Genomic DNA, 144,179 nt, shown 5'->3' on the forward strand with positions numbered 1-144,179 from the left:
CAGCACCCAGGCCCTGAGTTGAAGCCCCGGGACTGGCAAAAAAACAAACAGAAAAACAAAGTACAATAAAAGGTACCATATCTAATCACTAGTCTCGAATACTGTTTATCTTCTAAATACAGTAGTCTTTGTGCATTTCTCTCCTATACCCACTGCCAACATCTCTTATCCGTAGCAGTATCCTCCTAAGAGTGATCTCAATGAAATCTTTGCGCCCCTATTACCCAACCTCTGCCAATAGGCATAGTGATCCCTTCAATATGTAAGGTTAGGTCAGGAGAAGTGAACCCTGGGAATCAGAAGCTAGAAATCCAGAAATAAATACTAACAAATAGCTTGGCTAAAAGCACATAGACACTGTTTTCTTTGCTTTACATCTCGCACTCCCTCAATAAACTGACACATTTAATAAAAAAGGGGAAAAGAGCAGCTTTCTCCCTCTGACCTTGTTTGCTTGCCCAAATAACTATTGTGCTTTGGGGAATTGAGCAAGAATATGTTAAAGAAATATGTTAAAGAATATGTTCAGGGGGTAGTGGGAGGGTGAGGAGGTGTACTCTTCAGAAATGACTACCTTGGGCACAGAAAGTATGTCAATAAAACTATGTCTCAAGGGTAGACACTTGTCTTGAAGGAGGAAATTGGCAGAAGTTGTGAGGGTAGGGAACCTCCAGACCACAGGTTCTGTAAGGCCCACAAAATCATCTTCTACACAAGGGGGCGTGTATGCTCTTTATTGACTGCTCTCAGGGGTGTGCTTGTATTGATTTTTTTTTTTTTTCTGGTATCAGAGTTTAAACTCAGGGCCTTAAATTTACCCATTTTTTGGTCATGGATGGAGCTTTACCACTTGAATCATGCCTTCAGTCCAGCATTTGCTGGTTAATTGGAAATGGAGTCTCTCACTTTTCTACCTGGGCTAGCTTTGATCCTCGATCATTTAGATTTTAGTCTACTGAATAGGTAGGATTACAGGCACGAGCCACTGACTCTAGGTTTGTTGGTTAATTTTGTATGGCCCACGAATGAAGTTATAAATATCCAAAAGTCTCTTCGCAGTAAAAGTTTCCCATCTCTGAAAGGAATGTTCAAGTATTTGTCATAATAATCTAAATTTCATAAGCAAGTCAACCTTAAAATTTCTCGGGCCAATTGATAATACTGTGTAAACAGCAAGAAACAGTAAATATAAAGATAATCAGATCAAAAGATGAACATTTTTTTTTTTTTTTTGGCCGATCCTGGGGCTTGAACTCCGGGCCTGGGCACTGTCCCTGAGCTTTTTTTTGCTCAAGGCTAGCGCTCTACTAGTTAAGCCACAGCGCCACTTCTGCCTTTTTGTTTATGTGGTACCGAGGAATCGAACCCTGGGCTCCACGCGGCTAGGCAAGCACTCTACCGCTAAGCCACATCCCCGGCCCCAAGTAAATAAAAGCTGGATGCCTGTGGCTCATGCTAGTAATCCTGAATTATAGTTTGAAGGCAACAAGGGCAGGAAAGCCTATGAGACTCCTATCTCCAATCAAACACCAAAAGAGTCAAGAGTGGACTGTGGCTCATGAGGTAGAACACTAGCCAAGGTCTCCCACGGCAGCGGCGTCGAGGGCAGATGCTCCGGCCCTCACTTTCTGGGCTGGCTGCGAGAGACTGAGAGCAGTACCAGCAGACAGGACCGTAAGTATCCGCGGAAGAAAGCCGACAGCGCTGCTGGGACACGCCCGGCCGCCGGCAACCCCGCTGCCACCTCGCGGGCAGAACTCACCCTCCGCTCGCGGTCCGTCACGGAAGCCTCCCTCCCGGACACAAAGCTTCCAACTTCCGGGACCGGGCGCAATCCCCGCCCTTCCTGGGCACCGGACCTATCCAGATCCCGGGCGGTCCTAGTGCCCTTCTTAGGTGTGCGGACCTTTTTCCCCCGAATCCTAGGTTTGGGGGCGGACACGAAGGAGAACGGGCATTTTCGTCACTTCCGGAGGATGCGGAAGCAGTTCCCCCCACTCCGGGCCAGAGCCGGAAGTGAGGGTAGGGTTCTAAGTATTGGCTTTGTTTCTGTTTCTTCTAGTGAGAAGAACAATGCTATACACCAAATGAGTCCTGCATTCGTTCCCCACTGCCTGACATTCCACCGTTGTTCTTCTGGGCAGTCAGGCCTCGATTTGGCTCGCGCTCTCCCAGCGGGGGCGGGGGGCGGTGCGGGTGAGAGAGCTGATTTCGCCCCGCGGGGGACTGGAGATGGGTGTTTCACACATGGATGGAAGCAGTCCAGTCTCGTTCTTTATCTACAGTAGCCTCAGAAGTCTGTAATCTTATATAAGCCTCTCAGGCTAAACAGGTTGTAAATGACTTTCTTTTTTTAAAAGCCCATAAATCAGGTTATAAATACAACGCTTAGTAACAGTGTCACCCCTTTCTTCATTCTGCCCTATTCCCCACCTCCCCAGACCCACTTTTTGCAGTGTACATTGAATACAATGATTGCATTTGCTCGGGCTTCCTCTCTCCATTCCTGTGCCGCCCTCCCCCCCAAGATGTTTCCACTTCCTGGTTTCGTTTTGATAACTGTACAGTAATTGTCCAGAGTAGTTATGCCTTTGGATTCCTCCCCTAAGTATACCCTCTTTTAGTCAGTTTGTGTGCATATGCATCAAACCTTGTATAAGTTAACACACACAGTTGTTTTTGATCTAGCTTTCACATGAGAGAAAACACGTGGTTTGTCTCTCTGAGCCTGGCTTACCACTGTAACATGAGTTTTTCTAGGTCCATCCATTTCCTTGCAAATGATCTAATATTCTAATGGATGAGTAAAGTTCCATTGTGTATGTGTACCACATTTTCTTGATTCACTCATACATTGTAAAGCACCCGGGCTCTTTTCATAACTTGGCTATTGTGAATTAGTGTATCAATGAACATGTGAGTTGTAATGTTCTGAATAGATGCTCAGGAGTGGTATGGCTGTTTAGTCTTTTGAGGACTCTCCAAACTGCCTTCCAGACTGGTTGTACTAGTTTGTAAATGATTTTTTCATTTTCTTTATGGTTGGGGCCCTTTAATACTACTTGTCTTTGCCTGGAAAGACATTGCTATCAGGTGGTTATGTGCCAGTCTTGCAGTATTACTAAACAGGATAGTTAAGACATCACTCCAGGACTGGAAGAGTGGCCCAGGGTGGTACAACACCAGCCCGTGAGACAAAGCATCCAATCCTGAATTCAAGTCTTCAGTCAGGAAAAACAAAAACAAAATCACACCAAAAAATAGGGCCTTATGTACCACTAAGTTACATTCTTATACTGATTTTTTAAAAGTTTATAATTTTTTTAACTTTAAAAAATTAATTTAAAAATTTTAAAGTTGGGCTGGGGATTTAGCTCAGCGGAAGAGCGCCTGCCTGGCAAGCGCAAAGCCATGAGTTCGGTCCTCAGCTCTGGAAAACAAAAGTCTATAAAAGACAAAACAACAACAACAACAAAAATTTTAAAGTTAAAAAATCTGTATTTGTTATATCACAGTTGTAACTACTTTTAACGTCCCATGTGTATCTGTAGCTACTATTATTGACGATGTTCTTGTATCACCTTCCCATGGTTGTACCTACACTATCTCTGTAATCTTATCTGAGTATATTGGAAACCATGTATACTGGTATTAGAACTAGGAAATTGAAAGGGAATACCAAAATTGAGAGACACAGGGTAAAAAAAGAAAAACAACTACAAAAGCAATACTTGCAAAACTGTTTGGTGTAAGTGAACTGAACACCTCATGGGGGGAAAGGGGGAGGAGGGTGGGGGGGTACGAGGGACGAGGTAATAAACAGTACAAGTAATGTATCCAGTGCCTAACGTATGAAACTAATCTCTCTGAACATCAGTTTGATAATAAAAATTTGAAAAAAAAATCTGTATTTACATCAGACTTAAGTGAGGGTGTCTTCAATACATTCAAAAGCTGCTTAATTTTTAAATTCATTCTGGCAAGACTGGTATCCTGATTATATGAAAACAAACTCAAAAAACAAACCTAATTAAGAATAGGTAACATTTAAATCACACTTAAATGGCAAAAAAAGAAAAAAATCCTTATCATTCAGTCTCAAGTACCAAGTTCACAATGTCACAGAAAAATAATTTTAGGATACAATGAGATAGATCAAGAAAAAGTTTTATTGGTACAGATGAACAGTTACTACTACATACTGCTTGAGCATGATGACTAGAATAGCGAAGGGTTATTGAAGATACATAACTGGAACCCTCATATATTGCTGTGCTCAACAAAAAATGGCAACAAGCTCAAGTTACATTACTGTAGATTCTGTTTCAAGCTAAAATCACACAGTTGTAGGATTCTATTTTTAAGTTAAAACTCAGGATCTACAAATACACTTTACAGTGATAGCAAATCAATGGTCATTTGGGGTCGGGAGGTGAGTTGCACTGGCTCCAAGGGAAACCGTTAGGGTAATAAAGCCAATGTTTTGTATCTGGATGTGGTTTTTCATGGGCATATGAATTTGCTAACATTCATCAAATTGTGCACTTTAGAATGGAGTACATTTTACAGACTATAAGTGGATAAAGCTGGTTAAAAATACATATAAAAATTGTCCCAAGGGCCCAACAGCTGCAATGGGCACTGATGAGAACAAACTAAACAATTCAAGGGCAGCGGGGGTGAGGGGTTAGAGAAAAAGAAGGAACAGATTACACTAAGCAAAAGAAAAGAGACGTATATGTATATATCACCCAATCTGGAAGGAATTGTTTTACAGTTAATAATCGTAGAGGACATAAGCACTGTAGACTAGAGTGACAATGTACATTACGGATGAGATTTTGTTTTTTTGAAAAAATAATGAAGAAAGCAAGGTGGGGTGAGGGATGGGGGAAGGAAGGAGAAAAATGAGGATGAGGATAACAAGTATGGCAAGAAGAAATGTATACGTATTCACTACCTTAAGCATGTAACTATAACCCCTCTGTACATCATCTTGAGAATAAAAAGAAAAAATAAGCAAAGCATTTCTCACCTTAGAAAATTAACTATGAAATCATCCATTGTATGTAAACTAATCTATGTAATTGGTGTATACATTTAACGAATGAGTTCGTGTTGCTGAGGATGATTGCTCTTCTTCCCCAGTGATGAGGTGACCACAACACATCAGTTCCACTGCTGTGCTGTCCCTTGCTAGAGCAATAGCCAAACATCTGCCAGAAACTTCCAAGAAGAGTTCAGGGATTTTACCCCTGATGTCACTGTAACTGATTTTGGTACCCTGGGTATTGAATATATGTTTATTGGAACTAGGGAGCAGAAGGGGAACATCAAAATGGAGAGACAAAGGATAAAAGATGAACTAATACAACTGCCTTACGTATGGAACTGTAACCCCTCTGTACATCACCTTGACAATGAATAAAATAAAATTTAAAAAATTGTCCCAGTTCATTGCATCTCCTTTATAACAATCAAAAGTTAGAAATAAGGCTGAAAGGGTGACTCAAGTAAGTGACAGAGGGTCTGCCTAGGACACAAATCCCTGAGTTCAAATCCCAGTACCAGTGGAGGAGAAAGCTAGAAATAGGGCTGGGTGTGTAGCTCAAGAGGCATAGTGCTTTCCTAGAAGCACAAAGCCCTGGATTCAATCCCCAGTATGGCAAGCAAAAGTTGAAAACAACAAGATGTTCAAATAAACAAATTGTCATACCCATACAATGGAATGCAAGTCAGTAGTAAAAGGAAATCTATCATCGATACTTATAACTACTTTCTTAATACTGATCAAAAGCAGATAGACATAAGAAGTAAAATTCCATTTATATAAAACTAACCTCTCATGATAGAAAATGGGTCAGTTGTTGCTTAGATAGGGGACCTAGGGTGGGAAAAGGGGGGGTTGCAAAAGGAAATGAGAAAACTGGGGTAATAGGTATGTTCTAATTTGTGGCAATGGCTTTCATCAATGCACACATGATGAAATATATCACACCATTTTTGCTAGGTCTCTAAAACTATATTTAAAAATGAGTGGAGTTTGAGTGGCACATGCCTGTAATCCTACATTCAGGAGGCAGAGGCAGGAGGATTGTGGAGTTTGAGATTGGCCTGGACTCTACAGCAAGACCATCTCAAAAACAAAACAAATGCAATTAAGACAACACTACATCTTTTTTTAGAATAGCTAAAATAAACTGACAGTGCTGAGTGCTGGTGAAGATATGAGCAACCACAATGCTCATACCTTGTAAATGGGAATGCAAAATAATAACTACGAGTGTTAAAATGAGTTTAACCCTGAAAATCTTTGTTTTGTTTTTTGCCAGTCCTGGGGCTTGAACTCAGGGCCTGAGCACTGTCCCTGGCTTTTTTTTTTTTAATTTTTGCTCAAGGCTAGCACTCTACCACTTGAGCCACAGTACCACTTCCAGCTTTTTCTATATATGTGGTGCTAAGGAATCAAACCCAGGGCTTCATGTATACTTGGCAAGCACTTTATCACTAGGCCATATTCCCATCCCCAACCATGAAAATCTTAATGTGAACAAACTAGTAATGTAAAACACTCAGATTCCACAAACTATTCCTAATCACGTGACTAAAAACCCCAAGGTGTGAAACTTTTTTTTTTTTTTTTTTGGTTAGTCATGGGGCTTGAACTGAAGGCCTGGGCTCTGTTCCTGAGCGTTTTCACTCAAGGCTAGCTACCACTTTGACCTAGAGCACCATTTCCAGTTTTCTGGTGGTTAATTGGTGATGTCTTACAGGCTTTTCTGCCTCAGCTGGCTTTTGCCGGAGCCAGCCGGCAGCGAAAGGGAATCCTGAATGAGGGGTGTGAGGATTAAAATAAAGGAAGAATATAAGACAAGAGAAAAAGGACAAGAGACAAAGATGGGGTATGGGAGGTCTGCAGTTCATGATTGTAACTCAAGACTGCAGCCACGTTTATTCTTAACTTCCAGCTTATACGCAGTTTAGGAACCAGAGAATAGCATAGGGTTGCTAAAACTCAAGAACACAAAAAGGCTTTGAAGTTCTCAACATCCGATGGCAGTAAAGACAGGATGAAGTTGGTTAACATAGGAATGAACTCCAGCAGGCATAGTAAATCAATTCCGGGTAGGGGCTGAGTTACTAGTAGACAAATGTCCTTGCACTCAGCATATCCTCATGATAACAACACAGCCAGAGGTCAGAATGAGATTAGCTGCGGGCTCGGCTCCCAACAGCTTTGAACTGAGATCCTCAATTTCAGCCTCCTGAGTAGCTAGGCAGAAACTCTAATTCTAGATAAGTTAAAACCTCAGGTGTAATAGGCATTTGTTTTTAAAATGAATGTTTGGAGAATTCAATGTTAAATCAGTGGTAAAGATCAGGTACCGCCCATGTCATATGTGGAACAATTGAACAATTACTTATGACTGCTAGGCTTTTAAGTATCTGAGGTCCTTTAGAAAGTAAAGCCTGAGGCAAGATTTAAATCATTGGCATTTTATTTGAGATACATATGAGTAAAAGCATGTGTTATCTCACTGGCTTTACAGTGAACCAGGAACACATGCAGGTTCTTTGGCAGGTGGTTCACTCAGCAGGCTAGAGCTCCACTGAAGACTTACAGGTAAAATCATAGCTAAGAGTCATCTCCACCAGGAAAACAAAGGGTATTTGCTTGCCAGGCTCCCTCCTGCTCAGTGGCTCAATAACAACAAAAACCCAGAGAGGAGGAGGATTCTTCTCCCACACTTATTACCTCACTTCTCAGTGGTAGCTCAGAAAGCCAGATCCCATGACCTACTGTGCAGCATTTCTTCTAAAGTGAAGGCTGAAGGCATTTAACAAAGAAAGCTTGTAGAGTATGAAAGACCAAGCAGAGTCAATTTGTATTCTAGTCAGCTCAGTAAAGGCAGGGAAATCAGGGAGTGTGGTCACTAAAGAGGAGATTGAGGGACCCAACATGGTGGCATAAAACCTGAAACTGTATGAAATATAAATGAAATAATGGCATGGTACCATGTAGAAAAAGGAATCACTCATTTGGGGGTAGGGTTAGAAAACTTTATGGAAATGTGGCATATGCAATGAGATTTATTGAGACAAGACACATTGTAGTCAAACTTGTAAGTCAAAAAGAACAAAGATATAAATGTCTATAGCATAATGCATTCATAAAATGGCTGGCATATAGTAAAGGATGGTGAAAAGTTAGCTCAAAGTCAGATACAGAAAGCCTTGACACAGGAATGCAGCCTGAAGGTACTTAAGATTTCCAAGGGGAAAATAACATGAAGGAGCATGTTTTTAGGACATAATTTTGGGGCAGAATTATGAGCTAGAGTTTTGCTGGAGAGGCAGGCTCCTATACAGAGATCCTATACAGGATCCTATGCAGAGATATACAGATCCTATACAGAGATCCTATACAGGATCCTATACAGAGACTCCCTCCATAGTCAAATGTTTATGACATTACAGGTCAAAATTGTACTCTCTCAATGGCCTACACTGCTGGGACATGATACTTAAAAATAACCAAGGTTACCAGACTGAGGATTACCGCCCCCCCCCCCCAAAGAAATTCATTTGGCAATTTAAATATTCATTACATTTGCTCTCAGGTCTATATCTCTAACCTCTACTCAAACCTATTAAAATGTCCGGAAAGGAATTTTTTAAAAATAAAATAACACAATTTATTACTATTTTAAAACAAGTCTCACAAAATAACATTCAGAAACATTATTTCTAAATAATTTAACACAATAAATTTAGTCAAGGTCATGCTACAAAATTCCTGTGTATAAAAGATTATTACCAAAGTATTCATAGATGGTAAAATGTTCTTCAGAATGGAGTTGCTTCTAGAAGCCAAAGACTGTGGAATATCTCTCATGATCATAACTGGAAACCTGGGAGAAGTAGCTGGATATAAGTCTACTCTCCTTAGCTTCTAAATCATCAGACTTTTGGGGGAAGTGAGCCCTCCAGGCAACAGCACTGCAGAGGCAGGTACCCCCTACTCACTGATCAAAGAAGCTAAGAGCTTCCTACCACATCATTTGGCCAAAACTTAAATTTAGTCAACATCAAAATTAACTCAGGATTCAGATGTGGGAAAGTCACAAAATTTATACACAAAGTAAGAAAATGATTTGAAATCCCCCAGACAGACAACCGGATGTAGCAGACATGGGAGATGACCCAAGAGGGGAAGTGGGGAAATCCTAACTATAATTCTGCCCACAGAGAGTGACTCTGGTGCGGACTTAGAGCAAAGGTAATTCCCTAACATCTATACACTGGCTAAGTATTTATCCATCTTGCTCTTTGCAAGTACTTTCTCTTAACAGTCAGGTTATCATTTTAAAGTGTAAATCTATGGAAAAATAATTTACTCTCCCGTACCCCTTTTTAAGTTTTCCAGACCATAATTTAGTTGTTTGGTTTCCCTTTAACCTGCCCAATATGGGAAATTAGCTAAATTCCAATGATGATTTCTTCATATGTTGAGAAGTGTTATTTATCTTAGGTCCAAAGATAAGATTCAGTCACTCTTCCTTTGCAGTTACCAACAAATAAAAAAAGGGAGGAATATATATATATATATGTATATATAGATATATACAGTATTTCTACAATGATTTTTTTAAAAGTAACTCTTCATTTTTAAATTTTCACCTATTTTATAGTTTAACAGTAAAACTATTCCATACTTGAGAAAAGATAAAGGACCACAATCAAGTTAGCTGTGTTAGAAGCACCAACTCTTGCTACACTGACTCTTGTTTCATTATTTATAATCTTGCTTCATTATTTATAAACACAAACAGCCCACATACCGAAAAATGAATATCCAAGGAGTAGATTTCTGGTAAAGGGTAATTTGCTGTTTAGCAGTTTTCTCCTTTTCCCAATAATCTATGACCTTAGTCTTAGTAAACAAATAGTCTACTAAAAGGCAATAACTACTCATGATTGATACTTTGACCTTTCCTCACTTTTTTGAAGTAAATTATTAAAATCCAACTTTTGTAGGAGAGCCAGCTGTTTTTCCATTTAGTAGAAGATTCCAACTCCTTAGATGTTGCCAACTCTGAGAATAAGTCAACAGTAAAGATTATTTCTCATCCACTGGCACCTATTCACACAGAAATTACCAGGCAGGGCCACGTGGAAGTGTCTTACACACTGGAATCTGTGGAGTCATCCAGTAAGCTCAGGAAAGGAATTTTTAAAGCTAAAATTACCCAAGGCATTGGAGAGACGACAAATAGAAGATGAAAAATGGCAGTAAAATTTTTGAAGAAAGTAAGTTGATGTAACATTCAACAAATATAATACATTCATTAAAAAATAACAGCTCTTAGAAATTAAAAGTAGGGGGCCGGGCATGGTGGTATGCACCTGTAGTCATAACTACTCATGAGGCTGAGGCAGTAGGGTCACTTGAGATCTCATCTATTTAAAATGTACATATAGGGGTGGGGGTGAGGGCTGGAGGCTTACCTTGGTGGTATAGTGCATGCCTAAGGCTCTAAGTTCAATATCTAGTCCTCCACTGGTGAGAGTGAGAAGACACACATCAGAAAAATAGAGCAGAGAGCTACAAGACAATATGTTGGAAATTAACTGTACAACTCTGGGGGGTGAGGGTAGGGATTGGAGGGGTGGAAGGTGGGAGAAAAGTTAGGGAGGGGGAAACAAGTTTGACAAGAAATATACTCACTACCTTACATATGTAATTGTAACCCCTTTGGACATCACCTTGACAATAAAAATATAGAGCAGAAAAAAATTAAGAGTAAAAAGTGGAAGAGGAAAAAATATATAAACTTTAGACCTATATTTCAGAAAATCCAATATCTAGCTAGAAGTTCCCCAGAAAGAACATTGTATAAAAGGAAAACTTCAGGGGGTGGGGATATGGCCTAGTGGCTAAAGTGCTGGCCTCCTATACATGAAGCCCTGGGTTCGATTCCCCAGCACCACATATACAGAAAACGGCCAGAAGTGGCGCTGTGGCTCAAGTGTCAGAGTGCTAGCCTTGAGCAAAAAGAAGCCAGGGAATAGTGCTCAGGCCCTGAGTCCAAGCCCCAGGACTGGCCAAAAAAAAAAAAAAAAGGAAAATTTCTTATAACTTGTCACACTGGAAGAGCTCACTAAATTATATATTAAAAACTAGGAAGTGAAGGTGTGGCTCAAATAGTAGAGCACCAGCCAAAAAGCCAAACTCAAGCATGAGGCCTTCAAGTCCTAGTACCACCATCAAAAAACAAACAAAATTTTAAAAAAATGTACTGGGGGTGGAGTAAAGAAAAATCTATCAAGAAACCCAAGATAGAACCTTACTACATTGTTGGTGGGAATGTAAACTTGTTCAACCACTCTGGAAGGCTAAACATAGAGCTCCCCTAAGACCCAGCAGCCCCACTTTTAGGCATCTATCCTAAAGATTACAAGCAAGAATACACTAAAGCCACCAGCACAACAATGTTCATCGCAGCACAATTTGTCATTGCTAAAATATGGAACCAACCCAGATGTTCCTCAGTAGACGAGTGGATCAAGAAAATGTGGTACATATACACAATGGATGACACTGCCCCATTCGTAAGGAAATGGAAGGACTTGGAAAAAATCATACTAAATGAAGTGAGCCAGACCCAAAGAAACACAGACGCTATGGTTTCCCTCATAGGAAATAATTAGTACAAGTTTAGGTTAGTCCTAGCAGAAAATCACAATAGTCCTATAGGTATGCCCATGTGATCACATAAGATGTTGCTAAGTGAAATGAACTCCACATTATGGAAACAAGTGGTATGATCACTGTTGTAATTATTTTCAATATGTTGAAACAGTACCCTTTTTCCCGCTCTTGTATTCCCTTCCCGTGGTTTTACCCCTGGTATCATTGTAACTGATTTTAGTGCCCTGGATATTGTATATACATGTATTAGAACTAGGGAAGGGAAAGGGAATACCAAAATCAAGAGACAAAGGATAAAAAGACAAACCAATGCAACAATACTTACAAAATCATATGGTTTAAATGAACTGTACAACACATGGGGGGGAGGGAAAGGAGGAAGGGGGAGGCGGGGGGAAATGAGGGAGGAGGTTATTAACAAGTTGGGTAAGAAATGTACTACTCACTGCCTTACATATGAAACTGTAACCCCTCTGCACTACACTTTGACAATACAGGAGGAAAAAAAAAAAAGAATAAAATTTTAAAAGTGAAAAAAAAATCCAACCAAGATAAAGAAGATCCTAAAACTTCAAGGGAAAAATTACATGTCACAAATAAAAGCTCTGGAATCAGAAGTCTTGAATTTCAAAAGCAGCAACAAAATCCAGAACAATGAATAGATGTCTTTAAAACTGTCTACCTGCAATTTTATAGCTAATCAAACTATCAATGTGAGAAAGAGTAAAATAAACCTAATTCAGCTATTCAAACCAAAAAAATACCCTATTCACCCTTGAAAGGTACTGAAAGGATATTCTACCACACCGGAAAGTAAGCCATGAGAACAGCAGCTATGGGATCCCAGATACACAAGGGGCTCAGAAATCAGCATGGTGAAGGGGAAAGAAAATCCTAAAACCAAAGCTATGACCTGATCTAGAGGACAGACAATGTACATTGCTCACAGGGTGGGTTGTAATTCTTCAAAATTCTTGTTTTTACGTTCTAACACCTAGTATTTGAGAATGTGACTGCCCTCGAATATAAAAACATAGAGTTCTTAAAGAGGTAAAGAAATTAAAATATTATAAAGGTGAGCCCTCATACAATCTGCGAATGTAGGTTCTCAGTACACAGTACAGTATTTGTTTAGCAATGGAAGGCCCTGGACTCAATACTTCCATGTGCTAGTATCACCAAGCATGTGCACACGTAACACATGCGCGCGCGTGCGCGCGCACACACACACACACACACACGCCAGCCATGTATAAGAGAAACTTCAAAGGAAACTGAAACCAACAATGGCTGACACTTTTGTCTTCTTAGTTTTTAGAAATGTGAGAAAGCACTTATGTTAAGCCACCCAGTCTGTGCAAATCAGTTATAGCAGCTCTAGAAACTGGACAGATTATAAAAGGCTCCAGAAATGAGATTTTATATTATTAGAGATATGGGCGATCATTAGTGACAGGCCAAAGGAAGAGGAAAACAAGATGAAGGGAAAAGGGGGATAGAAGAACAAACACAACCAGGGTACACTATGGCTCATTATGAGTATTTTACAAACTCCTAATACTAATTTTTTAAAAAGCTGGGAGATAACCATGGTATAGTATACATATGTATCATGAAAGAGCTAGCTCCTAATCTACCATAGCAGGAATCTGTCAGCAGATAGTACCACAAGTTGACAAATCAAGAGGTGACATGTAATTTAAACCAAATAACACCAGAAGATAATGCAAAAACACTGAGAAAAGATAATCAGGGTTGGATTTTAAACTATGTGTTTTTACTATATACTAAAAGCCTAAACATACCACTAAGCCTTTCCCCCAGTCTCCATTTTTGTGCTGATCCTGAGGCTTGAACTCAGGGCCCGGACATTGTTCATGATTTTCTCTTTCTTCCCTCAAGGGTAGTGTTCCACCACTTAAGCCATGCCTTCACTGCTTTTTTTTTTTTTTTAAGTGGTTAAGTGGAGATAAGTTTGTGGACTTTTCTGCCCTGGTTGGCTTTTAACCACAATCCTCAGATCTCAGCCTCCTGAGTAGCTAGGATCATAGGTATAAGCCACCAGCATCTAGCCTAAAAATCCTTTAAAAAAGGCAGCTGCTAGTTTCTTTCACCAGAAGCCTTCAACAACATGGTATGAACAGAAGCCAGAGAAGCAATGAGATGAAGAACCAGAAGCATGCAATATCAAATGGTAAGCAAGTTTTAAAACAAGTTGGTAACTCAAATAAGGGGAACTAGAGGGACAATAAAGTTAAGAAAAACATTGAAGGTGACAATATGACAGCCCTTCTATTGGTTTGTCAAGACATTCTTTACAACTGAGATTGGCTACATCCCTATCTTCCCCTGCTTTTTTTGTCTTGCTCCAATTTCTTCCAATGTGACAGTCCAGGATGTACTCTAGGAAATAACTCTACAAGAGCAGGCTTATAGCAAGAAAGACATTTGCAACTCTGTTAAATATGGCAAGCAGAGAAAAACTTTAGAAGCAGTTACACATACAGAAACTTGCCTGAGCCAATTAGACACTAGCAAGAGGGAACAGACAGGTTAATACTTTCCTAAGGTCAAGTTCTCATGTTCACATGAGAGGACAGGAAGCAGCTATGAAGTAGATGACATTCTATGGTACAAATTCTCAAAATCAGAGGCTTAAAAAAAATGAAGCCAAATTGCCCAAATATTCACCAACGTTTATTGTGTCATGATAAAAGGCATTTCCTGAGCAAGCTCTATAATTACAAATAATTAGCATCCTCCCACATAGTATACTTGTGTATACCAGAGAAAAAGCACCACTCCAGTGTGAAAGGCAACTGGAGAAAGATCCCAGAGGATTATGTTCAAAAGAGGAGCAATGTCACTAACAGTATTCTCAGCAATTTGTAGTCCTGTTCTATTCTGTTCTTCAAGTAACCTTTCTAATGTGTAAAAATTTTACATTTTCTGGATAGTTTCTGGATAATCCTGTTGATGACACTTGCCCTATCAGGTAAATTATAATTTAATTTACCCAGCATTCTGATTTATCAAATCATTCAGTCTCTCTTGCTCAACTGACAATCTCTAAAATTTTAACTATCCCTATGTTAGATGGCATATCTGGCAATTCAGTGAAAGGAAGTTGATCAAATTCCAAAACTTCCAAATTAAAAAATACCTAATAACAAAAAAATGAATTACAGACAGTGATTAAATTCTAAAGAAATAACTGTCTCCAAGAGGATCTTAAGAGAAATTCTGAGTAGTTCAGGGTAAGGGGAGGAGATACTCTTAATGACTAGGTTAGTAATAGAACATGACAAACACTGAAAATTTCTGTACCTATATCACAAGTCTAATTAGAAGAAACTATAGAAGGGGGAAGCCAATTAAAAAAATAGTTTGCAAAAGAAATGTTAAGTTATTCAGCTAAAAAATATCTTCCCTTTAGAAAAATTTAAGACTAGAATGACTGATTTTTGTTTGAACTGCTATTTTTGTATCCTATAGAAAAGAGGTGATTATTAATGTTTGAGTACTAAGGAGTAATAGATTTTAAAAAGGTGGTGGGGAGGGAAATCTCATATGACCTGGTTTTATTAAAAGCTGCTCTAGCCATCTTCATCCAGCATTGGTGTCCAAGTAGATTGCCAACACAGCTTTGTATCATTCGGTCCATCCCCAATAGGTTGGGCAGGATAGTCTTTGGTAATTGCTGGCAAACCACTTCTTATTCTGGGCTGGTTGACTGCTATTTGGCTTTACATTCCAAAAGTATCTTCGTTGTGAACAATCTTCTCCAGCAGGTCCAGGAGGAGGCATATGACCTTTCTGGTAAATGTTCTGATTTTGTGAAAATTTTCTTAAACAAAAAGTGATAAATGATTATTACAATTACTGAAATATAATAAACTTTACAAAATAATACAGAGCTAATCTGGTTCTGTTTCCTGTATCTATGACCTTCATAGATAAGTTACTTGAGCTTTCCATCTCTTCATTCTTTATAAGCGAGCTAATGGCTGGGAATGTGGTAGAGTACTTGCCTAGCATGTATGAAGCCCTGGGGTTCAATTCCTCAGTACCACATCAACAGAAAAAGCCAGAAGTGACATGGTGGCTCAAGTGGTAGAGTGCTAGCCTTGAACAAAAACGTGGAAATTTGATAAAAATAAAACCTAAAACCCCCCAATTCCATTTAGTCTAATTATTACTAGTTAATATTCGCTTTGGGTCTTTTTTCCTTTGCTTTTTTTGTTTAACTGTTAAATCAGTATTTATTTTTTGTTTATCATAAGTGATTTATCACTTCAATGGCCTTATAAAATGTGATTACATGGATATATTACTTAGCTATATTCTTTATTGTTAAAAATACAACCTATTACCAGTTATTCCCTTACCACAAATGCTTTTGGGATTAATATACCAGAGTATACACAGTTGTCAGCAGAGCACCTCACTCACTTACTGAGTGGGACACAATAGGAAGTTTGAGAAATACGCTGAAAACAGAATGAGCACAGCCTTTTCCATATTTTAAAGGGTTTCCTTACCCTCAACATGAAATTATCAAGTTTTTTTTGTTTTGTTTTTGCTGGTCCTGGGACTTGAACTCTGGGCCTGGGAGCTGCCCCAGAGCCTCTTTGTGCTCAAGACTAGCACTCTACCACTTGAGCCACAAAGCCACTTCTACCTTTTTCTGAGTAGTTTATTGGAGGTAAGAATCTCTGGCTTTCCTGGTCAGGCTGGCTTTGAACCATGATCCTAAGATCTCAGCCTCCTGAGTAGCTAGGATTACAGGTGTGAGCCCTTGGCACCTGGCTAAATTACTTTTTTTTTTTTTTTCCAGTCCTGACCTGGCGCTTGGGACTTCAGGGCCTGGGCACTGTCCCTGGCTTCTTTTTGCTCAAGGCTAGCACTCTACCTCTTAAACCATAGCACCACTTCTGGCTTTTTCTGTTTATGAGGAATCAAACCCAGGGCTTCATGCATGCTAGGCAAACATTTACTGCTAAGCCACATTTCCAGCCCCTACAACTATTTTTATGGCTAGTAAAACTGTTTCAACAGCATACCAATTTTTAATGCCACCAGTAACAACATCTTTTTGAAATGTTGATGTCTTTTAAAAATGTTAACAAACTTTTAAGTGTTCTAAATTGCTTTAACTCATGTAGCAATCAGCAATAACCCCTATCTATGGGATATGTTTTTAAAATCTCCAACTGACCTATGAAGAAATGGACATTCAGAGAGATTACTTATCTCATCAAAGTTGACACATTGGGCAAACGGCAAAGTCAGATCCAAATCTAGGTCTAACCTGATAACCACAACACAGGACTAAAAACTGCTGCTAGGCCAGGTGTAGTGGCTCATGTCTGAAATCTTAGCAACTCAGGAGAAACACAGTTTGAAGCCAGCTCAGACAAAAAGTTTGTGAGACCTCATCTCAACAAACAAAAGCTGGGCATAGTGGTGCATACTTGTCATCTCAGCTACACAGGAACATAACAGGAGGATCAGGGTTCAAGCCAAACAGCATAAATGCAAGATTCTCCTTGAAAAATACCTAAAGCAAATATCAAAGTAATGCCTGACAATCAAAGAATTTTATTTTGGTACTTGTGATGGTTCATTTTAGAATTCTAGCTTGGTATTTGTTCACTTTAGGTATAAGTTGACTGGAATAAACAATATCTAGAGAGCTACTATAGCATTATTTCTAGGTATGGCTGTTGAGTATGTTTCTAAAAAACACTAGTGTGTTAAACTGGCCGACTGAATGGAGAAGATATACCCTCAATGTGGGTAGGTACCAATCAATTGGCTGGCATTCCAACAGAACAAAAAAATAAGAAAAGGAGAACCTGCTTTCTCTTACATCTGGGACGCCTCTCTTTTCCTGTCCTAGTCCATCAGAACTCCAGTTCTTTGAGCTCAAACTCTTACCAACAGTGCCCCTTTTCACTCTACACCTCATTCTAAGGTCTCAGGCCTTTGATCTCAAAACTGAGAATTACCAGGTTCCTGGGTTTGAGGTTTTCTCCTGTGGACTGAACTGCACAACTGGTACTCTTGGGTCTCTAACTGGCCTGTTGTAGGACTTCTCAGTATTCATAATTACATGAGCCAATTCTACCAATGATACCTGGCCTGCTTCCTTGTGTTGGTTTGTCTCTTTGAAAATCCCTAGAAGTATTTTAATCAAACTGAGATTTTTCCAATTTCCTAAATGAAACACTTCTGTGATTTATCTATTGAAATCCTTTGCAAGCTGAGCACTAGTGGCTCATGCTTGTAATCCTAGCTACTCATGAGGCTGAGATCTGAGGATCTCAGTTTGAAGCCAGGCCAGCAGACAATTAATCATGAAAATGCCAGAAGTAGAGGTGTGGCTCAAGTGGTACAGTGTCAGTCTTGAGCAAAAAAGTGAAAGTGCAAGGCCCTGAGCTCAAGCCCCAATAGATACCAAAATAGAATTTTTTTTTTGCAAATATTACTTTAATTTTCATCTGCTCTTTAAATAACCACCTTCCTTAATCCGAAAACACCACAATTAATTTAGCCTAAGAATGCAACATTCTTTGTGTGGTGGGGAGAGCAGTACTGGGGATCAACTCAGGGCCTTATGTTTGCTAGGCATGAACTCTACCACTTGGGCTTGAGCTACACCATAAACCTTTTTGTTGTTGTTAGTTTCTTTTTCATATAGGGTCTTGTGCTTTTGCCTGGAACAGCCTCACACTGACATCATCCTACCTTTGCCTCATGTGTAGTTGGGGTTACAAGTTGTACTACCGTATCCAGCCATAATGCAAGATTATTAAGGACTGTGGGCACAGCTCAGTAGTAGTGGTTGCCTAGTGCTTGTTTCCCCAGCACAGAAAGAAAAACAAAGAATAATTCTTTCTGGTATCCACATCAAATTCTCTGCTTCAAGAAAGCTTAAAATTAATGAAAAATTCTAAGTCCTTTTCTGAATTGCATCTGAAAAGTCATATATTCTTTGTTCTCTATTTGACCTTCTAAAATAGAGCAAGATGGTACGTCCTGGTACCATCACATCATCAGTTGATCATCATCATAATATATTTTCATTGATGTACTGAGTTAATTTCTACTTCAGTTATAGAAAAAGGGAAAGTAGAGGTACCGATATGAGTGTTGGAAGTTTGGGGTCTGGAGGTGAAAACGCCGAGGAGGTGCTGCTGGATAGCCATGGATCCGATGCAAGTTGTACCTAGATCCTTGGTTAACAGACTTGTTAATGGTGTGGACTGGTCCCATGGCATGTGCTGAGTCTTCAACACCAACTGAACCACATGCACCAGAATTCCAATTCCTCAAAGAGAATTAATTCTACATAGTATTGCTGGTTTCCAAATTCAGTAGACAATTTAGTGGCTATATATATATTTGGCCTATGAAGATATCAACCTCCCTCCCACCCCCCCCATTCCCATAACCAAAAATCCCACACATAAAATGTAAGACTTACTTCCTGATAGGCCCATTCTGAAGATCTTCAATGTAGTTTTGTCTTTCTATGCAATGTCCTCGGCACCTATTGAATACTGAGGAATTGGGAGTAGATGAACCGTTAGAAATAATCACACAAAAAATAAACCTTTCCCAGGGAAAGCAAATCAAATCTAAAACTCATCGACTATTTAAGCTATTAGATTTCACTTTTTTCCAGGTCCATTCCTTTATAAAGGTTGGGCAAAGCACTACCTCACACTTTTTGGCCTCTTTTCTTTTGGTGGTGGGGATCAAATCCAGAAGCTTTGCCACTGAGCTCCATCCCTAGCCCCAAGAATTTGTTTTCTTGTCATTTCCTTTTGTGTGTGTGTTCTGTGTGTTTGTATGTTTATGTGGATATGTGTGTCATATTTTAAAACGAATCAATTATATACTTGTCAAAATGAGAAATTCCTCTACATTTTCACCACTAGGTTTATAAAAAGGGAAAAGTAGTGACAACCCTTATACTTACATTCAATTGCATCATCTGGCCTCATGCCTTCTACATCAATCAAATATCTAACAAAACAACATAATTTGGGTCACTTATATATACAAAAAGAAAAAAGATTTTTCAAAAAAGGTCCAACTTCACTTACAAATGGAGACATAAAAATCCTAAGAAAATATCAACACATCTAATTCAACAATGACTAAAAATGATATGCCATGACTACAAAAAAGGCTTAATTCCAAGAATACAAAGACAATTCAATGTTAGAAAAAAATCTATTAAAAGTGCTTATGTTAATATAATTTAACTAATTAAGAAAATACATGACCAGACTGGCAGAGGTATCTGAAAAAATTCAAAATCAAAATACTTTGTACACTAAAGACAGAAGACTTCCTTACTATGACATTATCTAGGAGGAATCAACAACATGCAAAACACAAACTGAAAAAAAAATCAACAAATATAAAAAATAGTGTGTAATCAACTGTCTGAGTCAAACAGAAGTCACCATCACTATCAGCCATTTCTTCCTTACTTGCATCTTCAGCCTACCACCAAATCTTGACAATGATATTACTTAAATCTCTCTATGACTTCTTTCCACCAAAATGACCACCATATCTTGGTCTAAGCTACCACTATAACCAATTCCTACAAAAATTTCCTAACTTGATCCCTTGTTTCTACCTCAGCAGTGTTTTCCACTTCATAGTAAAATGATAGTATGAACATGTACTATGGCTATGTTCCACACACTCAGCCCTAACACAAAAGTTAAAAAGCTTTCTATGCTAAAAACCAAGAAAGGAGAGAAGGAGAGAGAGAGAGAGAAACTTAGTTTATACTTATCTCTGCCTGGCTTAGCTCCCCAAACTTTCAGCTCTTTTTAATGGCATATTTACCCCAGGGCTCACTTCCTCCAACACCATACATGTTATTCTATTATAGGATCTGCACTGTCCCTTATGTTCACAATTCTTTTCTGTGTTTCTACCTGCTTAGTACCAATACTACTGGAAGCTTTATTTGTTCACATTTCCTTACAGAAACCTCTAGTTTCTTTGATAAGGTTAAATCCTTCCCATTATGTTTTCATGGTACCATATACCTCTCCTCCTTAGCACTGATCAGTTATAACTCTATATGTATTGTTATGATTCTTTTATAGCTATCCTTCAGAAAGATAGGTTGTATCTCTTTACTAGTACCTACATATACTAGGTGCACAATAAATATTTTCTGAATGAATAGACATAAATAGGTACTATGTATCAATATCCAAAAATGTATAAGAATACTATTTGATTGTTTGAATAAAATTATCTCTAGGACAGGGCATATGTAGTCAAAGCTGTTCATACAGGAAAGCTCACTACTTTAATGTTTTATGTCAAAAACTTCTGATTCTATGTTCATTTGTAGGCAAAGGAACACACATCCTTTCATAATAAAGTCTCTAAGTACTTGCATAGAAATGTCTGCGACATTCAATTATAAATAAACTGAATGCCTAGTATACCATAAGCTATATATTATATATACATATATAACATACACCATATATATCATACACTATATATACGTGTGTGCGTGCGTGCTTTTTGAAGTTAAAAAAGATAAATACAAACTTATGATGAATCTCTGGGTCAGAGACAAGACTGCTTTCAACGTCACACATTTCTATACTGACTACATGTTTTTCAACAATCATGTTACATTACCATTGTAATCAGACAAAACCAACTTACATGCAGTTTGCCTTTGGGCTTCAAAACCTACCTGCAGATGAGATAGCCAGTTCTGTTTAAGCCATGGGTGCAGTGGACACCAATAAGTTTGCCTATTAAACAAGAAAATGAAGTAACTAAAATTGACACATCAAAAGTAAGTGATACAATCTTCTGGAGAGTAACATTTACAAGTTTATATCACTATGCTGAAGAGAAATGTGCTTTATAGGAAACATGATTAGGAAACACCACCAACCAAAAAGCCAATACTTGATGTGTCTAGGTTATTTTGTATATCCCATTCAGGACTAACGATATTAAACTGCAGAAGGCCTGGTCAGGTATCAACAACTAAAACTCATTTGTCTTAATAAAAAGTGCCCCTATCAGAAATTACCTTAACCATAGAAAAATGTGTGGAAAAATTATGAGAAAGATAAATTGGCTTCTGAATGGAACAAAGCCAACTTCAGGTTTTTTTTCTTTATTTTTTGGCAATGTTAGGGATTAAATTGGGGCCTCGTGCATGCTAGGCAAGTGTTCTATGAATGAGCTACAAGACAGTCAGGTCTTCACTTTCAATAACAGATAAACTGTGTCCAAAGCAGAAAGACAGCACAAACATCTTAAGTAACAAAGATGCACTGGCCCACTTACATTGTGTTTTTTTCCTAGGACTGTTTCACTCCTAACCTATTGTTGTTTCTTTAACTCTTAGATCCTGAGATTGTGTGTGTGCGTGCCTGCGTGCGTGTGTGTGTGTGTGTGTGTGTGTGTGTGTGTGTGTGTATTAGGGCTCTATCTCAGGGCCTAGGTGCTGTCCCTGAGCTCTTTGCTCAAGGATAGCACTCTACCACCTGAGCCACAGCTCCACTTCTGGCTTTTATTTTATTTTTGGTGGTTAACTAGAGATAAGAGTCTCATGGGCTTTCCTGCCGGGGCTGTGTTCAAACCACAAGCCTTAGATCTCAGCCCACCGTGAAGGTAGGATTACAGGTGTGAGCTACTGGCATCCAGCAAACCTGAAATTTTTAATCACTTCTCAACCGTTAATAAATAGGAGACAAAGGAACATTTTAAGTTTATTACATATTTCCCGTTCATGCTTTTAAGCAATGAATGAGCTAGTTCAGGTCATTATTTCTCACTAAACTTACTTTCCTAAGGAAGTTGTTTGTGATCAACAAAAGAAAAAACATCTTCCTTTATTACCACTATCTGATACTTGTATCTTAATAACAATGAAGGCAACTGGCCTAATGTCAGAGCTACTTTAAAAAAACCAAAATGTGGGCTGGGGATATGGCCTAGTGGCAAGAGTGCTTGCCTCATACACATGAGGCCCTGGGTTCAATTCCCCAGCACCATATATACAGAAAATGGCCAGAAGTGGCGCTGTGGCTCAAGTGGCAGAGTGCTAGCCTTGAGCAAAAAGAAGCCAGGGACAGTGCTCAGGCCCTGAGTCCAAGCCCCAGGACTGGCAAAAGAAAAACAAAAACAAAAATGTTCCAACACAATTTAAAATGGACACCAAAACTCTGGATATCGTATATATGCTTACCTGAATGAGGGAAGGGAAAGAAAACTGGGGGAAGGTATAACAAACATGACAAGAAATGTACTCACTACCTTATTATATAACTGTACCCCCTTCTGTACATCACCTTGTCAATAAAATTTAATTTAAAAAATGGACACCAAAGTTCAGATAAGGAAGAACTCACCGTTGTCTTTATTTTCTTTCAAAAAACCATTAACAGCACATTTGAATTTAAAAATAGTGTCATCATCAGGTATCTGATGCCCAACTGTAAATATTTTAAAATAAGAAACAGTTTCTGGCAACTCCTATAAAACAAAACAAAACAAAAAGTACCATTTTATTTGTGGTTAGAGGAGCCAGAATATACACCAATAGAAAACTTAGTATGTCAGCAGTTCCTATAGAAGAGCCAATTTCTCCCAAAGCTGCTTCAAACAGGAAATACAATTTGGCTTTCATTAATACTACAGGATAGTCAATAGATATATGAAACATAGCAATATCTATGTGAATGAGTAGCATGTACAGTGTAACTGAGAATTACATGGAAGATTTATTCCTAATATTTCATGTTTCAAGGGTTAGTATCTACACAAAGCAGCTATGATTTAATCTGAAGTACTCATGGGATGGGCAAAGTAGATGTGGGAAAGATACAAATTAGCATGAATTCATAATGTATTTTACATTACAAATACATACATAGTTTCTAGCTCTGTCTACAGAAAGAATCTAGGAACAATGTCAGCCCAGTAGCCTCTAGTGCTTGAATCGTAATCTCTAAGTATCATTCTTAATAAAACCAATGAAAGCACCTTGATTCTGTTTGGAGCAAGAAATGTTCAAGATGATCCTGAAATTTTTTCCAAACAAACAGCAAGAAGAGTGGCCAAAAACCAGTAGGAATGTGTCAAAAGGTCTCATGAGCCAAAATAAGAAAGTTGTGACTATCCAGAAAGGCTCTTGAAGTGCCTTACTAAGAAAAACTGAAATGGAATTCATACTGCTCAAAAATAATCAGTTAATTAAATAAAATCAAAGTAACCATTAAAAGGTATTAGGGAACCAATTATTTTGAAAACTTACGAATCATGCCTGTTTACTGGGTAACCTACTGAGGTGAAACTTCTTTAATAAATGAAATAAAAATGATTTAAAAAAAAATCACCTTTATTAACCTGGCATGGTAATGCACACCTGTAATCTCAGCACTTGGGAGGCCAAGGCAGGAAGAACTTGAATTCAAGGCCAGTCTGAGCTACACAGCAAGACCCTGTCGCAAAATAGGAAAAAACAAAAACAAAACAAAACAAAAAACCCAAAAACCAAGAACAACAAAGAAAGAAAAAAAAAAAAAGGAAAAAAAATCACTTTTTTGTAAGTCATTAGTGACTGCTAATATCACAGAGAGAGACATTATGAGCCCCCTGGTGGACGAACACATCACTTATGAAACTGTCTTGACTGGGTATAGCAGCATACAGCCTCAGCATGCCAAGGCAGGAGAATCACTTGGGCTCAGGAGTTCAAGACCAGCCCACTCAACACCGAGAGAACCACCTCAAAACGTACATATGGTAGGCATCTTGGTGCAAGGCTGCAATCCTAACAACTCAGGAGGTAGAGATAGAAGTATTTGGGTTTAAAGCTAGCTGGCAAAAAAAAAAAAAAAAAAAAAAAGGGAGACCCTACTTCAAAAAATAAGCTTGGAGGGCTGTGAATGTGGCCTAGTGGTAGAGTGCTTGCCAAGCATGCATGAAGCCCCGAGTTCAATTCCTCAGCACCAAATAAAAAGAAAAACCCAGAAGTAGCACTGTGGCTCAAGCAGTACAGTGAGCAAAAAGAAGCGAGGGACAGTGTTCAGGTCCCGAGTTCCAAGCCCCAGGACTGGCTAAAAAAAAAAAGAAGTATAAAAGAAAAAAAAATAAGCTTGGAGATACATGCCTATAATCCTAGCTACTTGGGAGGCAGAGGTAGGAGTATCCCAGTCTGAGGTAAAATCAAGAGACTCTATCTTTAAAAAACAAAAACACAGGAAAAGGGCTGAGGGCATGGATCAAGCAGTATAGTACTTGTCCAGCTACTTGAGTACAGCAAGTGTGGAGACCTGATTTCAAACCCCACTACTACCAAACACATACACATGCATGTACATATAACATACCCTGTAAAAAATGATAATTGAGCCTGAAGCCAATCAAGCTAGTCCAACTATCAATGTGCAGAAATAAAAGGATTGAAAAATATACTAACACATTAAGATACAATTACTAAGATCTAGATGGTACAAATAGTACATAATTTCTTAAAAAGTTAAGGGAAGAAAAAGAAGAGACACAAATGGGAATCTATAGATTAAAAAAGACTGCAATATTCAAAAGATGAATTTTAAATTATTTGTATTGTTATTATAAAGGTACTGTATAGAGGGATTACAGTTACCGAAGTCAGGTAAAGAGTCCATTTCTTTTTGGACAAAGTCACCCCTCCCCTTGCTCTCTCCCAGTTTTTCCCTCTCATCCCCAGTCACAAGTTGTATAGTTCATTTTCAACATAGTGTCTAGTGAGTATCACTAAATTTTTATGATATTTAAAAGACAAATTGAGTACTGACGGGATATTTGATATTTTAAGAAACGTATTAAAAGGGCTGGGAATATGGCCTAGTGGTAAAGTGCTCACCTTAGATACATGAAGCCCTGGGTTTGATTCGTCAGCACCACATATACAGAAAAAGCCGGAAGTGGCACTGTGGCTCAAGGAAGGAGTAGAGTGCTAGCCTTGAACAAAAATAAGCCAGGGACAGTGCTCAGGCCCTGAGTTCAAGCCCCAGGACTGGCAAAAAATAAAACAAAAAACAAGAAATGTATTAAGGGGAAAAAGTATCTTAAATATACAGAGCAAAGATGCAGAGATAAAAGGTTATCTGAAGTTTGCTTCAAACTAATACAGAATTGAAATAGGTAGGGACACAGATGAAACACAATAAATATTAGGTGATAAATATTAAAGTTGAATAAATTAGTGTGCAGAAGGCACCTAGAAACATGTCAAATTTTTCCTCTCTCTTATATATATGAGATTTATGATAATGACTGAAAAACAATATGACAAAAGTAGAAGACCTCGGGCTGGGAATATGGCCGAGTGGCAAGAGTGCTTGCCTCCTACACATGAAGCTCTCAGTTCGATTCCCCAGCACCACATATATGGAAAACGGCCAGAAGGGGCGCTGTGGCTCAGGTGGCAGAGTGCTAGCCTTGAGTGGGAAGAAGCCAGGGAAGGTGCTCAGGCCCAGCCAAAAAAAAAAAAAAAAAAAAAAAAAGTAGAAGACCTTGATGTTTCTTGTAAGATTAAACAAAACTTGGTAATATGGACAGAGGAATATTTAGCCATAAGAAAGAATAGATTCTGATGACGCTACATAATGAGCCTTGGAAACATGATTAATGAAATAAGCCAGGCAGAGAAGGAAATCTATTTGTATAAGGCACCTAAAACTCACAAATTCATAAAGATAGAAAGAATAGTACAGGTTACTAGGAGTTAGAGGGTGGAGGAGGGAGGTAGTTACTGCTGAATGGTTAGTTTTGGTTGAGGATGATGAAAAAGATTTGAGTATATACAGTGGTAATGGTGACTAAACATTAAATATAGTTCAATTCATGTCTCTAATCTCTACTGTGTTGTTTTTTTTTGTTTTGTTTTGTTTTTTGGCCAGTCCTGGGCCTTGGACTCAGGGCCTGAGCACTGTCCCTGGCTTCTTCCCGCTCAAGGCTAGCACTCTGCCACTTGAGCCACAGCGCCGCTTCTGGCCATTTTCTGTATATGTGGTGCTGGGGAATCGAACCTAGGGCCTCGTGTATCCGAGGCAGGCACTCTTGCCACTAGGCTATATCCCCAGCCCCTCTACTGTGTTTTTAATTCTTTTTTTTCTGAGGAGCTGAGGACCAAACTCAGGGCCTTGTATGTGTCCGGCAAGTGTTCCTCAAACCCCTGATTTTTTTAAATGTGAAATGGGTCCTTACTAAAAGCCAAACTGGCCTAAAAGTCATAATCCTCCTCCTCATCTTCACTCAGTGCTAAGATTACAGACATTCATCTCTATACACAGCCTCCAATGTTATTTTGGGACAATTAGAGCACATGCAACTGCTGGGTGCCGGTGCCTCTAGCTACTCAGGAGGTTGAGTTCTGAGGATCATGGTTCAAAGCCAGCCTGGGCAGGAAAGTCTGTGACAGTTATTTCCAATTAACCAGCAAAAAGATGAATGTGGAGCTGTGGTTCAAGTGGTAGAGTGCTAGCCTTGAGCAAAAAGCTCAGGGATAGCAAACAGACCCTGAGCTCTAGCCCTAGAACCAGTACAAAAACAAAACAACAAAAACAGGTACATTTGTCCATCTTTTAAAATTACCACTACCCATTAAAGAAGGTCAGGCTCTATATCAGCACAAGATGAAAACTACTTATAGTGAATTATTTTAGCATCAGAATGAAGAAAATTTTTCATTAAAGGTTCTTTTACCTCTGGTTTATAATATCGCTGAGTATATGTCAAATCAATAATCAATCCAAGCTCTTCATTTTGTTCCTGGACTTTGTTAAACAGATCCAAAGGGGAAAAGTATTCTTCTGGAGCAAGATTCACTTCAAACTTCTACAAGAAAATGAAATAAGAGAAAGTAAATGTGTATTTAAGACCCCCTATGATATTAGGTATTTCTTTAAATCTTAGGAGGTTAACAATAAGAGTCAAAGTAAACTTTTAACTATTCTGGAAACTGTACTTCAAATTTCTTTGCCAATGATCAAAATGAAGAGAAAAAGCACACTTGATATATTCATTTCTGCATCTGTGTCCCTCTTCCTGAATGATTTTGAAATGTCTTGGTCAACATTAATTTAGGGGAAAAAATGTCCCTATTTATCTAAACTTCACAAGTACACATAGAAGGGGGATTTGTCTTTATGTATATTAACTTTCCTAGACAGTAATCACTTTATAAACAAAGTGGAGACCATATTTCTTTGTCATAATCACATACTTTCATATTAAAATGCTATTTTGTTACATACGTTACAACTTTTGCCTACCTTTTGCAAAGGAACTTTGAAAGCAATAAAACGAGTCCCAGGCATCCGATGTCCAACTGGTACATAGTCTTTCCACCTATCATACATGATTTTATTAGTCAAATTGCATGTTAACCATGACTCCTTCCGCAGAACACAGATTCCTTGAAAATGGGAAACAGCTCACACAATTTCACTCAATTTAGTCATCTCCTCCTAGAAATAATCTAGTCTTTCCTTCTTCTTGTTTCCCCATTTGGAATACAAATACAATGTAACAAAACAGTGAGAAGGGCTTCACACATCAGGAATATCTAAAATCAGGGGTTGTAAAAACTTCTGTATCCCTGATTAAACCTAGCCCAGTATCCAATGTTAAGTTTAAATTCAATTCTTCCCCTTCCACAGGTATTTAGTCTTCATACAACCGATACCATCAAATTCAATCAGTAGAAAAACTTGAAGTTCATATATGAAGAGTTTAAACCCGAGAGAAAGTAACTGTGAACTTCTGTTGACAACGCTAAGAGTTACAGCAAAGAGTAATATTGGACCTGGGTGTGGGATAGGTTAGAATTTACTAGAGCCATTCCATATATCTAAAGCACAGAAACTGTAGACAAGAGCCACAAAAGGTGGGGCTAGGGAAGAGGAGAGAACCCAAGACTATGAACCCAGGCCATGAGAAGAAGCTTGTTTTCATTCTTTTGTGTGTGTGTGTGTGTGTGTGAATATTGAAGTGATAACACATGCCAGGCACCAGCGACTCATACCTGGATTTCTAGCTACTCGGGAGATTGAGATCGGAGGATGGTGTATTGAAGTAAGCCCAGGCAAAAAAGTCAGTGAGACTCTTAGCTCCCATGTGCCAACAGAAAGCAAAAGCGGAGGGTAGCTCAAGTGGTAGAGCACTGGCTTTGAGCAGAAAAAGCCAAGCAAGAGTGTAACACCTTGATTTCAAGTCTCAGTACCAGCACATGCACACACACAGGAAATAATAACATGACTTGAAAGAAAGAATAACGTGGTGAAGAGGGCAATGGAATCATACTTAATTATTGCTGTATAGATGAGAGCTGCTATAAACAGATTTAAAATATGGAGATTTGGGGGACCAACTCTATTGAACCAACTCCTCTCATTTGAGTCAGTCATTTCTTTTTTTTTAAATTAAATTTTATTGACAAGGTGTTGTGCAAAAGGGGTACAGTTACATAATAAGGCGGTGAGTACATTTCTGTGCTACCTTACACCCTCGTTTTTCTTTCCCTTCCCTAGATCAGGTAGGCGTATATACAATATCCAATGTACCAAAATCATATACAGTAACCACGTAGGGTATGCCAAAGGAAATTCACCTAGACCTTTAAATATAATGTCAGCAATAGAATCTTCCTGTGTCCTTCTCTTGGAGTTGTTAACAATGCTTTGGGGTAAAGCTCATGAGTTATCTTTCAACTCCAACTCAGTTTTACTTTTAATTAATTATCAATATCAAAAATTTCTTGTGTGAGGGCTGGGGATATGGCCTAGTGGCAAGAGAGCTTGCCTCATATACATGAGGCCCTGGGTTCAATTCCCCAGCACCACATATACAGAAAACGGCCAGAAATGGCGCTGTGGCTCAAGTGGCAGAGTGCTAGCCTTGAGCAAAAGGAAGCCAGGGACAGTGCTCAGGCCATGAGTCCAAGGCCCAGGACTGGCCAAAAAATAAATAAATAAATAAAAATTCTTGTGTGAGAAATGTTTCGAAAGAATGTATGCACATGGCCATTGTTGGGATACAACTGCAATAGGTCCCGCAAAACCAGTATTAGGATGCTGAAGGAGAACCGATAAAGGATTCAAAAGCTACTCAGAAGATAAAACGAAGGGGATTGAATTAAGTACGAGAAGGGGAAGAGGATAGTTTCAAGAGTAAAAGGATTCGTTGCAAAGTCTCAAAAGCAAAGTCTCATAAGCAGTTTCAAAACTAACCACCTAACTGTATAGTCCATCTCTCAAACGACATCCGTAAAGAAGAACCAGTTTGCCCTCTGTGTCTCCTGGAAACCAAGGCAAATCAACTTCCCATGAACTATCCCTCAGTCCTGTACTGGGAGATCCTTTCAAACTCAAGACCCTATTACATTTTCTTTGCCAAAACACGTAACTAAACAGGGGCTGGGGAAGAGGGGCCGCTTTGGTAACTAGGTAGTGCCTGCACTAAAAGTTCCGCCTCTAAGCAGCCCTTCTGTATTTTGCCCACAGAGCCAAGCTTTTAAGAGATGGCGAGAGATCACAAGCACCACGGGCACTAGTAATCCCAGCTGCTGCGGGGGTCCCGCGACAGTGCCGGCCGGAAAGCCGGGGCAGCCGCAAGAGGCGCACGGTCCCGGAAGGGCGCAGACGCCAACACTCAGCTAGGCCCGGCAGGAAAGCGCCTTACCTTTCCGGGACCTGGTTTCCGCCTTTCTTCTTGGCTGAGGGACGTCCTGAAAAGTAGCGTCCCCGACCCCAGCCACCGCGGGCGTGATGACACGTGTTCATGCGGCCACCGAGATGTCGCCCGCCCTGTGACAAAAGGACCAAAGCCGTGGTTGCGGCGACCTCCGCAGCACAACGAGAAGCCGGGTACAAGAACCCAGAACGCCGTCCCAGCTAGTGCGCCCGCGCCGTCGCCGGCATGTGACGCCATCACGCCGTTTTCCTGCGACCCTTTATTTATATACAGGACTTTGGGAGCTGCTGCGCCCTCTTCAGCTGGAGGCCGGAAATGCATTTCTAAGAGGGTTTTGTTTTTGTGTGTCTAGGAGTTTGTGCATGCACCTTCACAACTCAAATTGTATGACAATAAACAAGTCCCACTGATCCCCAGCTCTTTGCTTTGCAGTATTTTCAAAATGTATATATCTAACACATATTTTATGTTACAGAAACAAATAATATATTATTTATACCATATAATTATATAATATATAATGTATATCACATGTAATATATCACATTATATAATATATAATGCATATATTAATATTTACTTTTTTTGGCGTGGGGAGGGAAACGTTAATGGGCTTGAACTTAGAGCCCGGCACTGTCCTGTAGCTTCTCTTTTAGCCTGGAGCTTTGGCACAAGGCTGGTGCTCTACTACTTGAGCCATACATAGCTCCACTTAGAACTTTTTGCTGGCTAATTGGAGATAACAGTCCTGCTCGAGTTGTGTTGGAACCGCTAATCCTCAGACCTCAGCCTCCTGAGTAGCTAGGATTTACAGCTGTGTGCCAATTGCATCTGAGTACAGACTTATTTTCAAATATGTTTACCCAGTTTTTACACAAAACAGCATATTCATACAATATTCTAGAATAATGATGTTTCTCAGTATAAATATACTTCTTTATATGAAGAGATGTAGATAAGGAGAGAGCAACATTCTATATAATGGCCACAGGGCATTTCATTGATTGTAAGTGACACAACGAAAGTATCACAGACATCTAGTTGTTTTCAAGGTTGTTTTGTTTGCTTTAGTTCTGGTCTTTTGTTATAAGCAGTGCTGAGTATAAATATCTTTATGCATATATACAATACTAAGTTCTTGGAAGTGGAATTTGAAGAATGATAGATACACAGGCTTAAACCATTTTGAAAATGCTAATTACCCCTTGAAATGTACCAACATCCACTCACATTTACAGTCCAAATCGTAGCAGGCTCCTATCACAGACCAGATGATAGGGAAAAGTGGACGGCATGCATTTGGGCATTTAAAAATACTCCTTCAGCAGGACACCGGTGGCTCACGGCTGTAATCCTAACTACTCACTAGGAGGCTGAGGTCTGAGGATTGCAGGTCAGAGCCAGCTTGGGCAGGAAAATCCATGAGACACTTATCTGCAAATAACTACTAGGAAAAGTGGAAGTGACGCTGTGGCTTAAGTGGTAGAGTACTAGCCTTGAGCTGAAGAACTCAGGGACAGTGCCCAGGCCCAGAGTTCAAGCCCCACAACTGACAGACAAAATACGAAAACAAAACTTTCCCAAATGAGAGGAAAAAAAGTGGAGCCCAAGCCCAAGATTTCCACAAGGTATTAGGTATAGTTTTTCCATATGTTAGGAAAATTTAATTTTGTTACAAGTGAAAGAATAAAGGCTAGCTAGCATGTCTGGAGATAGAAGAGTATACCAAATTACAGCCCAAATTTGAGATGATTATGGTAGCAAATTTTTAAAACTAATTTTTGTTGGTTACTAATTCTGTGTGTGTGTGCTCATGCACACATGCATGTGCTGGTTCTGGGGGATTGAGCCCAGAGCCTCTTAACTCTTACTTCACTTTTCCACTCAAGGCTGGCACTCTACCACTTAAGCCATACCTCCACTTCCAAATTTTTGCTGGTGAATTAGAGGTCTCACCAACTTTTAAGCCTGGGTTGGTTTCAAACCACGATCCTCAGAGCTTCAGGATCCTGTTGAGCTAGCATTATAGGCATGAGCCACCAGCACATGGCTAGTTTCTAACTTCTGAATGTACCTCATATTCAGTGTGAATAATCTTCACAAAAAATTTTTGGATAAGCTGATAGAAAAATCAATATTAAAGAAATAAATGAACAAATGGGTAAAAAAAAAAAAGACCACTACCTTTAAAACAATCAAATTCCAGCTTAAATTCCAGCTAATCGGGCTGGGGATATGGCCTAGTAGCAAGAGAGCTTGCCTCATATACATGAAGCCCTGGGTTCAATTCCCCAGCACCACATATACAGAAATGGGCCAGAAGTGGCCCTGTAGCTCAAGTGGTGGAGTGCTAGCCTTGAGCAAAAAGAAGCCAGGGACAGAGCTCAGGCCCTGAGTCCAAGCCCCAGGACTGGCCAAAAACAAACAAACAAAAAATTGAAGCTAATCTTAAATCTACAGACACTTACAATTTGGAAATTTTCCCCATAATTGAAAATAGGCCAATATTTGTAGATTGGTAATTAGAAAAAGAAACAATAAAGTTAGCATAACACAGTTTCACAACTTACAGTTAGGGACAGTCAAAGCTTCACACTAAGTTACAAAATAATCTTTTGCAACTTGCAAAAGTATTTGATAGGCATATAGTAACCCCAAAATGTAAAGAGTTTATCAACATGTAAACAGTTTATCAACATGTCAATATTTTAACATGTATTAGTTGCATGGCTATAAAAAGTAATTTTTATCACATGCTATATTTGGTTCTGGAATGTCCTTAAAGACCTGTGTGTTAAAGGCTCAGTTCCGGACTTGGTGCTATTGGGAGTGGTGGAATCTTCAGGAGATGGAGCCTAGCAGGAAGTCTTCTGGACATTGGTTGTATGTCCTTGTTAGGAACAAGGGAACCTAGCCCTTGCTCTTCCCTTTCTCTTTTGTGTAGTCCATGAGATAAGGAGCTTGCTCCACCACACATTTCTTACCATGATATGCTTCCTTGTCATAGGCTCAAAGCAATGGGGTCAACTAAATATGGACTGAAATTTCCAGTACTATCAGCCAAAATAATTTTTTTCTAATCCATACTGGTAGCGGCTGATAATAGGGTTTTGCTTCAAAGCCAGCCTGAGCAGACCAATCCCTGAGACTGTTATCACCAATTAATCAGCCAAAAAGCCAGATGTGGAGATTTGGCTGAAGTTATAGAGCCCTAGTCCTAGTCAAAAAAGCTCATCAAGAGTTAAGAGTTCCTGGAAGTGACACTGACCAAAAAAAAAAAAAAAAAAGAGTAGCAGTTCCTGAGTTCAAACCCTAGTATTTTTTTTCTTTTGTCAGTGTGGGGCTTGAACACTTGAGCTCTTCAGCTCAAGGCTGGCAGTCTAGCACTTTGAGCCACAACACCACTTCCAGTTTTCTGGAGGATAATTGGAGATGAGTCTCACAGACTTTCCTGCCTGGGCTGGCTTTGAACTGTGATCCTCAGATCTCAGCCTCCTGAGTATCTAAGATTACAGGTGTGAGCCATCGGCATCCAGCTCAAACCCTAAACTTTGTTAAATAAATAATAAAAATTTTCTATTTATAGTCTGTCTCCAGAGTTTGTACAAGAACAAATAGCTGACTTGCAGCCTACACATCTTTGAATCTTACATTCTTTCCTGTAGTTATAGGTTTCCATAGACCAACTAGGAATTGATCTGGCTTGTAGGTATTAAATATATTATTAACTTTGAATTACATACTATAATTATGGAAGTAGTCTACTTGAAGTATGAAACTGAGCTAAAAGGGAAATGAACTCTTGAAAACAGAATGCACTTTAAGCCACATCACTACACTGTTAAGTCCTGCACAAACAAGCTTCTCCTCAAACAAGCTTCACTCAGCCCAGAATCGCTGAAAGAATTCATATCTCAAAATAATTGGAAGCAATATTGGAAAAGATAAAGAATTTTATCTTTGGAAGGCATGCCTCTGTTGGTGTTATGTAGGATGGGTGAGTACACCAGCACTAAAACCGTTCTTAGCTAGAATGATCTAAGCATGCCTAAAAGCTTATCTCAAAGGAAAGTGATTCTGTCCATAAATTTCCTACACTAAGCCAGCCCAGTGCTCATTTAAGACATTAACAAGTCAGCCTCACTCACTTTTCTATATCCCAAAAGAAGTTAGTGAGAACCAAGAAAAGAAGTCACAAGAGACTAACCAGGGGCTGGGGATATGGCCTAGTGGCGAGAGAGCTCGCCTTGTATACATGAAGCCCTGGGTTCGATTCCCCAGCACCACATATACAGAAAACGGCCAGAAGTGGCGCTGTGGCTCAAGTGGCAGAGTGCTAGCCTTGAGCAAAAAGGAAGCCAGGGACAGTGCTCAGGCCCTGAGTCCAAGGCCCAGGACTGGCCCCCCCCCCAAAAAAAAAAAGAGAGAGAGACTAACCAGGGGATGGAAAAAAAAAAAAAAAAAGACAAACCAAAGCTGGCTGGCTGGCTACAAAATGTGTTTCTTGCCCTTGCATGCACAGCATAACTAACCTTTGTTTTCAACAAAATCCAAGTTTATTCACTGTGCCTTAAAATAAATCTGTGTGAGAAAAACATGCAATTGGAAGTAGATCTGTGGCTCGAGAAGCAGAAGCCCATTGGAGCAGAAAAGGCCAAGCAATAACAAGAGGATCTTAGTTCATCTCAATACCGAACCCTTCTCCAAATAGTTTGCCAGGTCCTAGTGGCCCAGACCTATAAGTTCAAAGCCAGTCCATCAGGAAAGTCTATGACACTCCCATCTCCAATTAAGCCAAAAAATATTGGACAAGAAGATTGGCTCAACTGCTAGAGTATCAAACTTGAGCAAAATGCTAAGGGACATAACCAACTTCTGTGTTCAAGTTTTAGTATCAGAAAACGATATAAAATATCTTAACTGTGTTAAAATTCTTAAAAATAGGACAAAGAAAGCTGGGTGGATGAAAGAGAATTTTTGACAGCAATCTATAGTCTACAAGATAATAAAGCTAATCAATGAAACATTTGGCATAAAACAGAATGAAAAATTATAAATATTTATTATTATCTTCAAGTTGTACAAAGAAGTTAGCATTCAACACTTCGGTTTATGAGTACAATGAATCTTGATGTTACCCTTTCATCATTCTTCCCCATCCCTCCAACCTTATCCCTTCACTCCATTTTTAAAAATTTCATAGGTTATGCATTAAATTTTATTACTGTATTCTCTCCCCCTTCATTTGTCTATACCTTCCTCTTAACTCTACCCTCCACCTTTTGAGTACCTGTTTCTTAATGTGCATTTTGTTGGACTGTGAGCTATCCCTTCTAAGGAATGATGCTGTTTGAATTCTTGCCTGAAAATACCATATTTTGTTAATACATTTGTGTACACTTGCATATAGTACAAAGTGTTTACTAGTACATTTATAAATTAGTTCTAGCTTTTCATATGAAAGAAAACTTTTATCCTCTGTCTCTTTACTTCACTTAATATGATGTCTTCCAAACCCATCCATTTCTTTGCAAAGGATGTGATATCATTCTTTCTAATGGATGTGTATATATACCACATTTTATAAATCTATAGAGGTGGCTTTATTGTATCTTTGTTTGGAATCTTTTGGATAAATGTCCAAGATTAGCATTACTGGGTTGTAGGATAGTTGTATGATTAGTTTCTTGAGGAATCTTGCTACTGCTTTCCATAGTGGTTGAACAAGTTAGTAGGTTACCTTTCCACCCACACCCATGACAGCATCTGTTATTATTTGTATTCTTGATGATGGCCATTCTGAGATGAGATGTAACCTCAGTGTTGTTTTGATTTATATTTCCTTCACAGCCAGAGATGTTGAGCATTTCTTTGTGGATCTATTAAACATCTTTACTTCTTCTTCAGAAAAGCCTTTATTTAGCTTATTTGTAAGTTTATTAATTAGATTAAATTCAATGCAATACCCACAAAAATCCAAGTATCCTTCACTGAGATAGAGTACAATCCAAAAATTCATACGAAACCACAGAAAGCCCTGAATTGCAAGTGCAGTCCTAGGCAGAGAAAGTAGTGCTGGTGGTATAACAATTCCAGATTTCAGACCTACTACAGAGCTATCATAATGCAAACAACTTAGTATTGGCACAAAAACAGGCCCAAAGACCAATGGAACAGGATAGAAGACACAGAAATAAACCCACAGCCTATAGCCAAGTAGTACTTGACAACGGAGCAAAAAACATAGGATGGAAAAAGACAAATGGTGTTGCGGAAACTGGATATCCACATGCTGCAAACTGTTATCTTAATGTCAATTCAAAATGAATCAAAGAAACCAATGTAAGGCCTGAAACTATGAAACTACATGGGAGAAACACTAGGACTTCTCAACATAGGCAATAACTTTCTGAGTAATGCTCCAGGGGCTCAACAAGTCAAAGAAAGAACTGATAACTGGGATCCCATCAAACTATTTCTGCATGGAAAAGGACAAGCTAAATATAGGCAGCCTACAAAATGAGACGAGATTTTTTGGCAGCTCTATTTCAGACAATGGCCTAATAGCCAGCATATATGAAGATCTTAAGAAAATATTTCATTTTTAAGATTTTTCTCCTTCACTGTGCAGGGTTCATAGAAGTTTCAGAACAAAAATACTGAATTATATGATCTGTTAATACAAAATAAGGCTACACTATATTGACTTGTTTTAGAAGCAACAACACCACCCTCCACACAAATCTCTTATCTCCTATTTTCTCACTTTCCCTGTGCTCTAAAAATCTGTACTTTCCCTATTTTGCTCCCCATTTTGCCTGACTTTGCACCCAGGCATGGTAGACAGAGAACACAAGAGGCCCTAGATTCCATAGTGGTTGTTTGTAAGGGGAAGGAAGCTACAATAACTGGTTTTACCTACAGAAGAAGAGAGACAACATCCTCCATGTTTCTGCCATATGAAAGAACCAGACAGCAGTTGTCTGCATGGTCCAAGAAGCCAGGGATAGCAAATAATGGGCAAAAGAACTGTGTTCAAAGTCAGGAGGAAGATAGTCTGCAGGCAACTGGGCCTTCCAGCTCTCTGATATTTGCTTCTAGTGGGCAGAAAACATTTTCAAAGCATTAGAGCAAAGAAAAGAAGACTCATGTTTCTAGGAGTTGACATCCATGAATGTAAGAATGCAAAATCTAGTGGGGCACCATGCTTATAATCCTAGCTAGAAGGCTAGAGATCTCAGAAGGCTGAGATCTTAGGATTGTAGTTCAAAGCTAGACTGGGCAGGAAAGTAGGTGAGACTCTTATCTTCAATTAACCACAGAAAAGTCAGAAGTGGAGATATGGCTCAAGTTGTAGAGACAATACCCAGGGGCCTGGGACAAAACAATAACAAAAATATTTTTCTTAATTCAAAATCACCTTCTACTTTTGTGCTGACTTTTGGCTAAAATGAAGTAGATAATACTCATTTTCATAATATTGTATGTATCATAACATAACTTCATTTATTAGTAAATATATTTGAGTGCTTGACATGTATCTAAATTCTTAGCCTCTTTACATTTTTAGTTCTATATGTCTATATACTTTAAAATTTTGTCTAACTTTTCAGAACTTACTGTAGCTTCCTCCATACAGTCATGTATAATATGCTACTTTTATTCATTATCACTGTTATTATCACAATTATCATTATTACTATTATTGTTTTTAATATATTAATGATAAGTAACTAGAAGCTCATAAAGTTTCACAGTTTTTTTGAGAAAAGCATTTCTTGAGAAACTCTCAATCATTTTGATTTTGGATTAGAGGCTAAATATTGCCCCTTTGTTCAGCAACTGATCTCTGTTTTAAACGAACTCTATAATATGTGTGAATGGCACAAGGTAAGATATCAACAATAACAATGAAAACAGTAGCACAATTTTGTAATGAACAACAATAGCCCACCTATACAAAAGGTTCTATTTGTTCAGGTTTCTGTTCTTTGCTCAGACCACAGACTCTTGGAAAGGGAGTTAGACTCTGCAACCTGGTACTAATAATGTGAAAGAAGTACTTTAAACTCATCAGGCTGAGCTCTGATTCAGTTTCCTCACTCCTGAAATGATGATGGTATAAGTTCTCTAAGAATATCCTAGTTCTAAAATGCTTCCATGCTAGGAAGTTATGAGGTATGAGTTAGTGCAATTACAGACTCAGGGAGAGAGCAGGAAGGGAGAAGGCTGCTTCTAGCCATAGGAACCAGATCATGTTGGTCTTCTGTTACCCACGATGGAAGAAAGGCAGTTCATCTAGAAAAAATCAATTGTGTTCCAGCTCTTACAGGCATTCTAACCTTATTAATGGTATGTCCATGACTTTTGGTATTAGATAATTCCTGGTCATAGCAACTTTAAAACAATACTCTTTACCAAATAAAGTGAGTTTGTCGATCTCATCCATTTTTCCATCACCCTCTTGCCTCTTGAATACAGTTTCCAATATCAGTACTTGGAGCTGAAAACTTGCTGCAGCTCTCACTTCTTGTGGTAAGCGATGCTATTTCTCTAACTGGAAATGTCTGCAACTTGTCCAGAGTCTTGACTCCAGCCATCTCATCAGCATGGCCACTGCCATAAACCTTTGGCATCTCTTTCTAGACACTCATGAGGAGTGCCTACATTTATCAACATTGTAGCACACCCATGCTGTCAGGAGTTACTGGCTAGAACCACATCTCCACTTCAGCTTCCTCATGTCCCAGAGCTTTTGTACAGGATTATTTGGAAAACAAAGAAAAGAAGGCATCTGCACATGGAGACTTCACAGTAACTCTCATTGACCAGGGCATAGCAGTCTCCTCAATGACTATAACATCCCGGTATACAGATGCCAATGCCATAGTCCCTCTGTATCCATCACTGTCTGCTAGTCTGGTTCAGGAGACACCATCTCAGATTCAATAGACTGTCACTTTCCTACTATGATGGAAACCAAGACAATTACTATAATTTAAACTCACTGGGGTCTTTGCTATCTGTAGAACTTGGTCTCTGCCTGTAGTTATATGGCTCTGTGTCATACACAAGGAGTAGGATCTCTGCCCCTCAACCTGAAACAGTGATGATACTCAAAGAGGTTCATCCCACAAATGTTCTACCACTGATCTCCACCTCTGGAGTCTACTACTCTCTATCTGCTCAATTCATCACAGAAACTGATTTTCAAGGTAAATACCGAGTGTAAAAAAAGTATAGGATTAGCATCCCAAAGAAAGGTTAAACCATAGCTGAATTGTGGTGAGTTTATAGATAGGTAGTGTTTTTAGTCTGAATCTTTTTTTTCAAATTTTTATTAACAAACTGATGTACAGAGAGGTTACAGTTTCATACGTTAGGCATTGGATACATTTCTTGTACTGTTTGTTACCTTGTCCCTCATACCCCCGCCCTCCTCCCCCTTTCCCTTCCCCCCATGAGGTGTTCAGTTCACTTACACCAAACAGTTTTGCAAGTATTGCTTTTGTAGTTGTTTGTCTTTTTTTACCCTGTGTCTCTCAATTTTGGTATTCTCTTTCAATTTCCTAGTTCTAATACCAGTATACATGGATTCCAATATACTCAGATAAGATTACAGAGATAGTGTAGGTACAACCACAGGAAGGTGATACAAGAACATCATCAATAATAGAAGCTACAGATACACATGGGACGTTGAAAGTAGTTACAACTGTGATATAACAATTGTTTCCATAACATGGAGTTCATTTCACTTAGCATCATCTTATGTGTTCATAAGGGTATAGCTATTGGGCTCTTGTGATGCTCTGCTATGACTTGCCTAAACTTGTACTAATTATTCCCAATAAGGGAGACCATAGAGTCCATGTTTCTTTGGGTCTGGCTCACTTCACTTAGTATAATTTTTTCCAAGTCCTTCCATTTCCTTACAAATGGGGACAATGTCATTCTTTCTGATAGAGGCATAAAATTCCATTGTGTATAGGTACCACATTTTCTTGATCCATTCGTCTACTGAGGGGCATCTGGGTTGGTTCCAGATTCTCACTATGACAAATTGTGCTGCGATGAACATTGTTGTGCTGGTGGCATTACTGTGATTTTGTTTGTGGTCTTTTGGATAGATACCCAAAAGTGGGGCTGCTGGGTCATAGGGGAGTTCTATATTTAGCCTTCTGAGGAATCTCCATACTGTTTGCCAGAGTGGCTGAACCAGTTTACATTCCCACCAACAATGAAGTAGGGTTCCCTTTTGGCCACATCCCCTCCAACAATTTTTATTGTTAGTTTTCTTGATATATGACATTCTTAGTGGGGTGAGATGGAATCTCAATGTTGTTTTGATTTGCATTTCTTTTATGGCCAGTGACGTAGAGCATTTTTTCATATGTCTCTTGGCTATTCTCATTTCCTCATCAGAGAAGTCTCTTTGTAAGTCTTTAGCCCACTTGATGAGGGGGCTATTGGTTCTTTGTGGTTTTGTTTTGGAAGAAGGTAATTTTTTTTAGTTCTGCATATATTTTAGATATGAGGCCTTTGTCTGTTGAATGTCCGGTAAAGATCTTCTCCCAGTCTGTGGGCTTTCTGTTTATCTTGCAAGCTATGTCCTTTGCCGTGCAGAAGCTCTGCAGTTTGATGCAGTCCCATTTGTCCAACCTTTCTTTGATTTGTAGCCTTTCTGGGTCTTTGTTAAGGAAGTTCCATCCTGCGCCAAGGAGCCCAAGTGTTTCTCCTACTCCTTCCTTTAGTGTTTTCAGGGTGTCTGTTTTGATTTTGAGGTCTTTAATCCAGTTGGAATTGATTTTGGTGCAGGGTGATATATAAGGATCTAGTTTTAGTTTGTTGCATGTGTTGAGCCAGTTTTACCAGCACCATTTGTTAAAGAGGCTATCTTTCTTCCATACTATTGTTTTAGCTCCTTTATCAAAGATTAAGTAGGCGTAGTTCTGTGGGTTCATTTCTGGGTCTTCAATTCTGTTCCATTGGTCTTCAGGCCTGTTCTGGTGCCAATACCAAGCTGTTTTTATTACTATAGCTTTATAATACAGCTTGAAGTTGGGTATTGTAATTCCTCCAGCACTGTTCTTTCTGCTTTGGATTGTTTTTGCTATTCTAGGTCTTTTATTGTTCCATATGAATTTCTGGATTGCTTCCTCTATTTCATTAAAAAATGGTGTTGGGATATTAATGGGTATTGCATTGAATTTGTAGATAGCCTTTGGCAATATTGCCATTTTGATTATATTAATCCTCCCAATCCAGGAGCATGGGAGGTTTTTCCATTTCCTTAGTTCTGACTTAATTTCGTTTTTCAAGCTTTTAAAGTTATCATCAAAGAGGTCGTTCACTTCTTTGGTTAAGGTTATTCCTAGGTATTTTATGTTTTGGGGGGGCTATTGCAAAAGGAGTTGCTTTCCTGATTTCAGCCTCGGTCTTCGGGTCGTTAGCATAGAGAAAGGCCGTTGATTTTTGAAGGTTTATTTTATATCCTGCAACTTTGCCAAAGTTTTGGATCAGCTCTAGTAGCTTGGGGGTAGAGTCTATGGGATTCTTTAGGTAGAGGATCATGTCATCTGCGAAGAGAGAAAGTTTAACTTCATCTTTTCCTATTTGGATCCCCTTTATATTTTCTTCTTGCCTAATTGCTCTGGCTAGGAATTCTAGTACTATGTTGAAGAGCAGGGAAGAGAGTGGACATCCCTGCCTTGTTCCTGATTTTAAAGGGAATGGCTTTAGTTTTTCACCATTTAGAGTTATGCTTGCTGTTGGTTTGTCATAAACTACCTTGATTATATTCAGGAATGTTCCCTGGAATCCCAGTTTTTCCAGGGCTTTTAGCATAAATGGGTGCTAGATTTTATCGAACGTTTTTTCCGCATCCAGAGATAAAACCATGTGGTTCTTTACCTTGCTCCGGTTGATGTGGTGGATTACATTAATTGATTTGCGTATATTAAACCAACTTTGCATCCCTGGGATGAATCTAGTCCTGAATCTTAAGCACAATCTTCCCTTAGTTCTTGCCATTTTCAGACTCTAAGTAAGGCAGACAGGGATGAGGACATGGTTCAAGTGGTAGAGAACTGATCTACTTTGACATGAGTTCCAACCTCAGTACTGCTGTAAATGAAGGAAATATGGAACGGTATGATGGTTATCTGTGCTGTACTTATGTGACGCCCACAGCACACCCAGGCCATGCTTTTCAATTGTCCCAAATCCATCACACTGTAATTAATTCCTATTTGAGATGGCTTTTTGTTTCTTCTTTGTGGGAATAAAAGTTAAATTTTGGTTTGTGAGAATAATAATTAAATTTTCCCTAATCTTCTTGCATTGAGAGGTGCAGTTCAAAGGTAGCAAGCAGCCTTTGAGAGTGTTGATGGAGTTCCAAAGGCCTAAAGCCAGAACCAGAGTGCTTGTTGGAAGAAAAGGTGAACACAGCCAAGCATTCTACCAGTAAATCTTGGAATCTGCAACCAGAAGGACCAGCAAAACCAAGGTCCATAGGCAGGAAAGAATAAAAAGGATGAAAAAGCCCAAAAGGATCAGATAAAACATCCCCAAAAAAGGTGAAGAAAAGAAGCTGTCAGGGAACAAAGGCCACACAGAAAAGACAAGCACTCCCAAGATGAAGCACTAGAGAAAAGTCAACAGGACTTTATCTAAGAGACCTTCCAAAGGCCCTGCACCAACCTATGTGTGTAGATGTGGGAGTCAGTGTAGGTTTTCATGCATTAGGGAAGAAAAATGAGAAGAAAAGGGAGTTCTGTTCCCACAAGATCTTAAGAAATGCAAGCACCATTCAAGGCACCAAGTTTACCCCAGCTAAGAAATCACATCTGGGTATTTCACACAAGGGCAAAGGTTCTAATATTATTCCAGCCAAGAAAAGGGACAGGAGTGAAAGCCAGTGTCCATCACCATGCTGGGATCAGCTTCTTCCATCTGGGAAGGTCAAGTTGGTTCCTTTGCCTTTATCAACCCCAGAGAAGCCTCAAGCTTGACCTGTTTCTCACAGGCCACAGTCACTGGCCTCCCAGAGGCCCACTGTACCTTTCCCTGCTAGACCTTGTTCTAACACAGCTCAACCTCCTACATCAGCCTATCTCAACCAGCTACTGTCAACAAAAATTCTATAGGTTCCACCAAAACAACTCAGCCAATTGCAACCAGTACACAGGAATTGACCAACACTCCCCAGTCTAGTGTGTCTCAGTCTGCTGTTGCTAGGCCTGAGGCTGAGCCCTACAAACATCATCTGTCACTTTTCTCCAGCACAAGCCTGTTTCGATTGCTAGGAACAAGCTCCAGTTACCAACCAGACCTCAAAACCAGTATCTACTCCAAGATTTCAGCCTCCAATCAATTCCATGGGGAAGCCTTACATTACTGGGACAGTAGTATCAAATCCCATCACTCTGGAACAGAGGCCAGAGTATGAAAAGGAGTTGTTTTGGGGTAGAGGTGGGGATCAAAGACTATATTGGAAAGAAGATATTGAAAGCTGGGTGGGAGAATATGGTTCAAGAAGGGAAAGGACGGGGCTGGGGATATGGCCTAGTGGCAAGAGTGCTTGCCTCGTATACATGAGGCCCTGGGTTCAATTCCCCAGCACCACATATACAGAAAACGGCCAGAAGTGGCGCTGTGGCTCAAGTGGCAGAGTGCTAGCCTTGAGCAAAAAGAAGCCAGGGACAGTGCTCAGACCCTGAGTCCAAGGCCCAAGACTGGCCAAAAAAAAAAAAAAAAGGGAAAGGACAAAGCTTATATAAGCTTATATGAAGAATCATGAATGGGCTAATGGCAGAAGTAAGATATAAAGTCTGAGTTTTGAGTTCAAAGAATAAAACTTTAAAAATGCTAAAAGAGCAGAAAGTAGGTCTTGATTGCCCTGAGAAATGTGAAAACATCTCTCATAGAGAATAGAAACCTGTCTTAATAACCCACCTAATAAAAAAAGCTAGAGATCAGTAGCTAATGCTTGTGATCCTAGCTATTAAGGGGGCTGAGATATGAGGATCATAGTTCATTCTAGGTTGCACAGACAAACCCATGAGATTCTTATTGCTAATTAAGAAGCAAATAGTGAAAAGTGAAGCTGTGGCTCAAGTGTTAATAATACCAGCCTTAAGCAAAAAAGCTAAGAGAGATCTACCTGGCCATGAGCTCAAGCCCAAATACACACACACACACACACACACACACACACACACACACACACCATCACATAGGAAGTAAGATTCAGTACATCCAACATATTTGAATTATCTAAGATTAGAAGTGGTAAAGCAAACACATAACATGGGGGAAGTATACCATAGAAGAGTCAAGGGGTCATCGTCATCCTAGGAACAGTGGCAAATCTGGGGCCTAGCCAAGTGAATTACAGCAGCAGTCTACCCACAAGATGGCCTGACCATAAATGACCACTTATTCACCACACTATGCACAGGGCTGCAAGAAGTACTTCTTCAGTTCCTCAAACACACAAAGCCAGTATCACTGTTCCACTTGACTAGTGACACTCAGCAGTAGGCTAGGATCACCTTTCAAAGGTTCAAGGCCTTCACTGGAGGCCTGACTATCGGAAGTGCTCAGAGAGCACAGTGCCCCTAGGTGTCCAATTTGGTTTCCTAGTAGAATAATTAGTGCTTCCTGGGGAAGAGATCAAACATCTGAAGGGCCCTAAATACTAAATGAGGAGCTGCGTTCTACCCTGCTCATCTTAGTGGGTGCTGCCTTCAGTCATTCCTAGCAAATGAACTGCATGAGAAATATCCGGTCCTGGTGTCAATTCCTAAGGAGAGTGGCATTTACATATGCACAGTGAGTCACCCTCCACGCTTCAAGGGCCTGGGCCCAACTGCAGAGATGACTCAAGGCACAGCTAGAGGAAGAGTGGGTGGTGGGGACTGAGAGAAGACAGGAAAGACGTATAGAGTAGAAGAAGGAGATAGGGTAGAGGATCATCAAGGGAAAATTACTAAATTGCATTGAAAAATTATTTCTTGGATATAATTCATCAAATTCAATATTTTCAAGTGTACAATTGAGTGACATAATAGTTCATTACCAAAAAGAAAACACTCCTATGCTAGTTTTTTTGTGGATTCAAAGTTATTTATTTAAAGTTATATTTACTTAAAACAAAACCAAAATGGTAAAAAATATGATATACTTATATAATAGATTATTGTTATCATCATCTTCATCATTATTGCTGGTATCAGAGTTTGAACTCAGGTCTCATTCTTTTTTTTTTTTAAATAATAATTACTTATTTATTGTCAAAGTGATGTACAGAGGGGTTACAATTTCATAGGTTAGGCCATGGTTACTTGTACCATTTGCTACCCCTTCTCCCTCATTCCCCTCTCCCCCCTCCCCCTTATCCTCTCTCCCCCATGAGTTGTTCAGTTGTTTTACACCAAATGATTTTGCAAGTATTGCTTTTGGAGTCGTTTGTCTTTTTATCCTTTGTCTCTCGATTTTGATATTCCCTTTCCCTTCTCTGGTTCTAATACCAGTATATACAATATCCAGGGTACTCAGATGAGATACAGTGATAGCACAGGGACAACCACAGGAAGGGGATACAAGAGGATCATCAACAAAAGAAGCTACGGCTTCATGGCATAAAATTCCATTGTGTATATGTACACATTTTCCTGATCCATTCATCTACGGAGGGGCATCTGGGTTGGTTCCATATTTTAGCTATGACAAATTGTGCTGCGATTCTATGCTAGTTTTTTGTGCTTGTAGTAGGACTTGAACTCAGGAACCTGGGTGCTGTACTTGAGCTTTTTTCATTCAAAGTAAGCACCTTTCCACTTAAACTATAGCTCCACCCCTGCCATTTCTCCAGTTAATTGGAGATAAGAGTCTCATAAGTTTGTCTATACAACCTAGCATGAAATACTGATCCTCAGATCTCAGCCTCCTAAGGAGCTAGGATTACAGGCATGAGCCACCAGCATCTGGCTGGTTTCTAATTTCTGAATGTACCTCACATTCAGTTAATAATCATCACAAATATTTTATAACTGGATGCACTGATAAAGTCAGAGTAATTAAAAAAATGAAGGAAAGAATAAATGAACTGACAAAAAGACAGAGCACTAGTTTTAACAATTTCAGAAAAGACATATTCCAACCAATCTTAAATCCACAAACATTTACAATTCTGAAAATTTTCCCCTAATTAAAAAAGGCTAGTATTAGTAAATTGCTAAATAGAAAAAAGTGTTAGCATAACACAATTTGACAACTTATCATTAGACACATGCAAAGCTTGACTTTATATTATAAATTAATCTTTCAGAATGTATGAACGTATTCGTTCCTAAAGGACAAAGGGTCTGAATTTTCATAAACATGACTGAAGCATATGAAATGTGACATAAATCTATCAGAGACTAGAAAACGCTTTCTTGGTCTTGTACTTCAAAGCTAAAAAGCCACAAACTTAGATTGGGAACAAAGTTAGTTATGGTTAATATAAAAAAACCCAGACCTAAGCAGAATCAAGTTTCTAAAAGGTATGATAAAATGTAGGCTTTTGTATGGGAGCAACTCCCAAGGAGATGTAAAAGAATGCCTTCATAGTATGTTGCACTGTAGTGAATAGAAAATACAACAGCAAGGGATATTTGGAGCAACAAACATTTAACAAGTTTACACCAACAAAACATTTCCATCACTGGCAGAGAATTCCATACCATATAGGGGTAAGGACTTCCAGTCTTGAATTAAAACCAAAAAGAATACGGAAGGGCCTCAGGAGTAGATGGTCTGCATGTGGCTGCAAGTGGTAGAGCACTGTGCTTGAGCAGTGAAACTCAAGTACAGCGCCCATGCCCAGAGTTCTGAAGCTGGTACCTGTGAATGTGAGCATGCACGCGTGCACACACACACACACACACACACGAGTAATGTTAGTGGTTAGTAGATACTGAGACTGCAAGTTAGAATTAAATGGCTGCAGCTATACAGAGAAAAGACTTAACTTGGTGGTAGACCTTTACAATATAGAACAATTAGGTCCAAGTTATATATGTGGATTCAATATGCTGCTACAATATACACTGTAACCATTAAAGCTAAGGTAAGAGACAATTCAGTGGGGGTTAAGTAGCTCATCACTCTGTGATTGGGTCAGCTCTTCCTTGCTATGTTAGGAGACTCTGGTCTTCCTAACTTAGTCACTTTGTAATGTTGCACTGGGGTCATGGCTTGTGCCCAGGTAAGCTTAAAAAAATACCTTTGGGTACCAGAGTTGGCCTCCTGCTGTGCATGCTCCTCTGCTATCAGTTTCAAAATCACTCAAGGACCCTCATCCTGTTAGCCAACATCTATGGAATGCTTCAAGTCATCCGCAGTTGCTGCCATGGCATCCAACAGAAAAGCTGTCTTCAGTACAGTCTTGCTCAATGGTGTAGACTGACTTTGACAAAGCCTTACTGGTCATTTGTTTTCTCATCAATGTCTGTATCACTTCACTGCCCTCCCCTCATGGAACATTTTCTATTTTCAAGATAAATACTGCATGTACATCTACATTGTCACCACCTCAAGTCAAAAATGAGCATCTAAAATAAGACCTTGAATGATTCTGTCTCCTTATAAGACAGACACTAAGTCAGGTTTGGTCCCTTGGACTCCTGATGGGAAAAGATGGTTGTTATTACAATGGTATAATTGTTCTCTGACCATTTGTGCACGTACCTTTACTGCTGCTATGGACTCTGCTTACAATTTGCACAAGTATCCTCCTTACCCACTATTAAACCCCTCAACAGCTTAAGGCGTATCACAGAAGTCCAGGTGCAGGAGTAAACACTGGTGAGGTCCAGCCTCATTACATTGAGCCTATTTTCTTTTCCAATCAAATCTATAGACTTAACTAGACAGGAATAAAGTCATTTTTGAATAACAACCATGATTGTTCAAAGGTAATGCTAGTTGGTTTTCCCTGCAGTTTCCCAGCAACTATAAGTAGACCCTACATTGGTTTGTGGAGCTTTACAATAAGACCCTTGCCCCTAGAATATGCTTGATCCTTTGATGTTAAGATAAATCAGTTCCATTCAATGGAATGATTTCTTTTTTATTCTAGTCGGCATATTTACTCCTCTACTTCTGACACAAATTGTGGGAACTTAACTGGTCTTGCTTCCACAGGAACAATCTTCTGTCTTTATGTTCTCCAATAAATTCTCCCCTGACTAATCCTGAAAAAAATAAAAAGAAAGGAAAGAGTTACAGAAACTGGAAACAGTGACAAGCTAAACAGCATATGACTACTAGAAGTAAATGTTGGAAGTGAATACTTTGACATGTAGAAATCACTGGGTTATAAAGAGTCACCTTACTACATGCTATATTTGGATCTTAAATGTTCTCAAAGGTCCATGTGTCAAAAGCAAAATTCCTAGCTTGGTACTAGAGTCTGTGGTACCTCCAGGAGATGGAGCCTAGTGGGACATCTTGTGGTCATGGATTGAATGTCCTTGTTACTAACAATGGAACTCAGTCTTTGTTCTTCCCTCTCTCTCATTCTGTCCTTTGTGCAGGCCATGAGGGTAAGCAGCTTGATCCACCACACATTCCTTACCCTAATGTACTCCCTTGTCATACGCCCAAAAGAAATAGGACCAAATGAACATGGGTTGAAATCTCCAGTCATCCAAAGCCAGCCTTTCTGAGCCCAGGTTGGTGGTCCATGCTTGTAATCCTAATATGCACAGGATCCTGAGCTATGTGGGTGTCAGCCAGCCTGAGAAGACAAATCCCTGAGATGCTTACCTCTGATTAATCAGTGAAAAAGCCAGAAGTGGAAGAGGTATGGCTCAAGGTGTAGAGCCCCAGTCATATATACATTTATACATAATTAAATATAATATACCATAAACTAAAATATATTTTATTATGTTTAAGTAGCTATACAAAGTAGTTGCCACTCAACAAAGCAGTTATGAATACAATGGATCTTGTTCAATGTCAGCCCTTTCAACATTCTCACCCATCCCTTCCACCTATTCCTTCCTTCATTTTTCTTAATTTTGTAGAATACGCATTGAGCTTCAGTTTAATTGAAAAATCTTAACAAGAGCAAAAAGTCGTGAATACAAGATCCACGACCAGTTAAATGAATAATAAAGAGTTTCTTTTTATAAGATGATTGTCTCTATGGTTTTTTTATAATAACAGATAGTTGACTAGCATATCACATTATTCTGAATCTTATATTCTTACTTGTAGTAGTTATAGATTTCCCTCCTTTCCATGGGCCGAATAGCAATTGATCCGGCTCACAGATATTAAGTATGCTTTGAGTTACATGCCAGTATTGTGGAGGTAGTCTATCTGAAGTATGAAACAGCTAAGTTGTGAAAACTTTAAATACTTTAAGCCACATATCTAGATTGTCAAGTCCTCTACAATTTCTCCTCCAACAAGCTCTATTCAGTACCGAACTGTTGAAGGAATTTATATCTCAAAATAATTGAAAGAAATATCTTAAGAATTGAAGAAATTCATCTTTTACCTTTCAAAATACCTTTCAAAATTTACCTTTCAAAGGCCTACCTATGCTCTTGTCTTTGCTCAGGCTCTCAGGATTCTGTATGATGAGAGAGTACACCAGTACTAAAGCAGTACTCAGCTTAAAAGCTCAACACAAAAGAAAGTGAGTCTGTCCATAGATTTCTAAGTCCTAGACAGCACAGTGCTAATTTAAATAATTATTAATTCAGCCTCACCTACTTTTCTATAGCCCATGGGAACTCAGTGAGATGTAAGAAGAGAAGTCACAGACAAGGTTGGGAGATGGAAAGCAAAGATAAATCAGATACAGCTGGGCTGTCTACAAAATTTGTTACATACACTTGGGTATACAGCTTAACTTACAGCAGTGACTTTTCTTGAGCCTTTGGTTTTTTCAGCATAATACAACTAGTTAAGTTTGTTCACAATGCCTCAGAATAAGTAAACATCACAAGAAAAGTGTGCAATTGGAAGTGGAACTGTGCCTTAAGTGGTAGAAGCCAACCTTGAGCAGAAAAATTCAAGTAACAGTGAGAAGATCTGAGTTCAAGGTCCAGATCAATGGCTTAGGTCAATAATCCTAGCTACATAAGAGGCTAAAATCTGAGGAAGCCAACCTAGAAGGAAAGTCCTTGGCACTCTAGCAACAATTAACGCCCTCCCCCCCACCTCCCAAGCAGGAAACATAGCTCTCGCTCAAGTGATAGAGCACCAGCCTAATCAATGGCATACATGAGACATTGAACAAACATTGAAATATCTGAAGTATTTATTTTTTAAAGAATTTTTCTTAAATGTCAGAGTCATAGAAGATTCTGGATAAAAAATATTGAATTATTTGACCTAAGGTTAATGAAAAATAAATTGTGTTTATTTGTTTCAGAAAACAAACAAAACAAAAAACCTCTACTAACGTCCACTAAAATATTCATTGCTAAATAATCACTGGGTCATCAAAGAGATAAGAAAGGAAATTCAATTGTTTCTGAGATTCAATGTAAATGAAGACAAAAAAATAAAACTCCTTTGGGACACAGCAAAGGCAGTACTCACAAGAAAGTTTATAGCCATAAGTGGTTACACATCAACAAATTAGAAAAATTTCAAGCCAATACACTCATGCTTTAGAAAAACAGGAACAAGACAGACCAAAAACCAGTAAATGGAGAGAAATAATAACAGCAGAAATAAATGAATTAGAAAGTAAAAACGTCATACTGGAAATCAACAAAAGTTAGTTCTTACAAAAAATTATCAAAACTGACAGGCCTCTAGCAAACTTAAATAAGAAAAGAAGAGAAATCACCCAAATAAATAAAATCAGAGAAGAAGAAGGAAGTATCACCACAGTTAAGCAAAATTCAGAATATTATAAGAGAATACTCTGTAAGCCTCTATGGAAACAAGTGGAGAAGCTGGCAGAAATGAATATGTTCCTAGAGAAAACAAACATACTCAAATTGAGCCAGGAAGATATCAACCAACTAAACAGACCCATCATGAGCAATGAAGTTGAATTGCTAATAAAAGACCTCCCAAGAAAATCTGATGGTTTCACAACTGAATTCTATAAGACCTTTAAAGGAGAACTACCACCAGTCCTTTTCAAATTCTTCAATGAAATGGAAAGGGAGGGAGCACTACCAAACTCATTCCACAAAGCCAGCTTTACATTCATCCCCAAACCAGATATGGACATATCAAGAAAAGAGAACTTTAGACATACCTCCATGTAGATGTATCTCCATGATGAGCATCAATGCAAAACTTCACAACAAAACAGTGGCCAAACAAATCCAGAAACTAATCAAGAAAGTCATACTATGATCAAACAGTATTTATCGAGGATGCAAAGCTGGTTAAATATACCTAATTCAATAAATATTAATACAAGACATCAACAGAACCAAAGACAAGAACCACATGATCATCTCACAGATACAGAAAAGGCCTTTGACAAGCTCTAACATCCCTTGAGGACAAAAGCTCTGGAGAAGCTTGGAATATATGGAACATTCTGCAACCTTTAAAATTTGGAAAAGGAAAGTGAAGATATAAGGAGATAGAATGACCTTCCATGCTCCTGGATTGGAAGAATTAACATAGTGAAAATGGCAATACTACCAAAAACAATTTGCAAATTCAGTTCAATACTCATCAAAATCCCCCAAAAATTCTTTTATTTTTTTAAATTTAATTTATTTTTATTATTTATTTATTTATTTATTTTTAGCCAGGATTGGGCCTTAGACTCAGGGCCTGAGCACTGTCCCTGGCTTCTTTATGCTCAAGGCTAGCACTCTGCCACTTGAGCCACAGCGCCACTTCTGGCCATTTTCTAAAGTATATGTGGTGCTGGGGAATTGAACCCAGGGCCTCATGTATACGAGGCAATCACTCTTGCCACTAGGCCATATCCCCAGCCCAAAAAATTCTTGAGTGAGATAGAGAAAGCAATCCAAAATTTTGTATGGAACAGCAATAGACCCTTCAGGATCTTAGCAAAGCAACCCTTACCAGAGAGAACAGTGTTGGAAGAATAACAAAACCAAACTTCAGACTTTAGTACAGAGCCATAGTAATGAAAACATCTTGGTACTGGCACAAAAATAAGCCTGAGTTCCAATAGAACAGAAGATTCAGAAATGAACCCACAGACCTATCTAATATTCAATAAGGGAGCTAAAAGTAGAGGCTGGAAGAAAACCTCTTCAACAAATGCTGCCAGAAAAACTGGAAATCCAAGGAAGAAAACTGAAACCAGACCCCCAAATATCACCTTGAACCAGCCTCAATTCAAAATGGATCCAAGACTTCAATATAATACCGGAAACCATGAAACTTTTACCAGAAAGTGTAAAGGAAACACTAGGGACCCTGGGCATAGGTCAAAACTTTCTAAATAAAAATCTAGAAACACAACAAATCAAAGAAAGAACTTATATACAAGATTACATCAAACTTAAACATTTCTGCACAGCAAAGGAAATAGCTAACAAGCAAAGCAAAAAGATCACAGAATGGGAGAAGATATTTAGCAGCTGTACATCAGATAAGGGTCTATACTTAGAGTCTAAAAAATTAAACCCTCAAAAAATAAACTCTCAGAAACAACAACTCAGTTAATAAATGGGCTAAAGACTCAAAGAGTAGCTTCTCAGAAGAAGAATGGCCAATAGACACATGAAGAAATGTTCAACAACTCCAGCCTTAAAGGAAATAGAAAACAAAACAAAACTGAAATTCTACCTTACCCCAGTTAGAATACCCATTATCAAGAAATCTAACAAGAACAGATGCTGGGGAGGATGTGGACAAAAGGAAACCCTATTACACTGTTGGTGGAAAAGTAAGTTTATTCAATCACTCTGGTAAAGCAGTATGGAGGTTCCTTAAAAAGTTATGACCCAGAAATTCCACTCTTGGGCGTTTATCCAATAGAGCACAAACAAGGATACACTAAAGCTTCCAGCACAACATTATTTATTGCAGCATTATTTACCATAGCCAAGGTATGGAATCAGCCCAGATGCTCATCAATGGATGAATGGATCAGGAAAATGTTATATATACATACATACATATGTATATATATATACATATATATATACACATACACACACTCATCCATTAGAATGATATTGTGAAATTTATAAGGAAATGGAAAGATTTAGAAAAAATTATATTAAGTGAATGAAGCCAGATCCAGATAAATATAGGTTGCAGGGTATCCCTCATTTGTGGTAGCTAGAATGTGCCTAGAAATCTGTAAGTAAATATACTAGGTGGTATGCACACGGTTAAATGAAGTATAATAGACTATATAGAGAGTGCAAATAGTATAATTCTTTAGAAAGATAAAGTCAAAGCCCAACAAAATAAGTACCAGGAAATGGGTATTTGCTAGAGGGAAGAAGAGCAGAGGAATGAATAGGGGAAGGGAATAGAATAAAGGCAAGAATGCATTGTATATACCACAGAATTGAGAAAAACAAGGAAGAGCTGGGTCAAAGAGGGGTGTGTGAAGTCGTTGAAGGGATGATACAGATCAATATATAGTATACATAAATTGTTAAATGGCAAAAAACTCAATACAAACCAAAAAATTAAGAAAAATGAGGAAGGGGGTGGGAAGAGTGGGTAAGAATGTTGAAAGGTGTGACACTGATCAAGAGACACTGTATTCATAAATTGCTTTGTTGAATGGCAACTCCTTTCTACAACTATTTAAAGATAATAATATATTTTCTTTAATCCAGACCTAAGCAGAAGCAAGCTTCTAAAAGGTATAGGAAAGAATATGAGAGCAACTCCAATGAGAGGTAAAAGAATGCCTTCCCTAGTAAATAGTACTGTGCTGAATAGGAAATACCAAAGCAAGTGATATTTGGAGCAACAAACAGCTCAATAGTTTACACTAACAAAATCTACTCATCACTGGTAGAATGCCCCATACAGTATAGGTGTTTCCAGTCTTCAATTTAAATGAAGGAAAATAAGAAGGTCCTTCAAGTCCTAGCTGTCCTGATGGGTACAAAATATAGATGTATATTCCTAGGAAGTGGAAGTGTGGCTCAAGTGGTAGAGGACTAGCTTTGAGCAGTAAGCTCATGAACAGTGCCCATTTAGTGCTTTAAATTCAATCTCCACTGCCAGAACACACATGCACACACACACACACACACACACACACACACGAATGTTAGTGGTTATGATGATTCTAAGAATGCAGACTAGAATTAAGTGAATGCAACTAGAGAGATAAGGGAATTACCATGTGCTTGGCCCTGACTCCATAGAACATGGAGGTCCAAGCTGTGCACTCAGATTCAATACACTCAAGGATGATACATAGACAGGGAGTTCTGCTGTATATACACTGTCATCATGAAACCCATGGTAAGGGACAACTCAGCGGGGGCTGAGTAGCTTGCCGCTCTGGGAATGCATCTGTTCTCCCTTATTATATTAGGAGACTGTCCTTCCTAACTTGGTCACTTCAAATTCTCTTGCACTCTGCTCCTGTGGTCGTGGCTTGTGATCCAGCTAAGGAAAATACTTTGTGGTACCAAAGTTGGCCTCCTGTCCTGAAGGCCCTGCTACCAGGTTGAAAAATTATGCCTGGACACCCATCCTTTTAGCCAGCATTTGTGGAATGCTTCATGTGATCAGATATTGCAGTTATGGTATCCAACAGAGGAGATTTCTTCCATACAGCCTTGTTTGGATGGTGTGGCCTGACCTTGATTAGTCACTACTAATCATCCATTTTCTCAACCACTGTCACAGCATATCACTGTCCCTATCCCCATGGGACATTTACTACTTTCAAGAAAAAAATGTGGAATGTTGATCTGTGATGTCTACACACCTCATATTACACATGAGGATAAAAAATAAGGCCATGTATGACACTATCTTTCTTATAATAGACAAACACTAAGCCATTGGTTTGGTTTCTTGGACTCTGGGAGGGAAAAAGATGGTCACTATTTCCTTTGTACAACTACTTAAAGATAAAATATACACAAAGAACAAAAAATGAAAACAAAGATTGTTTCTACTATACCTGTTTCTTTTATGCATATGCCTCTACTGTGGCTGTGGACTCTACTAACAATTTGAATAGATGCACCCCCTGGTATGTAGTCTACCCAATACAAAAACCCCCACACAGACTCAGGGAATATCACAGAAGTCAGGCTCAAGGGGCGGGCTCGTGAGGTGGAGCCTAATGAGGTTGAGCCAGTTATTACTGTGGACACTATTGATTTACCTAGACATGATTACAGTCATGTTGACATAAAAATAATCACCATGATTGTAGAAATATAACACTAGTGGGCTTTCCCTGCATCACTAGTTGGTTTTCCCCGCATCATTTCCCAGCAACTATAAGTAGATAAACTAAGAGACTGGTATGTAGAGTTTACATATTCTGGATCCTTGCTCCAGAATATGCTTGATAGTTTCATGTTAAGCAAAAACAGTTAACTTCAACTAGAATGATATCCTTTTTGTTCTATACTCTTTATTTATTCCTTTTCTTCTAACACAATTGTGGGAGCTTGACTGGTCTTGATGCCACAGGAACAATCTTCTGTCTATATATCCTCCAAGGCATTCTCCCCTGGTCAGTATTAAAAGAAAGAAAAAGAAAGAAAAGAGTTGCAGAAACTGGGGACAGGCTAAGCTACATATGTCTGCGTAGAATTGAAATGTGGAAGTCCAGGGACTGTCTCCAGGGTTTGTACAATAAGAGATAGCTGAATAGCACACCCCATTCCTCTGAATCTCACATTCCTTCCTGTGGTAGCTATAGAGTTCCTTAATTTCCACAGACCACATAGAGATTTCTCTGGCTTGCTGGTATTAAGTATATATTATTAGGTTTAAATTACATACCAGTATTATAGAATTAGTCTACTTGAAGTATGGAACTGAGCTCAAAGGAAAATAAAACCTTCAAAACTTTATATACTTTAAGCCATATCTCTAGATTGTCAAATCCTTTACAATTTCTCCTCTAACACAGAATCAAAGACTTCATATCTCAAAATAATTGAAAGCAATATTGGAAGAGAAAATTTATCTGTGAAGGTCTACTTATGTGTTTGTCTTTTCACAGGCTCTTGGTATTTATTTATATAATAAATGAGTACACCAGTACTAAAATAGCACTAAGCTGCAATGATCTAAGCATCTCTTAAAGCTTACCACAAAGGAAAATGATTCTGTCCACAGATTTCGTACCCTGGGTCAGCTCTTGCTCATGTAAATTATCAGAAACTCAGCCTCACTCAGTTTATCACTGCCCAAGGGAAGTGAATGAGGAATAAAAAGTGAAGTCACAAGACAAGCACTAACTGGGGAATGGGAAGCAAAGAAACCAGACTGAGCTGGCAGCCTAGCTACAAAATTTGTTCCTTATCCTTGTTTGCACAGAACAACTCACAACGTTGCCTTTTCTTAAGCCTTTGTTTTTCAACAAAATACAAGTTTGTTCACTGTGCTTCAAAATAAATAATTGGGGGTTGGGGATGTGGCCTAGTGGCAAGAGGGCTTGTCTCATAGTCATATGAAGCCCTGGGTTCGATTCCCCAGCACCACATATATAGAAAACGGCCAGAAGTGGCGCTGTGGCTCAAGTGGTAGAGTGCTAGCCTTGAGCAAAAAGAAGCCAGGGACAGTGCTCAGGCCCTGAGTTCAAGCCCCAGGACTGGCAACAAAAAAAAAAAACAAAAAACAAAATAAATAATTGTCATAAGAAAAACATGGAATTGGTGGTGGAGCTGTGTCACATGTTGTAGAAGCCACCCTTGAGCAGGAAAACTAAGTAACAGTGAGAGGATATGAGTTCAAGCCTCAAATAAAGAGTTCGCCAGGAGCCTATGGCATAGGACAGTAATTCTAGCTACCCCGAAGCTAAGATTAAGGATCACAGTTCAAAGGCAGCCCAGGAGCAAGGTTGAAGACACTCTTATCAAAATTAACCACCATTAATTTTGGAAATACTCCAGTGGTAGAGCTCCAGTCTTAAGCAAAAAGCCAAGGGATGTATCATCCCTTGAGTTCAAGCTTCAATATAGATAGAAACAAACAAAACAACACATCTGAACAGTGTTGTATTCCTTATTTAAAAAAAAAAAGAGAACAAACCAACAAAGCACATAGATAATGCAGAACCTTCAAAAACCTTCAGTTTCTGAATATACTAATCAGTGGCATAAATGAGATGTTTTACATAAAACAAAAGGAAAAACTATTAATATTCAACTTTTAAAGTTTTTCCCTCTTCAATGTTTAAAGCTCTGAGACGGTTCTGAACAAAAATGCTGAATTGTGTGGTTCTTTAAAACAAAATGAGGCTAAATTATGCTTATTTCATGAAAACAAAACAAAACCAAACCTGACCACCTGAATCTCATTTCTCCCATCCATACATTTGCCTGTGTTCTATCATTGGGTAACTTTCTCTCTTTTGCTCTCCATTTTGCCTGACTTTGCATCTAAGTATGACAGACAGAGAATACAAGAGCTCCAGGATTCCACAGTGGTGGTTGTAAGGAGAAGGAAGCTACAGTAACTGCCACCCTGGGTTCACTTACAGGAAAGAGGGGGAAAAAAAATCATCCATGTGTCTGGCATAAGAAAGATCCAGATAGTGGGCGTCTGCATGGGCCAAAGAGCCAGGGGCAGCAAATTATGGGCCAAAGAATTGTGTTTAAAGTCAGTCAGAAAAAAAAGTAAAGTCTGGGTTTACCTGTGCCTTCCACCTTTGGTGTTTCCTTCTAATGGGCATAGTTCACATTTCAAAGCAAAGATCTCAATGCAAAGATCTCAATGCAAAGATCTCTACTAGTAGGAACTGATATCCATGAGTATAAAACTGAAAAATCGAGTTCTTGCTGCTGCAGCGCCCAAGCAGGAGTGTCTGCGGTCCTGTCTGTTACTTGGCGGCTGCGGGGCCAGCGCCTCAGCGTTTCCCTGCATGGGAGATTAACTCTACAATAGAATGCAATCAAGTGATGTGTTTGGTTTTTTTCTTTAGAACTTGAATACGAAGGCCACAGGAACAGATGAAGTTGACAAGTTAAAAACCAGATTTGTGGGCTGGGGATATGGCCTAGTGGCAAGAGTGCCTGCCTCGGATACACGAGGCCCTAGGTTCGATTCCCCAGCACCACATATACAGAAAACGGCCAGAAGCGGCGCTGTGGCTCAAGTGGCAGAGTGCTAGCCTTGAGCGGGAAGAAGCCAGGGCCAGTGCTCAGTCCCTGAGTCCAAGGCCCAGGACTGGCAAAAAAAAAAAAAAAAAAAAACAGATTTGTACCTGCTTGGAACAACATGAAATACAGTTGAGTGTTGAAAACAAAGACATACTGTAGTAGAAATTCCCCTGTATTATTACTTAGCAAATGTTATCATTTTAAATATGAGGATGAAAATAAAACATTACTTGCAAGACCAGGATGTGCAATAGGAGATCATGTAATTGTGGGAAATGTAGAAGAATTTCCTAACGATTTCATTTCTAGAATATGGCTGACCTACAATGAAGAATTTCCTCAGATAGAAGGCTTAGCCTTGACAACAGATTATGGTTGGGGTTGTACACTAAGAACTGGCCAAATGCTCTTGGATTAAGGACTCATACTACATTTTCTTAGTAGAGCTTGGACCTGGCCTGATGCACTGAACACTGAAAATTCAGACTCAGAATCATGGACTTCCCACACTGTGAAAAAATTTACTACATCTTTTGAAGCATCACTTTTAGGAGAAAGAGAACTCAAAACTCTAATGATTTCTCTGAATAAAAAACTTAAGAAATACTCTGATGATCAATATCTCCTGATTTGGTGATTCCCCCTTGCTCTCTTTTTGGCTTACATCAACTAGTGGAATATGGAAAGAAGTCTGGGGAAAAGCTGGAAATTGGTATGGCCCAGCTGTTGTTGCTCACATTTTAAGAAAAGCAGTTGAGGGCTGGGAATATGGCCTAGTGGCAAGAGCACTTGCCTCCTACACATGAAGCTCTGGGTTCGATTCCCCAGCACCACATATATGGAAAACGGCCAGAAGGGGCGCTGTGGCTCAGGTGGCAGAGTGCTAGCCTTGAGCGGGAAGAAGCCAGGGACAGTGCTCAGGCCCTGAGTCCAAGGCCCAGGACTGGCCAAGAAAAAAAAAAAAGAAAGAAAGAAAAGCAGTTGAAGAGGCAAAACACCCTGATTTACAAGGAGTAACTATGTACGTTGCACAAGGCTGTACAGTTTACAGTTATGATGTAACTGATAAACCAAGTGCTTCAATGACTTCTGGTAGTGCTGATGATAGTTATTACTTTACTTCCTGTTAGACTTGGTGGAAAAGAAACCAACACAGGCTACTTGGAGTTCGAAGGGTATCCTAAGCCTTGAATACTCTGTGGGTATTATTGGTGGCAAACCAAAGCAGTCATACTACTTTGCTAGATTTCAAGATGACAGCTTGATCAAGACCACACTAAAGGCACCAGAACAACTATGTTCATCACAACACAATTTGCCATCACTAAAATATGTAATCAACCCAGATGCCCCTCCGTAGAGGAATGGATCAAGAAAATGTGGTACATACATACAATGGAATTCTATGCCTCTATCAGAAAGAATGACACTGCCCCATTTGTAAGGAAATGAAAGGACTTGGAAAAATTATACTAAGTGAAGTGAGCCAGACCCAAAGAAACATAGACTCCATAGTTTCCTTCATTGGTAATAATTAGCACATGTCTAGGATAGTCCTAGAGAAGATCACAATAGCTCAATAGTTATGTACATATGAACACATAAGATGATGCTAAGTGAAATGAACCCCAAGTTATGGGAATAATTCATTTACCATTATCGTTATTTTCAATGTATCATCTGAAATTATGCCACTTTTTAAAAAAACTTTTCTTTTTTTTTTTGCCAGTCCTGGGGCTTGGACTCAGGTCCTGAGTACTGTCCCTGGCTTCTTTTTACTTAAGGATAGCACTCTGCCACTTGAGCCACAGCGCCACTTCTGGCCATTCTCTGTATATGTGATACTGGGGAATTGAACCCAGGGTTCATGTACACGGGGCAAGCACTCTTGCCACTAGGCCATATCCCCAGCCCTGAAATTATGCCGCTTTCTTTTGTCTTTTTCCCCTCAGGATTTTACCCCCGATGTCACTGTTACTGATTTTGGTACCCCGGGTATTGTATATATGTTTATTGGAACTAGGGAAGGGAAAGAGAACACCAAAATGGAGAGACAAAGGGTTAAAAGGCGAACCAATGCAACAGCAATACTTACAAAACTATATGCTGTAATCCAACTGTACAACTCATGGAGGGGTAGGGAGTTGGGGAGGGAGGACAAGCAGGGGGAAAAATGAGGGAGGAGGTAACAAGTTGGATAAGAAATGTACTCACTGCCTTACATATGAAACTGTAACCCCTCTATACATCACTTTGACAATATAAAAAAAAGATGATAACTTGATTTACCTGGATCCTCATTACTGCCAATCTTTTGTAGATATCAGCATAAAGGATTTCCTTCTTGAGATATTGCACTTCCCTTCTCCCAAAAAGATGTCATTTTGAAAAATGGATCATACCTGTACAATAGGAGTTTACTGTCAAAATGTTCAGGACTTCAAATGAGCTTCTGAAGAAATTGCTAAGATGCTGAAATTTTCTTCTGAGGAAAAATATCCCTTATTTACTTCTGTAAATGGCCATTCCAGAGACTATTATTTTACAGCTTCTACAACCAAGGAAGAAAACCTGTTTTCAGAGGATGAGAAGAAAAGATAAAAAGATTTAGAAAAGATAAAAAGATTTGTCTTACTTTAAGGACTAACATGTTTGTGTTTGTTGAGAGTCACAGGTCACATGAAGTTTTATTTTCACCATCTAAATTTTATTTTATTATTTTTTTTCTCTTATTTGTTGTCAAAGTGATGTACAGAGAGGTTAGAGTTTCATACGTTAGGCCTTGGGTACATTTTTTGTAGTTTGTTACCTCCTCCCTCATTCACCATCTTAATTTTATATGTTTTATTAAGAAAGAACATTTGAAAATATAAAACTTTAAAGATACTTTTTCTGACAGAGAAACTATTCAATTAGTTTTGATTTCTGATAAATAATGAGTGATTCTGGTTGTATTCTATTTTCCTAAGATCTGCTAATGAAGCACTACATTAATTGTAAGCCTTTTAGTCATTAGTCTTCTACCCTTGCCCATTGGCCTACTGGAGCTTTGTGACAGGCCTTCTCAAAGACTGGGATCACATAATCAGTTTCAGAAGCCTCAGTTTGTATTAATGACCAGGGGCCTAGAGAATGAATCTTCAGTGCTACCTAGCCTACTATTAATGCAGCCAGGGTGTACTTTTGGTTTATATATTTTGATAATTAAATAGCACCTCTTACCTGTGATATATATATATATATATATATAATTTTTGTATGTTTAATTATAAAAGAATTTTGAGTTAAGATAATAGCAGTGTTATTTTATAATGCCCACTCATTATGTTTGCTGTTGAGCATTCTATAGGTTTTGTTATTAATAGTAACTATATACTTAGATTAGATAAAGGAACATTTGTTCCCTATCTCAAAATAAAATTTTATGGGAATTCAACTTTGGCAGTTTAAAAACAATATAAATACCATATAAATACTTCTCTGATTTTTGTTATTTGTATAAAACAGTGTAGTGGTGTTTAACAGTCAAACTATTTAGGAAGTAAATCTGTTATAGGATATTATGCTTTATTCTTAGGCATATTTGCAGTATAAAATTACAAGTTATTGTTGAGCCAGGGTTATAAAATGAATAATAAAGGCATGATCACATAAAAAATGAAAAATCTACTGTGTACCAGGGGCTCATGTCTGTAATCAGAGCTACTCAGGAGGCTGAGATGAGAGGATCATGGTTAAAAAACAGTTCAGGCAGGAAAGTCTATGAATAGACTCTTACATCAAATTAACCACCAAAAAGTGAGATGTAGATATGGCTCAAGTGGTACAGTGCTGGCCTTTATGTAAAAAGTTAAAGTTCTGAACTAATCCCTTGCCCAAATCCCAGGAATTGTAATAAAATAAAACATACAAAAGATGGCAAAATCAAAGTTTCTCCAAGAAATAATTCCCAAAATGAAGGAGAGAAAAATGAAGAACAGAGATGCAAGTCTGATGTGGTCTAGAACAACACAGAACAAAGATTTCAAGGGGAAGACACTAGTGCTTTGGATTCCAAAATTCCTTACAAGGTGCCATCAATGTACTTCACACTACTCTTCAACCAGGTAGCAAGAGAGGTCTGTCATTCTTCTTTTGGTATTTGAAAGTTCTAGTAAGCTCACTAATAGGGTGAATAAAAATGGTCTCAGAACAACCATAAGTTTTCAACCTCAAGGGCCCTTCTTCCTCAAGCACATTAACTATATGCAGTAATTATAATACTATTAGAAGGTGAAATATAATTGAAAATTTTTAAATAGCTTATTAAAGAACATTAGTGAGAAAACTGAGATGATGTCCTCAACATAAGAGGTAGTGCAAAGGAATATCATGTCTGACTTGCAGACCTCAGATCCTAAGAGATCAAGCATTCAGGAGCTATTAGAGCTCTCCTGCCATTCTCGGACCAATCCCATCTTCTGGTTCAGATTCTGATCTTGTGATTGGCTACTTCAGACATTTCAACTGCCTACTTAATGACATCATTCTCATACCAAACCTATCACCACCTAGTAGAATCCTGGGGTTTCCATGGCATCGTCCCTGCGTATATTTGGATCATCGCAAGTGACCACTGCCCAGTGAGCTCCTTACTGGACACACTTGTGCTCATTAGCTTCAGCTACCCATACATCCTCTAGTATCATTTCCTCATCCCTTGTATCTCCAGTTGATGTTACCCCTTCTCTCACCATGTCAGGTAAGGAGAAAAAAGGTTTTAGATTTTTCATTAGATTCCCCTGCTCCCTAAATTTAAAAGTAGAATCAAAGCAACTTCAATGAATAGGGGAAAGTATTGGATTAGACATGTAAAGACTTCAGTTCTGTTTTGGCTGTGATATTTACTAGGGATGTGACTCAACCACAGGATTTACTCTCTGGCAAAAATCTGTTGCTACATGAAGATAGTAAGTTGCCCAGCCTGTGATCACTTTGATTTCTCACACTAAAGGGCATGTATGTATGGAGAATGAAACCACAGAGTCAATTTTAAACCAATTAATGGAGAAGGAAACCTAGGTGCTGTGAAAACTCTATACCAAGATACTTCATCTGTAACAGTCCTTCAACAACTAGTTCCAGTTTAGTATTTCAAATTTAGTGATGTTCAAAGAATAACATTTAACTGTTTCGATATTTCTGCTCAAATGAGATAAAGAGAAAAACAGGAAGAGAGGAAGGATGACCAGGCTAGCACCAGGCTGATGTTCTGAAAGGAAAAGTTCACTAGGAACTGGAGGGGTTAAGAAGAGATAAAGATGATAAGAAATAGGATAGAACCAAAGACATGAAGATCATGGAGACACTCTCAAGATAAGAGAGGTGGTTTAGAACAGAATGTTGAAGAGGATCAAACATTTTTGAACCAACAGACGGAAAACAGAGTGCAATATAACCAGAGCAAGGCAAAATGAAGTTCATTTTAGCCAAAGCACACATTAATGAACCACAAAGCAAACTAAGGGGAAAAGAAAGAATCATTAAAAGTAGTTTCGAGGGGCTGGGGATATAGCCTAGTGGCAAGAGTGCCTGCCTCGGATACACGAGGCCCTAGGTTCAATTCCCCAGCACCACATATACAGAAAACGGCCAGAAGCGGCGCTGTGGCTCAAGTGGCAGAGTGCTAGCCTTGAGCGGGAAGAAGCCAGGGACAGTGCTCAGGCCCGGAGTCCAAGGCCCAGGACTGGCAAAAAAAAAAAAAAGTAGTTTCGAGAAGTCACCTTTAGCTGGTTCTGCTTTATGTTTCTTGTTATGTTTCTCCCAGTTGACTCTGTTTTTGTTTTGTTTTGTTTTGTTTTTTTTTTTGCCAGTCCTGGGGCTTGAACTCAGGGCCTTAGCACTGTCCTTGGCTTCTTTTTGCTCAAGGCTAGCACTCTACCACTTGAGCCACAGTACCACTTCTGGCTTTTTCTATATATGTGGTGCTGAGTAATCAAACCCAGAGCTTCATATATACAAGGCGAACACTTTTACCACTAGGCCATATTCCCAGCCCTCTCCCAGTTGACTCTGGTGCTTTTGATAGTGCCTTTTTTCAACCCCACTATGAACTCAGGACATGGCACAGGTGCCAGCCACTCAGCCCAGCCCTCTTTGTTTCCGTTATTTTTTTCAGACAGGATATGAAGTTCTACTTCAGGCCTACCATGGACCATGATGCTTCTACGTAGGACTCTCTTGTACCTGGGACCATAGCCATGACCCACTGCAGGGGTTTATTTGATTGAGATGAGGTTTCATCTACCAGATTAGAATAGTCTAACACCACCAACCTGCACTGTTTCCTAAATCGTTAGGATTAGAGAAGTGAGCTACTGAGCCTTGCTTGACAGTTTTCAACGTGAACATTTTAGACATGTATGTTAGAAATCACTTTTTTTAGAATATTTCTTGAACGGGATTATACAGAAGGTTGTGTAATGTAAATTTCAGCACTATTTTTCATTCTGATTTTTAAACTTCATGGAGATTTTTTTTTGTTTGTGTATCAGTATCAAGGTTTAATCTCTAGGCCTGCATGCTGTCTCTGAGATTTTTTAGCTCATAGCTCATAGTTAGCTCTACAACTTGAGCCACAGCAACACTTTCAGGTTTTGCTGCTTAATAGGAAATATGAGTCTTACAGTCCTTATGGCCAGGACCAGCTTAGAAGCACAACCCTCAAACCTCAGGCTCCTCAGAGCTAGGATTATAAGTTTCAGTCATAAGTGTCAGACATATATATTTTTAATGAGGTATCCTGACTTTCACCAGAAGTAGATTTCAAAGCCATATTTTATCTTTATAATGACTTTCAGGATAAAACAAAACAAACATACTAATAGTCACTCATTTGAGATCCAAAAATAAAAAAGGAAGACTTTTTAAAAAATAAAAAGCAAGACTTAACCTTCATATCTCTACTCCCACATTCATTTAAAACAATTTTGAAGTCTATTTTGGTTTTCTATATTTAAAAGAGATGTTTAAGGATGTGAATATAGCTCAGTATTGCATTATATACATAAATAATAAAAGGCCTTGATTCTGCCTGGCATTGTAGCTACTGTCTGTGATCCTAACTACTTACAGGGTTGAGATCTGAAGATCACAGTTCTAAGCCAGACTGGAAGAGTAAGTCTTTGAACTTATTATCTTCAATTAACCACCCCAAATGGTCTAAAGTATAGCTGAGGCTCCACTAGTAGAGCTGTAGCTTTGAACACACACACACACACACACACACACACACACACACACACACACACACACAACAGCATCCAGGTCCAAAATTTAAGCCCCAGTAGCAATACCACACAAAGAAGTTACTAGTTCAGAAAACGATGATGATGATGATGATGATGATGATGATGATGATGATGATGATGATGACGACGATGACGATGGTGATGATGATAACAGAATTCTAATGGTGATTAGTTTTCACTTATGGTGATATTTTTCTCATGTTGAAGATGATTTTTTTCATGATTGAAGATGAAGCTAGATTTTCAGAATGAACATGAAAACTTCCAAAACCTTTTAAAAGACTTTTGTGATGCTTCTGTTTTTACTATATTAATTGAAATACCTAGCTAGAACAATTAATGTCTTTAAATTGGAGTGCAATATTTAGAGAAATATGAATGGCTACAGGATGGTTTTACCTTTGGTGATTTACTGTCCTCTATACCATTTTGGGTCTTGTTTCTTTGCTCTGATTTCTTCTTCTTTGCATTTGTGCTATGTTGCCCAAGCTGGTCTTTAATGTCCTGACAAAAGTGGTTCTCTAACCTCAGCAACCCACATGCTAGAAATACAGATGTGCCAAGTTTTCTACTCACTATAATATAAGACTACATCAATTATGACTTTATATAGCATGACAGTTGATGTAAAAAAATCCCAAAGAAAATTAGTTACCTGGGGCTGGGAATATGACCCAGTGGTAAAGTGCTCGCCTCGTATACATGAAGCACTGGGTTTGATTCCTCAGCACCACATATATAGAAAAAAGCCTGAAGTGGAGCTGTGGCTCAAGAGGTAGAGTGCTAGCCTTGAGCAAAAAGAAGCCAGGGACAGTGCTCAGGCCCTGAGTTCACGCCCCAGGACTGGCAACAAAAACAAAACAAAACACGAAAATGAGCTACCTAACTCCCAGGATGTAAGTAAGACAAAAACTAATCATTCTCAATAAATAATTGGACATTGAATGAAATGCATACTACCAAATTAAATTTATACTACCAAAATTATGAGATACTTAGATTAATTTCAAAAGCTATGTGCAAGATGTATGTGCTGAAAACCACAAAGCTTTGGTGAAAGAAATTAAAGAAACAGTCAAATAAATGAAAAGTTATCCATGTTCATGGAGAGGAGTATGAAAGAACAGATATGTGTCAATGAGAACAGAGATACAAATGGTATACTTTTAAGTGGAGAAACAATATTACTAGCTTGAATTGCATTTAAAAATAGTCCAAGTGGTGGTATATTGTATTCCAAGCTAATTGGAATTCCAGCCACTTGTGAAGTTGAGGGTGAAGATTACAGTTTTATGTCAGCCTTCTCCACTAATTGACAAACGATTTCAAAAGTTAGCCAGGTGCCAGTGGTTAATACCTGTAATTCTAGCTAATCAGGAGGATGATCTGTGAACATGATAGTTCAAAGCCATCCTGGACAAGGAATTCCTAAGGAACCTTATCTACAATTAACCACAAAAAGCTAGAAGTAGTGTCTAAAGTAGAAGCTGTGTCTAAAGTCAGACAATGCTAGCCACAAAAATAAATTTTTAAAAAATCCTAGGCAGAATGCCCTGAGAGCAAGTCCCCAAACAGGGACACACACAAAAACTCACATTCACACATATTCTTAATTCAAAACTGCCTTCCACTTCTTTGCTAGTTTTTTTTTGCTAAAATGAGATAGGAAGTGTTCATTCCCATAATATTGTGTATATAAGAATATAACTTCATTTATTGGTAAATATACGATACTTGGATATTTGACGTATATCCAATATCTTTTAGTATCGTTGCATATATAGTTGTATATGTAATATTTTTAAATTCTGTCTAACTTTCCATAACTGACTATATCTTGCTCAATATCAGTCATGTATGTCACTTTTATTCATTACTCATTATTATGATGATTATTCTTATTACTAGTAGTATGTATACTATGTCATTTGTGACTAAATACAAGGGCAGAAAGTTTCACTGTTTTCTTGCAAAAAGCATTTCTTGAGAAACCAACTCTGAAGTAGTCATTGTGACTTCAGGTCACAAGGCAGACCTAAGGAGGTCTGACTTTACTTACCTTCTTGTCTGTGCTTTAAGAGAACCCTACAAAATAGCCTGTGACTTGTACAAGGTGACACAATAACAACAACACTGAAAGCAGCATCACTGTTTTCTCATGACCAACATCAACAGGTCTATAAAAAGTTCTATTTTGCTGGGCACAGATGTCTCACATCTGTAATCCTAGCTATTCAGGAGACTGAGATCTGAGGATCATGGTTCAAAGCAAGCCCTGGCAGGAAAGTCCATGATACTCTTATCCCCAGTTAACCACAAGAAAACTGGAAGTGGCATTGTGGCTCAAGTGACAGAGCTCTAGCCTTGAGCTGAAGAACTCAGGGACAGGATCCAGGCCTAGAGTTCAAGCCCCACTACCAAAAAAAAAATTAAATTAAAAGTTCTGTTTCTCCTGATTTTTGTGCATTGTTCACTTGCTCACTCTTTGTAAGATGATGCTCATAGTGGTACAAAGGAATTACTTACTTCTGACCCTCAGTTTCCTTACTCCTGAAATGGTAATCTAAGGATATCTGAGATCTAAAATGCTTCCATGCTAGGACATAGTTATGAGTGAACACAAGTGCAGACTCGGGGAAGACAGAGCAGGAAAGGAGAAGCCTGCTTCTACCCAGGAAACAACACAGGAACCACTTGGTGTCTTCCATTGTACCACCTGGGAAAGTTCATCAGAAGAATACCAAATGGCTCTGACTCACAACTGCTAGTGAGTATGTTGGTGCTTATTGGTATTAAAGGATTCCTGGTAAATCATAGCCAACTTCAAATATACTGTTCCTCAAATAAAGTGAGATTCGGTTAATCTCATTCATTTTTTAAACACCTTCTTGCTTCTTGCAGACAACTTCCAAAATCCATCTTTACTTGGAGCTGCAAACTCGTTGCAGTTGTCCCTTCCTGTGGTGAGCGATGCCACTTCTCTAACAGGAAATGTCTGCAACCTCTCCACAGTCTCGACTCCAGCATTCACTTCAGCATGGCCACTACTATCAACCCCTGGCACCTCTTTCCAGCCACTCACAGGAAGTGCCTATCTTTGCCAACATTCAAGCTCACCCATGCTGTCAGGGGTTACTGGCCAGAACCACATCTCCACTTCAGCTACCTCATGTCCCAGTACTCTTAAATGGGAGTACATAGGACACAATAAAAAGAAGTCACCTGAACATGGAGACTTCACTGTGACTCTCGTTGACCAGGGCACATCAGTCCCTTCAATAACCATGACATCTCAATATGCAGATGCCAATGCCATAGCCCCTTTGTATCCATCACTGTCTGCCAGCCTGGTTCAGGGGACACTATCTCAGATTCCACATCAAGAGAATAGCTTGTTACTTCCCCACCAACAAAGAAACCATGTTTACTACTACCAGCAAAACACAGCAGGCCCTCTGTTGTCTGAAGAACCTGGTCTCTGCCTGCAATCATATGGCTCTGTGTCCTATACAGGGAGTGGGGTCTTTGCTCCTCAGCCAGATATAGTGATGATGCTCCAAGAGGTTCAGCCCACAACTGTCCTACCACCAGTCTCCACTTCTGGAATCTATGACTCTGTGTCTGCTCAACCCAACACAGAAATCAATTTTCAAGGTAAGCACAGGCAGCAAAAAGGAATCAGGTTAGCAGCATACAAAAGAATGCATCTGCATCTGCATTTTCAGGCCTAAAGCAGAGAGGGTAAAGGGTATGGCTCAAGTGGGAGAGCACTTGAGAGCCATTCCTCAACTACTAGAATACTAGCCTCAAGTAAAATAAACCTCAGCAGAGCAGCAGGCCCTGAGTGCAAGTCCCTGATCAGGGATTCTCTCTCTCTCTCTCTCTCTCTCTCTCTCTCTCTCTCTCTCTCTCTCTCTTTCTCTCTCTCACACACACACACACACACACACACACACACACACACACACACTCAGAGACCCTGCCCAAAGGAAGGAGGCCAGAATATGTATAATTTGTATATTTTAAGGGGCAGGAAATCAAGTCTTGAGCTAAGTACCAGTGATTCATGGCTGTGGCCTAGCTACTCAGGAGACTGAGGTCTGAGGATTGAATTTTAAAGTCAACCTGAAAAGTTTTTCAGCATCTTCAGTTCACAAACAAATGCCAACACTAGTGGCCGCATGAAATGGTAATGCATCAGACCTAAGAAAAGTGTGGAAAAAAGAAGAAAGGCTCTGAGTTGAAGCCCTAAAACCAGTGAGCACATATACACATACCTATGCAGGCTCTCTCTTTTGTCTCTCCTTTTGGCTCACACACACAAACACACATACACACGCACACACAAACATGCACAGAAACTCCAAACTCACATGAAATACACAAAACCTTCTCTCTCTCTCTCTCTTTCTCTCTCTCTTTCTCTTTGTTTCATGGTGAGGATGAGACATGATATACTTGTAGGAGAGAAACAGAAATTGCTACCTCTATGAAAATATGAGGATTCATAAAATCATATTTTCTTATAAGACTGGACCCAGAGCTAATAGTTTTCATTTTCATTTCACATACAAGAAACTTAAAAAGAAACAATGACATCTAATTAGCACCACTTTTTTTAGCACCACTTTTAAATGGAGTACTGTCCTGTCCATGATCCTTAAGACCAGCTCCTAGAAACACCTTGCTCAGGTAATGAAAAATGCCATTAAATTGTTGGTCTATGAATGGATCCTTTCACTTACCAGGGACTGATTTCTGCCTTGATTTCATTGTACTGGTAGAAACTTCCCTGGCAATGGACACTTTCCTAAAATTGCAACTTCCAAGTCTGAAATTTTGTCAGTCAGAAATTCCAGACTGCTCCAGGTCCTACAAGCATAAATGCTGAAGTCATTGAGAAAAACATGTGTCACTACCCTGGGGGACATTTAAAAAACAGATCTAGTATTAAACTCTTCTAATATCTTGGCTGTGCCTCCAGAAAATCCAGGCACAAACAGAGAATAAGCATTAGGATGAATTTGAGAACAAGCTTTCAAAGCCTCTGGTTGCCTTCCAGAAAACCATAGAAATCTAAGATGCACCAATACTTGTTTTAGAAATCGCTGACAATTAGCAGCTAAAGGAAAGCATTAACTTGAGGGCCAAGGGAGAAGTCTACATGAGACAGGGCTAATTTGGAAATTTTGAATCTTGGGGACAAATGGAATTGTATGTAACAATGGCTGGGACTGCATTGGTCAAAGACATTAATTTTAACCAGTTTTCCAACTCCTTCACAGAGCTTGAAGAATCCAATGTTTCTACTACAACCCACATCAAAGATACAGAAACCATCCATGATATTCTGCTGCAGGAAAACTCAATGATCACCAAGTATTCCATTGGTCAAGACCAAAGGAACAAGCATGAAGCCTTGGAAAATGTGAATGGAATTCCTGAGGCCAAAGTCCAATGCCCAAACCCAGAGTGCCTGCTGAAGGAAGAGGTGATTGTGTGCACCGTCCCAGCCAGTGACAAGGCTTCTATGAACACAGCCAAGCCTTCTACCAGAAAAACTCCAAAAGCTGCATCCAGCAGAGTCAGCAAAACTAAGAGCCATGCTCAGAAAGAGACCAAAAGGATCAGGGAAAACAACACCAAGAAATGTGAAGAGACCAAGCAGTCAGGGGACAAAATCAAGACAGAAGAGAAGACAAGCACTCCCAAGATGAAGCACAAGAGAAATCACCCTGAGCTTAACCCAGAGAACTTCAAAAGGCCTCGAACCAATCTAGGTGTGCAGATGTGGGAGTCAGTGCAGGTTTTTCATGCACTAGGGAAGAAAAATGAGAAGAAAAAGGAACTCTCTTCCCCCAAGACCTTGAGAAATGCAAGCAGCACACAAGACACCAAGTTTACCCCTGCTAGGAAATCGTGGCTGCATATTCCACATGAGGGTAGAGGCCCTAAAAACATTCCAGTCAAGAAAAGGGACAGGAGTGAAAGCCAGTATCCATCACCGTCCCAGGATGAGCTGCCTCCACCTGGGAAGGTCAAGCTGGTTCCTTTGCCTTTTCTAACCCCAGAGAAGCCTCAAGCTCGACCTATTTCTCGCAGGCTACAGTCTCTGGCCTCCCGGAGGCCCACTGTACCTTACCCTGCTAGACCTTGTTCTAACACAGCTCAACCTCCTGCTGTCAGCCTATCTCAACCAGCTACTACCAACACAAATTCCATAGGTTCCACCAAAACATCTCAGCCAATTGCAACCAATACAAACACAAAGGGATTGAACAACACTCCCCAGCTTAAGGAGTCCCAGGCTGCTGTTGCTAGGCCTGAACCCTACAAAACATCATCTTCCACTTCTCTCCAGCACAAGCTTGCTGGGTACAAGCTCCAGTCCATGCCTAAGCCTCAAAACCAGTATCTACTCGAAGATTTCAGCCGCCAACCCATTCCATGGAGGAAGCCTGATATTCCTGGGCCAGTAGTATCAAATCCCATCACCAAAGAGCAAAGGCCAGAGCGTGAAGCCATGAAAAGGCAGGCCCAGCAAGAACGCGAGAAAGCTGCCCAATACACTGCCTTGGGGAAATTGCAGTTTTTTGTTCAGAGGCAAAAAGATATGGAAGTTTCTAAATACTATGGCTATGCAATGTAAAAGTTGCTGCAATTGTGGGTACCACGTTGAATACCAGATGTTTTCACATATATATTTTATATATGAAGATAAATATAGGCAATATAGACTTATAACGACATGTAGACATGTTGACCTAAATACATAGATTTTAATAAAATAAAATTACTCTAATACATTTAAACCTTAATAAACTGAACAATTGAATGTAATGAAATTTAATGTATGACTAATAAAGAATCTATTTGAGTTCTGAGATACTTCTAAAGTTTGGATTGTTTTTGGAAAGAAGAGGGGATCAAACATTGCTTTTGAAAGAAGCTGAACCTTGTGTGTGAGAACTGACTAGGGTAAAGAGAAGAATTAAGGACAGAGGAACTAACATGGCCCAGGAGGAGGAAGACCAAAAAGTAGAGATTGTATAGGCCTAATTGAAGAATCATGGGTCAACAAAGTATTAGAAGTAACACATAATTTCTAAGGTTGATGTTTGAAGAACAAAACCTGGCAAAGGTTAAAAAGTGGCAACCTGAGAAATGTAAAGCCTTATGTCTCATAGACCTACAGATAAAAAAAAATCTTGAAGGTAGATAGAAGTAGCTCCTACTTGCAACCCTATCTACTCAAAAGGCTGAGATATCTAGATGGAGATTGTAAGGCAGCAATGGCTGAACATAAATCACACTCTCATTGCAAATTGAGCAGCAAAGAGCAGAAAGAGGAGCTCAGGCTCATGTGGTAATGCAATAGCACTGAGTGAAAAAGCTAAGTGAAACACACCTGACCTGAGCTCTAGCCCTAGTACTGCCACATATCACAGACACAGACACAGATACACACACACAGTCACACACACACACACAAGACTCAGTACAACTTCAACAGGCATGAGTTATCTAAGATTACAAGTGGGAAAGGCAAATACATCATATGTGGGAAATCTACCATAGAAGAGACAAGAGCTCATGGTTATCCTAGGGACAATGGCTCACAGGGAGCCAAGTGAACCATAGCAGCATAAAGCCCATCCAGAATATGGCCTCATCATTTATGATCATTTATTTATTCAATACCCATGCAACAGCAGCACGATGTGCTACTTCAATTAACTACCAAACACACAAGGTCAGTATGACTGTTCCACTTCATTAATGAGGTTCCAGCAAAGGGCTGGGATCACATTAAATGCAAGGGTCAAGGCCTCCAATGCAGGCCTAAGTCTCTGAATTCCTCAGAGTTTGCAAGTGCACCCAGGTTTCCAATCTGGCTTTCCCAGATAAGAATCAGAAGCTTATGGGTGGACAAGATCAAACATGAAGTGGATTAAACACTAAATGAGGGGTTGTGTCCTGTACTACTCCTTCTTGCTGGTGCCACCTTCCTGAACCCTTCCCAGCAAAGGACTAGCACAGCAAAGTCTTCTCCTGGTGTCCATTCCAGCAGAATCCCATAGAAATAGGCATTTCACAGTGAGTCCCTACAGTCAAGCTGCAGGGACCTGTGTTCACCTTCAGAGTCCACAAGAGTTACAGCTGAGGGAGACTGGTGGTCGGGACTGGGAGAGGACAGGAAAGGAGAACAGAGTAGAAGAAAGATATAGGGTGGAGTATCCTTGTAGGAAAATTACTAAATTGTGTTTAAAACCATTTCTTGAGCCAGACTCTATTGGCTCATACCTGTAATCCTAGCTACCCTAGAGACTGAGGCCTGAGAATTATTCTTCAAAGATAATCCCTGCAGAAATTATCTGAGACTCTTATTTGCTATTAACCACCACAAAGCCAAAAGAGGAGCTGTGACCTAACCTTGAGAAAAAGAAGCTAAGAGAGAGTACCCAGACACTCACCATTTAGATGTACACAATTCAGAGGTACAATAGTACATTTGCAGAAAGAAACCATCTACACTCTATTATAAATTTTTTTGCCAGTACTTGGATTGATCTACAGCCAGGGGCTGTTCATTAGCTTTTTCACTTGAGGCCAGTGTCCAGCCATTTGAGGAACATGTACTTCTACCACGATCCTTAGATAGCCTCCTGAGTAGCTAGATTATAGGCGTTGTCATTTAGGCCTTACTAGCTTCACACTTTTGAATATACTTCATATTCCCTATTAGTCATTTTCACAAAGATTTTACAACTGGATAAACTGATGGAAAAAGTCAGAGTTATAAAAAGAACAGATGAATAAAGAAATAAAGGGGCAAAAAGACAGATTACTATCTTTGGCATTCTCAAGGCAGCCATATTCCAACTTATGTCAATCAACGAACATTTCCAGTTCCGATAAATTTCCCTGATTAGAAATGGTCATATGAAAATGAAAAGATTTCTCTAGCATAATATAGTCTTATAACTTACAATTAGGCACATTAATACCTTACATTAAATTATATAATAATCTCTTCAGCCGGGTCTAGGTGGATCAGGAGGCTAAGATCCAAGGTGGAATGGAATGCAAGTTGGGCATTAAAGTACATGGAACTTTATTTCCAGTTTATCACCTAGTAAAGCTTTGACTTCAGTAGAATGCTAGCTATGAGCAAAAAAGGCTCATGAACAGAGCCTAAACCCTGATTTCAAGCCCTAGAAGTGGCACAAGCAAACGAACAAAAACTGCAGATCAGGACAAACTAAACTGCCTTTGCCTATGTAGAACTGTATGGTAAAAACTCCATATTTGAATATATGATAGTTGCCAGGCTATAAAAAGTAACCTAACCACAAGCTATATATGGGTCTAGAATATCCTGAAGTACCAATGTATTAAAGGCTTAATTCCCAGCATGCTGGGATTGGGAGTTGGTGGGACCTTCAGAAAGTGGAGTCTAGTGAGAGATCCGTGGGTCCTTATTGTAAGCCCTTGTTAGGAATGAAAGAGTCAGTCCTTGCTCTTCCTTTTTTCTCTCTTTGACCTTTGTGCAGCCCATGAGGTAAACAGCTTGCTCCACCATACATTCCTAGTCATGGTATAGTCCCTTGTCATAGACTCAAAAGCAATGGAGCTAACGTAGAAGAAGATAGACTTCCATGGAAAATAGTCAAGCAGTACTGCAAGGATCTGAATTCAAGCCCCAGTACCCACCCTAGCTTCCTTAAAAAGCGTTTGCCTGAAGACAGTAGTTCATTACCCTAATCAGCAGGCTGAGATATGAGTATTGTAATTAGAAGCCACAGGGACAGGAAAGCCATCAGAAGCTTCTTTCCTATGAACCAAAAAAAAAAAAAAATAAGCAGGAAATGGAAGGCAGCTCAAGTGCTAGAGAAATAACACTAAGTGGTAAAGCTAAGGAACAGCACTCAAGCCCTTAATTCAAGCTCCATACAGGTATGAATTAAAAGAAAAAAAAACAAAATCAATAGGGCTTAACAGTGCTGGATTCAATAAAAATATGACAAGGAAAAAAATGAACCTTTGAACCTTTGAAAGCAATCTATAGTCTATAAACATAGTAATGAAAGACACAAATGCAATATATGGTATAAAACAAACCAAAGAATCTTAAATATTTAAGACTTTTTTCACTTCCGTGTGCAGAATTCTTAGAAGTTTCTGAATTATACACTGAATTATTGGAACTGTTACTACAAATAAGACAAATTTTTGTCTTATTTTGACAATTGTTGTCTTCTTTCAGAAAATATATTAAAGAAATGAAAACATCCATATCAGTTTTTCTCCTATCCCTTCTCTTTTTCCCAGGCTCCACTCTCTTTTTGTTTTGCTCTGTACTCTTTTTGTTTTGCTCTCCATTTTAGCCTAACCTTACAGCCAGGCATGGCAGACAAGAATGCAATTACATAGTGGCTATTTCTAAGGGGAAGGAAGCTACAGTAAATTTCACATTGGTTTCAGTTTCAGAAGAAGAGATCAAATCCATGAAGAAGAGATCAGTACCAAGAAATCAGCCCACACATCTCTCAGTAGAAAACGGTGAAGAAAAATGTGGCACATATACACAATGGTATTTTATTCACTAGAAAGAATGATAGTGTACCATTTTAAAGAAATGGAAAGACTTGGAAGAAATTTTAAGCGAAGTAAGTCAGGCTTAGAGAAAGAAAGACTCATGTTTTCTCTTATATGTAGAAGCTAGATTCAGCTTACAAGGTCTAAGTAAATACATTAGGTGGTATGCAAGTGTATAAAAATGTATTAACTTAAAATATAGTAGGTTCAAGGGAGCTCTCTACTAGTGTAATTTCTTAGAAAGAAAAAAGCAAAGTTTAGCAAAATAAAACACCAGGAAGTGGGTACACTAAAGGAATAGGGTAGGATCAAGGGGTAAGGAGTAGATGAATGAAGAGGGGGAAAATGCAGACAATCCAATGTATATCCTAGAAAATTAAGAAGAGTGGGGGAAAGAGTAGGTAGGGGATGATTGGGTGATAATTTTGAAAGGGGTGACATTGATCAAGATAAAGGTATTGTATTCATAAATTGCTTTGTTAAATTTAAACTCCTTTGTATAACTACCTAATGATAGCTAATTTTAAAACCAAAGCAAAAAAAGAGAAATGATTCTTCCTATAAAGATGCATAACCCCAAGTTATGCATACACCTAGGCTGCATCATCTTTAACATCGTATTTTATTCCAATTCAAGCTGGTTCCTTTGCCTTTTCTAATTCCAGAGAAGTCTCAAGCTTGACTTGTTTCTTGCAGGCCATAGTCTCTGGCCTCAAGGGGACCCACTGTACCCTACCCTGCTCTACCTTGTTCTAACACAGCTCAACCTCCTGCACTCAGCCTATTTCAATCAGCTACTGCCAACATATGTTTCATGAGTTCTACTAAAATATCTCCGCCAATTGCAGCCCATACAACCCCACAAGGATTGACCACCAATTCCCAGCCTAGTGTGTCTGACTGTGTTGCTAGGCCTGAACCCTACAAAACATCATCTGTCACTTCTCTCCAGCATAAGCCTGTTTTGACTGCTGGGAACAAGCTCTAGGCAATTCCTAAGACTCAAAAACGGTATCTATTCCAAGATTTCAGCCTCCAGCCAGTTACTGACCCAGTAGTATAAAATCCCATCACCAAGGAGCAAAGGCCAGAGTGTGAAGCCATGAAAAGGCAGGCCCAGCTGGAGCATGAGAATGCTGCCCCATACATTGCTTTGGAGAAATTGCAAAATTTGTCCAGAGGCAAAAAGATTTGGAAGTTTCTTGATACTACAACTATATAATGTAATAGCTGCTACCATTGTGGGTACTACATTGAGTACCAGATTTTTTCCCATATATATGAAGAACATATAGACAATATAGATGTATAAAGTTAGCTATATTGATTGCATAAAGTTAGATATTGATAGATTAAATTTACTCTAGTGTTATATGTTTAAATTTTAATAAAAGAAAAACTAAATATAATGGAACTGATTTACAGATAATAAAGAAGCCATTTGAGTTCTAAGACACTGCAAAAGTTTGAGTTGTTTAGGGATAGAGGTAGGAATCAAAAACTGCAGTGGAAAAAAGAAACAACTTTAGACTGGTACCAGGGTAGGATAAGGAGAAGAATTAAGGACAAATGAATTAATGTGGTCCAGGAGTAGAAAAGCCAGAAAGAAGAGATTATATAAGCTTATTACAAGAATCATGGATTGACTAAGTGTCAGAAGTAAGACATAAAGTCTGAGGTCAGGGTTCAAAGAACAAAATTTAGAAAGTGTTAAAAAGTGGTACAAGATGGTCCTAGATTGACCTGAAGTATTTAATCCAGTAACTCAGAGAATAGCCTTATGTTTCCTAACCTACCAGAAAAAGAAACGTCACCTTGAGCCAGGTGCTGGTGGCTCATACCTGTTACCCTAGTCACTCAAGAGCCTGAGATCTGAGGATCATGGTTTGAAGCTAGCCTAGGCAGGAAAGTCTGTGAGACTTTTAATTTCCAACTAATCACACACACAAAAAAAAACAAAACAGAAAAATGGAGCTATAGCTCAAGTGGTAGAATGCTAGCCTTGAACACAAAAGCTCAGGGACAGTGGCTAGGCCCAGAGTTCAAGCTCTAGGAATAGCAAAAATAAAAATAAAATGGAAGTGCCACTGTGGCTCAAATTGGTAGAGTGCTAGCCTTGAGCAAAATAGCTCAGGGACAGCACCTAGGCCCTAGTTTAAACCCCATGATAGACAATACAAGAAAACAAGAAAAACATCACTTTGAAGCCAGAAAGTGCTGGCTCCTGCTTGTAATTCTAGCTACTCAAGAGACTGAGATCTGAAGATAGACATTTTAAGGCAACAGTGGCAGACAAAAAAGTCACATCCACTGGGCACTGTTGACTCACGCCTGTATTTCTAGCTACTTGGGAAGCTGAGATCTAAGGACTGTGGCTCACAGCCAAGACAGGCAGAAAAATCCATCCCCAATTAACTACCAGAAAACTGGAAGTAGAGCTGTGGTTTAAAATGGTAGAGTGCTAGCCTTGAGCACAAACGCTCAGGGAAAATGCCCAGGCTCTGAGTTCAAGCCCCACAACGGGAAAAAAAGTCACACTCTCATTGCAAATTAAGCAGCAAAGAGTGGAAAGGGAAGCTCAGACTCACATTGTAGCCAGTAGCACTGAGTGGAAAAGCTATGCGAAACACACCTGGCCTGAGTTCTAACCCCAGTACTGGCACACATCACAGGCACAGAGACATACACATAGACATACACACACACACACACACACACACACACACACACACACACACACAATTCAGTACAACTTCAACAGGCATGAGATATCTAAGCTTAAAAGCGGAAAAGGCAAATGCATCACATGGGGGAAACCAACTACAGAAAAGCCCAACGGCTCATGATTATCCTGGAGGCAGCACCTAACCTAGGGCCTCTCCAAGTGAACTACAGTAGCCCAAAGTCTACCCAAAACATAGCCTGATCATAAATGATCATTTATTTACTTAATACCCATGCACAGGGCAGCAAGCTACTTCAATCAGCCTTGAAACACAAAAGTGCACCATTCCACTTGCTTCTTGAGGTTCAGTTATGGGCTGCGGTCACATTATATGCAAAGGTTCAAGGCCTCGAGGCCTATGTCTCTAAAGTCCTCGAAGATCACAAGTGCCTCTACATATCAACTTTGGCTTTCCACACAGAATAACCAAAGTTTCTGGGTAGACATAGTCAAACATCTGAAGGGATTAAATATAAAATGATTGGCCTCGATGTTCATGGCTCAGCTGGTGAGTGCTGCCTTCTTTAACCATTCATAGCAGAGGTACAGCTTGAGAAAAATGTCCTCTTGGTGTCCGTTCCAGCCAGTGAGTTCTGCATTTGCACATACACAGGGAGCCACCCTCAAAACAACAGAGGCCTGTGCCCAACTGCAGTGGTGACTGGAGGCACAGCTGGAGGGAGAGTGGGTGTTGATGATTGGAGTATACAGAAAAAGAGTATACAGTAGGAGAAAGGGTGGAGTTTTCATCATGGGAAAAGTAGTAGATTGTGTTTTAAAATTATTTCTTGATATAGTTCATTAAATCTATCATTTCAAAGTATACAATTCAGAGCCATAGTAGTTTATTCCCAGAAAGAAACCTACACTTCATATTGTTTTTGCTTTTTTTGTGTGTGCCAGTATTTGGATTGAACTCAGGGTCTGGGTGTTTTCCCTTGGCTAGTATCCAACAACTTGAGCCACAGCTTTACTTTTGTCTTTTTGCTGCTTAATTATTTGGAGGTTAGACTTTCATGGATTTTCCTACCTGGCTGGCTTTGAATCATGGTTCTCAGAAACCAGTTTCTTGAAGGGCTAGGGTTACAGGCTTAAGCCATATGTGTCTGGCTAGTTTATCATTTTAAATGTATCTCATACTCACAGCTAGTAATCTTTACAATGATTTTACAGCTGAATAAATTGATAGAAAAAGTCAGTTATTAAAGAAATGAATCAATCAATAAATGAAAGGGAAAAAAGACAGAACACTAGCTTTAATATTTTCAGTACAGCCATATTCCAATCAATCTTAAATCAACAAACATTTTTAATTCTAAAAAATTTCCCCCCCAATTTAAAAGGGTCAGGCCAGGAGCTGGTAGCTCACCCTTGTAATCCTAGACTCTCAGGAGGCTGAGATCAGAAAATAGTAGCTTGAAGCCAGCCCAGGCAGGAAAGGAGACTCTTCCCCAAGTAATCACCAAAAAGCTAGAAGTGATGCTATGGCTCAAAAGCAGTAGAGCACTAGCCATGGTCAACAAAGCTCAAGGACAGAGCCTAGCCCTCAGTTCAAGCCTGGGGACTGGTATACACCCAATAAACAAACAAATAAATAATAAAAATTAAAAGGTCAATATGAAAAAGACAGGTGTCAGCATAATAGCTTGACAATCTGCAAATGAAACTCAAAGTTTCATATTAAATTATAAAATATTCTGGTGATGAGTGCAGGTAGCTCATGCTTGTGATTCTTTTACTTGGTAGGCTGGTATCTGATAACTATGGTTCAAAGCCAACACTGGCAAGCAAAATCCCTGAGCCTCTTAGCTATAATTAACTACTGAGTGGAGCTGAGACTCAAGTAGTAGAGTGCTAGTCTTAAGCACAAAAGTTCAAGGATAGAACCCAAAGCCAAGCTAAATTACATCTGCCTAAATCTAACTGAATGTTGAAACTCAATCTTTAATTGTAATAGTTGTACACTATTAAAGAGTAACCTTGACATATGTTATTTGGGTCTGGAATATCTATATGTCAAAGCTTATTTCCAGCATGGTGAAATAGGGAGTTGGTGGGACCTTCAGGAGGTAGGGCTGTGTGGGAGGTCTTCTAGTCATTGGCTGTGTGCCCTTGATAGAAATGACAGCACCCAGGCCCCACTCTTCCCTCTCTCACTCTCTCCTTTGTTCAGGCCATGAGGTCAGTAGCTTGCTCCACCACACATTCTTTACCATAATGGTTTCCATTGTTATAGGACCAAATGAAGATGGATTGAAATCTCCAATATTGTCAGCCAAAATAAATTCTTTCTAACGTAGGCTGGTAGTTCATATCTGTAATCCCAGCTAGTAAAGAGGCTACGAACTAAGGACTAATGTTCAAAACCAGCCTGGACAAACAAACCCATGAGACTCTTATTTCCAATTACTCAGCAGAAGAGCTGGAAGTAGAGGTGAATCTCAAGTGGTATAGCTCCAGCCTTGAGCAAAAAAAGTTAAGCAAGAGTGAGAGGGCCTTAGTTCAGGCCCCAGTACCTGATTTTAAAAAATGAACAAATAAAGAATAGATGTTTGGGGCCTGGGAATGTGTCTTAGAGGTAGAGTGCTTGCCTAGCCCTGGGTTGGCTTCCTCAGCACCACATAAACAGAAAATGCCAGAAGTGGTGCTGTGGCTCAAGAAGTAGAGTGCTAGACTTGAGCACAAAGAAGCCTGGGACAGTGCTCAGGCCCTGAGTCCAAGCCCCAGGACTGGCAAAAAAAAAAAAAAAAAAAAGACGAATAGACATTTTCTCTACATAAAATGTCTCTACTGTTTGTCAGAACAAGAGATAGCTGACTAGTTTATCTTATGCTACTCTTATACTCCTGTATGTAGTAGTTATAGGTTTCCTTGATTTACATAGACCAAATAGAGATTGATTTGGTTTGCAGAGATTCAGTAGATGATATTAGCCTTGAATTACATACCAGTATTATGGAAATTGTCTACCTAAAGTAGGAACTGAATTAAAAGGGAAACAAAATGTCAAAAAAATTATATACTTTAAGCTATATCTTTGTATTGTGACATCCTCCACAATTTCTCTCCAAACAGCTTCATTTTATAAATAATTGCTCAAAGAATTCATATCTCAAACTAACTGGAAGCAGTGTTAGAAGACATTGAGGAAATTTATCTTTAAAGATCATACTTATCTTCTTATCTTCTGGCAGGCTCTTGGCATTGTGTTTGATGAATGAGTCCACTAGCACTAAAACAGTATTCAGCTAGAAAGATCTAAGCATTCTTAAAAGCTGACCTCAAAGGAAAGTGATTTTGTCCACAGATTTCCTCCCACTGGGTAATTCAGTGCTCATATTAATCATCAGCAACTCAGCTTCACTCACTTTATCATACCACAAGAGAAGTTAGAAGTACGAAGAGAAGTCAAAAGGTAAGCACTAACCAGAGGATGGAAAGCAAAGATGATCCATATGCAGCTGGGATGGCTGAATACATTTGTTCCTTGTGCTTGGGTACATGCATAAATCACCACAATGCCTTTTCTTATTCCTTAATATTCTCAATAAAACCATCAGGTCAAGTTAGTTCATGGTGGTTCAAAATAAATAGTCATTATGAGAAAAACATGCAATTGGAAGTGGAGCTGTGGCTCAAGTAGTAGAATGCTAGCATTCAATGGAAAAAGGCCAACCAATGTCCGGTCTTAAGTTGAAGGTCCAGTACCCATTCCAGTCCCCCAACCCTCCAAAAAAAAGTTTCATAGGGGCCAGTGGTTCATTACGCCAATCTGGAGGCTGAGATCTGAACAATGGAATTCGAAGCCAGCCTATCAGGAAAGTCCATGAGACTTTTCTTTCTTATAAACTACCAGAAACAGTGGGAAATGGAGCTGTGGATCGAGTAGTAGACAGACAGCCTTACTGGAAAAAAGCCAGTACTGGAACAGCACCCAAACTCTGAGTTCAAGCCTCATTACAGACATGAAGACAAAACAAAACAAAGAAAAGCAATATCCAACAGAGTTGGATTCCATAAAATTATGACAAGGAAAAATTAGTCTATAAAGCAGAACCTTTGCACAGAAATAGAGGGACAAAGGGTAAACTAATGCAGCAGTGGCACGTACTAGACACTAAATTGGAAATGAACCACACAACTTGTGTATGGAAACAGGAGGGAAAAACTGGGAGTAAGGGAAGGGATGATATTGTCCAAAAAGAAATATACTTTTTAACCTGACTTATGTAACTGTAACACCTCTGTACATCACCTTTATAATAATAAAAGAAGTTCTGCAGTAAAAGAAAGCCAGAACCTTTAAAAGCAATCCGTGACTACAGACATAATAATGGATGGCATAAATGTGAGATATAATATAAAACAAACTAAAAAAATATTAAATACTTAAGTTTACTTTTCCTTCAGTATGCAGAATTCATAGGAGTTTCTGAACTAAAAATGCTGAATTAATTGATCTGTTTATGCAAAATAAAGCCATATTGTATTGACTTGTCTCTTTTTAAAAAAATAGAAATTCTACATGAATCTTTTCTGATCTCCCCACTTTCCTCATGCTCCAGCAGTTTTTGCACTCCATTTTTCAAGACCTTGTACCCAGGCATAACAGTCAGAGAATACAATTACATAGTGGCTGTTTCTAAGGAGAAAGAAGTTATGGTAACTGCCACAATGATATCACTTATAGAAGAAGAGAGAAAATATCCTCAATGCTTCTGGCATATGAAAGAACCAGACAATGGGCATCTGATTGGCCCAAGGAGTTAAGGGTAGCAAAGTATGAGCAAAAGAATTGTGCCCAAAGTTAAGAAAAAGGAAAGTTTGCATTCACCTCTTCCACCTCTGGTGTTTGCTTCTAATGAGCCAGGACCATTTTCCAAAGCATCACAGCACCAAAAAGAGGACCTCTGATTCTGAAAGTTGACGGAAAGAGACATTAATGCGTATAAGAATGCAAAATCACAGTTTCTTAAAGAAACAATTCCTACAGTGAAGGGACAGAAAAGAAGACCAAAGCCAGACACTGGGGGCTCACGCCTGTAATCCTAGCTACTCAGGAGACTAAGAGCTGGGGATCATGGTTCCAAGCCAGTCTAGGCAAGGAAGTCTGTGAGCCTCTTGTCTCCAATGAACTACTCTAAAAAGGCCAGAAGTGGTGCTGTGGTTCATATGATAGAGTGCTAGCCTTGGGCACAAAAAGGCTCAGGGACAGAGCCCAGGCTCTGGATTGAAGCCAAAGAACCAGCAAAAAAGGAAAGGGTGGGGGTGGGGAGGAGAAAGGAAGGAAGGAAGTTGGGAAGGTAGAAGTCAGGCAGGAGGGAAGGAGGGAAGGAAGGAAAGAAGGAAGGAAGGAAGGAAGGAAGGAAGGAAGGAAGGAAGGAAGGAAGGAAGGAAGGAAGGAAACCAGACAGAAGAGAGATCCAAGTGCAACCTGCCCCAGATGAAGCCAGCCTAAGGCAGCTAGGATTCAAGGAGAAGGAACTAAAAGAGAAGTGACCTCTATGACAGTTCCCTACAAGGTGCCTTCAATGAACATCACCCTACTCTTCAACCAAGTAACAAAGTGCTCTTTTAGTCTTTTGATATTTGAAAGTTGGAGTAAGTTTCCTAATTAGGTCAACTAAAATGATTTCAGAACAACTGTCATTGTTCAAACTCAATAGGTCTTTCCTTTTTCCCCAAGGACATTACCTGTAAATGCAATATGTAATTATAATATATACTATTATGATATGAAATATAATGGGAAAACTATAACTTTATTAATGAACATTGGTAAGCAATATTGAGATGATATCCCCAACATAAAGGCCTAGAAAAAAACAGATATCATGTCTGTCTTGCAGGGTCTTAGTTCCCTAGACCTCAAGCATTTAAGAGCCTTTAGAGCTTTCCTGCCATTCTCTACTCAATCCCGTTTTCTGGTTCAGAATCTGATCTTGCAATTGGCTGCTTCAAACCTATTAACTGCCTTACTTTGTGACATCATTCCCCACCAAACTTATCATCAACTAGTAGAATCTTGAGGTTCCAATGGAGTTGTCTGTAAATAAACTTGGATCATCACAAGTGACCAGTGGGCAGCGTCCACTGAGCTTCTTACTGGTCATATGCACTCTTTAGCTTCAGCTACCCACACATCGTCTAGTGACATCTCCTCATCCATTGTATCTCCAATTGATGTTACCTCTTCTCTCACCACTTCAGGTAAGAAGAAAACTTTTAAGATTTTCTGTTTGATGAGTCTGCCCTCTAAATTTCGTAGTAGGACCAAAAGTTCCTCAAATAATTAGAAGTATTGAACTAGAAGTGTTGAGACAAACATTCAATTTTAGCTAGGACATTTACTAGATATGTGACTTAACCAAATGGTTAAAACTGTGACAAAATCTGTTGCTTCATCTACTACATGAGGATAACGGACTGCCAATCCTCTGATCCCTTCCTTTTTTAAAGGGTATGTGTTTAGAGAATGGAGCCACCAACTTCTTTTAAATGTCTATTTTAATCACGTGAATGGAGAACAAAACATAGATGGTCTAGTAAACTACATGGCAACATACTTCATCTGTAACAGTCTCATTCTACTAGTATTTCCACTTTAGTATTTCAAATTTAGTACTATTGTAAAAGTAACATTAATGTGCTTTTTGGTTTTATCTAAACTAATAAGAAAAAAAGAGAGAAAAGAGGGATGATAGGACTAACAGATATTCTAGAGGGGAAGAAGTTTGAGACTGTTTATAGTAAGCACAGGTCAAACTAGAGAGGGGAAGAAACAATAAAGATGAGGGAGGACAAAATAGAAAAGAATCAAGGAGATAAAGCTTGAAGATACTCTCAATAAAAGAGAGTTGTTTTTGTTATATCCTGAGAGCAAGAAAAATCCACGGAGGCACAACTGAAAGTGGGAAGGGGTTGTATTTACAAAGGAGCTTTATTTACAACCTAAAATTCAGAACCGAAACAGCCCTCCACTTCCAAATGCTGGCCTGGGACTACCTAGGCTAATTACCCAGAACCCGGACTTAACCTCCGAACCTCCACTCCTTAGCCTCTAACAGCCTCAACCTCCAAACCTCCGGAAGAGCGAGCTTCTTTCTATTCCTCCTTCCTGCAAGCCTCCCCACAGGCCTTAGGCCTCAGACCTCAGGCTTCAAACCTCTTCACAAGCCTCAGGCTCCAGACTTCCCCACAGGCCTCATGCTCCCGGCTCCTCCACAGGCCTCAGCCTCGGGGCTGGCTCGACTGGGCTCAGCTCTGCTCCTCCAGCAGGCACTGCAGGCTTCCCTCTCCTCTTCTCCTTCATCCCTAACCTCCAAACAGGCATCATATACATTCACCCCGGCCCTTTGACGCCCGCCCCCGCCCAGCCGCCTGGATTCACTTAATAGTGCCACCACGGCAGTGAAGTCGGAGTGGGCGGGACTTCCTAGGCTGCCCCTCCCGCACCCTAATGCTACGCCCCCTCCTGCAGGTCTGTGGCAATGACACGGGCACCGAGTGGGACTTCCCACCCCGCTGGTTATTACAGTTTAGGACAGAATGTTGAAGAGAACCAATGATTTTTAAATCAATGCACAGAAAGCATAGAGTATTGATTACTCAGAACAAGGCAGAATGAAGTTAGTTTTAGGAAAAGCTTAAATTACTGGACTAGAAAGAAAACAAGAGACAACAGTGTGTCATTAAAAGCAGTTTCATATAAGTCACCTTTCGTTGGTTGTAGTTTGTTTTCAGTTGACACTGAATACAGATGATGCTTACCGGTCTTTTTTTAGGTAATACTGGGATTTGAACTCAGGGCATGGCACAAATGCAGGCTAGTCCCCCAGCCCTTTGTGTTTGCTATTTTTTTTCCAAATAGGATACTGAGCTTTTGCTCAGGACAGCCCTGAACCGTGATCCACTTACCTATGCCTCACTTGACTTTGACCCACAGGCATGAGTGCTACACCGGCTCAAGTTTGTGGAGATGAGGCATCACTAAATTTTGGCTGGGATGGCCTCAAATCACAATCCTGCTCTCTACTTCCCAAGTAGCTAGGATTTTAGAGATGATTTTGCCAATAGAGATACTAAGGGAAAAAGTTATACATAGAGCTAGATAAGAAGGCTTTCATCATTCTGATTTCATGTCATTCTGATTTGTTAAGTACATGAATTTTTAAATAAAATGAAGTATCCTACTTTTCATCACAAGTAGTTTACAAATAAGAGCTACCTTTATACCATTATGATAAATTTCTGGCTAAAATATTTTCTAAAATTCACTACCAGTTTTTTAACCCAAGAATCAACAAGAAAGACCTTTTAAGAGTAAAAAGGAAGGTCTGGAAATATGGCCTAGCAGTTGAGTGCTTGCCTCATATACATGAAGTCCTGGGTTCAATTCCTCAGCACCACATATATAGAAAAAGCCAGAAGTGGTACTGTGGCTCAAGAGGTAGAGTGCTAGCCTTGAGCGAAAAGAAGCCAGGACTAAACCCCAGGACTGGCCAAAAAAAAAAAAAAAAAGAATAAAAAGGAAAAGTTAATCTCCACATCTCTAGTTCCACATTTACCTAAAACAATTCTTAGGAGTCCAATTAAAACCAACTTTGTAATAATAACAAAACATAATTATTATTACTACCTGTGCTAGGGATTGAACAAGGGCTATGTATGTATACTAAGCATGAACTTTTGACACAGAGCTACATCCCAGTCCCAAACATTTTTTCTATTATGTTTTGTTATTATTACAAAGTTGGTTTTAATTGGATTCTAATGGTGATTGTTTTCAGACTTTGCAAATGACGTTTTCCTATGTTCTGAGGATAAATATGAAAAATGTTGTAATCTTTTTAAAGTCATTTTGCTACTTTTGTTTATGGCTATAATTGGAATGCCTAAATAGTATGATTAATATATATATTATTATTGATGAATAACCAGAAGCTCGGATAGATTAACATTTTCCTTCCAAAAAGATTTCTTGACACTCAGGTAGTCATTATGACTTCAGGTCAGAAGTCAGTCCAGAAGAACGTAAAATATATATATATACCCTTTATATAGCAATTGCTCTGCTATTGTTTTTGTTGTAGTTTGGTTGGGGTTTTTTTTGTAACTAAATAAACATGGCTGTTTTATTTTTCCAGAACAATGTTATTCACAAAAACATTGTTAGGGTCAGCTTTGATATAGGGTTAAGCTCGCCCTTTTTTTTTTTTTATCTTCATAGCAATTTCTTCTCCATAAAAATCACCTTTGGTTGGGTTTTGTTCATGTTTTTGTCAGTCGTGGGACTTGAACTCTGGGCCTGGTTGCTGTCCTTGAGCTCTTCAGCTCAAGGCTTGTACTCTACCACTTGAGCTACAACACCATTTCCAGTTTCTGGTGGTTAATTGGAGATAAGAATCTCACAGACTTTCTTGCTAGGGCTGGCTTTGAACTGTGATCCTCAGATCTCAACCTCCTTAGTAGCTAGGATTACAGGCATGAGCCACCAACACCCAACCTCTGCTCTGTGTTTTAAGTGAACTCTACAAAACGGCACATGACCAGCACAAGCTGACACACCAAAGAAAACAACAGCAGCACAGTTTTTGAATGAACGATATAAATCGGCCTGCAGAAAAGTTTCTGTCTCCCATTTTCTGGTCTTTGTTTACAGCCACAGAATTCTGGCAAGGGAATCAGGCTCTGTAGGCTGATATTAATGCAATGGAAGTACTTGAACCAGTCCAACTGATCTCTGACCCTCAGTTTCCTCATTTCTGTGATGCTGATGTTAAAAGTTCTCTAAGAATAAACCAATTCTAAAATGCTTCCATGCTAAGACATAGTTATGAGTTAGTATACAGGCACTCACAGGGGAAGATAGAGCAGGAAAGGAACAGCTTGTTTCTAGCCCAGGCAACAACATAGAAACCAAACAACTCAGTGTCCTCAGTTGCCCAGCTTGGGAAAGTTCATCAGAAGAATATCAAATGGCTCCAGCATGTACAATCCTCCTAAATTGCTTGTTGATATGTCAGTGATTATTGGTACTAGAGGGTTTCTGCTCATAATTACATTCAAATATACTGCTGCTCAAATACACTGAGAGCTTATCAATCTCATCCATTTTTCCACCACCCTCTTGCTTCTTACAGATACTTTCTACAATCCATCTTTACTTGGAGCTGCAAACGCTCTGCAGCTCTCTCTTCCTGTGGTGAGCGATGCCACTTCTCTAACAGGAAGTGTTCGCAACTTCTCTAGAATCTCCGCTCCAGCCGTCACTTCAACATGGCTAGTACCATCAACCTCTGGCACCTCTTTCCAGCCACTCACGGGTAGTACCTACCTTTACCAACATTCTAACACAATGTTGTCAGGGGTTACTGGCCAGAGCTACATGTCCACTTCAGCTTCCTCCTGTCCCAGTGTTTTTGAACAGGATACCACAGGAAACAATGAGAAGAAATCCTCTGAACTTGGAGACTTCACTATGACTCTCATTGACCAGGGCTCAGCAGTGTCTTCAATGACAATGACATCCCAGTATGCTAAAACTGCAGATGCCAATGCCATAGTCCCTCTGTATCCATCACTGTCTACCAACCTGGTTCAGGGGACACCATCTCAGATTCCAAATCAAGGACATAGTCTGTCCCTTCCTTACCAAGAAGGAAATCAGGCCTATTACTATGATCAAAACACACTGGGGCCTCTATTATCTGGAGAACTTGGTCCCTGTCTGCAAACATATGGCTCAGTGTCATACACAGAGAATAGGACCTCTGCCCCTCAGCCAGAAATAGTAATGGTGCTCAAAGAGGTTCAGCCCACAAATGTCCTACCATCAGCCTCCACCTCTGGAATCTACTACTCTGTGTCTGCTCAACCTGTCACAGAAGCAAATTATCAAGGTAAGTACAGATAGTAAAAAGCAATAGGATTATCCTTCAAAAGAGGGTCACTTCTGTAGCTGAGTTATGATGATCTCACAGAGAGACAGAGTCTAAGTCCTGAGCCTTAACCACTACCCTCCCTCAGGTCTCTCCAGTTTTTGACTCTACATAAGCAGACAGGGCTGGGGACTTGGCTCAAATGGTAGAGCACTGACCTGAGTTTAAACCTCAGTACTGCCATAAATATAGGAAGGAAGGAGGGAGGGAAGGAAGGAAGGAGGGAAGGAAGGAGGGAAGGAAGGAAGGAAGGAAGGAAAGAAGGAAGGAAGGAAGGAAGGAAGGAAGGAAATGTGGAACAGTGTGATTGTCTGCATTGCACTTAGGTGACCTATAAAGCCTTGCTTTTCACTCTCCTCAAAATCCATTATGAAGCAAGTAATCCAGTGTTGCAATCTGGCTTTTTGTTTTTTTTGGAAAATACATTAAATTTTTGTGGTAATAACTGTTAAAATTTTTCCTAATTTCTTGTGTACAGAGATCTTGTCTCAAAAAAATAAAAACAGGCTAGAATATGTCCTTTTTGTGTGTTTCATGAACAAGAACTCTTCTTTGGGCATCACTGGCTTCTGCCTATAGCCTAGCTACTCATGAGGCTAAGATCTGAGGATTGAGATTTAAAGCCAACAATGAGCAATTTTTGAGTCTTATCACCAGTTAACCACTGAATGTTGAAATTAGATGTCTAGCTGAAGTGGGAATAGGCCAGCTCTAAGCAAAAAAAAAAAAAAAAAAAAAAAGCCAAGCAAGAACAAAAAGGCTCTAAGTTCAAGTCCTAGTACTAGTGCTCAGAGGTGCAAACACATACATACCAAAAAACTCACACAAACTCACAAGACCTTCCCTTTCTCTCACTCCAGGCTCATGATGAAACATGAGACATGTTATACTCATAAGAGTGGCTATGATTGGTTTCTCTCAATGAGAACATGAGACTTTATAAACTTGCTTATTTGTTGTGAATGGGTTTGAACCCAGAGTCAAGAACATAGTAAGCAGTGCTCTACCACTGAGCTACAACCCAAGTCCAAATCCTTTCATATTTTTTAAACTACTTTCACTTTTATTTCACTACAAAAATCCTATAAAATAAAAACAAAATAATAAAAAGTGACATCTAATTATCACCAGTTACAACTATCATGTTCATCCTATCTTCCAATTCATAGTCCTGACCACGGTTCTTAAGACAAGCTACTAGAAATGCCGTGCCTGGTATTGTCATGTGCCTCCTTCATTTGTTGATATGTACATGGAGCATCTCACTAACGGGGACTGATTTATTCCTTCATTTCTTTGTAGTGATGGAAATTTCCCTTGGAATGGACACTTCCCTAAGACTGCACCCTCAAAGTCAGACATTCTGTCTGTCAGAAATTCCGGAAAAACCCAAATCCTTCTGTAGCATAACTGATGAAATAATTGAAAGCAACATGCTACCTGAACTTGGGGACATTTCAGCAATACCTCCAGTCCAAAGCTCTCCTAATATCTTGGCCTTGCCTCCAGCGCCATGCCAGGAACAAACAGAGAATAAGCAGTTGGATGAAACTCAAACAAAGCTTTCAAAGACTTTGGATACCTTCCAGATCTCCACAGAAAGCCAGGATGCTCCACTACTTCCTTTAGAAATCTCTGACATAAGCGAGCTTCAGGCCTATGTTGATAGTTTGGGCCAAGAAGAGAAGCCTACCTGTGAAAATGACAATTTGGAAAAGAATAGCCTGAGCCTTGAGGACCAAGGAACACTTGAAAAGGAAACTGAGTGTAGTAATGGCCTTGCTGATATTGCTACACTGGTGGAAGACATTTACTTTCCCCCGATTCTTGATTCATTCACAGATGTTGATGAGCCAGAAGTTTCCACAACAATACAAGACAAAGATATGGGAATCATCGATGTGACACAGATGCAGGAAAAATCAAGTATCACCAACAGTGCCACTGATCAAATCCATAAGGACACGCATGAAGCCTTCGAGACTGTCAGTGGCACTCACCACCCAAACCCAGAATGCCTGCTGAAGGAAGAGGTGCTTGTGTGCACTGTCCCCGCCAATGACAAGGCTTCTATGAACACAGCCAAGCCTTCTACCAGAAAAACCCCAAAAGCTGCATCCAGCAGGGTCAGCAAAACTAAGCACCATGGGCAGGAAAAGGCCAAAAGGGTCAGGGAAAACAACGCCAAGAAATGTGAAGAAACCAAGCAGTCAGGGAACAAAATCAAGACAGAAGAGAAGACAAGCACTCCCAAGATGAAGAACAACAGAAGTCACCCTGAGCTTAACCAAGAGACCTTCAAAAGGCCTCGAAGCAATCTAGGCATGCACATGTTGGAGTCAGTTCAGGTTTTTCATGCACTAGGGAAGAAAAATGATAAGAAAACTGGACTGTCTTCCTCCAGAGCCTTGAAAAATGCAAGCAGCACACAAGACACCAAGTTTACCCCTGCTAGGAAATCATGGCTGCATATTCCACATGAGGGTAAAAGCCCTAAAAACATTCCAGTCAAGAAAAGGGACAGGAGTGAAAGCCAGTATCCATCACCATCCCAGGATGAGCTGCCTCCACCTGGGAAGGTCAAGCTGGTTCCTTTGCCTTTTCCAACCCCAGAGAAGCCTCAAGCTCGACCTGTTTCTCACAGGCCACAGTTGCTGGCCTCTCGAAAACCCACTGTACCTTACCCTACCGGACCTCATTCTAACACAGCGCAACCTACTGCAGTTAGCCTATCTCAACCAGCTACTGCCAACACAAATTCCATAGGTTCCACCAAAACATCTCAGCCAATTGCAACCAATACAAACACACAGGGATTGGCCAACACTCCCCAGTCTAGTGTGCCTCAGTCTGCTATTGCTAGGCCTAAACCGTATAAAACATCATCTGTCACTTTTCTCCAGCACAAGCCTGTTTCGACTGCAGGGAACAAGCTCCAGTCCATGCCTAAGCCTCAAAACCAGTATCTACTCCAAGATTTCAGCCGTCAACCCATTCCATGGAAGAAAGCCTATATTCCTGGGCCAGTAGTATCAAATCCCATCACCAAGGAGCAAAGGGCCGAGCGTGAGGCCATGAAAAGGCAGGCCCAGCAAGAGCGTGAGAATGCTGCCAAATACACTGCTTTGGGAAAATTGCAGTTTTTTGTTCAGAGGGAAAAAGATATGGAAATTTCTCGATACTATGGCTATGCAATGTAAGAGCTCCTACAATTCTGTGTACCACTTTCAGTACCAGATGTTTTTCTGCATATACATGAAGATAGATGTAGACAATAATATGGACATATAAAAAATATATCTAGATTCATAGATAATTATAGAAGAAATTCACTATTCTATTTCAAAACTTAATAAAACCGAAAAATGGAATGTAATGGAATTGATTAATAAATCATTAATAAAGAAGCCATTTGTGTTTCGGGATGTTTCTAAACTTTGGATTGTTTTGGTGTAGAGGTTGGAGTCAAAGGCTGTATTGGAAAGAAGAACCTGAAAGTTAGTTGTGAGAACAGGGTAGGGAAAGGATAAGAGTTAAGGACAGATGAAGGATTGTGGTCCAGGTGTAGGAAGACAAAAAGAACAGATATTGTATAGGCTTAAAAGATGAATCATTGATGGACAAAATATCAGAAATAAGGCATGAAGTCTGAGATTACGCTCAAAGAACAAAACTTAGAAAATGTCACCAAAAAAAGTGCAGAAGATACGTCTAGTTTGACCTGAGAAATGTAAAGCAATCTCTCATGGAGATAGCCTTATATGTCATGAACAATCTCATAAAACACTTTAGAATCAGGATGCTGGTAGCTCACCTTGTAAATAGAGCTTATGGCTCAGGTGTTTGAGCACCAGCCTTCAAAGCCATAGGAGAGCACCTTGAGGTCAAGCCCGATTACTGGCATGCACACACATGCAATGCACACACACACACACACACACACACACACACACATACACATACACATAAGAACACTTCAGGAAGTAAGATACAGTACACAATTCCAAGATGTTTTAGTTATATAGGATTAGAAGTGGGAAAGGTGAGCACAAAATATAGGAAAGTCTACCACAGAAGAAGTAACAGGTTAACAGTTAACAGGTTACTGCATCAGTCAAATTTGATTAAAGTTTAAAGTTCACTTGGCTGGGCCATGAGAACTTCATCCTTATGAGGTCAACACAGAAAATGGTCTGAACATAAATCACCATTTACTCAACACCCATGTAGAGGACAGAAAGATGTGCTACTTCAGTTAACCTTCAGATACGCAAGACCCAATAGCACTGTTTTCACTTGCCTTAGTAGTTGGCAGGATCATACATTACAGGCAAAGCTTCATGGCTTCTGTTGGAGGCTTATACTCCTAGCTGCCCAACCTAATCTTCAGAGCACAACATCTGGAGATTATCAAATATCTGAAGGGAATAAATACCAAATGAGGGTCTACATCCTCCTCCACAAATCTTGGTGCATGCTGCCTTTTGCAACTATTTCCAGGAACTGAAGAGCCTGAAAAAAAATCAACTTCAGGCATCCATTCCCAGCCAGGACATTCAGGCATATGTAGTGATTCTCCTTCCTAACTGCAAGAGCCAATGCCCAACTGCTGGGTTAACCCAGCTGGAGGGAAAGCAAATAGTAGGTATTAGGGGAGAACAGGAAAGGAATACAGTGAGGGAAAGACATAGGGTGGAAGGTTGTCCTTTTTTTTTTTTTTTTAAAGATCCACCAGGTCAAGTTAGTTCACAATGCTTCAAAATAAATAATCACGATGAGAAAAACATTCACTTGGAAGTGGAGTGATGGTCTGGAGGTTCCTCAAAAAGCTAAACATATCTTGTATCACCTTCCTGTGGTTGTACCTACCCTATCTCTGTAATCTTATCTAAGTATACTGGAAATCGTGTATACTGGTATTGGAAGTAGGAAATTGAAAGGGAATACCAAATTTGACAGACACAGGGTAAAAAAATACAAACAACTACAAAAGCAATACTTGCAAAACTGTTTGGTGTAAGTGAACTGAACACCTCCGGGGCGGGGGGGAGGGAAAGGGGGAGGAGGGAGGGGGGTATGAGGGACAAGGTAACAAACAGTACAAGAAATGTATCCAATGCCTAACGTATGAAACTGTAACCTCCCTGTGCATCAGTTTGATAATAAAAATTTGAAAACAAAAAACAAAAAAAACTAAACATAGACCTTCCCTATGATCCAGTCATACCATTCTTTGGCATCTACCCTGAGCATCATGAGCCAGGATATGATAAAGACAACTGCACATCCATGTTCATTGCTGAACTACTCACAAGAGCCAAGATACGGAAACAACTTAGATGCCCCACAACAGATGTCACACTGCTTTTCATATATAACAGAGAAAACATCTCCCATGCTTATTGCATATGAAAGATCCAGCGAGTGGGGTGTCAGCATGGCCCAGGAAGCCAGAGTAGAAAATTATGGGCAAAATTCTTTTGCCCACATCTGAAAGATGGAAACCTGTAGTTCATGAATCTAGAGCTTCTCTGGTGTCTGCTTCTAATAGGTAGAGACCATTTTGCAAAGCTTTAGGGCACTGAAATGAGATTTCTGCTTCTGGGAGTTGTCAGGAAGAAACATCTATGATTACAAGAAAACAAAATCCAGGATTCTCAAAAAATAAATAGCAATAACTACAATGAAGGAGAAAAAAAAAGGATGGTCAGATGAGAGAGCAAATTTGGTCTAGCCCAGAATTCAAGAAGAAAACATGGAGAGATACATATATTGGATCACCCCCTTTCACTAATATTTATACTGTAGCATTTCAAATTTAGTTCTGTTCAAGGAATAATATTCACATTTCAATTTTCTGTCCAAACTGGGTACAAAAAGTAAGGAGAGAGGAAGGAGGACTAGGTTAACAGTAAGCAGATAATTCTAGAGGAAAAAGATTCAACAGGAACTAGAGAGGTAAAGAAAATGTAAAGACTTGGGGTTGGAGGCTAGGCTCACTTGATAGAGTGCTAGCCAATGAACCAAAGTAGTAAGCACTGTTTGAGTCCCAGTCTCAGACATAAAAAAGAAAAAGAAAAAAGTTAAAAGATGAGGATGGAAAGAATCAAAGACATGGAAATCATAGTGACATTCTCAAAAAACAAAACAAGAGAGGTGTTTAGAATGTAATGTTGAAGAGGACCAAACATTTTTAAATCAATGCACAGACAGCACAGAGTAAAATCTACTCAAGTGTAGAACAGAGTATCATTAAAAGCAGTATGAGTCAGACTGGGAATGTGGCTTAGTGGTAGACAACTTGTTTAGCGTGCATGAAGCCCTGGATTCAATTCCTCAGTATCACATAAACAGAAAAGGCCAGAAGTGGTGCTGTGTCACAAGTGGTAGAGTGCTAGCCTTGAGCAAAAGAAGCTCAGGGACAGCACCAAGGCCCTGAGTTCAAGTCCCAGGACTTGCCAAAAAGAAAACAAACCCAAAACAACATACAGTATAAGAGAAGTCACCGTTCGTTGTTTGTTGTTCTATGTTTGTTTTATCCTTTTCTCGGTTGACTCTGAAGAGTACTTGACAATTTCTTTTTTCAACCTTACTATGAACTCAGTGTATGGCTAGCCACTCCTCGGACACTTTCTGTTTCAACTTTTTTCTGATAGGATCTGGAGTTTTAGTTCAAGCCAGTCTTGAACCATGATCCTTCTACCTATGCCTCCCTTGTACCTCAGACCACAGCCATGATCCACTACATTGGGTTTATTTGATTGAGATGAGGTCTCCCAAACATTTAAGCTAGAATGGTCTAAAACTCAACCTTGCTCTTTGTTTTCCAACTAATTAAGACTACAGAAGTTAGCTAGTCAGCCTTGTCTTCACAAGTTAAATGTGAACATTTTAGGTATATATTTTAGAAATGATTCTTCCTATAAAGATACTACTAGGGTTATGCAGAGGATTGGGTAACAGCATCTTCAGTGTTCCATTTCATCCTGATTTGTAAACTTCACAGATTTTTATTGTGTGTGCTAGTGCTGAGGCTTGAAGTCAGGGCCTGGGTGCTGTCCCTGAGATTTTTAGCTCATGGCTAGCACTCTACCATTTGAGCCACAGATCCACTTCCAGGTCTTGGTGGTTAATTGGTGAGTCTCACAGGCTGATTTCAGACTATATTTCTCAAATCTCAGTCTCTTGAGTAGCCAGTATTACAGACATGAACCACCAGCACATGGAAGTATTTGTTGTTAATGAAGTATGCTAACTTTCATCAGAAGTAGGTTTAAACTAAAAGCTGCTTTTTATCTTTAAAATAATTTCTGGCTAAAATAAATATATCCTTACTAAATTTTACTCTTTTTAGACCCAAAATAAAAAAGAAAGGCTTCTCTAAGAATAAAAAGCAAAGGTTAATCTCTGTATATCTAATTCTACGTTTATCTACAATAATTTTGAAATCCATTGGCGCTTCAAGAGAATTGTTTGGGTCTGGGAATACAGCTCAATATTACAGTTCATGCTAAAAATATGAAAGGCCTTGGTTCTATTCCCTGTAGAGATGATGATGAAGAGGAGGAGGAGGAGGAGGAAGAGGAGGAGGAGGAGGAGGAGGAGGAGGAGGAGGAGGAGGAGGAGGAGGAGGAGGAGGAGGAGGAGGAGGAGGAGGAGGATTTAGGGTTCTAATGGTAATTATTTTTCAGACTTTTGTGGTGATGTTTTCCTGAAGTTGAAGATGATTATAAGCTAGGTTTGGGGAATTAATATAAATTACACAATATTTTACAGACTTTTTTGCCTCTGTTTTTTTGTTTTTGTTTTTGTTTTTGTTTTTTTTTGCCAGTCCTGGGGCTTGGACTCAGGGCCTGAGCACTGTCCCTGGCTTCTTTTTGCTCAAGGCTAGCACTCTGCCACTTGAGCCACAGTGCCACTTCTGGCCTTTTCTATATATGTGGTGCTGAGGAATAGAACCCAGGGCTTCATGTATATGAGGCAAGCAATCTTGCCACTAGGCCATATTCCCAGTCCCCAACTTTTTTGCCTCTGTTTAAGGACATATTAATTAAAATACCTGGATAGAGTGTTGATATCTAGAACTTAATGTGTAATACTCAAAAAGAAATATGAATGATATAATAATAGGATTCTTTTACATTTATTAATTTGCTGTCCATTGCACCATTGTATTTTGGTTTTTTCCCTTTGCTTTAAATACTGGGTGTTTTTCCATATATATATATATATGGACACTAACATAGACATATAAAGATATGTAGGTATATTGATATAGATACATAGATATGATAAAGTTATGTATAATATTTTTAAAATGTAATAAAACTGAGCAAAGTAATGTAAGAGTTGAGTATAGATAATAAAGAAGAAGATTTTGCTAATAGGAGGTTGTTCAGAATTTTATTTTTCATTGTTTGTTTGGTAGAGCTGGAGAGCAGAGGAAAAGAGAAACTGAAAGTTGGATTGATAATAAGGTAGGGGAAGAATAATTTAACTAAGGACAAGGGAAGAAATATTGTCTAGGAACAGAAAGGCTAAAGAAGAGAGACTATATAGGCTTATATGAAGGATCTTGAATGCGCAAAATGACAGATGACACGAAGTTTGAGATGGTGTTCAGAAAACAGAAAATATTAAAAATGGCAGATGAGTCTAGGTTTACTTGAGATATGTAATATATATGTATACATATATACATATATATATATCAGGCTGGGAAGGTGGCTTAGAGGTAGAGTGCTTGCTTAGGCCTGGGTTCGACTCCTCAATAACCTCAGTACCAAATAAACAGAAAAAGCTCAAAGTGGCACTGTGGCTCAAGTGTAGAGTGCTAGCCTTGAGCAAAAAGAAGCTTAGGGACAGTGCGTAGGCCCCTAAGTTCAAGCCCCAGGACTGGCAAAAAAAGAAGAAGAAGAAGAAGAAGAAGAAGAAGAAGAAGAAGAAGAAGAAGAAGAAGAAGAAGAAGAAGAAGAAGAAGAAGAAGAATCTCATAGAGAATAGCCTTCTATCTCACAACCCACCAGTTAAAAACACTTTCAAAAATGGATGTCAGTGGCTCACACTTGTAATCCTAGCTACTCAGGAGGCTGAGCTCTTAGGTCTGAAGTTTGAAACCAGCCTGGGCAGACAAGCACATGAGATTCTTTTCTCCATTTAAACAGTAAAAAACTGGAAGTGGTGCTGTGGCTTAAGTGGTAGAGCACCAACCCTGAGCAAAAAAATCTAAGGGAGAGCACCCTGGGCTGAGTTCAAGCCCCAGTATTGGCATGGATGCACACACATCAAAAAGAAAAAGAAAGGGCTGGGGATATAGCCTAGTGGCAAGAGTGCCTGCCTCGGATACACGAGGCCCTAGGTTCGATTCCCCAGCACCACATATACAGAAAACGGCCAGAAGCGGCGCTGTGGCTCAAGAGGCAGAGTGCTAGCCTTGAGCGGGAAGAAGCCAGGGACGGTGCTCAGGCCCTGAGTCCAAGGCCCAGGACTGGCCAAAAAAAAAAAAAAAGAAAAAGAAAAAAAGATTCAGTATAGGGCTGGGGATATAGCCTAGTGGCAAGAGTGCCTGCCTCGGATACACGAGGCCCTAGGTTCGATTCCCCAGCACCACATATACAGAAAACGGCCAGAAGCGGCGCTGTGGCTCAAGTGGCAGAGTGCTAGCCTTGAGCGGGAAGAAGCCAGGGACAGTGCTCAGGCCCTGAGTCCAAGGCCCAGGACTGGCAAAAAAAAAAAAAAAAAAAGATTCAGTATAACTGTAAGATGTTTGAGTTATAAAGGATTAGAAGTGGGAAAGATGAAAACATAATATAAGAAATCTACCACAGAAGTGACCAGGGTTCACCGTTATCCTGGAGGCAACGGTTAATATGGGTTCTAACCAACTGAATTAGCAGCATGAAGTCCACCCCGAACATGGCCTGAACACAAATCCACATGTAATCAACACTCACGCACACAGCAGCAAGATAGGCGGTCTCAACCTTCAAACACACAAGGCCGGTATCACCATTGCACTTGACTGGAGAGGTTCTGCAGGGGGCTGGAGTCACATTACATGGAAAGGCTCAAGGCTTCCCGGGGAGGCCTGAGTCTCTGAAGCCCTCTGGTAGGACAAGTGCCCCTAGCTGTCCAACCTGGCTTTCAGAGCAAGCATCCAGAGCTTCTAAATACTAAAGAATTGGTCGTGTCCTCCTCCGATCATCCTGGTGGGTGCCACCTTCTCCAGCCTTCACCACCAACCAAACAGTACGCCAAAACAACAACAACAACAAAAACAAACAAACAAACAAACAAAAAAACCACTCAGCTCCTGTTGCAACCATTCCTGGCCATGGAGATCGGCATTCGCGCTTGCTCACTGAGTTACCCTCCACGCTTCAGTGGCCTGTGCGCAGCCGCAGAAGTGCCTTGAGGTACAGCTGGCGGGAGAGCAGGTGAGTACTGCGTGGGACAGGAAAGGAATAGAGTGGGATGGGAGAGGGTGAAGGGTCATCATTGGATAAATTAGTAAATTGCGTTTTAAAAATTATTTCTTGAGATATAATTCACCATTTCAAAGTTTACACTCCAGTGGCATTTAATACACACCCCCCCCCTAATAAAAAGCACACTTCTTTTTAGCATGTAATCTAATTATTGACTTTGGATATTTCATTCCAACAGGACATACAATATGTGACCTTTTATATCTGATTTCTTTCACTTATCAGGGTTCGTGCTGTATAAAATGTGAGAACCCTTCATTCTTTTTATGATTGCATTTTGTGTGTGTACGTGCTAATGTAATAACCCACTGGACCGTGCCATGTCACTGCCGCGTGACATGTAGGAGGGGGCGTGGCATTAGGCTGCGCCAGGAGTGAGGGAGGGGCAGCCTGGAAGTCCTGCCCCATGCTGGCGTCACTGCCAAGGTGGCACTTCTAAGTGGGGGCGGGGCGTCAGTGGCCTGGGGTGTATATATAGGCTGCTTGTCTGGAGGAGACAGAAGCCAGCAGTGCCTGCCAGTGGAGGGGACAGAGAGGGGAGCTGAGCAGAACCTAAGGCCTGTGGGGAAGCGTGGAGCCTGAGGTCTGAGGAGAGGCCTGAGGCCTGCAGGAAGGAAGCTTGCTCCTCTGGAGGTTTGGAGGTTGAGGTGGTTAAAGTTAAGGTAGGGAGGCTGGGAGGTCAGGTCAGGTCAGTTCTGGGTTCTGGATAACTAGCCCAGGACAAGGTAGCCACAGGCCAGCACTTGGAGGTGGAGGGCTGCTCTAGTTCTGGGTTTTAGGTTGTAAATAAAACTCCTTTGTAAATACAACTCCTTTGTAAATAAAACCCCTTCCCACCTTGAATTGTGCCTCCATGGATTATTCTCGCTCTTGGGATATAATACTAATTCTGGGTTTGAACTCAAGGACTTGCAGTCTCACTTAGCTTTTTTTGGTCAAAGCTGGCACTATACCACTTGAGCCACATCTCATATACAGGCTAGCTTTGAACTGACTTTCTCTGGATCTCAGCCTTGTGAGTAGTTAAGATTACAGGTGTGAGCTACCTGTGAGTGCTCAGCTATGATTATGTGTGTGTGTTTGAGAGAGAGACAGAGAGAGAGAGACAGAGAGACAGACAGAGAGAGAGAGAGGTGGGACCTTAACTCAGGAGCTCAGCTTGCTTGTTCAGCTGCCTCTCTATCCTTTGAGCTACACATCCAGCTTGGCTTTTTTGGTCAATTAGAAATGAAATCTCTTGGACATTTTTTTTGCCTGCATTTGCTTTAAACAGTGATTCTCTGGATTTCAGCCTCCTGAGTAGCTAGAATTACATGTGTGTACTACAGGATCCCTGCTTTTCTGAAGATTTTTTAAAATCAGAAGTTAGCTGAAGCCACACATGTGGAACTCACAGGTACAGGTAAATAAATATACTCACTTTGGGAGCCAGAAAAATCACCTACAAATCCAGCTGTTCTTCTCAAACTTGCCAATAATGCTTTCCAACGGACATGGGATGGCAGTTTGAAGGCCTCCTATCTGCCATTTGCTTTGGTGCAAATGCTGATGCCAGTACAGTATGGTGCTTACTTGCTGTGGTTTGCCCCATCCTCTTGCTGTGGAGTTCATTGTTCTCTATTTTCTTGGTAAATGTTTCTCATGAGTTTTGGTTTGGTTTGATCTATTTTCACAAGAGTGAAAGATTCAACTATTTTTCTTAAAATCCTACTTCTGACTTTATTATTTTAAACTTGAGCTTTGTTGTTTTCAGCCCCTTGAAGCAGAGCTCCACTTTTCCTAGGCCAATTAGGATTGTGAATCTAGTGGAGTATGGTTGTGCCTTCCTGTAATTCTAGCTACCCAGCAGACAGAGGCAGGAAGATTATGAGTTTGAGAGCAACCTAGGTCAAGGTAGTGAAAACCTATCTCAAAAACAAATGATAAAGAAGAGGGGTATTGACTTAGCTCAATTGGTAGAGCACTTACCTAGCATGCTTAAAGCCCTGGATTCAAATCTCCAATAACACACACACACACACACACACACACACACACACATGAATAAAGGACTATGAGAGTGACAAGACTTTCTGAGACCCCTCTGACTAACATGACATCTTGTATCTGTACTTGCTCAATTGGTATTTTGAATGGTAAGTCTAAACTCAATAGGATCACGGGTGGGGTGCTGGAGGAAGCATCTAGCCACTCTGGGAAATAATAAGCTTGGTGAGCCAGTGGAGAGTATAAAAGAGAGCCCTACTCCTAAATGTGTGCCTCTTCCTTTTTTTTTTTTTTTTTTTTTGCCTGGGCCTTGGACTCGGGGTCTGAGCACTGTCCCTGACTTCTTTTTGCTCAAGGCTAGCACTCTGTCACTTGAGCCATAGTGCCACTTCTGGCCGTTTTCTATATATGTGGTGCTGGGGAATCGAACCCAGGGCTTTGTGTGTACAAGGCAAGCACTCTTACCACTAGGCCATATTCCCAGCCCATGCCTCTTCCTTTTCTTTCATATCTTTCTAAACAAATCTGAAGCTCTACTTTGCCCTCTACCTCCTGCAGATACATCCTGAATATGCAGTTCATTTCAGTAGTCATTCTGTATTTCCAGTTGCTCAGGCCAGAAACCTTTAAAGTCATTAGACTTGCACCTTTCCCTCCCAGTTGAATACACACACACACATACACACACAGAGAGAGAGAGAAAGAGAAAGAGAGAGAGAGAGAGAGAGAGAGAATATCATCTGTCCACTGTTGTGAGGGAGGGATGGCCCACCCCTCAGCCTGCAAATGCCGGGCAAGGATTCTCCCCAGAGCCCAGTCCTGCTCCTGGTTGGACTGGCCTGTCTTAGAATATGGGTACCAGTACTGTGTCTCCTTCCCCCAGCATTTATTATCCATTTGGATGCTCTATCCTCCTGTCTGACATGGATGACACTTTGGTTGGTTCAATCAAGGCATTTGATAGCAACAGAAGGTCTAGCGACAGAAAAGTGTCTGCTTGCAGCCTCACCTCTGCCTTTACCAGCTGTGGGTCTCTGATCTCCATGTCCTCATATGTTGGATGAGGATGAAAGCTTACAGTGTTTTTGGGAGATTCCAGTAAGACTGCAGCATGGGATGTCATCTAGGAGGTCCCAATTCCCCCCAAAGAAATAATACTTTCCTGCAAATTAAAGTTGTGCTTAATTCTCAAAAAAAAAAAAGAAACTCACACCTGAATTCATAACACTCTGCTATACCTCACTGGATCTACCGCATTGTTCTGGAGGCATTTTGGTATATACCTTTTGAACTGTACTTCCAACTGGTTTCCCTGCTCCCATCCCTGACCCCTAAAATTTGTCAATACAGTATAATCCAGGTCTTGTCACTTACGCTCAAACCCTCCCATGGCTTCCATGATTCCTTCAGAATCAAAGCCAATGTTCTTTTTCTCTTTTCATTTCTTTTTCTTTTATTTTTTTTAATCTGTCCTGGGACTTGAACTCGGCCTGGGTGCTGCCCCTGAGCTCTTCAGGCGAGTGCTCTACCACTTTGAGCCACATAGCCACTTCTAGTTTTCTGGTGATTAATTGGAGATAAGAGTCTCACAGACTTTCTTGCCCTGGCTGACTTTGAACTGCAATCCTCAAATCTTAGCTTCCTGAGTAGCTGGGATTACAGGCGTGAGCCATTGGTGCCCAGCTATCAATAATCTGTACATCAGTTTGATAATAAAAATTTGAGAAAAAAAACTTTATAAAAAACAGACTACTACTGCCTGTGGTTGTCCCCGTGCTATCACTGTATCTCATCTGAGTACCCTAGATACTGTATATACTGGTATTAGAACTAGGGAAGGGAAAGAGAATATCAAAATAGAGAGACAAAGGATAAAAAGACAAATTACTCTAAAAGCAATACTTACAAAACCATTTGGTGTAAACCAACTGAACAACTCATGGGGGGGAGAATGAAAGGGGGAGAGGGGAAATGAGGGAGGAGGTAACAAATTGTACAAGAAATGTACCCACTTCCTTACATATGAAACTGTAACCCCTCTGTACAATAAATAATTATTCAGAGAAAGAAAAAAAGTATAATGACAAAAAAAAACCCACAACAAAACAGACTGCTGGTTCAATGATTGTTGCCCTGCACTACGTATTGCTGTTCTCACAGTCTAGGATGCTCTTTTCACTTCTTTTCTCTGTGCTTTTCCCTTTTCTCAATTTGATTCCCTTCACCAGCGTTCATTTTTCCTATAGTACTTTGAACCTTTTGATAGCATTACATGAATTCACTTTATCATGTTTATTTCCTATCCATCACTAGAATGTAAGATCCTTCATTATAGATCTCTCTCTCTCTCTCTCTCTCTCTCTCTCTCTCTCTCTCTCTCTCTCTCTCTCTCTCTCTCTCTGATTATAGGAGGGTAGGGAATTTTCTTGCCTACTTTTGTTTCCTGGTATGTAGCCAGGGCTTTAAACAATGTCTGGTATCTAATAGGTCATAAATACAAATTTGCTGAATGGGTGACAAGAACTTTTTTCCCAAAAATATAAACATGATGACATAGACGTTTTTAATTCCTCATTTACATTGTCTAGTCATAAGTCAATATTTTGAAAAGGAATACATAAACCAGATATTTTAAAATGTGCCATTCAAATCCTAAAGGTTCTTATGTCATTTAATACTTTTTTAAAATTTCTGACTGAGAGAATGTCATGCCTACCTAAGACAAGGGTTTTTAATTATTAGGAAACAAATTATGTAATTCTCAGCTAATTAGAAAATAAGATAAAATATATCTAAAATAGAACTGATTCCTCGGGTACACATTAAAGCATTTCTAAGATAATTTTTAAAAATTGAGATAGGATCTGTGTAGCTTAGATTAGCTTCAAACTCATGATCACCCTGCCTTCACTCTCAAGCGCTGGAATTATAAGCATGAGCCACCACTTCCAGTTTAATTATTATTTTCAACAATACACACATAATAAAGAGCTTTCCAGGCATAAAGCCTTTTTCCTAGCAGGTTGTTTTTCTCCATGATAGGTCTTCGGACAAACTACAGGTGGCGCCCCAAACCACAGATTCGTCTCAATGGTACTGATTTTTTACAGTAACCTCAATGTGAAATCTTTTCAAAGGGCCTCAGCTAATAATTCCAACATAAAAAGTTTCAGAGTGGAGACAACGTTCTCCGAAGACAGAATGAGTTGAAGGGTTGCAGAACCTTTTGGGGCTGTAGATGTACCTCAGTGGTAGAGTGCAAGCATGTGTGTGACTCCATCTTCAGCAACACAAAGAAAAATGAAATCTTATTAGACAAAAAAATTACTCAAACATACACACATCGATATGCAGAAAGTTCCTCTTTGTGACGTACACGTTTTTTGCCTCCCCATTGCTTTTGTCTGTTAATCCTTAAAAGATTAAACACTTATTCTCAATACAGTCTATAGGCGCTTTGATTTTAGAGTTAATCTTCTGGGTTGTTGCTTCATAAGCAACCAACTGCATAAAATCTCACACTGCCAATTTTTGTAGAAAGTAAAACAAGCAAACTGAACATGTCAGGTTTTCTTGTCTCCGGTTGGTTGAGTTGTCTGTAGTTGTGCTTGGATCTGGCAAGTCCTCTCGGAGTACGAGGTTTTTATGCGGGTGGTGGAACCGGCAGGAAACGCCTACATCAATGAATTTGGTTCAGCTCTCTTCCGGGCCTACTTTTCCTTTACCAAGAAGAGGGCCGCCTTAGAGCTCGCTCTCCATTGGCCGAATTTTCCACAGGCCTCGCTTCTAGCCCCACCCACCAGTTCCTCAGACCCGCTCCTAAATCCCGGGGAGTGTAATTGACAGCACGGTGGGAGTGGGCGTGGCGCCGGAAGTGACGTTCCCGGAAGCTCCGAGTGTCATCCTCAAGGAAAGGTGGGAAGGGGTCCCGGGGATGTGGTGGGACCGGGGCTGTGAATGGGATGAGACCGATCCCTTGAGTGAGTGAGACTGAGCTGCAGTGAGTGTGGGGCCTGCAGCCTTCTCCTGCGCCGCGAGCTTCTTCCAGGTCCGCGGCGCGCCGGGCACCTGAAGGCTCCGGTTCCTCCCGGGCTCTCCCTCCTCCCCAACCTGCCTGGCCCTGCACTTCCCGAAAACCTCTAAGGATTGTGTCCGGGATTGGCAGTCCGCGCTTGGGTCCCTGGACCTCTCTCTACAGTTTATGCCCCACGTCCGGCGCGTTCCTGCTACTTCCTTTAGTCGCCTCTTGACTTTCTCCAGGCCAGCCTTCCTTGCCACCCTTTTTTGTTTGTGGGTGCTGCATTTCCTCCCCGAAGTGTTGCGCATCCCCCGTGCGAAAAGGGGTTCCTTTCTCTACCCACAGGCATCTCTCCCTAAAGGGAGAGAAGCGGGGGAGCATCTTCTGTCTCAGTTAACTCTGGTAGTCTGCGCTGGGAGAGATGCAATACCTCTGCATCCCTAGTAGCATTCCCCGGCCTTTGCTGTTAATGAGAATGTTTTCATTGAAAGCTTTGTGCAGGGAATGTGGTCCTAATATTGAAAATTAGAGATAGGATTGGTCTACAGATAACTTCATCTGAGGGAATTAGAGTAGAAGGTGGAAAAATAGTGGCTGAACAACTGAGACCGACGTGAAGATTCCTGTGCAAACGAATCCTGACAAGCAAAAGCTCTCTGTAGGAAAGGAGTAAAGTACAAGGAAGGAAAAGACATATGAGAGCAGTTGACGTGGAGCCATGAGTTCTAAAGTGAATTCTGTAGCTTGTACATTCTAGACTACGTTGGTTATAGTGTACTATAATTCAGTGTGCATCAAATATCCAGTTTCCTTTGGAAATTACAGAGAACGGTGGTAACTTACTGGAATTTAGGGTCTGGTTCTAACAGCAACAGTGTCTAGAAAAAATGTAGGATTACTGGAGTTTGGAGCTCAGAGAGGAGCTCCAATTTTATGGTACTTTTGGGTCCTTTTGTTATTCAAAGAATGTTTAGTTTTTTATAAATGAGGTTTTGTTTTTGAGATTGAGATACCTTCTGATAATAGTAAAAATATTATATACTGTATGAAATAGTGGTTTGATTAACAGTTATGACTATGAACATTCATTCCCAGAACTGTTCCCCTGATTAACCTTGTACTCAAATATGAAAATGTATACCCCTCAAAATGTCAATTACTCTCAGTTGAATAAAAATGATCAAACTTGAAATCACTTAATCCTCAAGAAAGTCCACTGAATGCACTCTTCCAAGTACTGGAGTAAGTGGAAGTTGGTAGTTGGAAGAAGAAATTATGAGAAAAATCTAAGATACTACCCTTACACTTATGGTGCTCTAGGCAAGTTCTAATAAGAGAATTGCAGACTTGAGGGGCAGAACTGAACACACCATGGCCTATTGTCATTATATTCCTATACCACCTAATTATGGCACAAGGATGAAGAAGTTTCTAGTCTGTCAGCCTTCTCATAATTATTTAGGCTACCTTGAGGGTCTTGGCCTTTTTAAAAATTAGCATATGTTAGCTATACAAGGGGAGATGACATAGTGACATTTCCACACATACATACAATATACTCCAGCCAGTCTCTCTCCCCTCTATCATTATTCCTTATGCCCTCACCCCTTTGTAATACAATTTCAACCGGTATCATTGTTCTATTTTCATAGATGCCAACAATCTATTTTAACCACATTCATTCTCTTTTACTTCCAACTATTTCTTGTTAGTACCCTCTCCCAACAGAACCAGTCTCTCTCCCCTTGCCTTCCCCAACCCCTTATTGATCAACAGCTTTCATTTAGGTTCTTTTTGCTGTTTTTATATATGGTTGCAGTGTATCTCAAAATTATTCAGAGGGTCTCAACTTGCCTATAGGATCCACATCAAAGCATATCATATATTTTTTCTGTTCTTTCTTCTTAAGGCAGAGATTTATGATTTAAACACATTCTGTTCTAGACTGCAGGGATGATGGGAGCCATGTTTTTTATTCTTTTCTTGTTTCTGTCTCAGAACTTCTTTATCCTGATGTCTGACCATGGAGACACGAGCCTCCCACCCGAAGACCGGGTGAGGGCTCTCTCCCTACTGGGTAGTGCTGTGGAAGTGAATGAAGACATTCCACCCCGTCGGTACTTCCGCTCTGGAGTTGAGATTATTCGAATGGCATCCATTTACTCTGAGGAAGGCAACATTGAACATGCCTTTATCCTGTATAACAAGTACATCACGTAAGACACCTACAGTTTCCTTTTTCTTTTCTGTTGGCTGATGTCTCACTTATTCTGCCCTTGTGCTCACTTATTCTTCTCATAATTGCTAAAAGTAGAGACCTTTACAACATATTTGGTATTAGTCATTTTTTTTCTAGCAGCTCCTACATATTGGGTGTCCTTGTCATTCAAAGACATGAGTACTGAAGGAGTTGTTTTCATGACTCATAATTTCATGAGTAAGAGACTTAGCTCTTTGGCCTTATGCCTACATGGCCCAGCTGTTAGACAAAAGAGTTAGTAGTTACAGGAATTGTTATGTATTGGTGAGTATTTTATTGTGCTTCTATTCAGGCAGCCAGTCACAGGATTATGGTAGGTATACCCCAGATCCAATATTCCTTATCTCTATTTATTTTGTACAAAATTGAGTAATGTAGGAATTTTTTTTCTTCTTAACTTTTACCATAATAATGAAAATAATCAACTAAGGACTGCTTATAATTTGTATGGCTCATCAAAATAAGACTTTCCTCTTGAGTTGTTCATCATCTTAGAGTAGGCAGCAAAACTAGAAGATCTCAGTACCACTAACAGGGAGGAACTCCCAAAGCCCCAGTGACAAAGAATGATGCATGACTTAGCAAAGGAATAATGCTAAAGGTCTTATTTGTCACTTCTAGTCTTGTTCTTTTATAATACCAAGGCCTGTAAAAAGTAGTTAGATATTAGTAATTCATGGGTTACTTAAGCTGAATAGTTCCATTGGTCTTCACAGGTCTATTTACACTGAGAAGGGCATGTCATCCTAACATTCTTCATATGAGGGAGCAAGCTCAGAGTTGATCATGTTCCAATTTGGATTGACAAAACCCAGGTTTTGTAACTCCTGCTTCAAGATGCATTTGACAACAGGATTTTTGGCTTTCCATTTCATAATGTTCTGTAAATTTAAGTTAGTCTTTTGCGACTATAAACATGAGCCACATTATTTTTTAGTCCTCCCAAACAGATATATGTGTATCGGTTAATCACATTAAGTTTTTTAAATCACATCTTCCTCTTAAGGAAGATTTCTAACTTTGGCAGTGAAGAATTCTTTATTCTGGAGCTGTCCTATGTGGTAGGATGTATATAGTAGCATTCTAGATTTTTACTCCCCTCCCAGCCCCGACAACCAAAAATGTCTCCAGATGTTAGCTAATGCTGAGGTACAAAATCACTCTAGTTGAGAATTCTCTAAGGAAAACTGTGGAAGAGTGAAATCTTTCACCTGTCTTAATTTTAGAGTGGAGAAAAAGAACTGCTAGTTCCTTTTTGGTTTTAGGTTTAGAAATATTGCCTGCTTCCTCAAAGTTCTGGTGAGTCAGTAAAACCTGCAATGGCTTGTCATGTGCCCTCAGGGTTGATCATATATGTGTGCATGGGTGCATGCGTTTGTATACCGAGAATGCAGGCTTTACAGAGGTTCGAACTCAGGGCCTTGTTGCTGTGCTCTTGCCTAGCTTTTTTTTCTGTTCAAGGCTGGCATTCTCCTAATTGAGCCACCCCATTTCTGGCTTTTTTTCTGGTTAATTGGAGATGAGTCTCTTGGATTTGGCTGCCCAAATCCTCAGCCTCCTAAGTAGGTAGGATTATAGGTGTGAACCATCAGCCCAGTGATGTTTCTATAGAATTAAAATTACATTTCTGATTCCCTTTGCTGTTTTGAATTTTTCATTCTTAGGCACAAAATTTATTTTCCTACAAAGTTTTTTTGGCTGTTGTCCTCTTTATAAACCTACTCTACTCCTGGATGAAATAGTATTCTTGTATATATTCCAGCTATCTTTTAGATTGTTTTCTCAAAATAAAACCTAGGACCACAGTTTTTCTAAGGAATCGCCAGTTGAAAAAGTTCAGTAAGTTCTTAGGTTTTTTTTCTACCAGGTATTTTCTGAAGGATCTTCTGAGTCCTACTGCCTCATATAGAGAATACTTCCACAGCAAGGATTGTATTCGTTCAACAAACATGAATTGAGTGTACCTACAATCTACTGCATTAGGTTTTAGATACACAGTTATCTCCAATTAACTAGCAAAAGGCCAGGCTGGAGGTATGGCCCAAGTGGAAGAGCACCAGCCATGAGCAAACAAGAGCAAAATAATATTAAGAGTACGTGTGTTTGAATGGTAATCCCTTTGTACAACTACTTAAAGATAATAAAAATATAATTTTTTTAAAAACCCATTGAGTTTAAAAAAGGACCTAACTATTCAGAGCTGAAATCTGAAGATCAAAGTTCAAAGCTAGCTTGAGTAGACAAGTCCCAAGACTCTTATCCAGTCAACTAGCAAAAAGCAGGAAATGGTAGAATGCAAGCACTAAGCAAAAAGTTGAGCAAAAGCACAAAGACCAAGAGTTCAAGGCAAGTATGAGCACAAAAGGAGAGGAGGAGTAAGAGGAGGAGGAGGAAGGAGGAGGAAAGAAGGGAGGAAGGAACAGAAGAAGGAAGAAGAATACATGGGTGTGGGTGGCTGGGATATAGTAGCTCATTGGTAGAGCTGTTGTTTACTTTGTATAAGGCCCTGGGTTTGATTCCCAGCAAAACACACACACACACACACACACACACACACACACACACACACACACACACATACTATATGGATGACTTGATGCGTATGAAATTACTTTCAATTTCCTATAAGGGGATCACTTACAGATCATTTAATAGGATGAGCTAGGCCTATGAGATTTATGAGCAGAGAGTTTGGAATTCTATATTTGATTTGTTGAATTTGGGGGTTAATTTGAGACTTCCATGGGTTAGCTTGGCCTAAAGCAATAAATTGAGCTCCTTCCATTTTTCTGGCATCTACTTTCAGGACTCTAATTCTGATTCTGTGAACTGACAAGCACAGGAGTTGTAAAGTTTTAATTCAGTGGTCCTCAGTTTGTTTTCCTACCATATTTTACTTGGTATGTTCCTATTAGTGACAGTGGGTGGTTTACTGTGCCAGTTACTACAACTGAGGAGAGAGTGGAGAGAGTAGGCATGTACCTCACCAATCTTCTACCTCCACTAGTGAGAATAATTTTTCTAGACCTTTTGTGGATACTTTGGTTCAGTATTTAAAAGGCATGTCTGTCCTTTCTCCTGGAGCAGTTCAGGCATCTTGATGATCTCAGACATAGTTCCCTTCTCAGTAGTTTCTCTGCTGAAGGAATACTTTGCCTTTTGCAGACCCCAGTATAGAAGAAAGATCTTCAGCATATTAAATCAGTACATATTTTCATGATGAGCACAGACAATAAACCAGGCAGTGGATTCTTTCACAGCTTTTTATGGTCATCAGCTAGGCTACAGAGAAAGTACTTCAGTATTCAGTATTCAGGCAGTTCCTGTTTGCTGTGGGAGCCTACTGCAACAAATCTCTTTTCTGAAAATGAATTGTCACCTGTGTTGAAAGTGTTTGCTGGAATTAGGGTTTATAGACTGAAGAAGGGTTCACCTGTGTTCATGCTTTGCTGATTAACTTTTAAGACTGCAAAAAATGAGATGAAAATTCTTATTACATTCATATTGTACAATTCTTGCTTGACTTTTGAATTCTTTTTAAGAAAATTAATAAAGTGGAAAGAGAAATCTCATCCACCAGAAAAGACCAAAGAAACTCATGTGAGTGAGTGGATTATACTCTGTATTCTGTTCTTCAGCTTGCTTTCTTAATAATAGCATATGTCTTTATGAGTGCATATTGAGCCATCTCACTCAGAGCTGGCTTTTCCTTCTGCCTTAAAGCAGTCTTATTCCAAATCTCTTCATGGCTTACCCTCTTCCAGTCCCTTGCTCAAATGCCACCTTCTTACTAATGTATTCCTTACCTGCTCTATCTAAAATTTCTCCCTTCCTCTATCACTTTCTATTTCCTTCTCTACTAATAATGACTTTCCTAGAACTAATTCTGTAGTATACCTTTTGTTTTCTATATTGTTTGTTCTTCGACTGTAATACACATTCTAGAAGCGGGGAAAAAATGACTGGGTCATTTACCACTATATTCTTGTCTAGAATAAGTCATGACCTCATGGTAGATGCCCAATAAATTTTTCAATGAGTAAGTGAATGATTACATTGTTTTTCAATTGGGTATGCCATAATTTATCTCATATTGATGTGTGTTTAGGTTTGTTTTCCTATTAGTGAGAAATTCTAGGTTAAATAGTCTTATATGTATGTCATTGCATTTTTTTTTTTTTTTTGTGCCAGTCCTGGGGCTTGGACTCAGGGCCTGAGCACTGTCCCTGGCTTCTTTTTGCTCAAGGCTAGCACTCTGCCACTTGAGCCACAGCGCCACTTCTGGCCATTTTCTGTATATGTGGTGCTGGGGAATCGAACCCAGGGCCTCATGTATATGAGGCAGGCACTCTTGCCACTAGGCCATATCCCCAGCCCTGTCATTGCATTTTTTGTTAACAATCTCCAGATAAGTTCCAGAAGTTAAATTGTGAGCTTAAAGGATATACACAGTTTTAAAAATTTTTAATAATTGCCTCTCATTTTTTCTTTCCATTAAGAGAAAAGGTTGTAATCAATTTATAATCTTTCTGGTAGTGTAGAAGGATAGCCATTTCCCTACACATTACTTACACCAAGTATAATCAACCTTTAAGCCTTGCCAATGCCACTCTGTTGTAAAATTATGTCATACTAATTTGAGTAAGTGATATTGAGCACTGTTTTTATATGTTTACTTATCTTTCGTCTTTTCCATTCATCTTTTTCTTTTTTCATTGGTCTAATAGGTTGTTTTGCTTGTATTTTTGCCATTACACTTTGTTTACTCTGGTACTTTTCCTCTCTGTAGACTGCAACCAGATATTGTCTCAGTGAACATTATACATCTGGGCCACAGCTATTCTATGCCTAGAAAGTTTCTAGCTCTGATGTTAGCACCTTCATGTGTAAAGAAACAGAATGGGGAGATTAAGTGACTTACAGAAGGTCACACAGCTAGTAAATGGCAAAGCCAGCATCTGAGCCCAAGAAGAGTGGCTATGGAACCTGCTTTCCTTACTGCTAAACATTGTGACAACCAGTAAGAGTAATGGATTATAGTGCCCACTATCTGTTTTCAAAAGGCCATTCTAGGGGTCTTTTCTTTACTTGTAAACTACCTCTTGTTGCATGGTTAAAGCCATCCATGCTATTTCCCCTACCTTCTATTTTTCATTAGTTTAGTATTCCCTAGATTAGTATTTTTCATTAGTATTTATTAGTGTGTGTGTGTGTGTGTGTGTGTGTGTGTGTGTGTGTGTGTGTGTATGTGGGGGGGCGGGGGGTGTATAGCATGAAACAGAAATCTGCCTCAAGAAGTGTGCCATATAGTTCTATACTGAGAGCAGAGTGAATAGAAGAGAGCAGAAGTGCTTTCATGACTGATGTAGGCTTCAATACCAAGCTTGTTCATCCTACTGAAGGTAGTAAATATATACTTGTCTTTGGGCCCAAGAAGTTTCTGAATTATAAATCTCTAGAATGTAAGAACTATGTCTTACTTAATATCCTCAGTTTGAACAAATGATTCTGCAATGGTTCTAAATATAGAACTCAAGAAAACTTTTATCTTTTCCATGAAGGGAAGATTTGTTTTCCTTTTTATTTTTTAAAATTTATTAATTTATTTTTTTATTGTCAAAGCGAAGTACAGAGGGGTTACAGTTATATACATTAGGTAGTGAGTACATTTCTTATCCAATTTGATACCCCCCTCATTTTTCTCCCAACTTCCCTCCTCCCCCAGTTGTACAGTTAGTTTACAATATATTGTCTTGTAAGTATTGCTATTGCATTGCTTTGCCTTTTACCCTTTGTCTCACTGTTTTAATGTTCTCCTTCCCTTCCCTTCCCTAATTCAGACAGATATATATAAAATTTTCAGGGTACAAGAATCAAATACAGTGACAACAGGGCTAAATCACAGAGAAGATGAACAGAGGAAAAAAGAAATAATTTCACGTAGTACGTTGAAAATAATAACCTCAATGATAAACCACTTGCTTCCATCTTTTTGAGGTCATTTTTCTTAGCGTCATTTTATGTGGTCGAATGTACATAGCTATTGAGCTATGGTGATCATCTGCTCAGACTATCCTAGACATATACTTATTATTATCAATAAGGGAGACCATTGAGTTTATGTTTCTTTGGGTCTGGCTCACTTCACTTAATACTATTTTTTTTTCCTTTTTAAAAAGCACTTTAATTAGCATTTTTGAGTCATCTTATTTTTTTTTTAAAGGAAAAGCCAGATTTACAAAGGGAAATTTGTTGACCAGCAGAGAGATGCATCAACAACAAAAGAATGAATGTTGATAAGCCGGGCACCCAAAGTCTCATGCCTAAAATTCTAGCTACTAAGGAGGCTGAGATCTGAGGATCATAGTTCAAAGCCAGCCTGGGCAGAAAAGTCCATGAGACTCTTATCTACAATTAACCACCAGAAAACCAGAAGTGGCACTGTGGCTCAAAGTGGTAGAGTGCTAGCCTTGAGCTGAAGGGCTCAGGGGCAGAGCTCTGGGCAGGCCCAGATTTTAGGCCCCCAACCCACACACAAAAAAAAGATTATTTATATACTGGAAAGCTTTATGGCATTGTCAGCAACAAAACTTAAGTTCATTCAGCTTAAATGAATTTAAAACCCTCAAATTAGAGGCTGCTTAAGGTAATGTTCCCAGAGAAAGCATCAAGTCACAAGCACCAAAGGGCATAGCAACAATTAGGGAAGATTTTTACAACCATTTTAGTTTTAGAATTAATCTTTCCCTAAGGAGGCAAATCAATTGAATTGGATTGGACTGAAATGAAATTTTCATATGCTTAATATAGACCTGAATAGATCTTGTTTAGGTGGGGTCATCTTTAATCTTACTGAGTCTTTTTCCTCCATTTACTTCTCCCCATGGGCAGAAAGGGGAAACAAATTTATCTCAAATGCAGTACTTAACTGTGTGCAAGCTACCCTCTTGATCTCTATATATTACAACTTATTCTGCTCAAAGACGTACTTGTTCAGAACCGTTCAACAGTTTCAGACATCCAAAGAACCTGTGGAGGCAGTATGGCACAGTGGCCAGGAACAGATTCTGGAATTGACCTGTTAGTGTTGAAATTCAGAGCTTGCCACTTCCTTGCTGTGGCAAGTTAGTGGACTTCTTATTCGTTTCATTGTCATTAAGTAGATGTCATAAATCTTAAGAGGCCTGTAAGTTGATTCAGTTTATTTCCCTCACTGAGCTTTTCAGCCAAGGACAGTAACTGAAAGAGCAAATCCACCTTCTGATATTTAAGCCCTTTTCATTAAAGATCATAATGCATATAATATGTATATTATGCACACAATACAGTCCTGTAATTGTAACACATATACTATGCATGTCCCAGTTTGGTATGATAACAAAGGAGTATTATTTTTTTCTTTAAAATAATATAATTCTTTGCTGGGTGCTGGAATCTCATGCCTGTAATCCTAGCTACTCAACAGGCTGAGATCTGAGGATTACCACTGAAAGCCATCCTGGACAGCAAAACCATGAGACTCTTATCTCTAACTATGAAAAGGCCAGAAGTAGAGCTGTGGATCATGTAATAGAGCATTAGCCTTGAGAACAAAAGCCAGGCTAGGAATGTGACTTAGGAGTATAGTGCTTGCTTAACATGCACGAAGCCCTGTGTTCAATTCCTCAGTACCACGTAAGCAGAAAAGGCTGGAAGTGGTACTGTGGCTCAAGTGGTAGAGTGCTAACCTTCAGCAAAAGAAGCTCAGGGACAGTGCCCAGGCCCTGAGTTCAAGCCCTAGAGCCATCACAAAAATAAAAAATAAAATAAAAACTGCCAGAGATAGCAGTCATAATAGTAATAATGAACATAGTTTCCTGTTAACCCAAGCTGCCAAACTGTCCTTTTAAGAACATTTTTTAAATAGAGGCCCTTTCCTTTGAGAGGTATCATGTCTCTCTCTCTTTCTCTATCTCTATCTCTCTCTCACTCCCCACCACCTCTCTCTCTCTCTCTCTCTCTCTCTTTCTCTCTCTCTCTCTCTCACACACACACACACACATACACATACACAGATCTCTTTCTTTGGAGGTACATTTTGGGTACAGAATAGGGTTTGTTTATTTTCTGTCTTAGCATTTTGTTTGTTTGACTATTCTCTTTAATTTAAAGATCTGGTACTTGCTGCTACACATCCGGTTTGGGAGAAGGCAAGACTGTATACTAATTCCAGGGATGGAGTTTGTAGGCAACATGGCCTGTCTAAATGTCCCTGTTCTCTCTTTTCTGTACCTCTAGTAACCCTTCATGCAGCGGCCATAGGATAAAGGATGCGCATTGCCTTATGATCTCATAGACATTTGGGCATTCTCTCCATATATAATCATTCTGATCTGTTTCCTTAGGCTCTTCATTGAGAAATTACCAAAGCATCGAGATTACAAATCATCTATCATACCAGAAAAGAAAGACACAGTAAAGGTGAGTCTCCAGTTTCATTATAGTCTATCTAAAAGCTTCAGAGCACCACAGACTGACTTTAAGATAAAAGTTATAGTCTTAGGGGCTGGGAATATGGCCTAGTGGTAGAGTGCTTGCCTTGTATACACGGAGCCCTGCACCACATATATAGAGAAAGCCAGAAGTGGCACTGTAGCTCAAGTGGTAGAATGCTAGCCTTGAGCACAAAAAAGAAGCCAGGGACAGTGCTCAGGCTGAGTCCAAGCCCCAGCGCTGGCAAAAAAAAAAAGTTATATAGTCTCAGCCGGGTGCCAGAGGCACACACATAGAATCCTAGCTACTCAGGAGGCTGAGATTTGAGAATCACCATTCAAAGCCAGCCCAGGCAGGAAAATCTGTGAGACTCTTTATCTCCAATTAACCACCAGAAAGCCAGAAGTGACACTATGGCTCAAAGTGGTAGAGTAATAGCCCTGGGCAAAAGAGCTCAGGAACAATACCCAAGCTATGACCTCAAGCCCCACGACTGACTAGAGCTCTAGTCTCTGAATCTGAGCAGAAATGGAGCCCTGGTGATGGAGGTAAGGCCCCCTCTCTATTTCTCCAGAGCAGATTTGAAATAGCAGGAATGTCTGGGTAGTGAGTATTTCAAATTATTATTGTTGTTTTTGTTTTTATTTATTTTGGTTGTGGCGCTTGAACTCTGGGCCTGGGCACCGTCCCTGAGCTCTTCAGCTCAAGGCTAGCACTGTACCACTTTGAGCCACAGCACCACTTCTGGTTTTCTGGCGGTTAATTGTAGATAAGAGTCTCATACTTTCCTGCCCAGGCTGGCTTTGAACCATGATTCTCAGATCTCAGCCTCCTGAGTAGCTAGATTATAGGCGTGAGCCACAGGCACCCAGCCTCAAATTATTTTTTAAACATTGTTGACAGTGCCAGCTTACATCTTGTTTTTGTTTAGTTAATTAGATGGCATTAGAATTGTCCTGATTCTCAGTTTCTGTTTTATATCTCAGAAATTAAAGGAGATTGCATTTCCAAAAGCAGAAGAGCTCAAGGCAGAGTTGTTAAAACGATATACCAAAGAATATGCACAATATAATGAAGAAAAGGTCAGTATATAATAGCAGAGGAAAATACTTTGGTATCTTATGCCATGCCCTGAGAGTGCACTATAATTTTAATAGATTCTGTGTTTTTAAATATGACAATTAACTTCAGAGAGGTAAGAGGAGTCCAGTAACTCAAAAAAGAATATCAGTGGTTAGTTGGAAGATTCTAATATATATTTGGTTTAATTGTCCAAGAAGGTAACTTGAGGGACAGAAAATCTATTGCCTGTCTGTTATATTTAGAGCAAAAACCTGAAATGAAAATGCTTACCAAAGTAGTGTTTTGGGGCCCATAGATTTTAGAGATTTGAGTTACATTTGATTATATCCAAAGCTGTTGGTAGTAGTTGATTTTTCCATCTATCTTCAATTGAGTCTTGTTAGGAGGGTTTGGTTAAAGCATGTGAAGAAATGCTCAGAGCACTGCAATGGTCCCTTGTCAAACATCAGTACACACTACAGCATTTACATGTCATTTTGTAGCTGTCTGCTGGGTTCTGTTTTGCAGTTTAGTGTTGAAAACCAGCAGAGGATGAATAGCTATAAAGCATGCATTTCTAAGGCACTGAGTGAGTGACGATTTCTTTTATTGGAGTTTTTCACTTCTTGTTTCTTGTTAGTGTAAATGTCACTATGTTGAACTGATTGTAGAAAATTTTTCAAGGCTTCATTCTGGCTTAAAATCTACCAGTTTCCTGACAGAGCAGGAATAAATTTGAATTTGGTTCTATTTTATAACCTTACCTGGTATATATACATTTGTACAGTTTAAGAATAGAACTGTGTATGATGGAAGTCATGGGGTACAAAAAATTAATATGCATCAAGATTTCAATAAAGACAAAAATGCTTTAGGATACTAAGGTACTGAGAGGACTGGGACTTTATTCTTGAAGGTAGGTACACTGTGGCTCAGTATAAAGGGGAAGTAACTATATTCCATGGGTACTGATATAGCAAAAGAAGCACAAATTATTTGTTTGGAAATCAGACCACAGCAGAAGTACATTTTGGAAATCTCCCTGCTTAGAATCTTTGTTCTTCTGAGGTATGAATTGTTTCGTTTTTGTAGAAAAAAGAAGCGGAAGAATTTGCCCGGAATATAGCCATGCAGCAAGAGCTGGAAAAGGAAAGACAGAGGGTAGCCCAACAGAAACAGCAACAGTTGGAACAGGAACAGTTTCATGCCTTTGAGGAGATGATCCGGAACCAGGAGCTAGAAAAAGAGAGACTAAAAATTGTACAAGAATTTGGGAAGGTGGACCCTGGCCTTGGGGGCCCGCTGGTACCAGACTTGGAAAAGCCTTCCTTGGATGTGTGCCCAACCTCACCTGTCTCATCTACACAACCTTCAGGCTGTAACACAACTGGAAGGCCAATGAAGCCACCAGTGGTGGACAGGTCCTTGAAACCTGGAGCACTGAGCCACTCGGAAAGTAGTGAGTCCATTACTTTCTCCTTCCACCTCTTTTGCCACCATTCAGGGCATCATTCTGGGGATTCAGATTAAGAATGTTCCCATGATCCCCCTTACTGGGCTTTGTTCACAGAGCCCTATTAGATAAATAGTATCATACTGTGTCCTGTCACACTAGCTATCTTGTGAAATGGCCTTTACTTATATAACTTATCTCAAGCCTTGTTAATTTTCTGAAGAGTCAACATTGTGCCTGAAAGTCAGACTCTCAAGCTTTAAGGGTTCTATATTTGAAATGTTCTGTGAATCAGAGGCCATAGTTGGCTTTTTATAAAGGGAGTTTTGAAATGTGTAGAACCTCTGTACAATTCAATGACCAACAACAATGTGTGGCAAGAAAATAACAATGGGTCGGGGTGCGGGTGGCTTATGCCTGTAATCTTAGATAGTCTGGAGGCTGAGATCTCAGGATCACAATTTGAAGCCAGCTTGGGCAGGAAAATCCCTGGTAAGACTTATCTTCAATTAACTACTACCAGAAAACTGGAAATGGTGCTGTGGATCAAAGTGGTAGAGCCCTAGCCTTGAGTGCAAAAGCTGAGGGACGGAGCCCAGATCCTGAGTTCAAGCTCCCCAACTGACAAAAAGAAAAGAACAGTGGAGTAAAGGTACAAATATCTAGATGCTGGAGTAAATTTTAGAGAGTGGGAATCAACTGTCAAGCAATCATTTAGAGAAATAAGCTCCTGTGCAAGTACGCTGTAAGAAGGGAAGGAGGGCTAGGCTTTGTGCTTGGCCTTTAAAACCTTCTTTGCCCCCTTTTCTACAGTTCCTACGTAAGTCTGTTCTGAGGAGGCTTGGATGTACATGTTCCTAGGATATCCCCTAGACTTGTTTACATTGCCTTCTACTTTTCTCTGTTTCTACCTTCCCTACTTTTCTTGAAGTTTTTCTAGTTCTCCTTCTTTCAATCAGATTGATTCTACTATCTGTAAAACTCCCGTAGCTCTCTTTATATCTAATGCAATTTATGTCATTTATTTCATAATGCACAGTCATTTGTCAATAACTAGGTTTAACTTCTTAGATGTTAGGGCTGGAGTCTTACTCATTTTTGTGGTCCCTGTGGAATGAGCACAGTGTCTACTTATATGCACTTAGTACATGATTATTGAATTAAAGGAAATGACTGTGCCAAACTTTAATTTATCATCCTTAGATACCATCATCAGACTGCCATGTGACTGTATCCTGGTCTGACTTTGTTACTTCCCTGGCAGTTCCAGCTTTGCTGTCAAATGTGTAAAGATGCTTCCTACCCTTAGTTTGCTGGCTCTCTCAAAGGACTTTTCCATTGTGTTCAGGTACTGGGTCCATTCTTGGCATCCTGAAGCAGATTTTATGAACTGCTTTGTTAATGCCCTCTTGAAAGACCAGATGTTGTTGTTATTGTTATTTGGATTCTTTTGTCATTTAAACTTTCTTCTAAAAGCCTAAATTATTTTCCATTATCAAGAATATATCCTGATATGTTTCTTAAGAGTCATACTCCTTGATACCCTTATAAATAAGATAAAGAAGATTTTTTTAAGTTCATTCGAATGGGGAATTTATTTGTTCAACTTCCTGTATGAAATTGTACCATAGACTTCTCAAATATCTCAAGAACTTCTTTAAAGTAGTAGTTTGCCCTTGTTTAGTGATTTCATGTATATATGTGCTGGTATTGCAGCTTGTACTCAGAACTTCATACTCTCAATTGGCATTTTTGATCAAAGCTCACACTCTACTACTTGAGCCACGGCCCCACTTGTTGCTTTTTTTTTTTTTTTTTTTTGATAGGTCATGAGACTCAAACACAGGACCCAGGCACTGTCCCTAAGCTTTTTCACTCAAGGCTAGGGCTCTTCCCCTTTCAGCCACACTGCCACTTCCAGTTTTCTTTTGGTTAATTAGAGATAAGAGTCTCTTGGAATTTCCTGCCGGGGCTGGCTTTGAACTATGATCCTCAGATTTCAGCCTCCAGAGTAGCTAAGATTACAGACATGAGCCACTAGCACCCAGCACTTCTGGGTTTTTTGCTAGTTAATTCACAACCTTTTCTGCCCAAGCTGGCTTTGAACTGTGATCCTCAGATCTCAGCCTGTTGAGTAGCTAGGATTACAGGCATGAGCTATTGTACCTGACTTTTGTGAATGATTAAAGCCTGTTTTTTCTTGAAATACTAAAAGCATCAACTCAATTCAAAATGTAATTCAACTCTAATCCAGAAGTCCACAGTTTTGTCTAAATCAAATATACTTGCAACTTAAGGCACAATTTATCCTTGTCCCACTATAAGCCTATGAAATTAACACATTAGGTGCTTCCAAAATACAATGGTTAGAAAGATGCAGGATAGTCAGCCCAGCTCCAAGAGGGAAAAATAGACAAAAAGAAAGGCATAACTGATTGTAAGCAAGTCCAAAACCCAACAAGGAAAATGACATTAGGTCTGAAGCTGAAGAATAATTCCCTTTGACTCCAAGGCCCATATCCTGAGCACAATGGCAAGTGTTTGACCCCCATGTCTCAGGCAGCCCATCTCTGGTGGGCTCAGTCCACCCAGCAGCCCTTACAGTGGAGTCTCCTGCCCACAGCTTTGCTTGGCTGGAGCAATATGCGAATGGCCCTATAATTCTAGGATCTCAAGAGGCTACCCCATTCCCATAGGGCTAAAAGACATTGAATGAGGCTTGAATGAGGACTTTCTTTGATAGTTCTGCCCCTATGGCCTGGGCCTGGGCGGGTAGAGGCCACTACGGCCCTATAGCTTTTAGAGGAATTGGCTTGGATGAATATAGAGGTTGAGACATTCTGTAACAAAATTTCTGCAAAGTGAAATGCTGTTAGCATGGCTGGATCCTATTCTGAAAGCCTTAGAATCAGGGAACTTAATTATATGTCTGTCTCAAGATACACGCCTGAGAACCTATAATGCCACTGGTCAAGTCCTAGAGCCCAGAGGCCAGAAAACCTATAATTTGGATTATTTCCTTTCCTCTTGCCTTTTCTATTTAGGCCCCCAGCTGATTGTAGAACACCCACCCATATGAAGGAAAGTTATTCCCTATTCAGTCTGGTTGCACACACCAATCCAGTTTCTTTCAGAAACACTCTTGCAGACACACTAGTTCTCTAGCTATTCCTTAATCCAGGCAAGCTGACACATAAAGTTCACCTGCACAGCTTCCAGTCAGCTATGACCAGAAGTAGGAAAAGAGACTTTAACAACCCATTTTGAGTATCAATAAGATGGATGCTCACTCACTTTTTAAAGGTTGTGGATCCTAATGACTTAGCATTGCTCTCGGGGTTGCCAGCTGTGAGGACTGCTTGGGAAGATTTGGCTTCATGGTCTCAGACTTTTTCCCTTTCTCCATTACAGTTCCTACAATCAATGGATTGCGCCATGTGGTGGTACCTGGGAGGCTTTGTCCACAGTTTCTTCAGTTAGCCAGTGCCAACACTGCCCAGGGAGTAGAAACTTGTGGAATTCTCTGTGGAAAACTGGTAAAAAACAAAACAACAACAAAAAATCCTGGTAAAAAGTTCTGAACTGAGACTATTTCTTCCCCATTGGTCTCCTGTGAGTCTTGGAGAAGATATCCAAGGACAGTTATGAATTTGGTGACTCTGAATTTGGCTGCTTTTCAGTGTGCCCTGAATTGAACCAATAACTCTAATGTTGTAGTTAGAAATCTCTAATTCTAAACTTAACAGGAAGATCCAATCATTATGTTTATGTTGTATTGTGAGCACCTGTTTTCTAGTAGAATCTGGCACATGGTACATTCAATCACTTGAAGAAATAAGAAATACAGGGTAGAATGTGTAATATGGGTACTAAGATTTTTGAGAAAGGAAAGATAATTGAATGAAGGCACTAGAACTCATTCTTAAACTGCTGCATCAAAGAATGAAATGGAATAGACTTAAACTGAGCCTTAAAGAATAAGAAGGACTAAATAGTGAAAAGGCTGCTTTAGACATTAACAAATTAAAAAATGGTACTCTATCTGGATCTTCTCAAGAACCATGAGTAGACTTGTTTGGATGTAGCTCCTAGGGCTGTGATGTTTACCCAGGCTGTGCATCAGATGGAGTTCTGGGGTTCTTGGGTATGTCTCAGGATCAGTCACTTTATAGAGCAGCTCAGCAATGCCCATGAGCAACTAGGTTTGTGAACCGTTGTTCTGGGGATTCAGAGAGCACAAAGGAAAATCATGCTGGATAGGAAGGCCCTTCACTGCATTGATATTTAACTTTTCACTGTTACGACAGACACTTTTGCTACAGTGCCAGGGAATTGTGACGAGTTGTTTTCTTCTTTGGCAGATGAGGAATGAATTTACCATCACGCATGTTCTCATACCCAAGCAAAGTGCTGGGTCTGATTATTGCAACACAGAAAACGAAGAAGAACTGTTCCTCATACAGGATCAGCAGAGTCTCATCACACTGGGCTGGATTCATGTAAGCAAATCTGAGCTCTCAGGATTCATCTCCTCTCATTGTGCTTAAACATACTGTTTGTTTCTTTCAAATCATCTCCAGATTATTTTCCTTCCTTCAGATGCAGTTCTCAGTATATTGACTGTTTGTACTTCGTTACTAATTTCTGGGAACAACCTAGGGCTTTTTCATTATTAACTCTTGGCTTGTTTATAAAAATAAATAAATAAACAAATTCCTCTAGAGTTCTAGTTTCCCTGCACATGTGATTGGTGATAGGATGCTAGCCTAGAATATAGGTAGGCATTGGCCCTAGAGACTATACCTACTGCATATGAATGATGCTTTAAAAGAAAAATGTATCAAAATAGTTCAAATGAGCCAAAGAATTAATTCAGATGGTTGTACCTGTACTTTTTTAAGCTGTAAATACCTTTATGTCAACCAGAATTGCCATCAGTGTACACAGTTTTCAAGTGTTTGCATGTCTTGTGCAGACTTCTGGTACTATTCAAGTAAAATAGAATTCTTCATTTTTCTTTCTGTTGTTTTCAACCCTTTATTCTCACTGGTCAAACTTTTTTCATATTGTGTTGGCATGTGTGATATGCAGACAATAAATACATTGGCTTGTTTCTGGATATGAAAAGATTACATATACTTACATGTCAGAACTGACATACAGTACTGACCTGTGAGACAGGCCCATGGGCATTCATCTTTTCTTTATTTCAATAAACATTTACTGTAACTGCCTACTATAATAAATAGGAAATAGACACTTATTTCCTGTCTTTCAGGGGCTATAAATATATGTGAGATCTGATTTTACTCTAATAAGGGAGATTAAGTGAATAGACAATAAACAACTCTTCACATGAAATCCAGTGTTCAAGAGGAACCTGCGGTGTTAAAAGGAAGGAGGGATACCTGCTATGAGAATTTTGACAGATTGAGGAGCACTAAGTAGTTTGGTTTGTTTGGACTTATGGTTTGCATCAGAAACAATGGTAGATAAGTTTTAGCATGACACACTGGAGTCTTTTCCAGAGGCCGTGACTGGACATGAAGAATAATTGTGCATTTTAGTAAGTGGAGGACTCTTATTAAAAAAAATTACTGGGGGCTGGGAATATGGCCTAGTGGCAAGAGTGCTTGCCTCCCATACATGAAGCCCTGAGTTCAATTCCCCAGCACCTCATATATAGAAAAAATGGCCAGAAGTGACGCTGTGGCTCAAGTGGCAGAGTGCTAGCCTTGAGCAAAAAGAAGCCAGGGACAGTGCTCAGGACCTGAGTCCAAGCCCCAGAACTGGCAAAAAAGAAAAAAAAAATTGTTTCGCACTGGTGACTCATGCCTATACTCCTAACTACTCAGGAGACTGAGATCTGAGGATTGCAGTTCGAAGCCAGCTCAGGCAGAAAAGTCCCCTGTGACACTCTTATCTTCAGTTAACCACTGAAAAAATGGAGTGGAGCTATAGCCCAAAGTGGTGAAGCCCTAGCCTTGAGCAAAAGAGCTCAGGGACAATGTCTAATCCCTGAGTTCAAGCTCCACAACTGCGAAAAAAAATTTTTTGAGCAGAACAGTGATATAGGAAGTAGAACTGTGGCTCAAGTGGTAGAGTGCTAACTAGCCTTGAGTAAAAGTAGCTCAGGGACAGTGCCCAGGCCCAGAGTTGAAGCCCCAGGACTAGGAAAAACAAAAAACATATTATTAATCCAATGATATAATCAAAGCTATTTTTGAAAATTCAGCATGTTACCTTTAAATCCTAAAGGTAGGTTGAAACAGGAAGCTCATTTAAGGTTAGGGTGGTGATAGAATCTATTAATGATGAAAGCCAGGAAAATGGTAGTGTGTTTAGCAAGAAGTTGATGAACGTGGGATTTCAGAGGATTCAAGAATGAGTAATACAGGATGATGAGTAAGAAAAGATGATGACTCAGATCTTTGGGGCCTGGCTTATGGGGGTGGCAGTACTCAGCTCTTAAGTATAACTGAGGTATACAAGGATGACTAACATTGGAATTGGGGTTCAGTTCTAAGCATGTTGAATTGGGGATATTTATAACATATCAGATTATTGGGGTGAGTTTTAAGTCAGTTGGAAGCAGGTCCTCAGGATCAAAGTCAAAGCAAGAAACAATTCTGGGAGTCTTCTGCATTGAACTGGCCTTAGTAGCTTTGGAAGTGGCAGAGTTGGGAGTAAGACAAAAGATTCACTGGAAACTGGTAAGAAAGGCTACCAAGGGAAGTGGTGAATGTAGCTATTGTGAAAAGTGAAAGGTGTGTGAGGAAGTGAGGGCTATGTTAGGACACAGGCCATGAGGACACAGGATGTCCATGTAGGACAGTTTCTGTGCCATGTGCTATGTGCTACAGCATGGAGAAAACTTGGATTCGCCAATTGGATTTGTTAATGTCATTGAGGACCTTACTGTAGTGGGTTTTAGTCCATGGTGGGCATAGTCTTTAGGAGTTAAAGAGCTATGGGGATTATGGTTACAGCAATAGTGAAATGAAGACTACCATCTTGAGGAGCTGGGCTGTAGTGGAATAGGGAGAGGCAGGATGGTAGCTTTTGTATCTTGCCTCTTTTGCTTGGTCTTTTAAAGGATTATCTTCTGTCATGTAGTTGTCAGGATATGTCTTATGCCCTGTGAGTCAGTGAAGGAGGAAAAAAAGCAGAAGTGAGAAGGTAATATGACAGAAAAAAAGTGCCAAAATAGAAGTACTAAGGGAGAGTTCATCTTCCTACAGGGAAGAAAACATCCACTCCTCCCAGTCAAGATTAAAAGAATGAGATAAGAGAGAAGGAGAAAGAAGGAGATGAGAGACAGAGAACGTCATTTCACAGAAGTAGAAAAGAGGATAGAAATTTGGGGATGATTACTATAGGTAGAACTAAGGCACAAATGATTAAAGATACCTAAGTATCCATGAGGGTCTAGCAAGAAACAAAGTTAGAGCTAAATTGATAGAATTTTAGGGTTTTTTCCATCTACTTGATATTTCTGCACCAATCTTCTGCCTTTGGATTAAAAACAAGCAAAGAAAGAAAAGATGAACATAGATTTACTCATATCTTAACATTTCAAGAGGAGAATGCAAAAGGTCAGCACTTCTTTGTACACCTTACAAACTGTAAATCAGCTTCTCTGATCAAAAAGTGACACGAATTGATTATTCACTGCAATTCCCTAATTGGAGGGCATCTTCCGCTGTCCCCATCCTTAGTACTCACTGCTCTCTCACCTGACTGCTCTGCTCCTGTCTGTGCATCCAAACCGCCCTCAGCCTTCACTTTTGCATGTTGCTTTCTCTTCCTGAAAGTGCCTACCTTTTCCCCCAACAGAGTAAACACAGCATAACTTTGTTGAAGACAGTTGGCTGAAGGAAAGAGGCAAAAAGTCATACATAATAGCTAGAGGGAGACAGGGGGGCCAAGGAAAGAGTTTTTTGATTCAGCTTCAGTTACCTTTCAAGCCATCTAACTGTAGACTTTAGGTGTGGATTGGTTTGTGTAGTCCTAGTTTGCTCCCAATTAGAAACTCAGGCTCTTAACCATGGGATGAACTAGTTGACATGAACCTTTGCTCCCTAGCAGTCTGAAAAATTATCATTATAATCAGATAGAAACTGTTGGCTCTTGTGGTCTCCAGCATTCTTTCATGTTCCCTGAGGGCCTAGGTAGATCTGCTGCCAGTACTCTCTTAATAACTTTCTGCCCTGAATACCTCTCACACCCTGGTGAGCACATCATGGTCTTCTGGGGAATGGTACTTTGCAGGCAAAGCCACACATAGAAATCATTTAGAAAGTTTCTGGAAAGTCTTCACACTCATAATGGATATTTGTACACGTGGGTTATAGAAATCAATGCTTTTGACAAATTCCTCTCTGGAAAATTGAATTTTTCATGGATGGTTTAAAAACAATAAGTGATTTCACTAGTTTCTTTTTTCCTTTTTTCTTTCTCTCAGTGCAGGTTGATACCTTTTTTTGATCATATCAAGTCATTTTTTTTTCTAATCCTACCTCCTCTAAGATAACAAGCCATTCTGTAGTTGTTAATTTTGTGTACAAGGATTATACTTAAGTGGGGCCCTGACCCTTACTGTAATCCTAGGTACTTTGGATGCTGAGATCTGAAGGATCAGTCTAAGGCCAGCCAGGCAGAAAGGTCTGAGAGACTCCATCTCTACAGAGATATGTGCCTGTGATTTCAGCAACTAAAGGAAATCAAAAGTAGGCTAATTATAATACAAACATGTGCCAACCAACAGGAGCCATCCTGGGTTGGCTTCGAATTGGAAACGTCTCTCCAATTTACTACCAAAAAATCCAGAAGTGGATCAGTGGTTCAAGTAGTAGCACACTAGCCTTGAGAAAAGGAAATAAAAATCAAGGACAGTGCCCAGGCACTAAGTTCAAGCCCTAGGATAGGTACCAAACACACACACACACACACACACACACACACACACACACACACACACACACACACGACTGGAGTTGTGGCTTAGTGGTAGGGAACTAGCCTAGCAAGCTTGAGACAGTTAAAGCCATAGTACAGCCAAGAAAAAGAAAAGAGAAGAAATATGCTTTCTTTAAAAAAAAAACACACAAAATAAATAGTTGGGAACAAATAAGATAAACTGAATGCACACTTGAACTATTCTTTAACAGATTACTTTCACCCTCTGTTCTCCTCTGGACTCTTCTTCATGAGGTGATTAGCCCCTGAAATCCCTATCTGCCATATCTTCTTTGGACACTGCTTTAACAACAGACCTTTTTCTTATATGTCAGGAGGAAGACTCATTCATTTACTTATGGTGTATTAAGTCTGGCTTCCATCATGTCAAAATATTAGGCAGCATGTACCATCTGTTCTAGAATGGGTGACTCTTCATCATGTAGAGATTGCCAGGAGATAAATATACCTTGATTATCTGTTAGAAATTATGAAACTGCGTCTATCAAAGCATGAACCTTAGAGAAGATTTTTAAAAAGGAGAAGTTCGCAGAGCTATCTTCATGCTGTTCATACCTGCTGCAGACACACACCGTGATTGTCCATGGACCCCATCATGATGATCCCACCACCAATAGCCCTTCAATCCCCTCTCTAGTCTCCAAGACAGGGACATAGATGCCTTTGCGACATTTCCACTCCCCCTACAGTTAACCTCCGTCATCCCCATTTTCCTGGCTGTGACCCTACTAGTCTCCCCTGTCTCGTGGTCAAAAGAAAAAATTCTCATTTTCTCTGCTTGAGCACCTGGGATGCCAGTGCATGAGGCACAGCTCCTGGCCTACAGCGCCTATGCAACAGAACTGTCGCGCATGCGCCTACCCCACCCAGGGCTACTCACGGGTTAGGGGTCTCCTAACCTATTTCCAGGCACCTTGGACTGCAATGGAGTTCCCTGCTAGTTTCCACACCAGTGCCCTGACATGCTCATAGTCCCAGGGAAACCTTTGCTTTAACATTTGGGACCTAGATCATAATTTACTTTCAAAAAGTCAGAATTCATTTAATTAGAGCAGAGATGACTTCCACCTGATCTAGTTCTATCTTGGATCCGGTTTTTCTCAGTCTTTGTACTAGTCTTCAAGTTTCAGTAGTGCAGATCAATGTATTTCACACATGGTATTCCTGAGCTCTGTCCTCAAGCCGGCCCCATGCCCTATTTTTTAATGTCTTCCTGTTCACCCTTTGCCTTAGTACCTCTTCTCCCCCAAACTCTGCAGCCTAGTCCTCCACCCTCACACCCCCAAGATTTCCAAAACATATCAGATCTAATCAACCAGTGTGATCTGAGTTCCTGTTGCAAACAGTCCAGAGGAAAACTTTACCCCAGTGTTTTCTTCCCAATTTCTCTCTGCCTGTCCTCCCCCTCCCTTCTGCCACCACCCCCAACCATACACAATGAGTGTTCAGGCTGCCTAACACCTCCACTGTCTTCAAACTGGAAACAGGAAACTTCCAAGCCCCTTTGTCTTCAATTTTCTCTTACTCCACACAGTTTTACTTACCTACAAGACTTCTCTCCCTGTGGTCAGATGAGTGAATTCAATGAAAGGTGCTGTGTGATTTTTTATGTTGTCTATAACTGTGAGATGAGACAGTATGTGCGCTTGCCCAGGCCTAGTGCTGCCTTGCATTCTATTAGTCACAAATCACCCTCTTAGGGCTTCCATTGACTCAAACAGCATTTCTGACATATCCAAGAACTGAAGTAGGGGGTGGCCCCACCATACTCATGTCATCTCATTATATTTTCCAGCAAAAAGCCACCTGTTCAACTGCCATTCTGCCTGATCCAAGTTAACTCCATCTCCTCAGTGGCTTTCATCTCCTTCTCCTCTCCAGTTGTATTCCTTGCTAGATACAAATCTTCCATTGTCCACTGTTCTCATATTTTTCTGAATTCTTTTACTCATATGATACACAACATGATGTTTTGAAAGAGATCTAATTCTAGAATGCTAAATTAAGCTAATTACCATGCCCTGAGTTTTATTTTTCTAATTTTTGGTAGTAGGAATACTTAAAAAGCTCCTCTCAGAAATTTTCAAGTATATATTAGTTTAAACTCTGTTGTTATGTTGTGTAAAAATTCTCTTGAACTAAAAAATGAACTTGAATGTCTTCACAATAAGCAATACTTGTTTACAGTGCTGAGAAGGATTTACTTAGTATGGACTTTAATCCATCAGGGTTGCAAATAGCTTTGTACTTAAAAGAGCTTGGGTAAATTGTTGAGAACTCTTTAGCTTTGCCTCTCCTCAGGGCCATTGAATGGCTGGCTGTGCTTACTAAGAGTTCTCTGGCTTGTTTTCTCTTTTCAGACTCATCCCACCCAAACTGCCTTCCTCTCCAGTGTTGACCTACATACTCACTGCTCCTACCAGATGATGTTGCCAGAGTCCATAGCCATTGTCTGTTCCCCCAAGTTCCAGGAGTGAGTATATAAGACATGGTCCTGGCTATTATGAGAGGGTAGTAAGAAAAAAACTCCTTGAATCAAAAGGCCTTTAATTTTTTTTTCTTTATTCTTTTTTTTTTTTTTTGGGGGGGGGGGCAGGTACTGGGGCTTGGACTCAGGACCTGGGCAGTGTTCCTTAGCTTTTTCACTCAAGGCTAAGCACTCTACTGCTTAAGCCACAACTCTACCCCCAGCTTTTTGGTAGTTAATTGAAGATAAGAATCTCACAGACTTGGGCTGGGAATATGGCCTAGTGGGCTTGCCTTGCATACATGAAGACCTGGGTTCAATTCCTCCGTACCACATATATAGAAAAAAGCCAGAAGTGGTGCTGTGGCTCAAGTGGTAGAGTGCTAGCCTAGGGCAAAAAGAAGTCAGGGACAGTGCTCAGGCCTTGAGTTCAAGCCCCAGGATGGGCAAAAAAAAAAAAAAAAAAAAAAAAAGTCTCACAGACTTTCCTGCCTGAGCTAGCTTCAAACGATAGTCCTCAGATCTCAGTCTCCTGAAAAGCTAGGATTAGAGGCATAAGCCATCAGTATCCTGCTATCTTTACTACTGAGACCTCATTTTTGGAATAAAATAAATACATTGTAATATTAATTGGCTACTCGTTTTCTGATAAATCTAATTTACTGTCTTAAAAGGTAACCAGATAACAACTTGTTACTTTTCTAAGAAAAGTCTTAAAGAAATTTAAACTATCCCATTTGAAATTATAGGGATTTCAATAATTTGATGTTGGATTACAGAATTTCAAAATTAAATACATTATCTCAGAGTGTTACTTCTTTCTTATTTCAAATATAGAGATACTAAGAATTGAACCCAGGGCCTCACACTAGCTGGACAAATGTTCTACTACTTGAAGTCCCCAGGTTTTTTGTTTTTGTTTTTAAGATAAAGTCTCACTAACTTTGTCTGGGTTTGATTGACTCAAATTTCTGATCCTTCTACTTTTGCCTTCTGAGAAGCTGAGGTGGCAGATATGGTCCACTACACCTGCTTCTTTCCAAGTTTTATTACTTACTACGAAGTTTCCCAGCAAAACTAATGTGATGGTAAAGCTGAATCATTTTTTAATTATGATTTGTATACCAGAGAAGAAACCTGTCTATACTCTGTAATTGTCTCAAAATTGTGTGTGTGTGTGTGTGTGTGTGTGTGTGCGTGCATGCATGTACATGCACATGTATTCTAAGCATGGAAGAATATGTTTACTTGACTTTGAGCCTGTCTTGTTTCATTTCAGAACAGGATTTTTTAAATTAACTGACCATGGTCTAGAAGAGATTTCCTCTTGTCGACAGAAAGGATTTCATCCACACAGCAAGGATCCACCACTGTTCTGTGTATGTATCTCTTAGAAGGAACAGGAGCTGTAAACAAGGAGGATAGGCGTTGCTAAAAAGGTGCATCATTCTTTCTGCCCTATATAGAAGATCAGCCTTGCCACTTATCTTCCTGGAGTTCCATAACAAGGATGTACATGGGAAGCAGAGAGGAATAGAAATTGATTTTACTTTTACTTTTGCTAGAGATAAAACCTAAGGCTTTGCATATACTAAGCAAGTGGTGTACCACTGAGCTACATCTGTAGCTAGGACTAGATCATACTTTTATCTTTGTCACTTAATAACTGCATGTCTCTAAGGCTACTTACCTTCATCTGTAAAGACAGGATAATAGTAATAGTAGCAGTAGTAATAGTAATACATACTTTGCAGACTTGTTGAGAGGTTTAAATAAAGTAGGCTTTGGGGGGTATAGTTCAGTGATAAAACATGGACATAGCATACACAAGGCTTTGGGTTCAATTCCCAGTAACACACACACACACACACACACACACACACACACACACACACACACACACGAAAGTACTTCAGTAGCTGGTTTGTTAAATGTAAGGTGTTTTTGGTTGTTGTTTGGTTTGGTTTGGTTTAGTATGGTGCTATTGCCAATTCTGGGGCTTGATCTCAGAGCCAGGGCATTCCACTCCTGAATTTTTCCTAATTAGAGATAAAACTCTCACAGACTTTTCTGCCCTGGCTGACTTTGAACTACAATCCTCAGATCTCAGCCTCCTGAATAGCTATGATTACAAGTATGAGCCGCTGGCACCTGGATAACTGTAGTGTTAATTGCTAAAGCTTATACTTTAGTAAGAAATTTCATTGCTAAGGAAAAAAGCCACATAAGATAGGCAGATTGAGTACACTTGATTCTGAAATTGTGCTTAGATAATAGGGATTTTATGACCTTCCTAGGAAGTTGGGTTTTTCCAAACTGTATTCTGTTATAACAAGTTTGGTTGAGGATAAGATCAGTATATTTCAATTTACTCCTGAGATCTAAATGCTACTTTATTCCACACTGGCTTGCAGTTGGTTACTGTTTGTTTGGATTCAGAGGAAACATGGAAAGAAACTCCAAACCCTGTCACTTAAAAGGAACTGGAGACATTTAGAAGAGAAACTCTAGGGAAAATCTGAATTGACCTTAAGTGGTAGAACTGCTGATGTATAGCCATGTATTGGGTGTCCCTTTTGCCAGCCCCAGCTCTAAACTGAGATCTCCAAAAATGACTGTTAACAGCTGACTGTCAGGAAGAATTTTCTGCTAGATCTGCTTAAAAATAGATCATTATGGGCTGGGGGGTAGCTTAGTGGTAGATTGCTTGCCTAGCATGCAAGCCCTGGGTTCGATTCCTCAGCACCACATATATAGAAAAAGCCAGAAGTGGTGCTGTGGCTCAAGTGGTGGAGTGCTAGTCTTGAGCAAAAAGAAGCTCAGGGACAGTGCCCAGGCCCTGAGTTCAAGCCCTAAGACTGGCAAAACAAACAAACAAACAAAAAAAAAACATCGGTCTATCTTAGGATATTATAAATGTCTGTGTACTAGTGTGTCGAAATAGAGACTGTATAATCAGAAAAAATATATCCTGGCACACCAACACTAGTTTCTAGTTATGAAGATCCTTCTGTGCCAAAAGTGAGCATTCTCTCAGGAAATAGTAGATGACCTTTATTTTCTGACTAACAGAATGACCCCTATTCATCTTTTTAAATGTATATTTTACAAATGATTCTAGAGTAGATATGCAGTTGAAAAATAAAAAGATATATGGACAGGTTTTGAGTCAGTCTGTGAGCAGTGGTTGGTGGGGGTGATAATTTCCAGACATATTACTATAATTGTCATTTAGATGGTGATCTGGCTTCCAAACTTGGAACTACTAGTTTTGAAATAAAGGGGTTTAAAAATGGATTTTCAGGCCAGGTGCTGGTGGCTCATGCCTATAATCCTAACTACTCAGAAAAATGAGATCTGAGGATCATGGTTCAAAGCTAACCTGGGCAGGAAAGTCTCACAGACTTTCCTCTTATTTCCAGTTAATCACCAGAAAACCAGAACTGAGCTGTAGCTCAAAGTGGTAGAGTCCTGGGCTCCAGGTACAGCACCAAGGCCCCACAACTGATACCCCGCCCCCCCCAAAAAAAAAAACACCTCAGAATTTTTTCATAACTTTACCTTTCTTTTTCTTTATTGCAGAACTGTAGCCATGTCACTGTTGTGGACCGTGCAGTCACTGTCACAGACCTTCGATGAGTTTGACTCATAAAGAACTACAAACCATATCAGTGTACCATCACCCCTTAACTTAAACTTTCTGGAAAGCTCTGGAAGCTTTTTGAGACAGAATAGGAAGGAATGTACCTAGGGAAGGGCTGTTTTTCTATTTCTGGTTTGAAAAGAAATCATTGAATATATTTTTAAAGCAAATCTAGAAAAGAGTAAGCATGATTACACTAAAGCAATTAACCCAAAAATTAAGTGAAAAGAATGGTATAGTGAACACCTCTATAGCCTTCTTTCTAGATTCACCAACTCTTAATCACTTTTTCTCTCACCTGTCTTCTAAGTTATCTGCCAACTTGTTTATTGTCTACCTTTGAACTAAATAATGGTGTCTATGCAGAAATTTGGAAGCCATTTAGAAAGCTTTTGGATTGCCTTTGATTAATGACAATAATAAGGGAACTTATGATGAGGGAAAGGGACAGCTTACTGCATTGAGATGGTCGTGAGACTCATAACCCTGAAGAATGAATTATGTTATTTAACAAATATTTCAGGATATTTTTTCCTCTACAATAAAAGAACAATTAACTTATTTTGTCATAGTAATCCATTTAATCAAGCATCACATAAACAAATTAATGAAAGGTTTGATTGTTCTGAGAAACATGAGAGAAAATAGAATTTAAGAAGTACTGATATAGAAGGTGTATCCAAGTTCACTTTTAGTTGTTCGCAGTTTTTTCTCTGTCTGTTGCTGTCTTCCAAGAGCATGAAGTCATCTCTGTTCTTTTTGGTACTGTCTCCCGTGGGTCATCCCACTGACTTCCTCTTACGCCCCACAAGATTTCAGCTTAGGAGAGTGGAGCCTTTGTTTGGAGCACAGGTTGCACTCTGAGTAAATGGTTCCATTTAGCCATCCACTCTACTCATTTCATTGTTGGGCAACACCTAGAAAGGTGTGGGAAGCTGTAGTGAATACATTTTTTCTTACTATGAGCTGAGCCTAGTGTGCTGAGGTGACCTAGAAATCCTGATGGTAATTTTGACACCTAACATGAGGGCATGAGAAACAAATACATTAGATAGAATGTTTTCTTTCTATAATCAGAATCCAGGAGTAGAATCTAAATGTTTTTGCTTCATTTTAAAGTTTTGTTTTGTTTTGTGACAGTAGTGGGGCTTCAATTTAGGATGTAGGGCTCTCATTTGGCTTTTTCACTCTAGGCTTGCAATCTACCACTTGAGCCAAAGCTCTACTTCAGACTTTTTGGTTGTAACTTGGAGATAAGAGTCTTACAAACTTTTCTTCCTGGGCTGAATTCAAAGCAGGATCTTCAGAATTACAGGTGTGAGCCACTGGTGCCTGGCTTATTTTAAAGTTTGTGTGTTCCATCTTTGTTGCCAGGTGAGTTGTCCTTGAATCTATTCCCTGCAAGAGTACAGTTTCTATATTTGTTTTCTTCTCTTGGGGTCTTAACTCAAGATACTGGAAAATCTTTCTTCTGCAGTGTTTGGTCCACATCAGAATGAAAAGGACAAGACAAGTGGGTTTGGGCCAGGGGAAGATGGCTGTATTCTCTGCTGGCTTCACAGGCTCCTGACTATTCCTTCTTGCCCTAGATAATCCTGAAACTGTCTAGACCCACGTTTTCCAGGAAATCTATCCCCTTCTTCCACCCTCCAGGCCACTACTTGATCTAGAGTTCTATTATCTTTTACTTAGACTATTGCCTTAGACTTTCACCAGGCCTTTGTTTTGGATGAAACAAAATAGACATTTTCTTTTGTTTTCATTGCAACCTGCTCTATACTGCAGTCTTCCTCATATTTTCTTACTTGCTCAGAAACCTGTTGCCTAAAATCCCAGCTAACCTTCATTCAGAACCTTGCACTTACATAAATTTCTTTCTCCTGACTGCCTATTCAAATACCTGGCGAGCTTTTTAAAGAGATATTAATGCCTGTGCCCTACCCCATGCCAATTAAATCCAAATCTCTGGGGTGGGGCCCCAGACATTGTTTTTGTTCTGTTTGTTTTTAACTTTTTTTTTTCTAGTCCTGGGGCTTGGACTCAGGGCCTGAGCACTGTCCCTAGCTTCTTTTTGCTCAAGGCTAGCACTCTACCACTTGAGCCACAGCACTACTTCCAGCTTTTTCTGTTTATGTAGTACTGGGGAATCGATCTCAGGGCTTCATAAATGCAAGGCAAGCACACTACTGCTAAGCCATAGTCCCAGCCCTTTACTTTGTTTTTTAAAGCTGCTAGGATTCTCTAGTGGAGCCAAGCTTGAATACCACTGCACTAGTCAAATGTTTATTCAGCCCAAATGAACGGAATATATCATAAAGAGGCCATTTCAACCACCAACTGATCACTGTTATGGGGTCTGAGGTGGGAAGACTCCACGTCCCCTCCAAGAGTCCACCACTCAGAGACAGTCTCAAGCAAAAAGATGGGTTTATTGGGGAAGCAAAAAGCGAACTGACAATCCAGGGATGCAGCACAGACTCGGGAGCTGAAACTACACTCCCCACCAGTCCTCAAGCTGGGGTTATCAAGGTAAAAGCGTAGCACAGATATAGGAAGTTGACACTTCCTATAGAGCAAATAACAAACAAGTTAAGCAAGCCATTAACAGAAGCAGAATTTTGGGTTCAGGTTGACCTAATAATTGAGATTGAGTCAACTCTATTTCCCCCAACATTTCCTACCATGTTTCCCTAATTAAGATGGAGTCAGCTCTACAACAGTCACCAGACTGCCATATTTTCCTGTCTCTGCCATGATGTATAAGATATCATAGTGGATAGATGGGTATAGGAAAGCAGTCTGTACCTGCTACTGTCTGGAGGTATTCTATACAATAGTCTTTTTAGCTTCCCCTGGAGGTGGAGGTAAGGAAACAATCAGCCTATGGAGCAGCAAGAAGACTGACAAGATGGGAGAGAGAGGCAACTAGAGTTGTAGGGAAAGGAGAAAAGGAATATTGTGAATAAAAGAGACAGATTCTGGAACTGAAGGACAAACGCCTGCACTGAAAGGGAAAGAACTAAAGAAACTGATGCAGGGGCTTCTGAGCCTCAAAGGCAGGAGCCTTTTCTGCCCTCCTTAGCTGCCTGCTAAGTAGTCTGGGCTGCCAGGGAGAGGACTCCAGAGGCAACATCTGCTTGTGTTACAACTGATTTCAGAGGATCTCTCCAGCTTGGTGCAGGCCAGTGCAAGGACTGTGGAGTTACTGCTCTCTTGGAAACAGCAAGGCTAGGTTTTTCAGGTGATCCCTTACACAAACTCCTAAATGGACGCAAAGGGGAAGAAGAAACCCTTGAGCCTTGCAATGCTCTTGAGCATACAAAACACCTTAAAAGGCAGTGTGTGAGAAGCATTCTTTAGTGGGGCCAATGTTGGGGTGGATGTTCCTTGCTTGAGAGGCAAAATTCCAGCTTTCATTTTTGTACCACAAACTTCAAAATCATGAGCATTCACCCCCTTTGTCTGTTAGTGGTCTTCTGGTTTTCACTTTCCCCAGTTCGAGGAGACTTTCCTTCATGTAGAAGATGAGATGAATGGAGACTGCTGAAGACAGATCTTAATAAGTCAGTGTCCAGTATGTTTGCAATCAATTTCAGGAACATTTTTAGAACTCAGCCATGAGTGGTTTCCTAGAAAATAGTTATAAGTCAGTCATTGGCATTATATGTCCCACCTCTTATATCTCACTGTTTTAACCCCTACTGAGTGTGGAGGCAAGTTTGTCTAAGGATTTTTGAAGCATGTGAGTCTCTGAGTCAAGGCTCATTTGAGGAGCTTTGCCTGGGGCACACTGCTCAGGCCCTATTGGGTTCAGGTCCATTGGAACATTAGTCTCTGGAGAAGAAGTACCAGACTGAACACTGAGGTTCCTAGGTCAGCTGTTCATTCCCCAGCAAGTCACTTAACTTCCAAACTTTCTTGAAATCTATAAACTAGGATAGGCCTCATATATCACTCTCAAATGAGAACAGAATATTTATATATGTATACGGCCTTTGAGAATTGAAAGATACTATAAAGACTTAAAGGATTTGTTTGTGCATCATTTGAAGTGATAAAATTGAGGCGGAATTACATCAACCCAACTTCCACATAAATGACTGTTGTGCCAGATCTGTGTTCTTGATCACTAGCTGGGTTTCAGCATCAAAGCTCTAGTCTGCCCTGATGTTCTAAGCTGGGGATCTGAGGGCTTCAAGAAACCAAAGAATCAGTTTAAATTCCTACTTATCTTCTCTAGGGCCAGAGTAAAGCCAAAACTGAAAGGATTACATTATCTCTCCTTTCCCTTGGTTCTGCTGCATTCTTGTTTTTTTGTTCTTTTGTTTTTTTGGGGTTTTTTTTGCTTTCCTGCCCATGAGTAATGTGTTAGTCTGGCCATAGCCTCATTTGTTAACAAACAGTACAGTATGCACCATATGATGTATTTACATTGTTAGGTTAAAACTGCTGAATATTTATAATGTAATGCTTTATGAGAAGTTGATTCTAAAGTTAGCTTACATTTTACATAATCTTTTGTGTTTTTATTTTGTTTTTCTTTTCTTTCTTTTATTTTTTTCAGATAAGGTCTCATGCCAAGGCCAATGCTGACCTCAAACTTGAGATCTTGTTTCAACTTCCCAAATGTTGAGATTATAGGCATGTGCTGCTCATAGCTGAAACTTATGTAATTTTTACATTAAAACACTTGCCAATTACTATCTAGCAGAGTTTGCCAAACATTTTCTGTAAAAATCTAGACAGTGAATTTTTTAGGCTTTGTGTGCTACATACTACTTTTTTCTCTTTTTTTCTTATTAAATTTTGTTGACAAGGTATTGTGCAAAAGGGGTACAGTTACATAATAGGGCAGTGAGTACATTTCTTGTGATATCTTACACACTCGTTTTTCTTGTTTTGACTTCCTACCTTTGTTGTCATTTTCTCATCCAGGGATCAGTTTTCACTTAGCTTTCACCTACTTGAGGTAAAAAATGGGATCATAGGCTTATGGAATGTGCCTAGCATCATGGGGCTGGGAATATGGCTTAGGAGTAGAGTGCTTACCTAGCACGCATGAAGCCCTGGGTTTGATTCCTCAGCACCACATAAACAAACAAAAAGCCAGAAGTGGCACTGTGGCTCAAGTGGTAGAGTGTTAGCCAGGGACAGTGCTCAGGACCTGAGTCCAAGCTCCAGGACTGGCAAAAAAAAAAAAAAAGAATGTGTCTAGCATCATTCATTGAGCCCAATTAGATCTAGAAGCCAGCCCTGTGGCCTGCACCACAACCTCCTCACCTACACTGTGTCCTTTGTGGAATGTACCTACTTCCCTTAAGTATGCATTCCATTTTTACTTTCTCTAGTGTTTTTCTCTCCCTGGTAAAAGTGTCCTTAAACTCCAATTTCTAGTTGCATGTGTAGCCTATCTCCTACAATTTGGGGGGCGGGGGGGAGGGCAAGGCAAGGTTGGTTGTGTGTTGTTTTGTTTTGTTGCAATATTTTCTTATTGTTGCCTTATGTGTGTCATGTTTCTGAAATTGCCCATAAATTAACAAAAGGTAGAGATCTTGTTTGCTTTATGCACTGGTTGTGTTTTACTCAGTGTAGTACTTCCTTATTGCTTAGCTTTTCCTTTAAAAAGTGTCCTTGTTGTCAGGTGCTCGTGGCTCAGGCCTGTAATCTTAGCTACTCAAGAGACTGACATCTGAGGATCACAGTTCAAAGCCAGCCAGGGCAATCTGTGAGACTCTTATCTCTCATTAACCACAAAAAGCCAGAAGTTTAGCAGTGGCTCAAGTGATAGAGAGCTAGCCTTGGGTATAAAAGCTTAGTGACAGTGCCCAGGCCCAGAGTTCAAGCCCCAGAACCAGCAAGAAAAAAACCAAACCAAAACTTTTTTTTCTCCTTTTCAGTTGTTTATCTTAGCTGTTTTATCACAGTAACTAACACAAAATCTTTTAGAAGATAGAGGAAGGACAATGAGAAAATAAAAACCACATATAGAATCACTCTAATTTTATTTAAAGATGAATGATACTGCAACATTCCAAATTAAAATTCTAGAATTTCTGTAAGTTGTACAGAGAAGGAATGTGAGAACTTTAAACATTTTGATTATTTAATGAAAATGAATCAAAAGAAATTAAGCCAGGTGCTGGTGTCTCATGCTTGTAATCCTAACTCAGAAAACTGAGATCTGACTATTCTGGCTCAAAGACAGCCTGGGTAGGAAGGCCCATGATACTCTTGTCTATAACTAACCAGCAAAAAGCTGGAAATGGAAGTGTGGCTCAAGTGGTAGGTAGAGTACCAGGCTTAAACAAAAACCTAAGAGGCAATGCCTGTACCCTGAGTTCAAGCTCCAAGTACTGGTTCACACACCAAAAAATTTAGAGTTGGACACAACTTAGAGAGAAAAAAAATAAGAAAGCCAAGAAGGAATAGTAAAACAGAAATTAATGAATTTAAAAGGAAAAATATGTAACCAAGCTTAATTATATTAAAAACCATGTTTGAAATTCCAGATCTTGGAAGTCTGTGACAAAAAGCCAAAAGTGAATCTGTGGCTCAAGTGGTAGAGTACCATCTTTAAGTGCAAAAGCTTAGGGACAGTGCCCAGGCCAAGTTTAAGAACCAACCAGTACAAAAAACAAAAAAAACAAAAAACCTCATCTGCTTTGTAACGTGACAGTATTCCTTTCTATTCTAGGTTAACTGACTCCACAGTTCATAAAGCATCTAGTAACCTTGTCCTTAGAGAATGATTAAAAGAAAGTTGCTAATATAGGATATCACAGAAAACAATAACATAAATGAGAATAAGAGTCTATCATTTTAAAAAGTACTTTAAGATGAAAACCAACATTTACTTTCATTTGTCTTATACTTCTCTAATAAATTATGAAACAAAGAATCTTCATTAACATAATAAAATGTATTTTCTATCATTCTTTTTTATGTGCCATTGCTGGGGCTCTACCACTTTGAGTCATGCCTCCAGTCTGACATTTTGCAGGTTGTTTTGGAGACAGAGTATCTCAAAGTTTGTTGGGTTTGGGAGGCGGGGTTGGTTGTGTTTGTTTTTGTTTTGCCAAGGTTAGATTCAAATCTCAGTCTTCTGATCTTAGCCTCCTGAGTAGCTAGAATTACAGACGACCTTTTTTTCTTTTTTCTTTTTGGCTGGTTGTAGGGGTTGAATTCAAAGCCTGGGCACTGTCTCTGAGCTTTTGCACTCAAGGCTAATGGTCTACTACCTTGAGCCAAAGAATTACTTCCAGTTTGCTTCCTGGTGGTTAATTGGAGATAAGAGTCTCACAGACTTTCCTGCTGGGGCTGGCTTCCAACTATGATCCTCACATCTCAGCCTCCTTTGTAGCTAGGATTACAGGCATGAGCCACCAGTCACCCGGCTCTTCTATTCTTCTTAATAAACCATATTATCAGGATAAAACAGACACATTCTAACTACTAATAATGTCCTAAAAGTTAATGTCACAATGAAACAGTGCTGGATGGAAAACACACTGTTAGAAAAGAGACATAAGCTTTGGTGACAAACTATTTAAGTATCTACCCAGAAACCCATAGATAATCTATTCTGGAAAACAGACCAAGTAAGTGAGAGCTGCACTAACTGATAATTTCAAAACTTTCCAAGTAGCTTCCCAGTACAATAGTTGCCGGTTGTGATTAACAAAGAGGATCTCATTTGTCCTGGCAAGTAAAAATATAAAATGCTAAGCCAAATGCTAATCTTTGCAAAGGGACACGAAAAGTATCATTGGGACCATAGACATTCTATTCTATGAGGGGCAGCCTTAATGTTATGAAGATGTTGTTACTGTGTAGATAGCAAACGGCTCTCCAAGCTGCTATTTTGAGTGGTGTTGGGAGCTTCAGGAGGAGATTCTGAGCTGGAGGAAGTAGGTCATTCAGTACATGTTGGGTTGTTCATTTTGTTGTGCCATCATGAGACTTGAACTCAGGGCCAGTGTGCTATCCCTTTTTCACTGAAGGCTGGTAGCTCTACCACTTGAGCCACACCTCTATGTCCAGCCTTTTGCTGGTTAATTAAAGGTAGAAGTCTCAGATTTTCCTGCCCAACATGGTTTCAAACTGCAATCTATAGATCTTAGTCTCATGAGTAGCTAGGATTATAGGTGTGAGCTACCAGACCAGCACCCAGCTTGGAACATGTTTTCCCTACACACACACACACACACACACACACACACACACACACACACACATTGTGGGGCTTGAACTCAGGGCCTGGGCACTGTCCCTCTTTGTGCTCAAGGCTAGCACTCTATCACTTGAGCCACAGAGCCACTTCCAGTTTTTGAGGCGACTTATCTGCCCAGGCTGGCTTCAAACCATGATCCTCAGATATCAGCCTCCTGAGTAGCTAGGATTACAGGCATGAGCCACTGGCACCCACCTGGGAAAATGTACTTGAGAGGTATTGGTCCCTTCCTGTCTCTGTCTCTGAGGCAAACAACTTCCTTCACTAACATGTTTCCACCACAATGATATTCTATCTCACCACAGACCCAAAGCAATGGGTCCAACTGACCTTAGACTACATACAATCTCTGAAAACCTCAAGCCAAAGGAATTTTCCTTCCTTAATCATTTTTTCAGGTATTTATCACTGCAATGAAAAAATTAACATATGCTAATTTGTCTCTAATTCAGAAATTTAAGTGCAGGTCTTTAAAAATTCCTTTTTAACTTGAAAAGACTATGTTATAATCTAAAGTACATAAGCAAACATTAAAATGTAAAAATAAGACTATTGGGGAAATTTTTATGACCACTTAACTCCTGTTATAAAACCTGTAAGTACCAGGTACTGGTGGCTCATACTTATAATCCTAGCTACTCAGACCCTGATCTAGGATTATAGGTATCTGAGGACCACAATCTGAAGTCAGCCTAAGCAAAAAAAGGTTGAGAGACTCTAATCTCCAATTAACCAGCAAAAACTCAGAAGTAGAGCTGTGGCTCAAGTGGTAGGGCCAGTCTTGAGTGAAAAAGCCAAGTGAGAACATGAG

General features: G+C 39.7%; 5 protein-coding genes and 2 pseudogenes across 6 annotated transcripts in view; 5 read left to right on the forward strand and 2 right to left on the reverse strand.

The window, feature by feature from the left end:
* The window catches only part of Tprkb (TP53RK binding protein), a 12,057-nt gene extending 10,194 nt beyond the window's left edge, over window positions 1–1,863 (reverse strand). Inside the window, exon 1 of one of the 2 annotated variants that reach the window (XM_048352753.1) lies at window positions 1,763–1,863. The gene's annotated coding sequence lies outside the window, so the exon portion shown is untranslated. Of the gene's footprint in view, window positions 1–1,625; window positions 1,707–1,762 lie in introns of those variants that run through there. The other variant, XM_048352754.1, reaches the window with a different exon arrangement.
* A 12,524-nt stretch (window positions 1,864–14,387) lies between these two features.
* On the reverse strand, window positions 14,388–30,690 carry Dusp11 (dual specificity phosphatase 11). The gene is made up of 9 exons (XM_048352756.1): window positions 30,461–30,690; window positions 28,054–28,129; window positions 27,485–27,616; window positions 23,140–23,263; window positions 21,465–21,525; window positions 19,701–19,747; window positions 19,203–19,278; window positions 18,858–19,046; window positions 14,388–15,560 (listed from the first exon to the last, which is right to left on the reverse strand). Exons 1-9 carry the CDS (start codon window positions 30,559–30,561, stop codon window positions 15,365–15,367), a joined length of 1,002 nt encoding a protein of 333 aa, XP_048208713.1. The 5' UTR covers window positions 30,562–30,690; the 3' UTR covers window positions 14,388–15,364.
* On the forward strand, window positions 30,560–46,830 carry LOC125355967 (annotated as a pseudogene).
* Window positions 46,831–58,876: 12,046 nt separating this feature from the next.
* Window positions 58,877–60,143, forward strand: LOC125355968 (annotated as a pseudogene).
* Window positions 60,144–62,837: 2,694 nt separating this feature from the next.
* Window positions 62,838–72,696, forward strand: LOC125355969 (uncharacterized protein C2orf78-like). Its single transcript, XM_048352214.1, has 5 exons — window positions 62,838–62,895; window positions 63,386–63,499; window positions 68,949–69,701; window positions 70,832–70,933; window positions 71,297–72,696. The coding sequence occupies exons 1-5, from the start codon at window positions 62,838–62,840 to the stop codon at window positions 72,694–72,696; spliced, it is 2,427 nt and encodes an 808-aa protein (XP_048208171.1).
* Window positions 72,697–85,484: 12,788 nt separating this feature from the next.
* On the forward strand, window positions 85,485–93,511 carry LOC125356875 (uncharacterized protein C2orf78-like). Its single transcript, XM_048353572.1, has 3 exons — window positions 85,485–85,581; window positions 89,514–90,272; window positions 91,614–93,511. The coding sequence occupies exons 1-3, from the start codon at window positions 85,485–85,487 to the stop codon at window positions 93,509–93,511; spliced, it is 2,754 nt and encodes a 917-aa protein (XP_048209529.1).
* Window positions 93,512–106,658: 13,147 nt separating this feature from the next.
* On the forward strand, window positions 106,659–135,699 carry LOC125356349 (STAM binding protein). Its single transcript, XM_048352758.1, has 10 exons — window positions 106,659–106,699; window positions 108,801–109,018; window positions 117,447–117,522; window positions 118,521–118,616; window positions 119,689–120,055; window positions 123,461–123,585; window positions 124,411–124,548; window positions 131,389–131,501; window positions 132,775–132,874; window positions 135,078–135,699. Exons 2-10 carry the CDS (start codon window positions 108,816–108,818, stop codon window positions 135,132–135,134), a joined length of 1,275 nt encoding a protein of 424 aa, XP_048208715.1. The 5' UTR covers window positions 106,659–106,699; window positions 108,801–108,815; the 3' UTR covers window positions 135,135–135,699.
* Window positions 135,700–144,179: the final 8,480 nt, after the last annotated feature.

This window comes from Perognathus longimembris, chromosome 8, assembly GCF_023159225.1.
Source record: "Perognathus longimembris pacificus isolate PPM17 chromosome 8, ASM2315922v1, whole genome shotgun sequence".
In the NCBI taxonomy this organism is placed as follows: domain Eukaryota; kingdom Metazoa; phylum Chordata; class Mammalia; order Rodentia; family Heteromyidae; genus Perognathus; species Perognathus longimembris.

Coding starts and splice junctions, on each gene's coding strand:
- LOC125356349 (XM_048352758.1), top strand. CDS start 108,816: ATGTCTGACCATGGAGACACGAGCCTCCCACCCGAAGACCGGGTGAGG. Junction 118,617..119,688: donor CACAATATAATGAAGAAAAG/GTCAGTATATAA, acceptor TCGTTTTTGTAG/AAAAAAGAAGCGGAAGAATT. Junction 131,502..132,774: donor TGTTCCCCCAAGTTCCAGGA/GTGAGTATATAA, acceptor GTTTCATTTCAG/AACAGGATTTTTTAAATTAA.
- Dusp11 (XM_048352756.1), bottom strand. CDS start 30,561: ATGAACACGTGTCATCACGCCCGCGGTGGCTGGGGTCGGGGACGCTAC. Junction 27,617..28,053: donor TCAAAGTTCCTTTGCAAAAG/GTAGGCAAAAGT, acceptor ATTTTCTTGTAG/AAGTTTGAAGTGAATCTTGC. Junction 23,264..27,484: donor AGCGATATTATAAACCAGAG/GTAAAAGAACCT, acceptor TTTGTTTTATAG/GAGTTGCCAGAAACTGTTTC.
- LOC125355969 (XM_048352214.1), top strand. CDS start 62,838: ATGTACTTCACACTACTCTTCAACCAGGTAGCAAGAGAGGTCTGTCAT. Junction 69,702..70,831: donor CACAGAAATCAATTTTCAAG/GTAAGCACAGGC, acceptor TTGTACTGGTAG/AAACTTCCCTGGCAATGGAC. Junction 70,934..71,296: donor CAGGTCCTACAAGCATAAAT/GCTGAAGTCATT, acceptor CATTGGTCAAAG/ACATTAATTTTAACCAGTTT.
- LOC125356875 (XM_048353572.1), top strand. CDS start 85,485: ATGCACTCTTTAGCTTCAGCTACCCACACATCGTCTAGTGACATCTCC. Junction 85,582..89,513: donor CTCTTCTCTCACCACTTCAG/GTAAGAAGAAAA, acceptor TGCTTCTTACAG/ATACTTTCTACAATCCATCT. Junction 90,273..91,613: donor CACAGAAGCAAATTATCAAG/GTAAGTACAGAT, acceptor ATTTCTTTGTAG/TGATGGAAATTTCCCTTGGA.